We start from the raw sequence: 122,628 nt of genomic DNA, 5'->3' as shown, positions 1-122,628 counted from the left end.
GGAATTGGTGTTGGAAGAATTTATTAGTGAGAGAAATCTTTCAGGAATCAACAAAAGTTAAGGGCACAATATAAACGATGATAGATATGAATCATAGGTCGAGTATAAGTAAAGTTAATAAATTATAAAATATTATGTCAGGAAGGACAATGGTACGGTAAAGGGTTCATGCAAATGATACCCTATAGGTAGGGCACAATTGTGCTAGGAGATAATGAAATTTGGAGAGAAAAACCAAGAAACATAGGTTAAACATTATTATATGGACAATTGAGCGTAGTTGAATATAAGAGAATATTTTTCTTTCTTTTCAAGTTTAGCTCTTGTTTTTTATTCTAGAGCGTCATATAAGGAATAAAACCTGAGTCAAGGAGACCTAGTTATTTAAGAATTTGGTAGGCACCGATCCATACACAATTTCTTGATATGAGAATGACAGTAAGTACGTACCTAGTGTTAAGTATGAAAGGACGATCAGAATAGTGACAGGAGTCAAATGGAGTTAGCTACCAAGGCTTGCAACTGTTTTAAACTATGAGCTAGAGGAAGTACTATTTATGGATGAGTTTCAATAGATGAAATTGTTGCTGATGGGTAAATTGAGGTTGAAGTTTAGAGAGCTATGGGCAGTGTATGTGATTTTATTAAGGAGAATGACCACGTGAAGTGTCTTGTTTGGAATTAAGGCATGACACACATTTCCCACGGCCGTGTTAGTTCAGATGGAACTTATAGTTTTAAGGGCTCCTATCCATCCAGAATGAGCAATTTCCTACTGAGGCTGGTGGGGAATGATAATGTTCTGATAGTTAAGTTGGGAAAGGGGATACAAAAAGAAATTTTTATGGGTAATTATAAGTGTTACATAAGGTGAAGAATGTACTGGTAGGAGTAAATCGTAAGGTTAGAATTCTCAAAGTAATGGAACTAGTAATCAAGATACAACTCAACTCAACTCAACTAAGCCTTTATCCCAAAAATTTGGGGTCGGCTATATGGATTCGCTTTTTCCACTCTGAACGATTTTGGGTTAAATCCTCAGAAATGTGTAATGCTTCTAAGTCATGCTGTACTACTCTCCTCCAAGTCAATTTAGGTCTACCCCTTTTTTTCTTTCTATCTTCTAGCCTAATGTGCTCTACTTGTCTAACTGGAGCCTCCGTATTTCTACGCTTCACATGACCAAACCACCTCAATCTCCCTTCTCTCAACTTATCTTCAATTGGCACCACTCCTACCTTTTCTCTAATACTTTCGTTACGGACTTTATCTAGTCTAGTATGACCACTCATCCACCTTAACATTCTCATCTCTGCAACTCTTATCTTAGATGCATACGACTCTTTCAGTGCCCAACACTCACTACCATATAGCATAGCCGGTCGTATGGTCAGACGGTAAAATTTTCCTTTTAATTTATTGGGAATCTTACGATCACATAAAACTCCCGTGGCACGCCTCCACTTCAACCATCCCGCTTTAATCCTATGACTAACATCCTCCTCACATCCCCATCTACTTGAAGGATCGAGCCTAGATATTTAAAGTGATTACTTTGGGACAAAGTGCCACTCCATTCAAACTAACTCCTTCCCTATCACCGCTTGGCCTTCACCGAACTTGCAATGCATGTATTCTGTCTTCGTTCTACTTAACTAAAAACCCTTTGACTCTAGAGTACTTCTCCAAAGTTCTAGCTTCCTATTGACTCCTTCTCTTGTCTCATCTATCAGAACAATATCATCCGCAAACATCATGCACCAAGGAATACTCTCTTGTATATGTTTCGTCAGTTCATCTAAAACTAATGTAAAAAGGTAAGGGCTTATGGCTGATCCTTGGTGTAATCCAATTGAGATCGGAAAAAATCTCTTGTGTCCCCTTCCACTGTGCGCACAATAGTTGTTGCTCCTTCATACATATCTTTCAATACTTGTATGTACCTAATAGATACCCTCTTTTGTTCTAACGCATTCCATAAGACCTCTCTTGGAACACTATCATAAGCCTTCTCCAAATCAATAAAAACCATGTGTAGATCTTTCTTCCCATCTCTATATTTCTCCATCAAGCTTCTAATGAGAAAGATCGCTTCCATAGTTGAACGACCAGGCATGAAACCAAATTGATTGAGAGAGATAGAAGTATCATGACGTAGTCGATGCTCCACAACTCTCTCCCACAACTTCATAGTATGGCTCATGAGTTTAATTCCCCTATAGTTTGAGCAACTCTGTATGTCTCCCTTATTTTTAAAAATAGGTACTAAAATACTCTTCCTCCATTCATCATGCATTTTCTTTGAGTTTAGAATCTTATTAAATAATTTAGTTAACCATGCCACTCCCATATCTCCCAAATACTTCCACACTTCAATTGGTATTTCATCGGGTCCACAGGCTTTACCTACTTTCATTCTCTTAAGTGCTTCCTTTACTTCTAAAGATCTAATCCTTCTAGTATAATTTACATTCTTTTCTATTGTTCTATAATCTATATGCACGCTATTTCCATTTTGACTATTATTAAAGAGATCATTAAAATAATTTCTCCATCTTTCTTTAATGTCCTCATCTTTCACTAACACTTTTCCTTCTTTATCCTTAATGCACCTAACTTGATTGAGATCTTGACATTTCCTTTCTACTCCTTGCTAATCTATAAATATCTTTCTCCCCTTCTTTAGTTCCAAGTTTCTCATATAACTTTTCAAAGGCCTGTGCTCTTGCTTGGCTAACTGCCTTTTTTGCCTCTTTCTTTGCTATCTTGTACTGTTCATATGCCTCATTATTATCACATTTAGGTAATTTCTTATACCATTCTCTTTTTCTCTTCACTGCCTTTTGTACTTCCTCATTCCACCACCATCTCTCTTTTGAGGGTGGTCCATGTCCTTTAGACTCCCCAAGTACTTTTCTAGCTACTTCTCTAATCTTTGATGCCATCTGTATCCACATATCATTGGCCTCCATATCTAGCTTCCATACTGCGGACTCAAGAAGCTCATTTTTGAACTTCACTTGCTTTACTCCTTTGAACTCCCACCACTTTGTTCGAGCTACACTATTTCTTCTGACCTTACTTGAATTGTTCCTAAACTTGACATCCAAGACCACCAACCTATGTTGACTTGTTAAAGCCTCTCCTGGAATGACCTTGCAATCCTTGCATAGAGCTCTATTTGTCTTCCTGGTTAAGAGGAAGTCGATTTGGCTTCTATGTTGCCCACTTTTGAAAGTCACTAAATGTGACTCTCTTTTATAAAGTAGGTATTTGCTAGTATTAGGTCGTATGCCATAGCAAAATCCAGGATGCTTTTTCCCTCCTCATTTCGACTGCCAAAACCAAAACCTCCATGAACATTCTCATAACCTTGCCTATCACTTCCTACATGTCCATTCAAATCTCCACCAATGAAAACATTCTCTTCATTTGGTATGCTTTGCATTAAATCATCCATATCTTCCCAAAACCTTTGTTTACTCTCACTGTCTAGTCCTATTTGTGGGGCATAAGCACTAACTATATTTATTGTTTCTCCGTCTAGTACTAGCTTTACTAGTATAATTCTATCTCCTACTCTTTTCACAACTACTACTGCGTCTTTCAATGTCCTGTCTATGATTATACCCACTCCGTTCTTGTTTCTCTCCTTTCCAGAAACCACAATTTGTAAACTGAATTACCCACTTCCTTACTTTTCTCTCCTACCCATTTAGTCTCCTGAATGCAAGCAATATTCACCCTTCTCCTTTCCAAGGTATCCACAAGCTCCATTAATTTTCCTGTAAGTGATCCAACATTCCAAGTACCAACCCTGATCCTTCTCCTATCCTGCTCCTTCCTAATTGGTCTCCTTCTATGATATCTTCTATTATTTTCTATGTCTATCTTGTGTTCTGTTCCACTATTTGTTCTATTATCTGTCCTATGGACTAACTTCTTTACCCACACCCGTCCATGATGTGGGAACCCTTGCTCACTTAACACCACACCCGGGCGCCGGCATGGCGCGTCGCTTTCGGTGAACGCCCTACACCCTTGCATATTTATCACTACACGGGCTCGGCGTAGCGCGTCGTTAGTAGAGGACGCCCCAACGTTTATATCATTTGAATCCATATCATAGGGTGTGACGAAATTTTTACGCTGGTTGTCACCTACCGCAACCCTCCTCCTTTATCCGGGCTTGGGACCGGCTAAGCGCAAACTACTTAGGCGGAGTTGGAACTAGTAATCAAGATAAGACTAAGAAATAAAAAGAAAGTTAAAGTTGATGATGGGATAGACATCTTTGAAGGAAAAGGTGTAAGGGTGAGATAGGGTTAAAATTAAGGAATAAGTACAGCAGGTTGAAAAGATATCAACAATACCAGAAATAGGAAAAGGGAAGTGGATAAGATGTAAAGGACAGAAAAGAAAGCTCGATAGAGCCAGTTATAATGATGAGGATAAGAAGGAATAAGTGTGCTAGGAACACACTAAGAGATGTTTAAAACAAGTTATTATGAGATGATAGATTAAAGTAGTAGTAGAGCCTCGATCTAAGTGCGAATGTGTCAGAAGTAGGCCACATACTAAGAAGCTTTAGGAAAAAGTCTAGATATTCTCATTCCAAATGAGGAGTGAGAATTGATAAAGTCGCATGGATTGAGTTGTCAGGGAATATAAACACTTTTGTTACCTAGAATGAGAGACCCAGTTTACTTTCCAATGTTAATAAATGATACACTTGGCCCTTGGAGGAGACTCTACCTGACTAGTTACATAGGATGGATAGAGGTTGGTCTAAGTACCTTAGTAATAACACAAAAGAGATTAAAAATTTGAAGTATCATGGGAGTGAGAAGATTTATAGGTATTGACCACTGAGGTCATAAGAAGAGTGAAGATCTCGAACAAGATGCCTGGTTTAGGTGCTACAGGAAAGCTACTCATAGGATACCATGGAATAAGGAATATAAGTTATGTCATTGGGGAAACAGAGATTATTAAAACAAAGGAATGATGACTGAAGTCACCAAGAAACATGTTGGGGCGTAATAAAAGTGAGGTAAGCACCAAAGTTGATTGAAGTTATGAGACATCAAGTCAAGAACAGTAAGGTATAGCGAATACTTGAAATGTCAGAAAATTGGTCAATAAATAGTTACAAGATAAAAGCCCTCTAGAAAGAGATGATGACAAATAGGACACTATAGTAGAATCAGAGAGCGGTAGAATATCATATATAATATACGAAGAGTTTTAAGAATAAATGTTTTACCAATCTCTGCATAGTTGAAGGAGTAATGATTGCACTTGTTCTAATAATTTTCTTTTCCTTATTTCTTTGTTTATTCGAAAATTCGAGGACGAATTTTTCTTAAGGGGGGAAGAATGAAACAACCACAAAAAAAAAAAAAGTGAAAGCGACTTTGGCGTGTGACAGTGAGTTTCCACTGTCACTACCAACCTTTTAGAAAAAAAAAAAAGAAAAAAAAAATGGGACTCAAAAATCGGGAGGAGGACTCCCCCCCCCCCCATTTTCTCTTCTCTCCTCTTTTCCCCTCTCTTCTTCTTCTTCCTTCTCCGGTGACCGGCCGGCGACCTCCCAAGCGGCTCCCCACCCGGCCGGCGACCCTCCGGCGACGGCCAAAACCACCAGAAACGGCGGCAAGGGAGGGAGAAGAGAGAGAAAACGCGCGCACAGTGGGCAGCGACTTTCTGGCGCGATTCCGGCTTCATCCGACGTCCGATCGAGGCGATTCAGGTGGCGTTGGAAAGCTTGTTCCGAGAGCTTTCTTTTGATACCAATTTTGCAGCAAATGGAGGTCAGATGAGTGAGATATGGAGGAGAGAAGTTTCGGGTTTTTCAAGCTTTTTCGTCAGATCTACGACGATCCGACCATTGGATCGACGATCCGAGACCACCTATGGACTGAGGAAGAGGAGAGGAACATGGTGGTATGATCAGATCCGACAAATGTCACCGGCGACCGGCCGGCCACCGTGCACGGTGGTTCCGGTGGGCTATGGAGATAATTCAACTTCCAGAGGCTTCCTCATAAATTTTTGGAATTTTTGAGACACAGATAAACTTCGGGTAAGACAATTTTTATTATTTCTCTGTCTGTGGAGCATAAATACAGTGTTTCTTAAACAGGAAAAATTGGAGAAAAATTCTAAGAAAAATATATGATGAAAGTAAAATTATTTGGAGATATTCTATGGTGTTTGTTGAATTTTTGAGTGATTGTAGAATATTTTTGAAAAATATAGATGAATTTTAGTTAGATTTTTAGCATATGGGCATATAAGATTATTTGAAATTAAGATAATTAAATTTTATATAATTGGTTGAAACTTGAGGATGGAGGTTTAAACATGTGAATATTTAAATGGGTTGAATTAAGAATATGTTAGATGTTGGAAACTTATGGAATCGAGTAAAATTCTTCAATAAAATATTCATGGGTGATTAGAAAATTACAATTCATTTTGCAATAGCCTTATAATATTATTAAGGACCACGGAGCAAAATTTTAGAATTTTTAGAGCTTGTTTGAGTGGATTTTTGAAAAATGTCAATTATAGGGACTAAAACGTAATTTTTAAGATTTTGAGTATTGTCTGATTTGGAGGGCCCAGGAGGGGCCATGTGATATTGATGAGATGTGATTGTGGAAATTGAGAATTTAGAAGTGTTATTTGAGCCTTTTTGCAGGTTTGGTAGGTCCTAGGTATAGGGGAAACTCTACCGGATTTCCGGCAAAAATTAGGCTGTCTATCGCCTCTTTAGAGTTTTATCTTAACTTAGTACTAATAAATTTATAATTTAATTATTAGGTGATCGAGGTCAGCTATTTTTCTGCATCCAGCAGCCACAATAGTCATCAGTATACTGTGAGTAAAATATTAATTTTAATTGTAATTTCACTATTATTATATGTTCAAGCATGCCCATGCATCACTTATATGCATATATTTATGTAGTTAAACTCTAGGCACGATTTATGTTGCATTCATAACTGTTAAAGTGCCATGGATGTTGTTGTGGTAGCTTGGAGCAGTGTGCGTGCGTTGGCGTGAGTGTAATGTGGTGTGGACTATGGATAGGACGGGTAGTCACGGCTTGAGTTCTTCGCTAGGACCCGATCCTTCGGAGTAGTCACGGCTTGAGTTCTTCGCTGGGAGCCCCGATTTGGTTTATTAAGCTAAAGTCCGGCTTGAGTTCTTCGCTGGCACCAGGTTGGATTTAAAAGAGCTGTATAGGGGATCAGCTCCCATATATTATGATTGATATTACTGGGTGTGTGAGTGCTCCAAATTACCTTTTTGCTGTTATGATGTGAAATTATTGTTGATGTTGCATTTCACTCTACATGGTGCATTAGCTTTAGATAGTTATAGAGATTATGGTTAAAATTGATATTTTACTCTCTGAGTCGAACGCTCACTCCTGTTCAATATTTTTCTAGGCCACAGGAGGAGTTATTTTACAGAGCAACCTGTTTTCTTCCTCGCAGGTTTAACGTCGATTATTTAATTATTTTACTATCTTTTCTAAATTTAAAATCTAGAACTGCGCATGTGTTAGTAATAGTGTGGACCTTGTTAGAAATTGTGTTAATTTAAATTTTTGAGATTAATAAATGAAGATTTGTATGGTATTTAACAGTTTGTAAATGAGGTAACAGGGTTGAGCTGGGCTCCCCCTGATTTTAGTTTCTGAAAATTTCTGGGCTAAGTTGGCCCGAAATAAAATTATAACAGTTTGATTTAAATTATTTTATATGCATATTGGGCCTAAATTGTGGGCCTGGTTATGGATTTGAGGAATAGTTAGGCTTACTACGGGCCTCGGGGGCTTTAAGCTGGCCCAGGTCCTAGTGCCGGTCCGGCCGATAGGTTGGGTTGTGACATATCCAATGACTCTTTGGGGGTCTTTGCATACTTGATGAGTTGCAGCAATTCATCCTTCACTGAGATTGACAAAGCATACATTGACATTTCATTTCTTAAGGTCTTCAAAATTTGATGGGAGGTGATGTTTCAGCTCCTCCAACGATCTCCCATAAATATTAACCAAGCAGATAAACTGCATAGGAGTACTCCAAATACTATAATTATTATTATTGTTGAGTTTTTCTAAGGTTCTTACCAAAGTCGACATGTTCACCATAGTGACTTGGTTATTTGCTCCAATTAATTAACCAAGTTTGATCCTGACCAAGAATCTGTACAGTCCCAAATTGTCAAAGAGCAAAATCTCCTTCGATCCCTGTGTGATGACTGATATTGCCACTTCTTGGCAACTTGATATGATCCTGACTCTTAGCTTTTTAAAAGACTTGATCCTAAACCAATGTGTTCTACAACCCAGCTGTGACTGATAGTGAGAGCACTTTAATTTTCACAATCCATGACTGTTAGCTGTGATATTGGTCCCTAACCATCTACTCTGACATTGGTTCCTAACCACCTGTTCCAATATCATTTGTTGGAAATCTTTATGCTCCAATGCCACTTATTGAACATTGAAGGATGAGAAAGATAAACTTAATGAAACTCTTATTAGGAGGGACTGAATTGTAATCTTACAACTTAACACTCACTTACGGTACACTTTTATTTTCTCTCACTCATATCATTAATCTAACATGGACAAGACTTTCCCTCTTTCCAGTCACACTCTCACGTGAATGCACACATTCACCTTCTCATTTTCACAAATTTCACTCTCACTCACTCAGACACTAGAACACTTTCACACCCTCACACACCTAATTGTTTCTCACCTTCTCCATGCACGCAAAACATATATATATATATCAATGGCGGTGATTAGAGGAATACATATATATAGTAGTTCAATGGCGGTGATTAGAGTCGGTGATACAAGGGCTTTTGACTAAAAAGGTGTAATGGAAACAAAATAATACTAAAAAAAGGTGCATTCGAAGATAATTATCAAAAAGGAGTGAATTATACTGAGGTGAATGAGGTAAGTATCGGACGCTAATTATAATAGCGTTTTTAAGGTTCGGACACTATTTATAATAGCGTCCGAACCAAAATTTTTAAAGGAAAGCTGGACGCTATTCAAAATAGCGTCCAGCTTTTCTTAAAATAATAAAAAATTAATTAAAAAAAATTAAAGGTTGGAAGCTAGTTATAGTAGCGTCCAACTTTTTTTTTTTATTTTTAATTATTTTATTTTTTATTTTAAATAAAATATAAATATTATTTTAATAAATAAAATTATAATATATAATATTATATATTATAATATTTTCATTATAAATATTATTTTTTAATTTAAAATTAAATTAAAATTTAACAAAATAAAAAATTAAAATTAAAAAAATAAATAATTAAAAAGATTTAAGAAATAAATAGTACAGTAGCGTTCAACTTTGTTTTAAATTTTTAATTATTTTATTTTATATTTTAAATGAAATATAAATATTATTTTAATAAATAAAGATATAATAATTAATATTATATATTATAATATTTTTATTTTATTAAAGAAAAGTTAGGCACTACTATACTATAAGTAGCGCCCAACTTTTCTTAAATTTTTTTAATTATTTATTTTTTTAATTTTTATTTTTTATTTTAATTTAATTTTATATTAAAAAATAATATTTATAATAAAAATATTATAATAATTTTATTTATTAAAATAATATTTATATTTTATTTAAAATATAAAATAAAATAATTAAAAATTTAAAGAAAAGTTGAACGTTATAGTAGCGTTCAACTTTTCTTAAATTTTTTTAATTTTTTAATTTTTTAATTTTAATTTTTTATTTTATTAAATTTTAATTTAATTTTAAATTAAAAAATAATATTTATAATAAAAATATTATAATAATTTTATTTATTAAAATAATATTTATATTTTATTTAAAATATAAAATAAAATAATTAAAAATTTAAAGAAAAGTTGGACGCTATAGTAGCGTCCAACTTTTCTTAAATTTTTTTAATTATTTATTTTTTTTAATTTTAATTTTTTATTTTATTAAATTTTAATTTAATTTTAAATTAAAAAATAATATTTATAATAAAAATATTATAATATATAATATTATATATTATAATTTTATTTATTAAAATAATATTTATATTTTTTTAAAATATAAAATAAAATAATTAAAAATTTAAAAAAAAGTTGGACGTTACTTATAATTTTTCTTAAATCTTTTTAATTATTTATTTTTTTAATTTTAATTTTTTATTTTATTAAATTTTAATTTAATTTTAAATTAAAAAATAATATTTATAATAAAAATATTACAATATATAATATTATATATTATAATTTTATTTATTAAAATAATATTTATATTTTATTTAAAATATAAAATAAAATAATTAAAAATTAAAAAAAAGGTTAGACGCTAGCGTCCAACCTTTAAATTTTTTTTAATTAATTTTTTATTTTTTAAAGGAAAACTAAACGTTATTTTGAATAGTGTCCAGTTTTTCTTTAAAAATTTTAGTTCGGACGCTATTATAAATCACGTCCGAACCTTAAAAACGCTATTATAATTAGCGTCCGGCACTCACCTCGTCCACCTCAGTACAACTCACCCATTTTTGATAATTATCTTCGAACGCACCATTTTTTTATATTATTTTGTTTTCGATTACACCTTCTTGGTCAAAAGCCCGTGATATGAAGACTCACGACTCTTCTTGAATGGGGTTTCCTCTCCAAGGTTGATGTACCATTAATTTAATGGATATTTCTAGAGCTGGTAGAGAACTCTAGAAGAAATAATTCTAGAATTATAATAAATATAAATATAGCAAGAATTGTTTAATTTAAATTCAGTATAATTCAAGATAAGATTTATAGTGAGAGTCACCTATTAAATATATAAATTTCATATATTTATATTTTGAATTCATAATAAATTGACTCTAAACAAGAATTTCCTACAATTAATAGTCATTTGACCAATAATATTTTAAATTTGATAAATATTATTTTTCTTATAAATTTAATATTATCACTTTTCATATCTAGATGAATAACTTTGAATGTGCCTAAAAATATAAATAAAAATTATAAAACTAGTATGAAATGAAATTTATGACACCAAATTCTTGCAAGAGTTTCACATCTAAATATTATAAAAATTTAAAGGACTTATAAGAGTGAATGGCTAATTAGTGCTAACTTTTAGTAATAACTAATTTTTTTGCAAAGTGCATTGCACTTTATTAAACTTGTTATAAAATTTGTGATTTAATTTTTTTATATATAATTTTCTATTAATTTTTTATATATTATCATAATATTATAAATATTATATTCAATTCTTTAAATTAAAATATTAATTCTATTGTCATTTTAATTAATTATATAAATAAACATATTTATCAATTTAAAAATTATTTTTTATTCAATTATATTTTTATGAAAATTATATGTTATGTTATTAATATATAATATTAACTTAATTATAAATTTAAGTGTAATAAAAAAATAATAATAAGTTTTAAAAATATAAATTGATGAAAATATTTAAAAATTAAAATAAAATTCATAATAAATATAAATTACCTCATTGAATTTAATTCATATTCATTGAATTTAATTCATTTAAATTCTATTATTTTATTTTTTTTTAATTTTAATTTGTAAATCTTATTTTAATTTTTCATAATTTAAAATAAACTTAATTTGTATAATGAAATTGCATATCTAATATGTGAAAAAAAAACTATTTGTAAAATTAGATTGTAATAAATTTTTGTTAGTTTAGTGTACTATTATTATAAAATTTTTATTTTTATTATATTGATATCTTAAAATTTTATATTGTCATATTGTTTAATACAAAAAAAATTTTAAAACCTATTTAATATATTAATTATTTATCATATTTAATAAGTATTTTTTTTAATTATAGATTATATTATGTATGTTATAAATATATTATTGATTAAAATATAAATATAAATTTAGTCATGCATGTTTTTATTAAAATTGAATATATATATATATATATATATATATATATATATATATATATATATATATATATATTGGTTTAAGTTTCTAATTTTAAATTAAAAATTATAACAAAATTTTTGTATAGTAATATCTAAAAAATAAAATTTATAAAAGAAAAAATATAAATTTAAATTATTAATATTTATAAGAATATTTTTATTAGTTTACAAACTAATAATACTTATATGATTATAATTATAAAATTACTATATTAAGAATTAGAATATGTTTTGAGTATAAGTAGAATTATTATTATAATAATATTAAATTTTAATTTTATATTAATTATTAGTGATAATATGGTATATTGTAAAATTAGCTTCATAAAATATTTAGCAATAAATTTTCTGTCACTAAAAGATTAGCAAAGTTAATGTTTGGAAAGCATTGTTTGCTAAAATTATTAGTGACGTAGATTTTGTCGCTAAATAGTATTAATGACATGTTTATAGGATTAGCTTTTTAATATGTATTATTGACGACGAATTATTTATCTATTACTATAAATATATTTTTTATATTTTTATAAATAATAGATAGATTAATAATATTTTTTATTTTTTTAATTAATTAATTTTTATAAAATTTATATTTAATTAAAGTTAAGTATATGTAAGATGAAGAATTTTAACTTTATATGAATTTTAAAATTAAGAATTTTAAATTTATATAAATTTTAAAATTAATTTAAATAATAAAAATATAATTACTTCTTATAAAATTTTATATTTAATTGAAGTTAAATATAAGTAGAATTAAGAATTTTAAATTTATATTAACTCTAAAATTAAAAATGTTAAATTTATATAAATTTTAAAATTAATTTAAATAATAAAAATATAATTATAATTAATTTTAAAAGTAAAGAGCAATTTAAACAAAGTCTATATTCTCTTCCTCATATATTTATTAACCCGATAAAAGTTATCTCACTCGTCATAAACTCTTGCATCAGTTCATTCATTTACTTTCATCATTCAACTTAATTTAGTAATATACCATTAGAGTATATTTGGAAAAGCATTAAAATTAGTTCGTCGGACTTCGCCTGCTCCTTTCCCCCCTTTTTTTAACTATTTTATTTATTCATTTTTTCGCTCTCACTTCACACCCTTTGCTCTTGCACATTTCTCCCAAGCTCCTTTTATAAGTTTTTTGTGATTTGGAATTGATTAACAAGCACAAATTCCACTGTACATTTTATTTTCTCATGCATATACAAGATAAAATTTCATAAAATATGCAAGTACTTTTTCTTTGTGCTGACAGCTGCATCAATTATAATAGCACTTTTCTTTATATTCTATAGCCAATTGAAAATAAAATAAAATAATAAAAAAATTTATGTATATAAAAAATTATTATAAATGAAATTATCTTCTTTATAAAAAAAATAAATAAATAAATTCCACTTCATGAACCTAGGCATTATCAATGACCATTTTTTTTAATAGAAAATGACTTTATTAATTAAAATGGCATACATCAATCACGATTACGTTGTCAAAAACTGACAAATTGATATTAGGCCATTGCCATAGATATATTAATTAATTATGGCCAATGAGCTTTTGGTCTTGGTCTATATCATCCAACAAATGAATAAAATATTTGTCATCGTGAATCCACCGAATGCAAAGATGATCGCATGAAAAAAAGGAGAGCTTTATCATCCTTTATAATTTTTTATTGTTTTATTTATTTTTTAATCATTTATTACAATAAAAAAATATTAAATAATTTACTATACCCAATTGGTCTATGTATTAAAAATTATCGAATAACGCTCATCTAACATATGAATAAAATATGACATTGGACAAACTATTATTATTATTATTATTATTATTCATGTGTATCATGAATCCAGCTAATGTAAAGATGATCGATCACATGAAAACAGAAGAGCTTTATCGTCTTTACAATTTTTTTATTATTTTATTTATGTTTTAGATCTTTCATTGCAATCAAAAAATATTAAATAATTTATTATGGCCAATGAGTTCTTGGTATTGCTCTATGTATTATGAACTGTCGACTTTCAAAAAACCCTCGATTAGAATATATAACAGCAAATACAGGAAACCTCTACAGCCACCATATTGTCACCATGGGGAAATCTGTAGCGACTCTGCAACTTTTGATGGGTTGCTGCAAGACCAGTTCTGAGGCAGATGGTCGCACTGACACTACAGGTATATTGTTTTAGCTGACACGGTATAATGAGTCCATAGTAATAGAGCCGTGCAGCCTCTTTAGTTATACTTCTATTATTTGTCTTCCATCACTAAACTGATGCTTTTTTTCCCCACATATGTTACAAGGGTTTCCATAAGGAATCATTTCATTTCTTATTGGAAGGTGTTTAGATGTTTGGCGGATAGGGACAGTATCGATACTCTTTCGCATTTTTTCCCTCTCTCTCTCTCTTACAAATTGTGGCATGTTATAATTTTGTCAGATGATAGACCTAAGTTACCTGCACCGCTAAATCACCAGTCACCAGTTATGGATCCGATTGAATCCAGCTCATCTTATGATAAGGAGAATCGAAGTCATCCACCTGCCTCTGAGACTGGTCTAAGATATGAGATGAAGAAATATGGTTTTAAAGAACTAGCAGAGGTAACTGGTTATTTCTCCGACGACAACCTCCTCGGCGAGGGTGGTTTTGGTCTAGTCTATAAGGCAACTTTAGATGGTGAAGACGTTGCTATCAAGAAACTTAAAAGAGAGCTGGAAAATAAGTTGGAGGAGAGTGAGTACCTTAGCAGTGTGAGTCACCCAAATATTGTTAAGATGATTGGGTACTGCAGTGAGGGAAAAAATAGATTGCTTGTTTTAGAGTTCATTCCCAACAATACCTTGGCATATCATTTACATGGTGAGTGCTTTTCCATACTCTGAGATATCTATTCATACATATAATTATATGACTCATTACAATCTTATACCATGTCCCTAACCTTACATAGGCACACATGAATCCAGAACCAATAAAATTATAATATAAATCCTAAATTAATTAAAGAAAGTATCATAATTATAAAGTCTATTTAGAATATAATGAGTTTGATTTATATTTTTAACAGTTGAAAAAAACAAGACTTTGGACTGGTCAACAAGAATGAATATTGCCTTACAAACTGCAAATGGGTTGCTATATTTACATGAAGGCTGTGAGTAATTTTACTGCTTTTTAGGCTATAATTAACCATTGAGTCCTTATTATTTTCATTTTTTTATGTTATTAATTTTCTTTTGATTAAAATTTTTATTATTTATATTTTTTAGGTAAACCTTCAATTATACACCGAGATATGAAAGCCGATAATATTCTTCTTGATAATAACTTTAAAGTAAAGGTAAGATATTTTAATAATAAATACAATTTTAGCATTTAAACATCCAGTTAAATTCCAAACAATTTTTTAGAAGATATTGAAAAACTTGTGTAATTTCATCAATTTGATATTTGAATATAAGTTAATAAATTTATCATATTATGTTGTTTTTTATGTTAAATTATGTGTAAAAAAAAAAATTCTACTAATTTACATAAATCATTGATTCAGGTGGCAGATTTTTCACTGTCCAGTTTTTTGGATACTCGTAACGTTCACCACATTTCCAGTATATGTAGGGGAACCAACGTGTAAGATATATATATATATATATATATATATATATTTCTTTATCAATTAAGTGGTCAAATTTGATCATGTGGCTCTTACAGTCCACTTTTAAATGGTCAAATAAAAATATAAAATAATGACAAAGGAAAAAACTCAAATAAAAGCTTAACTCAATTTTTTGTTGTAGCTATGCAGATAAAGAATTTGGTGATGTTCAGAAAATTACAGATAAATTAGATGTTTATTCTTACGGTGTTATACTTTTAGAGTTGATTACCGGAAGAAAACCTTTACATGAAGGAAGCAACATTACAATTGTTCAATGGGTAAGACACTAACTCATAAATTGATCTAATTATAAATAATTTTATTATAATCCTTTTTATAATATTTTTCTCATATTTTATTTCGACTTCATTTTTTAATTATGTACTTCGTTTTCTAACTATTTTTCCTTCCATAATTTCTAACTATTTTTCCTTCTATAATTTCACTTTCTTAATTTCCTTTTGACAGACTTTTATTCAAATAAAAAATTTCAAATATTTAACTGTTTATTAAAAAAAAGTCTATCTGAATAAAAAATAATACACTTAATTAATTAACTGAAATTAAAATAAAATATATAAAAAATTTAATTATATATATATATATATATATATATATATATATATATATATATATATATATATATATATATATAAGTAACTATTAAGAAACTAAAAAATCACTGCTTGAAAATCATTATTTTAAAGGGTATCTTTAATAGTTTTGAAATTCTTATAATTAAAATATATTAAATTTAATTTTAAATTAATTTTTAATATTTTCATATTAACATATTTTAAAAAAATTATATAATAATAATATCAAATAAACTTATAATCTTTTAGTAATTTTATATATTTTCTATGTATACTTTTATATGTCAATCACTGGAATTTTTCAAATACCTAAAATAATATGTTGCCATTAAATTATATTAAATGCAGGAAAAGAAATATTGCGATAACAGAAAAATAAAATAATGAAGTTTTGTTTTGAAGAAAAGAATTATTAACCAATACTTTTCAACATTCAGGCTAAAAATCGGATTGGACAAGCATTGAACAATGATGACTATACCAGACTTGTTGATTCCAGATTGAAAGAGTATAAGGAGAATGAAATGTTAAGAATGATTTATTGCGCTGCTGCTTCAGTGTATAAACCTTCATTCTCACGACCAAATATGAACCAGGTAAAAGTTTCTACTTCATAAAATGTCATTATTTTATTTTTTGCACTTCATAAAATGTCATTATTTTATTTTATTTTTTTAGATTTAACTTTGTTTTTAGCTTTAATGTTATTTATGATTGAGTTTATAATGCTTCAGTTTTAAATAATAATAATAATAATAATAATAATAATAATAATAATAATAAGTTTTTAGAGTACTTCTGTTAGATCGTCATCACTCAATTTTAAAGTTTGTTTTATTTTTATCCTCAATTTTATTTTTTTAATAAAATCACTAAACTTTAATTTAGTTTAGTTAAAAAAAAAAAACTTTAACAGAATTTAGGCAATTTCCCATTATTATATATAAACTTGATAAGAATAATTTTTACTTATCGTCTCTCAACTTTAGAGATTATTTCAATTTCATTCTTAGACTTTAATTTATTACAATAAAATCACTTAACTTTAATTTGAATATCAAAAGGTCGTAATTATAAATAAAAAACAAAATTTAAAATATAAATACTGTTTTAGGAATAAATCAAGTTCTACTTCTATATGACTCTTGTTCTGCTTTTCTTATTTCTCCTTTTTTTTTTTTATATCTAATCCCATAAATCTTCTTCAATATAATGCCTTTTCAACTCTATTAAATGGTATCATTCCAAATATATATGCCATGATTCCTTACTTCAACAGGTACAAATACCTAAATTTTATTTTTTTTATATATCTTTTCTAACCTATTATTGATACTAATTAGGTTAAACTCTTCACAACTTATCAATTAATATAACCCTTTTGGTATGAATAGTTTATCAGTCTAGCCGTGGACATTCTTTTTGATAAGCCGATTTCGCAAGTGCATAAAATCATCGTCTTAACTAATGTAGAAGTAAGAAGTTGTTGAACCCATGATGACCAGATATTAACTACCAATATCTATGCAAACGTATCATTTTCTAGGCTATCGAAATCAAATTATTTCAATTTAATTAAAATGAACGTAACAAAATCTAAAATTAATTTCCAATCACTCTAGTAACTAAAACCAATGAATAAGGTATCTTGATTTCAATTGGACTTGATTCAATTTAATTCATATTGACTGAAATCTAGATTTCATTATATCAACTAAAACCAAAATGTATTACAAGTTGCAATAATGAACCTAAAAGCCAAGATTCTTTTCAAGATTCTAATAATAAACCTGCAACTATGGCAGGTAAAAGGAAAGAAAGATCCCCATCTCCTTCCTAGTTATATCTTCCTTCAAATTTATGTCATTATCCTCTGTTGAACTTATTAAGTTATTTTTTATAAGCAAACAAATTTTATTGAATGAGAACTCAGAAAGAAACTGGGCAAAGATACAAAATAGAACCAAAAAGTGCCTCCAAAAAAGTAGCAAGCTTGACAGCAAACTAAGCCAAGTTATACAAAAGCAAAACCAAGAATAGGGAGACGAAGCAGAGCATGAGATGCAACTGAAACTCAGAACAAAAACAACACACCATTAAAGCTGTTGAACTTATTGAATTTTTGTTAGAGTCTAAGTTAAATTGAAATTAGGAAATTAGATAAAATAGAATATTTAGTAGAATTTAAATTATAAAGTTTAATAATTAGAATCCTAAAATGATTAGGTTTTAGTGGCCTATATATATGAGTAGTTGGTTGACCATTATTTTGTAGAGAGTTCACAAAGTAGAGAAGTGCGCTAAATTCCATAAGTTTTGTTTGATTAATTTTGAGAGTGAGAAAAATAATTAGTGGTTGTAATTATTTTTCCTTAGTATTAAATTTGATTAGTGGAGTAGGCTTACGCCGAATCACATTAAATTTTATGTTCTTTAATTTGTGTGAGTGAGATTTTCACAACAAGTATTATTAGAGCTATAATTCAAGATGTCAAAGATCGCAAACACAAAATTTGAGATGGAAACATTTGATGAGAAAAATAATTTTATTCTATGGCAAAGTACCGTGAAGGATGTCCTTATGCAACCAGGATTAATAAAAGCATTGAACGAGAAGCAACTGGCAACTATGAAAGATGATGATTGAGAGGAGCTTCAATAAAGGGTAGTGAGTAGGATTCGATTGACGTTAGGCCCTATTATGAAGTACAATGTCTTAGAGGAGACTTCGTCACTTGTTTTACGGAAGAAATTGTAGAGCCTGTATATGTTAAAATCACTTACAAATCATTTGAACATAAAGAAGGAGTAATACTAACTCAGAATAGTGGAAGGTATTAATATGAGGGATCATCTTAATGTTTTCAATAAATTAATGATCCAATTGGCTAATGTTGGTGTAAAGATAGATGTTAAAGATAAATCCCTCTTGATTTTAATCTCTCCCACAATCTTATAAAAGTTTGGTGACAGCCTTAATAGTTGGAAAAGATACTTTGAAGGTGAAGGAGGTTACCACAGTTATTTTGGATAATGAGAAGTTTAAGAAGACAGGTAGTAGCAATGAAGGTAAAGCTTTTGTTACTAGTTCTAGTCATGATGGAAGCAATCCATGTGGAAATTATTGAAGAAGAAATAATAGATCAAGTTCAAGACCATGAGTAGACGTTGAAGATAGAGAATGCTACTATTGTCATGAGAAGGGCCACATTCAATACCATTGTATGAAGATGAAGGAAGATCTTGAAGAGTTTAAACAATTCAAAAAGAGTCACAAAAAAGAAAAAGAAGGAACTGCTATAATTGCAATTGATGATGGTGTTGACAATAAATGCTTGAATGTAGATGATGATAAAAAAAAGGCAAAAGATCCATTATAAGATGAGTGGTTAATGGATTTTATTTTGCCATTCCATATTTGTTCAAAAAAGGAGTGATTTGATGTGATTAAAGAAAACAAAGGAGAGAAAGTGAAGCTAGCCAATGAGAATAAGATGGAGGTTGAAGATGCTGGAAGAGTGAAAATCAAGTTGCATGGTGACAGTGTGAAATTGTTTGATTAAGTGAGGTATATTCATAAATTCGAAAGGAACTTAATTTCCTTGGGTAAGTTAAATTCTTTGGGTTATGGATGTTCGATTCATGGTAGAGTCATGAGAATTAACAAAGGTACTCTCGTGATCATAAAGGGTGAGAAGATTGGTGCAAAGAATAGGAAGCACATTGATTGGAAGAATGCAAGTTGAGGTAAGAGGCAACATCAACAATCAAGAGTGCAAGAAAGTACCCAAAAGAAAATTGACTTTTGCAGAAGTATTGAAGACTAATTCCATTTGACTTAGAGGTAGAGATTGTTAGAGTCCAAGTTAACTTAAAAGTAGGAGATTAGATAAAATAGAAAGTTTAATATAATTTAAATTATGAAGTTTAATAATTATGGTTGTAAAAGAATGAAGCTTTAGTGGCCTATATAAATGAGTAGTTGATTGACCATTATTTTATGAAGAGCTTACGAAGTAGAGAGGTGAGCTGAATTTCGTGAGTTTTATTTGAGTGATTAAGAGTGAGAAAAATAATTTGTGATTATAATTATTTTTCCTTAGTAATGGATTTTATTGGTGGAGTAGGCTTATGCCAAATTATGTTAAATTTTATATTATTTAATTTGTGTGGGTGAGATTTTTACAATAGCTTCTAAGAGGAAAAATCAATGTTTGAACTTATAGGTTCCAAATCCAAATCATATATAGAGGATGAGGAAGGGTTACCTTCTATTGTGTAATACGAAGCGCTACGTTTTTAATTTAAAAAAAAAAAAGAATTATAGGATAAAATTTAATTATTTTCCTTTCTGCAATTGTCCCTCGAGCCACTTTTAATTAATTTTATTATTGTCATGTGTGCGAATCAGTACTAATTCCCCTTCATCCTGTCTTGACCTGGCTAATAGTTAATTGTTAAAGCCTTGTGTTGATGACTTGTACACCCTGTTTGGTTCTGTAGAAGTCATTTGGGCCGGATGAATTCTTTAGAAGACATTGTCTACAACTAAAATACAGAAATTTTAAAATACAATTCTTTGAACGATTTTATCAGAAACATTAATTAATGTTAAAGAAGAAGTAACAATGATACAAAGTAATAGATGAATTGAAGAGGACACACACATATATATATCAAAAATAAAACTTAATATCATAAGTTTGTAAATATTTAAAATAATTAAGAAAATAAATTAATGTGAGTAAAATTCAATATTTAAGGCCTTTTTATTAATTTTATCAGAATAAATTAAATAATTTTTAATGAATTAATAATACTTACATAATTAAATTATAGAATTACTATATTAATAATTATAATAGGACTTTTAATATAAGTAGAATTGTTGTCGAAATAATATTAAAATTTTAATTTATACTAATTATTGTAATATTAGTAATTGCAATTATTTAGAGATTTAGTGACAAAATATCCATTGCTAAAAGTTATTAGCGACGATAATACTGAATGGATTAGCCTTTCATTGCTAAAAATATTAGTGAAGTAGGTGTTGTCGCTACAAATTATTAGCAAAGAAAGTAATTTGGATTAGCAGCAGAGTATTGTTGCTAATATATATTGTTGGCAACAAATTATTTAACTGTTGCTATAATCATGTTTTTCGCATTTTTGTAAATAATAAAAATAACGAAGGATATTTTGGAAAATTCCAATATTCTCCCCTTTAAGTTCTTATGTATTTACCTTAGTTATAGATGAACTAACTAACCATATTCAAGATGATGTCCTATGGTGCATCTTATTTGTGGATGATGTTGTCATAGTGGACGAAACTAGTGATTGACTTAATCAAAAGTCAAAATTGTAAAGAAGGACTCTTGAGAATAATAGTTTTAGACTAAGTAAAAGTAAAACATAATATATATATATATATATATATAGAGAGAGAGAGAGAGAGAGAGAGAGAGAGAGAGAGAGAGAGAATTTAGTTTTCACAAAATGAATAGAGGAGAGGTTAGATTAAATGATGTCAAAATGCAAACAATTTAAGTATTTAGGTTCTATAGTTCAAAAGAATGGAGTAATAGATGATGCTCTAACTTATATGATTAAAATAAGATAGATGATCTAAAGGAGTGCGTCAAGTGAGTTATTTGATCATAAAATCCCTAAAAAAGTGAAAGGTAAGTCATATAGGTCTATGGTCATGCCAGTTATATTGTATAATAGTAAATGTTTAGCATTTAAAGTTCTATAATATGAGTGTGATAGAGATGTAGATGTTAAGATGATGTATATTTGGTATTCTGATAATAGATTAATTAGCAATGACTATATCTGTCAAAGAGTGCATGTAAACATATAAATGATAAAATAAGAGTGTCAATTAAGATAATTTAGCTTATTCAACATAGAAAATCAAATGCTCTAGTATATATTTATGGTAAATTAGTGGTAGAAATGAGAAGAAAAAAAGGAAGACCTAAAATAGCGTAAAGAGTAGTATCAAAAGATTTATAATTTATTAATATTAATACAGAATTGGTCTCAAATATAACTGAATGGCAAAAAATGATCATATGGTCAACGCCGATAAGTTTAGAATTAAGACTTTTTTTTTTTTGGGACAAAGTGAATATATAAAGAAGCTGACCACATATTCAATAGAGAATATTAGGCCTTTCAAACTCACACACATCTAAAATAATTCCCATTGCACCTATGCGGGATCAAAATTTAGGATTCTTTCACAGAAGAAATTAATTGGATGTAAGTTTGTCACTACATTAAGAAGTAAGTGACACGGTCTGAACTCAATACCTCTCAAGCGAAATGAATCCCTTAACTGCCACTTGAACCAACCCATTAAGTGGAAAGATCAGTTATTATTGTTTTACGTGGAACCAACCCACTTGAACCAACCCATTAATATCACTTTTTTTTTATTATTTATCATCAATATATTCATTTTTTTTCCTTTTTTCTTAATATAGAATCGTTTTACAAGTATTTAATATTTGTTTTAAATATGGTGCTTTCATTTTTTAGATTTATATTTCTAAAAACAATCTTTCAAACTGAAAAAAAAAATTTACAATGAAATATATATGTTCGAGAGAGACATTCACTCCAAGAAAAATGAAAATATTAATTGGACCTTGATTAAGAGTTCTTTTTTTTTTTTGGAAAAGAAGAAAGCGACTAAGGTTTTTTTTTATTATTATTTACATAATGATTACTTAATTATATGTTAGGATATAGGGTTTTCTTCTTTTTTTTTTTTTTGGGTTTTTAAGAATAAAATGGATTGTAATGAGATAGTAAGATTTACTTAAAATATTTAATATTCTGTGGCCGCAGACACTGGCTGTGGCTATAGATATATAGAAATAACCTTTGAAGATTACATGTCTTGCAGATATTTAGAATTCTTCAAGGAACTATGCGTCCCGAGCAGATAATGAAACGGAAAGATATCATAAGTCTACTTGGTAACATATACATTTCCATTCTTACAACTATGACATACCATTTTTTATTTATTTTGTTTGTTGATAAATTATGTGTGGTTACTAAATTTGTCCGAGTCATACTCCTTTACCTGCAAATAATTTGATGATATAATTTACAACATATGATTGTTACATGAAGTACATCTCTTGGTAATATGTATATAATAATATTAACAAAAATACATTATTCATAAATTCTTATCATGTTTATATGGCCGTAAATTCCAACCTTGCTTATGTTAACCTTTATTTTTTTTTTTTAATAAATTGTGTTGAAAGAATACATACTTGATATATAATTTCTTGTTTTCTACTGGAATATGAATTAGTGATATTGAATAGTTTTCATGACTTTGAATATTACCTCATACTTTAATTGGATCTTAATAAAAAATAATTTTCTTATTTACATTCTTTTGGAGAATATATATCACCCATCTTTGACTCTTTTTCTTTTTTTTTCTTTTTTTTTTTTTGATGTATATATCTTTACTCTCTCTTTTTTTTTTTCTTTCTCCCTTTAACTAATTGTAGCTTGTTATAATTTGGCCAGATGATATGCCTCAGGATGCTCAAATGTATCAGATGAAGAAATATAGTTTTATAGAACTAGCAAGGGCAACTGATTTCTTCTCCAATGATCATCTCCTTGGCGAGGGTTTTGGTCAAGTCTTTAGGGGAATCTTGGATGGTGAAGTCGTTGCTATCAAGAAAGTTAAGATTCTTAATCTGGAAAACTATTTGGAGGAGATTGAGCAGCTTAGCATTTTGAGTCACCCAAATATTGTTAAGGTGATTGGGTACTGCGTTGAGAAATCCAATAGATTGCTTGTTTCAGAGTGTGTTCCCAACGGGAGCTTGGAACATCATTTACATTATGGTAAGCACATAAAGGTCAACCAAGAAAATTATAATACCAATTCTCAATTAATTATCAAATCATAATTAAAAACATATTTAAAATATATATTTTATTCTTAATTGAGTTTGATTTATATTTTTGATAATAGCAAGAGACACGATTTTGGATTGGTCAAAGAGAATGAAAATTGCCACGAACTCTGCAAAAGGGTTGCTACATCTTCATGAAGGCAGTAAGTAATTTCATTTTTAATAAGCTATAATTAGCAATTGAGCGTTGGCATTTTTTTTGTGGTATTAATCTATATTCTGTCAAAATTTCTACTTTCTTCATATATATATATTTTTTTTTTTTTTTTTTTTTTTTTTTTTTTCATTTCAGGTATACTCAAAATTATACATGGAAACATCAAAGCAGCAAATATCCTTCTTGATAAAGACTTTGAACCAAAGGTAAAATATTTTCATAATAAAAATACAATTTTAGCATTTCAACTCTCAATTAAATGTCAAATTGTTTTCAGAAGATACTGAATAATTTTGATTTCATAATTTGATATTTGGAGTAAAGTTAATTTTATTATGTTTGGTTTTTTTTACATTAAATTGAATGACAAAATATCTACTAATTTATATAAATCATTAATTCAGGTGGCAGATATTATGCTTGCAGCTATGTTACCGAATTTTGACAGCTTCCGTTCATTAGTAGCTAACGTGTAAGATTTATATTTCTTGTATTAATTAAAATGACCATTAGATTCTACTTTGAATAGTTAAAAATATAAAATAATAACATAGAACTCTAATTTTGAGGATTTATTTCTAAAGAGAAAAAAAAATTCTTAACCCAATTTTTCATACAGATATAGAGATGCAGAAGATCGTGATCGAAGAATATCAGATAAATCAGATGTTTATTCTTTCGGTGTTATACTTTTGGAATTAATTAGTGGAAGAAAACTTTTGGATAAACAAGGCGATATTATTGCTTGGGTATGACACTAATTCATATATATATATAATTCATATATATATATATATATATGTGTGTGTGTATATATATATATGTGTGTGTGTATGTTGTGGGGAAACCTTCATATTAACAAATACTTTCACTTATCAACATGCAGGCTAAGAATCGAATAGGACAAGCTTTGAACAATAATGTCTATGTTGATCTTGTTGATCCCAAATTGCAAGAATATAATGAAGATGAAATGAAAAGAATGATTTGTTGTGCTGCTGCATCGATATATAAAGCTGCACGCTTTCGACCAACAATGAAACAGGTAAAATCATATTTATTCATTTGGTAAAAAGTTATAAATTCTTAATTTTATTAATTACATAAATTAATTATGAAGTAAATTTAAACACAAATTTTTAATTGATTGTGCCTGCTTACCTAATTTACAAATAATTCCTTAATAGAATTATATATATATAAAAAAAAAAAGGCAACCCTTATTTTCACTATTACACTTACTAAAACTAAATTAATTTAATTAATAAAAAATATGACATAATTTACACATTTCATAATTAATATTTGTATCTTAATTTAGTTAGTATCCCATGTTTGTAGTTTATAACTTCTCTTATGCCTTATTTGCTAAGAATTAATTTAAAATAAATAAAAAAACTTAAACTCAAAAAGAAAAAAAAAAAAACACAGTTATTAAATTCAGTCTGGAACTTTACTTAGCTGAGAGATCGGATCGATGAATCATTGGTTTAATCATGGATTAACGTTTCAAATATTGAGCCACTAAAAATTAATTAAGCATTACACTTATTAATATAATTAGAAAAGTTTAATCAACTAAATTTTATTTTTAAAATAAATATTTTAACATTTATACTAATGAAAAAAAAAAGTCTAATAATTTTTAAAATAATTTTCACTATTATTTCAAGTGCTCGTAAAATAAAATAAATAAATAGTGATATAAAAAGTAATATTTGAATGAAAGAACGAAAAATAAAAACAAGTTTTCATTGAACCGTTTGTTTGAAGTTTGAGTTAATACAAAAAGTGATGATTTATGATCATAAACTATTAGACTTTTTTTTTTTTAAGTTTTAATTATTAAATATTTTATTCATTTATTTTAATTCTGATAACGTGAAAGAGAAGTTATAGGCTATAAATGGGAAGATAACTAAATTAAGATATAAATAGTGGCTATGGGAAGGTAGATTAATGTATATGAATTTTATTAATTAAATTAGTTGTGGCCTTAACAAGTATATTTGTAAAAATAAGGGTCTCCTATAAAAAAAGTTATAAGAATTAAAATTTTAGGATGATTTATTATATATATAGAGTTAGCTTTGTTTCTTTTAATTAATTAATTATATTAGTTAATTAAAATTAATTGTTTACTTACATGATGGTTGATTATGGTAAAAATATTATTTTATAAAATATAAAATCCACATAATATTATTAAAATATTTTAAAAAAATTATGAAATTCATTTAAAATAATAACAACAATAATATTTTTTTTAATCATGGGATGTTATAACACATTCAACTTTTATCAATGCACACAATTATAAACAACCTTTAGAATTGATGCAAAAATATCAAATTAAAAAAAAAAAAGGGGCCAATATGTTGAAGCATTATTTCTACCATTGCTATTTGATGCAGATTGTTGAAGTCTTACAAGGGAGTATACCATGGACAAGTATATGGAACAATGACAACAATTACCTTTGAGGATGGAGCACTGTATCTTCATTGGCCAAGGGAACTTAGATTTATAAAGAACTGTACCCAATACAATGTGCACAGAGAAATTGGAATATTGGAGCTTCCATTTCATCATCATTGGAGAAACGAAAGTCGTGAAATTTCTTTGCCACTTTCCTTCCATTCTTGTTTTTGACAACAAATCAGGAAATTGATCTCGCCCTTTTACAGCCTCCTTCGGGTCAAATTGATTGTTTATGGTTTTTGATTTAATGGTATGGTCTGTGATATATGGATTTGAGTTTGTGATTAGAACACTCCTCTCTTTCCCTATTGTTTTGTGAATTTTGTTGTAATGAATTTTGAGTACATTTCCTCGTGGCTTGATCCATGTGGCTTAATTATGGTTTGCTTTCTTCTTTTTTGCTTCCCTCAAAGCTTTTCTCTTCTCCCCTCTGCAGCAGTTCTAAAGAATCAGTTGCTAAGTGTAACGATTCATCAACTTTATTTTGCTTCACATTTAAACATGCGATCTTTCTGATGAAACATTTACCTGGCTTTCGAATAAATTTATCATTCTATTGCTTCTGAATGTACTGGAACGATACAAAACATCATCTCCAAATTAATGGGCAAATAATGTTGAACTTCAAGTGAGCTTTCTAAATGTTTTAATGAGGTGAACATCCTTCTCTTGGATAGGACTTTGGTGTCTCCATTGAAAGAGTTCTATGGACAATGTGAGACGCGATTAGCTCAAAGTGCACCCTCCTAAAACATAGGTTGAATATAGAGGCACGTACCTGTTATGGTTCCTTGAAAGGCAATACACATTGGCAACAATTAATATTACCAACTAAATATAATATTAAATGGTTAACAAAATTTGCATGATATGGCTATATTAGAAGTAATATCCAAACAATCGTTTGAGAACAAAAGGAATCCTCCCCTTTAATACGGCGACACATATGAAAACAAAAGGAATCCTCCCCTTTAATACGGCGACACACATGAAAACAAAAGGAATTGTTACATTGCGTTGCTTTAGGTACTGAAACCTGAATTAGTTACAGTTACAACAAATGACAGAATGACTGCTAAATATGTAGACAGATATTGCACATACTACTTCATGTCGAGCCAAAAGATAGAATTGCGGCACTTCAATGGAGACATCAGGTAATTAAATGGTCTCTAGTCTCCAAATCCCCATTAAAGATCAAAAAGAACTACAGAGCAAAGAGAACTACAATAGACTAAATAGCATCAAAAGTGAATAACAACCATCAAACAATGTTCTCATAAAAATATGTTCCAACACATAATTGTTGACTGAATCTGTAACAGGATATATGCCAGCAATAGCCTCTAGCCTTAAGCAGATGTTGCTGCTCCCTTCTTCCTTGGTGCTGCTTGAGTGCCTGAACAGGAAGCCCAAAATTGAGTTAAAACCAAATAGCACTACAAGAATATAGACGGAATATAGCACAAGATCGATTTTGTTTTTTTTAGGTGTGGAGGTAAAAATTCAACCAAAATGAAAGAGAGACATCATTTACCTTCTCTAAAACCACTCTTGAACCTGCGAGGTACATGGCGCAGGTACCTCATTCTTCCAGTTCCAGTTGTCTTTCTTCTAATGGCCTTCACACTCCAGTTATCTGAAAACCACATTGAAAAAATATATAATCTTGTCTACGAGCAAAGTGAAATACACACTCAGTATATTGCACACTTAATTGCACAAGCCAATCAAGACATGGGCCACTAGAAGTGTGAAATCAGTTGGTTAAGTTCTGAATCGAACCAAACCAAAACCGAAAAACCAAATTCATATAAAATGCTAACCAAACCGAACTGAGAGAAGGAATCGAATCAAACCAAACCAAACCAGTTCGGTTGAAACCGTCCGTTTTGTATAATCTCAAACCCTTCTATTCTCAAACTGTATCATTTCCATGCCTGAACACCGTCTTCCACAGTCTCGGTACAGCACAAACCCCAATCCTTAGCTAAAGACTTCCCCATATCATTAACGAATCCTCAGCAAAGAAACTTCCCCAAATCATCAACAACAATAAATATACAAATATGCAAATCAACATTCCATTTTCTCTTTTTTTTTTTTTTTTTTGGGGGGGGGGGGGTGTGAGGGAGAGGAAAATAAAAACTCAAAACATTTCATTGAATCACATTTCAGAAGATCAAAATAAACAACTATGAAAATCACACAAGCAACACAGGCAAGACAAACCCAGACCAGAGGCAATTCTTCCTTGGAAATTAAGGCGCAGTGCAGAGGCAAGGTGAACCGACTATTAAGCGGAATTAGAGGCGATGGCCCATTTGTCACAAGCAATGAGTTGATTCTGTGACAAATGTGATGACCCATCTGTCAAAGGCTGAGAGGAGACGAATTGGAGAAGAGGGCATGAGACAAGAACAGAATCAAAAGGAATTAGAGAAGAGGAAAGAGAAAAATGGCAAGGAAGAGGGAGGGAAAACAGCGAGAAGAACAAGAAGAAGAAAGAAGAATAAGAAGTGAATGGGGACAAACGGTGTGGCTCACATGTGATGGGCTAAGGGCTTTGGGCAGCAGAGCAGAAGTGGGCTTTATATTAAACATGAGTTTCTTGCTATAAAAATAGCTAAGTGAGAAAATTTGTTTGGTTTGGTTAATTTGGTTTTTTTAAATTAAGTGACTCAAAACCAAAATTTTTGAAAAGTAGAAACCAAAACCAAACCAATCAACCAAAAAACCAAATAAGATAGATTTTCCGTTAAAACTGATGAATGGTCACTCCTATGGGCCACAGGTTTTGACTACACATTTGACAATCTTCTACAAACAACATGTCTACAAAGAATGAAGTTGTGACAGGGTTTACATCTTTTACAAATCCAAATGTACATAGATGATTATATAATTTTAAATACAAAGACACAATGCCCTAAACAAGCAAGCATAAAAAGTATCACTCTTTGGATACAAAATTGGCTAAAGTATCACTCTTTGATACAAAATTGGCTATCATAACAATTCCAAGCTATCTTCAATCATAAACATGGCTGCAGAAAAGGCTACCTTGGCTCAAACTTAACAACTAGTTCCCTATAGATGCAAAGTCTACTCTACACATAATGACATGCTAACAACAAATCAGGAACAAATACATTAAGTACATGTCAACATAGGCATACATAAAGAGTGACCAGCTTGAGAAGAACAATAAAAATCACTTCCTGGCAAATTATACATGTCGATAAGCAGGTTTGTATTCGCATACAATTATTAAAGAAGAAGAAAATGCGTAGTAACAAATGAGTTGGTATACATACACTTCCTCTTGCGAGCAGCAGGGAAAGCACAGGCGGCACAACGACTCTTCTGGAGGTGGAAGCTGCGGCGGCCACACCTCACGCAGAGAGTGTGGGTCTTGTTCCTCCTCTTACCAAAACTCCCTGTTCCCTTACCCTGCAATTTTCATTCAATTTACAGATTAGAGCACGTAGACGCAGAAAAAGATTGTTCCTTTCTTAAAATAGAGAGGGAGAGCGATGGGGTTTACCATAGCTGCAGATGCAGAGAAGCCCTAGCTCTAGAGGAAAAGGAAGCGGCGTCGTTGCAATTTTGGGGTAAAGAGAAAGGAAGCGGCTTTTTTGTACTAGGGTTTTTAGCGCTAATCATAAAAAGGTGTTTGCTCAGTCACTTAGGGCCTGTTTGGATTAACCGTTGAATACGATTAACCGTTGAATACAAGCGGATAGTTATTCAATTGATAGGATAAGCGATGATAGCTGTTTTATATTAAGTGTTTGATAAAATTATATTTAACTGTTGCTGTTAATATGTAAAATGACTAATAAAGGTATATATCATATAATTTATTTTATTATTTAAATAAATATAAAATTATAAATTTATTACATTATATTATTTACTTTATTATTAAATTAAATATATAATTATTAAATTAATATATTATATTATTTAAATAAATATATAATTATTAATCTTTTATATTATATCATTTATTTTATTATTGAAATAAGAAAATAATTATTTTTTAAGATAATTAAATAATTTTAAAAATATAGATAAAATAATAAAATAATTATTATTATTAATAGAAAAATTTATAATTAATTTTAAGTTTTTGGATATAAATAAATATTTTATGTTTTATGTTATTAATAAAAAATATTTTAACAAAGTTGAAATACGTTAATTAAAATATTAAAATTATAAATAAAAAAATAAAAATATTAATAATATTAATTTTCAAGTTAAATAAAAAAGGATAATATAGTCAAAATAAAAAATAAAACTAAATCAGCTATCACCTATCGATTTTTTTAACTTGCCAAACACCACTTTATCAACTATCACTTAATAAAACCACCTAAACGGTGCGTAACGTTCGCGTCAGGAAGGGTAGGAGCGCATTTTTCATTTTACGTCGCTGGAAAAAATAAAATGCGGGACAAAGGAGTTAATGAACCATATTAAAAGGCAGCAGGCTGCAGCATTCATGGCAGCTTCATCTGTACTTTTCAATGCGAGGGTCCAAGTCCCTCCAACCATTGGTTAGTGGAATACTCTTAAATAATAGTATGGTCAGATACAAATCCAAACTTCAAGTTTGAATGAAATCGCTCCATCATGACTACTGTTAGTTTGAATCAGGTGCTAATTTTCTCAAGCCAAAAAAAGGCCGCTTCATGTCTGGCTTAATTTTTTTTTATAAGCAAAATTTCATTAATGAAATTAAACAGAAAAAAAAAACTTGGCATGGCCACCACAAACCATATGGAACTAATAGATTTCCCTATAACACCCAACCTGTGCAGTGCCATGCTAGGTCTCCCCAGAACACCCAACATGTCTGGCTTAACCTACAAAGCCAAGTTGCAATCTTGTATTTAGTCATATGACCAAGTATAATTTGCAGTCCTTATCTCTTCAAGAAGACTTTGATCTTAAATTCTTGCTCAATCCATGAATAGGAATAATTACCAAAAGCTATTGATGTTAAAGGCTGGTGGCAGGATTTGAACTTGGGCAATTGTGAGAAAGTGACTTCACCACACAAAAATCTAAATGCTCCTTATCTTGATATTGACTAGGTGTTGGTCTTTAGGCACCAACCTCAAAACCTATATGGGTCCATCCATCTCTTAAATATAAATGCAATTGGGTTCTTCACCTACAATTCCTGTGGTATGGAAAACATCAATCAAGGATCAAAAGCACCAACTTAATCATCCTTAAAAGAATTCATATAATCTCAAACAAGACAGGCTTCACAAAGAAGCAATTGATGTTATTAGATTCATAAGTCCATAAATTCAAAAAATGGGTAATAGTAATTAAGCGTTAGTTGAATACAAGAATTATCAGAATAAGCTTTTTTCACTGACCCACTACCTTTAGCTTTGCACCTTAATCAATACAGCTAAACTTTAGACACCAATGGTTCAAAATTAAACATTCGTCTCCTTGTATTAAACAACTTTTGCTCAAATAGGGCTACTTTTTGTTTTTGGTAAAGGCAAAATTTGGATGATTAGTCACAGTTTCACACATACCCAGAAAAACTCTATTGATAACTAAATGCAAATATTTAAAGCAGTGCCTTCTAATCTATGATCATAAAATCCAACGGTTGCTATTTGCTAGCTTCAAACAATCTCACATTGGAGTTGGAGAGGGAGAGCAATATAAAGCAAAAGCAGAAACAAATATTCCTTTTAGACCCCTAAGACTTTCAACTGTCTCTATCTTTCTTGTCTAGATTAGAGCTGTGTCTGTTAATGTAGTTAAAGACACTAAGGGATCAAACAAGCTGTGCTATACATACTAGCTAGAGCCAAAAGATGCAGCTAAGAGAATCCATTCGGAAGAGCCACAAGACTCTCCAACATCTCAAGTCTCTCTTCTTTGTAGGGTATCAAAAACTGCCCAAGCCCTTCTCGTGTGCCACCAGCAGCAAAAAGAATCACCAAACAGATCAATTCTACACTGACTTTTGCAACGAGTGGGAGTGTGATCTAGAAAAGGCAACGAAGAAGAAGAAGAATGGTATCACGCTATCAAAAGAACTGGCAAGAGAAGAAGATGGATGTAATGGAAGTTCCTTGGAGCGTCCAAGGAATCCATTGAAGAAGAAAGAAGTGGGAATAAAGGAAGAGAAGAGCAAGAAAAGTTCAACTCTAAGAAAAGAATACTCAAACAAGAAGGATAAAGGAGGTTATGCACTAGCAAAAAAGATGAAGGAATTGGAAATGATGGGTGGAAGTGACATGGAACATGTGTTGGATGTAGAAGAAGCACTTCACTATTACTCTCGTCTTAAAAGTCCGGTATATCTTGACATTGTTGACAACTTCTTCACTGATATGTACAAGGAATTCTCTGTTCCACAGAGGTCTGCAAGCATCAACAGTTCAAAGCAAAGACTTCGTTCAATTAGGCTATAGATGGATACTCAAGTTTGTGAGTTCTTCCTTGTGCACATGCATATGTTTCCTCTTTCTAATTGTTCCTTTCAATATTACATTTGAGTATATCTTATTTTGCATCGTTGATTTGATATTCAGCTTTCTGGATTGCTATTCTTGATACTGTCAGTTACTGAGAGATGAATGTAAGTTTTAGAAAGTAGGAATTGAAAACTTTCCTTGCCTTAAAGGGCTGTTTATTAAAATGTCTAGCAGATTATCTTCTTAAATAGATGCAATAAATGTAGTCACAAGATTTATAGGATTTAAAATTCATTTTTCGTATGACATAAGGGTGCTAGCCACTAGATGTCTCTGCAAATGAGCATAAAGTCGGTGATGAATCAATTCAATATCAAACATTGCATACCCTAAGGGAAGAGGAGTGCTAATTATCTAAATTTAAGGCAATATAAGAATGTGCAAATTAATTAGACCATCAACCACCTTGAAATATAGATTTCGTTGAACAAGCATTTGACAGTTTGCTCTTAATACAGACACTAAATTCACAAGGTAACAACATAAAGCCATCTAAATTCCTGATTATTCAAATTCGTGAGAACAAAAGCCCAAAAGTCAGTGTAGGGAAAGCTGAACAAATAATACATCCTCCTCCCCAATCTTCTTTATGCCACCTCTGAACAATTGAACTGGACCTGACCTGCTGAACCAGTAAAAGACATGGAGATCTGAATGCTTCATCATTGCCTGGGCAAAGTCTCAGCAGAACAAGGAGACATCCGAAGCATGTGCTCTGAGCCAAATCCCACTTTCTTCCCCATGCATTAGTTGTTGGTCAGCATATAGAGGATTCCTCTACCTTGCAGAAGACTCTGGTAGAAAACTGAGCCAAAATCTATTCCAGGTCCCTCATAGGCCATATTGATTCCTGGATCCTCCAGTAGAGAACCTTCATATGAAACTGATGATGTTGTAGAAGACGATGGTGAGAAAGACACTGAGCCTTGGAAGGAAAGTGATGGTGCTGCTGCTGATGACATTGCCCCATTCTTTCCTGGGTCCCCAGAGGATGATCCAGTAAGAAGGTGGTGCTGCTTCTGGGTGCTGATGATAATGGCCCCGAGGCATCAAAGGAAGGTGATGCTGATGGAGTCACTGATATATCACTATTGTTGCATCTTGATCTCATTTGGTCAAGGAATTGAAGATCAAGAAAGGGATCAGGATTATTAGTCCCAACAAAGTTGTGGAGACCGTTTTTGAAGAATTTCCAGTGAATTATTCCAACGCTGTGAGCACCTAGAAGAAAGGTAAGCGCACAATTAGAAACGTAAAAGTTACGATTCCAGGTTGCTGCAGAGTGCATATTTTTACAAAACTGAGGCTGATCAAACGCACAAATCTGTGGTTTCACACAGATAGACGGAAGGTACAAAGGAATGTGCAGATATAGACGGAAGGTACAAAGGAATGAGCAGATAGCCATTCTACAGAACAAAATTGTAACCAGTTTTAGCAGATTTGCTCTCACTTCAAGGGTATTCATTTCCAAAAGAATATTCTAATCAACAGGTACCAGTTTTTGTTTAAATCAAGCAAACTCACCCCCAAGTATGGTTTAATGGGTATGGTTTAATGGGAGTCATTCTCTTCTCAAATTGTCAAAACAATACAAAGAAATAAAAAGTTTAAACACAGAATGCATCATGAAACCTTTCTATGGATAATAATAATAATAATAATAATAATAATAATAATAATAATAATAATAATAATAATAATAATAATAAGGAAGTACTAATCACAGGAGTTTAATGGGTATAATTAAGACATCAGACCACTGTGGAGATAATCATGCAAACAAAAAAGATCAAGCTTGCATGTCACTACAAAGAACTCAGATAGAGGGGAAACATAATACCCATGAGACTGACAGTTTCTCTTTCATCAAAACCCTAGATGCAAAAGAGACAAGGGTTTCAGATAAATCGGTTAGGAGTGAAGGAAGCACGTATATCTGGGAAAGAGAGAAAACCATCTCTTCTGCCCGGTTATAATGGATAGAATGGACCACCGGCCTGAAATTCACATATTCAGTGAGAAACTGAGAGAGGGACGGAGGGAGGCACTGAGATACAAATCTGAACAACACCTTCTCTGGATGCTAAAACAACAAAGTCAGCACAAGAAACAACGCCAGGGCAGACTTCTTCAAGCTGTGACTTGATTATGTCAATTATATCATTATGTCGATTATATCAAACCCGTCAGACTTTCGTTGGGGGTAGAATCTTTCTCAGTTTTCAACCCTTTAGCAGCATCCAATAAAACAGAAGCATCACAGCCCGTCACAAGTTCCATTATTAATTCAACCTTATACAGCAACTGAAAGCTACACAGCTTCAATTAACAGAAATACAACATGAAAAGTCAAAAAAAACCCCCAAGACCTGATCAAATTTTGAACTAAAATAGTGAACCCAAAACAAAATCTACCAGAAAGAGCAGGATTTTGGCTTCAAGACATGACTTCAAGGAAATGACAAAATAAAGAAATTAAAGATTTAAGTTTTTTATATATTGTATTAATAATATTTACACTTGGAAAACTAAAAGCCCCGGATCAAAAGAGCAAGACCAAACAAACGCAGTTCCAGATCAACAAGAAACTGTAAATCTGAGCAGAAAGACTATGACAAAACCTACATCAAATTGTATCAAGATTTGAGAGGAAAAAAATCAATAACTAACCCACATCCAGATCAATTTGACCAAGAAACGGGGAAGATGATGGAAAGAAAGATCAAAACCTCAATGTAACGATCGTGGAAGCAAGCCTCAAGAGAGCTGGAGCTCTACTGGGCCGGACTTTGTACACTTCCCGAACTACCTCTCGAATGATTTTCTCAGCTTGTGGGCAAGAACCATGATAAAAATCATACTCCAATGATCGTTGAGGATGGCCTACTTCTTCTTCCTCCATATACAAGAGCATCGCAGGATACAAATACCACGAGGAAGGCGACCAATATGCGGCGATTAATGATGATGGTCACGATGATAAGCCTTTCTTGATCTCTGCATTTTGTTTCTTGAGTGATATCAAAATACAGAGGATGAATATAAGAAGACTCAGTTCCCTCATGCTTGCCACTTCAAAGATTGGATTCACCATTTCTCTTGCTTTTTTCTTTAGATTGATTGGTATTTATCTTCTCTTCAGTTTTTGTGTTTTTGCTTCGAGAGAAGAGCTCAGGGAAGCAAAGTAGCGAGTGGCGAGTTGCACAGAATTTTGAACGCATGGGAAATGGCGGGAAACAGAACGCAATTTGACTAAAATGCTCTTGAAACCGGTAGATTGTTAAGGCGGTCCTTAGATAACTTGCGATGGGACGACAATGCCCTTGGATTGGTTAGTAAAATTTGATTGATCCTGACCGTTGATTAATTCCTTTTTTTTTTTTACCAACAAAAGAAAGCCAAATAGTCCATGATCCAAAGATCATAGGAACTTGCTTTTAGCGGTAGCAGAAAGCAAATAATAAAATTGTAAACAAGTATTCCATTAATGAATCAAATCATAGTGCATCATAACTTTACATAAGCATGCCAATTGGCATGCAATCCAATGCTTGCCTGTAACTTGTTGAACAAATAATCAAATCTCCAACCCCTCAAACCAAATAAAGAATACAAGAGATGCATAACGGCCGGTAAATCATCCAGAATTGCACATACCCAACTCCACTTCAAGGCCAACAATCGTGCAACCGACTGTAAAAGAGGTAACCATTTGTCATGGATTAGTACCTAGAAGAAGATGCTAAAATATTATGCTCCTTCAAAAGCTTCTGAAAATGCGCCAAACGATTTTGTAATTGGAGTATTCCTGCAGCCTTCTGAGAAAGAATAGCATTCAGTCTGGTGATGTAATTGTCGAGCTGATTCCCTGGTTGATCAGCTTCAACCAGCAGGTCCATCTCCTGCAATTGAAAAAAAGAACATTCATAAATATCCATGTATTACGTATTAACCCCTTGTACACATTTTTTTTGGGCTCCAAAATCCTCACAAGGCATGAAGCTACAGCACAGATCCAAAAACTCAGTAAGGTTGGTTTCCCAACGAAATGCGTCATCTCAAGTTTTCCAAAATAGTTACAGCTTTGCCAAGTTTTGCCACAGAGAATCCATTAGATCAGCACATTTTTTTATCACCCCAATTTATTCACAAAAGCTAAAGGACCCAAGGGCCATGGAGACGTGCTATGAACGAAAATGAAAGACTATGAGCTTAAGGCTCAAGTACAACGACAATTTGAGTGATTTGGCCACATCACATACCTCCCTAACAATGTTCATGGTCTCCTCCACCTGTTTTCTATGAGCATTTACGAGGTCCTGTTCTTCCTGAGGATATGTATCAGAAGTTTAATATGCCAACTTAGGTATCTGCATATCCAAAAGAACTGCATATGCATTCATTATTTTCTGAATTACCTGTAGCAGAGCATTTAAATCATCTGAATGTGAGTTCTTATCATCAGATTTTAACAGATCCTTCCAATTTGTCCAACCATTGGGTTTCCGTATTTTATCCTCTGAAATTGATAGATTATATGATTCCACCTTCACATTCTCCTTCCATATTGGTTTCTCTTGTTCGTAGGAGTCTTTAGATGCATCAAAATCATCTCGTTCATCTTGTTCCGCCCATGCATCATTTATTTCATCCTGAAAGGTACATGTAGCAGGTAAAACTGAGGATAAGGGCATGGTGGTTGATTCCTTTAGGTTTAAGGCCGAAGATAATATGTCCTTCTTTGGAGCATTTCCCTTTGACAGGCTCTTCACTCTGGAATATAATTTTCAAAGAAATGGCAAATTCAGGTATCAAATCACAACGAAATAAAATCACTGCAACACTTTTTATAGTTCAGATCATTTTCATTCACCTGTCAGCATATCTTAAGGTGTTAAGAGTATGTTCACATGATCCTGAGCTTGGAGAAATGCAGGATATCATAACAGTGCGGGAATTGCCAACAAAAGAATCCCTTAGAACCTCAGTCAACTTGCTGCCTCTGAAAGGAATATGACTCTTGTCATTGTCAAGAGCCCTTATGCATTCCTTCAATGCAAGTAAACTCTTGTTGATCTCTGCACCTTCCATTCTGCGCCATTTATAAGAAACAGCCAAATCAAACAAACTAATACACATAAAGCAAAGAAAATTTTATCATGAAGAAAGCCACTTGCCAATGCTATGGTTTGGGGGGGAAAAAAAAGAACTAAGATACAGCGTTCAGCTGTAAGTGTTAAAGATCAAATAAACCACCCTCAGTTCTATTATGAATGACTCAGTGAATAGAAACAGATAATTACGTGGTTAATTAAAGTAGAAAAATAAGACAATTTTAAAAGGCAGTGAACTACTTGTATATTCTATATGTCATTGCAATGTTTTTATTCCCAGTTGAGTTGTCAAACACAGCAATTTCTTTCTGCTGAGTCATCATGGGACAAGTCCAGCATTTATGGCGCTTGACAATCCAAGCTTGCTAAATGCTAACTGTGAAATATCAATTTCTCCAGTGGTAAAAAGTTTCTTCTTTTATTTGCCAACCATCCAACCCAGTGAACTGTGAAATATCAATTTCTCCAGCCCTAAGATAAAGCTAATGAGGATAGACAAATATCCCAAGTTTAACACACTCTGACAAGTTTTGCTCCATAAGCATTATATATTTATATCTGCAAGTTCTGTGCCATGTAATATTCCTTGGTGGTTTTGCCAGTGATTCTGAGACACATAAAAAGACAAGAAGGTAAATTATACCTTGTCTGTTTATCATTATCTGTGGTATCTGCACCACGTTCACTTCCAGCAAGATCTATAAAGGAGAGCTTGCCCACTGGACGTGGAGGCTTGCCATCAAATGACCTCTTGATAGCAAGTTGAAGTATGGCATGCGAACGAGAGGATTCCTCATTTGCACCCGTTGTTCCAGTACTTCTGGTAGCATTTCCTTTCTCAATGAGGTCCTTAATTGTCTCTACATCTGATACTTTGTACTCATGCAAACCAACAATGCAAACTTGCTGCTTGCCGTCCTCTCTCATGCAAAGCTTTCTGCAGAAGCAGAATTTCAAATTTTAGAAAGTTCAGAGCCCAAGGGAAAGCTACAAAACCAGACAAGGAAACTATATGCCCCTTACTTCCGGTCACTGAGAAGATCAAATAGTTTTCCCCCGTATATTTCGAAGAAACTCACAAATAGCTGAAATCCCTGGTTCCTGTAAGTGTGATGCATCAACCGCAATATATCCCGTGAAGCCTTGAGAGGTAATGGTTTCATAGTATATGTTTTTCCACTTCCTGATGAGACATGATAAAATCAGTACAAGCTAGTTTTACAGCAATAATGTGATTATTTTTATATTGATACCAGTACATAAGTACTTCAATGTCCTTAATTTGAAAAATCATTAACTCAATAACACATTTGAAGAATAGGGGTTCAATAGACAAAACTCAAAATTCAAAAAGGTCAAGGGCTTCAAAATGGGTTTGCCGTGATTCAAAAGAAAGTACTTTTATCCTTATCCAAAAATCATGATTAGAATATAATTCAACGTGATTTAATGATTATGAAAATAAATGAAAACAAAATTTAGTTAAAAATAATCTTTAAATGATCATTGTCCAAAACTAAGAATGACATCTATGATCCACCCAGTATTTCAGGCATAACAATTACCTGTTTGCCCATATGCAAAACAAGTTGCTTTTGTGCGTTCAAAAATTATTGGAACTATGGGCTCCACTGTCTCACGATATACCTAAGCAAAAATAAGTAGTAATCAATATATGCTCATAAAAGACTTGCATCTGAGGAGTTATTTTCTACACTCTTAATTACTCTAGCATTACACTCACCTCATCATTTGAGACTTCCTCATTCAGCACTGCATCAAAGACAAATTCATGCTTCTCAACATATTCAGTTAGATCAACCTGCAGAATAATGATATCTAAAATTATTAAAAACAGTTAATATTAGCTACTATGATGAGCTAAAAAGGCCATAAATAATGGTTCTTACAAAAAGAGTCTAAAATAATAATTAGACACATGATCATTATGACTACATTTTAATGTCTCCTTTCTGGTTGTTTTATGTGTCAAAACTTTATAAGATTGTAAACGTTCATTAATGAAAGCTATTCCAATTATGTCTTAAAGTTTGACAGACTTTTTCCTATTATTTTCATTCACATTTACTTTAGGATTACTAGATAGAACAAATTTAGGAAAATTAGATCCAAGGTTGGCTGAAATGGTTTTTGTCTATTTACTTTTTATTTGACTTCATCATTTTATAAATTGAACCACAGATGGTGAATATCACCACTGATGCATACCTTGAGCTTGGTCTCATGAACTGTTACAGAATTGGAATGTGTTTCTACTATATCTTCTTCATTTTTTGCCAGTTCCTTTTTATTCAATGGTCTTTTGCGCACCTGCATTGAAAAGCATCACCGGTTAATAACAAAAAATAGGAAAACAGTTGTCCTCCAAGTAGGTCAGACAATGCCTGAAGCATAAAAATTTTAATGCTTTGGCAGACCAAATAACTATAAATGTGATCAGGGGGAATTATGCAGGTCCACCGGCTATAAACAATGCCCATTTAGCCTTCGGAGTTGGAGCATATTTTCTTTATTTGGGCAAAGGATAAAATAGTAGCCAGTAAAACTTAGCGACAGGATGGTAAACCAACCAAATGGAGAGAACATACCACAACTTTGATCTTCGCAACGGAACTGTTTTTCTCTTTGTCCGCTGCAAAGCTCTTCAAGAGATTGTTATCCGGTAAAACAGGAGCTCTGCCAGTCTGATTGTTGGTTGAAATATAAGGTTCGGAGTCGTCAAAGCTTCTACCACGAACAGGATGAAACAAAGAGGAACTATCATAAAGGCCAGGAACTGGCATCTATCCACAAAGTAATAACAACAAGATGAGCACAAATAAAATAGCAAAGGCACATCACTCGATTCCCAAAAACAATTCTGAAATTTACAGTGGCATGTATAAACAAAGCTAAGGAGAAAAACTGCTAGAGCCTATGATTCTTGAAAACAACAATTTCAAGAATAATTTACAAATCCAATTTGAAATTTATATATATATATATATATATATATATATATATATAAAGACACACACCCCACTCACTGGTTTGCTCACTAGAAATGACAAGAGACCCACCTCAGGAAGTAACTCGGTATCAAACGATTGCAGATCCAATAGCCCAGGACTGAAATCATTTGGAAAGTCTTCGCCATTCTTCCTCTGGGTAGATGGCCGTGAACTGATAGGAGGCGTTGTAGGCTCTGCATAGAACTCATTTGTTCCATTAAAACTCCTCTGGGCATTGCGATACATTATCCCCTGCCCTCCTCCTCCTCCACCACCATGGAATTTATAGTCCTGTTTTAAGTTCCAACAAACAAACAGCCGAAAATATTAGCCTCAGATCTAGAAAATCTGTTAAATGAGCTGCCGTCCCAATAGATTTCTGAATAATCAGAAATGAAATGCCATTGCAAAACTTTAACAAACTAAACAAATGATCAGGAGCAAATTCAACAGATCAAAATTTTTTTTCTTTACTTTCATATTCCTGGAAACCAAACAATGGAAAAATGGTGAACTATCGAAATATTCAGATCTGTAATTTTGGCTCCAACTAAAACCCATTTCTAAAAGATAGTAGAAAAACGTGAAAGTCAAGAAAAACGTGAAAGACAATAAGGTTGAAGATATTGAAGAATTAAAACGAAACCTGAAGAGAAGGAATAGAAGAAGCAGAAGAATTTTGAAGGTGTTGAAGACCAGCAGATTGAAGCCATCTACAATTAGAAGAAGTATCTAAGAAATTATCAGAGTACTGTCTCTGGTGATGCACCGCCGTTGCTCCAGATCTCAGTCCCTGCCTTCCCATTCCGTTCATATTCCTTTTAAAGCCAAACAAGGTTCGATCAGTAGATGAGTTCTTTATCTATCTATATATGAATGTATATTTGTGTGTATCTGAAAATGAAGTAATGTTGAAGCCTCGCTTTCGTCTCTCTAAAAGCATATAAATGCTTCGATCAGAGCTTCCCTTTTCTCTCTGTCTCTCTCTGAGAGAAGTATTTTGATCTTGATTCCTTTCCACTCTCTTACTGGATAGTATCTCTCTTTCTAAATTCAAATCAGAAAGACCTCGTTTTCTCTCTCTAACGACCACTCACCATAGCTTCTATTTTAGTATTTTCCCCCCATTTTTTTTTAAATAATGTTAAATATATAAAAATATATCATTGTTTAATTTAATTTGAATTAATGAATATATCCTAGTTGGTACAAAATTAAATTAGATCATTTTGATATATTTTGATTTTTCAGGGTTAATTGGAAATAAATTATTAAATAGTATAAAAGGCAAATGAAAGGCGCGTGCGTCCACTGCACAAATTCAGCCTCAATTTTCTACGAAGTTGTGTGGGCCCGCCTCACGTGATGGGGCCCATTTAATTTTTTTATTTTATTTAATGATTATATTTTTAAAAAAATTATTAATTATGTAGATATAAATTTATTATCTTTTATAAACATAAAATTTATTTTTTTATAAAAAAAATATATTATTTTTTTAATACTTTTAATATATTTTATAATTAGCCGTCTTTTCAGGTGTAGGTGTTGTGTGGATTTGAACTTCGTAGATTGGACTCATCAGTTGATTCGTCAACCGATCGGAGGGGGTTGAAGCTCCCATATCATATGGTGAGACCAACGTATGATATCGTACGGTTGCATTTAAAAATCTGTATCAGCCAAACAAAGATCATGAACGTAGAATTGTCCCAGGTCGGAGCAAGGGACACGTGGGCCGTGCCAGGAGCCTGATCCGCGCGCCTATCGCTCTTGGTGGGGTTATTTTTATAACCGGTACTTAAATTTTTTCAGTGCTTCACTTCCCCGTTAACCTCAATTTATTATTGAGTTATTATTTCTTATTGTGATTTAATTTTATAAATATTTTTATAAAATTTATTAATTTTTAATTTTTTTATAAAATTAATTTAATTTTATAAAAATTATCATAATAAAAAATTAAAAATTTTTACATTTATCTTTTGATATATCAATTATTTTATAGATAAAAATATGCATCATGAAGCATGGGATCTTCCTAGTTTGTACCTTCCCCATTACTTGTAGTCTTTTTCTGCTTATCCATGGCATTTGGAAACCTCTTTATAATTCCTACAACACCATTTATTTTTTCCTAAAGACTTGGGAAAGCAAGCAATTATGTTGAACTGCCGCCATAGATGATGCTTTGGCTATGATAACATCAACGATTATGGTGATATCATATAAACAAAATTCGTTTATGTGTAGGAGTAAATGGAGAAGCAATAGAGGTTCTAATTACTTGTGTTTTTATGATTGGTATTTGCATACCCCACAATAAGAAATGAAATGTTTGGGTTATTATACACACATTTATGTCTCAATTACTATGTTACAATTTTTATTTTATTAAAATTAAATAGATTCTTTTCACAAATTTTAGTAATCCTATATTTGAATTTAGATTTCAAGAAATTTGACATTTTTATACATTAAAATTTTAATTTTAGATGTCATTTAATCATCACTTTTTTTTTTTAAATCATAGATAGAGTATTTATTAAAATTAGATATTCTTTGAATGATATTAAATATACACTCTCTCACATCGACTTAGTGCATTTAAGATAAATAATTTTAAATTACTCATTGATAAATAAATTTTAATTAATAAAATTCGAAAACCACAGAAACTCTTATCATTATTATTTGGGTTAGGTTAAATTTTCAATTATATATATATATTACAAAATAAACATTTTTCACAAAAATTTAGTGTCATCATGTATGAAATTTATTTTTTTTAACTGAAAGTGCATTTAAAAGGTGGCAAAGATTATAATAATTCACCGTGATAGAGAGGCATTAATTAATAGGAAAAATTGAGCGCATCTCTGCTTCTGATAATGTGAATTTTATTTTATACAGTTTAAAGATTTTTTTTTTTTTAATAAGGCGTTTGGTTAATTTTTTTAGAAATATTTTTAAATTATAAAATATAATAATACTTATAATATAATATAAAATATAATAAATTAATAAATTTTATTCCATTTAATTAAGAAAAATTAATTTATCTAATTTCACTTCAATTTTTTTTCAATTTCAATAAAATTTTACAAATTTACTCATCTCAAAACAAAACGATACCTTAAAAATGTATTTGTTGTCAGGGCTGAGCATTTGATTCAAATTAAATTGAATAAAATTGAACTGAATTTAATCATTAAAATAGAATTATATATTTTAAAAATCGAATCGAACTGAATTCAATCATGAAAATAGAATTATATATTTTAGAAATCGAACCAAATCGAATTAAAATAAATAAAAATTTGAATCAAATTGAACAGTACTATTTCAGTTTAGTTCGATTCAAATCGATCAATTTTAATTTTTTATTAATTTTTTAATTTAAATTTAATTTTCAAATTACTTGATCTGATTTTGATATTAATTTAAACTTAATAATCATTAATTAATAAAATTAAATAACTTATATATATAAAATTAAATAAAATTCATAAATTTTATACAAAAATAAGTTAATTTAAAAATTAATAAAATTATTTAATTTAATTCGATTTAATTAATTTTTTTCAAATTAAATTAAAATAAATAAAATTTTTATAATCTAAAATTAAATTAAATTAAATTATTTTAAAATTAAATTAATAAATTAAAATTATTCAATTCGATTTAAACTGTACACTCCTATTTACTGCCTAACAGTAATACCTATTGTCAATTGAAGCGAAAGATTTGAAAGAATACGTCCAAACAGGCCACTCCAAAAATTAAAATTTGGAAAGAACGGAAATGGGAAGTTTCTACATTTTCCACCGACTCCACCTACCTCGTCGTACCTTCTCGAAGGCACCCTCTCCTCTCTCTCCATGGGGTCTCTTTAATCTGCTTTATAATATAGAACACAAGAAACCAGACCCCCAAAGCCGAGCAGTTCAACATCAATTGCGTTCCATCTGTAGAACTATATCTGTTTCGTTGCTTCTTTCAGGCATTTTCACAAATGGAAGAAGATGGTGCTGTGACTGTCTACAATAGCAGCATCATTGCCGATGCCAAGAAGAACCCATATTCCATCAAGGTAGGTTTAGCTCAGATGCTTCGCGGCGGGGCAATTGTCCAAGTCACTAATCTACAAGCAGCCAAGATAGCAGAAGACGCTGGTGCTTGTGCTATTGTGGTAGCGGAACCAACGCGTCGAGGAATTAGGCGAATGCCTGACCCATCTCTTATCAAGGAGATAAAACGCGCAGTTTCCATTCCTGTAATGGCTCCAGCGCGTGTTGGCCATTTTGTTGAGGCTCAGATACTGGAAGCTGTTGGGGTTGATTATATCGATGAGAGTGAGATTCTTGCTATAGCGGATGAAGACAACTTCATTAACAAGCATAACTTCAGGTGTCCATTCATTTGCGGGTGTCAAAATCTGGGGGAAGCGTTGAGGAGAGTGAGGGAAGGTGGAGCGATGATAAGGATTCAAGGGGAGGTATTAGGCCATGGAAACATTGCTGAGACAGTGAGGAATGTGAGAAATGTGATGAAAGAGATAAGGGTTTTGAACAATATGGATGAAGATGAGGTGTTTGCATTTGCTCAAAATATAGCTGCACCTTATGATCTTGTGGCACAGACTAAGCAAATGGGAAGGCTGCCTGTGGTGCAGTTTGCTGCTGGAGGGATTGTGACCCCTGCAGATGCAGCACTAATGATGCAATTGGGTTGTGATGGAATTTTTGTGGGGAATGAAGTTTTTGATTGTGCTGATCCATATAAGCGAGTGAGGGCCATAGTGCAGGCTGTTAGGCATTATAATGATCCTCATGTGCTGGTCGAGAGTAGTTGCGAATTGGAGGAAGCAATGGCAGAACTTAATCTCAGTGAAGACAGGATCCAACATTTTGGTGGGAACTAGGGAAGTAATTCTAATTTCTAAATACAAGTAATGTATCTTTCTTATATGCAGTTGTGGATTATAGAGAGTTGGTCTTTCTTGTTGCTGTGTTAATTTTACTACTAATATGCAAGTATGTTGTATGTTGCATTTTATTGTCTGGAAAAACAGATAAGAATAGAATAAATTATTTTTTCAAATTAATGTTGAACCTTTTGTTTTAATAGATATGGGAGATTGCATCCACAAAGGATCCTAATGATACATTTACATGATATTTTGTAGCATGCTTATCACATAGAATGAAAAGCTCTGTGGCAGGGCTAACTAGTTATTGACTGATTGCCATGAGATTTGTTTTTTGATGTCCCTGAACAGACTCGTTCAGTGGAGTAAAATTGATGATGGAAAAAAATTTACTTGATGTGATTGCTTCAATGTTCGTTGATTGCATTTCAAGTGGCGTCTATTTCAGTAATTCCGTAAGGATAAAAAATGTTCTGAGTTTGTACTTGTTGCCTGTTATGTTCCCAATAATGAAATACTCTAGCAATTTCAATAACATCTCATTTTAGTGGACAAGAATTCCTGAAAAGTTTCATCCCCTAGAAAACTACTTTGTTTTGTTTTGTGCAAACACAAAAAGAGATATATGTTTCTTATCTTTAAATGAAAATAACTTTCTATGTCTGTCTTCCTGAACTTCTGAAATTCATCAAAGAATAGCTTCTTATCTCCTTCCTTTTCTTCTACCCTAAATCTATCCTATAGATTACATCTTTTTACATTTTGATTTGTCATAGATTGAATCCACCTTGGACCTCATCTAATGTTTGTTAAGTCCATCAAGCAACACCTATTTGATTCTTATATCCATTCTTTTCCCCGAGATTACATATTCTTGATCTCAGTGACTCAAAACCGACAAAGTTGAACATACCAAACTTTTTTCTTTCCTATCTTCTCCACTTGCCTTTCTTGTGCTTCTTGTAGTTCACAGAACTACATCAATGGCTGATGCTATAATACCAGTTTTTGACAACTTTGCTGATGGTGATAGCAATGAGAACCGTTTATCCATCAAGTTTGGAGTGGCCAAAATGCATTAACAAGTCATTGTTGAAGTCACCAATACAGAACAAGGTAAAATAGCAGACAAAGCCGGAACTTCCTGCATTTTTATCTACCGTGGTAACTTTCACATGAGTGATCCATCTCATGCTTGTCAAATCAAGCAGGCATTCTCAATTTGGTGATGGCAAGAGTGTCTCTATGGGGCATTTTGTTGAAGCCCTGACTTTCGAAGCAACTGGAGTAGATTATATTGATGACAGCGAACTTCTTGGTAATGTTGACAATGAAATCTACATTAATAAGCATAATTTTCAAGTAATATTTGCTTGTTAGTGCAGGAATTTCAAAGAAGTGTCCACAGGGATAATGGAAGGTGTAGTCATACTTTGGACGATGAGGTATCTAGGTGGAACTTGGCTGGGTTTGGTGACTTTGCTGGGTCACCAATAAAGATGTAAACAACAATAAAGATGAGGTTTTCTCGTTTTCACAGAAGATGTAGGCATCTTACGGTCTTGCAGCAGAAATTAGGTGAATGGGTAAGCTTCCAGTTATGCAAATTGCATTGGGGAGGCACTATGACTCCTGCTGATGCAGCACTCATGATGCAATTGGGATATGATGGTGTGCTTGGTAGATCAGAAAGTTTTGGATCAGACATGTATATCAGACATTTTCTACAGTTCAAATCTGTACAACTCAGGCATTTTCTATGTTTCAAATACATGTAGGCGAATTCGTGCAATTGTTCGGGCATTAGGCGCTGCAATAATCTTCGTGTCTTGGCAGAATGTAGCTATGGATTGGATGATACCATGGTGGACGATGATATTATTTAAGATTAATCTGATAATGAATCCGTCTGGTCTTTTCTTTGCATTTCAGTTCATATCTTTGCTAGTAAAAGAATTCTCATTATGTCCTATTAATAATCAACAGTAAATGGATTTTTCCTTCCATTTTTATGCCGTTACAAAAATAATACAATTAAATGTCTGTTTCGTGTATTCTGCACACTTTACATTCAATTCTTGTCCGGACAAACACATGGAAAGAGATGTAAAGTCTCATGAAGGAACAAAGTAATTCATTATGTTTTCGTCTCCAAACATGGCTATGAGCTATAATACAAAATGAGAACTGCATTTTAACTTTCTCATGGGTGGATTTAGTCAGAAGCTCAAATAACCCATACTCCATTAGTGCAAAAAGAGGAGGGCTCCAGTTTGCCGGTTCATTCAGTTGCTTCTATACCTAGAGATAAGTGAGAGCAGTGTTGAAAAAGGATTGCATGCCATATGCAATTCTTTGGCTGCTCTTCATATTATAATACTAACAGATAAATGGCGATAGCCATCCTAATTAGGGAAGATACTTCTCCTAGATTGTGTTCTCTCTTTGAATGCTTCCATTGTTGAATAAACACCTCAATGCAATCTCGTAAGCAGAAAATATTGCTCCATTCACAACAAAAGCCCTCGCAACAGCAGTTCCCAAACCGCGCCAGAGCACGCGGTAGCCTTCCTCTTTAACGCTTCTGCCAAGACAATCCAGAATGCCATTATACTTTTGTGGAGATGATGGTGTCTGAGCTTGCAGTCTGGTTTTTATAACATCTAATGGATAGCAGCAGACCCAACTTGCAACTCCTGCTAGTCCCCCAGCTATCAGCATTGTTCTTAAGCTTTCTTGGCCATTTTTTCTGCAGCCAGGATGGAGCTGCTCTCTCATGTACTCATATGTCCAGAAATAGAAGCCATGAGAAGGTGCATCTCTAAGAACGGTGATGGAAAAGCCTCGATAAATTCCTCTTAAACCATCAGTCCTGAGTATGCTCTTGGCAACACTTATAGGACCTTTATGACAATCTATATGATGGAGTTCTGCATGACTTTTGTCCTGCAATTGAAGGCGGATCTTTACCAGTTCAACAGGAGTAAGCATCAAACTCTGTAAAGCTCCAGTGCCAACTCCTCCTAAAGCCACACCTTTGTAGGAAGGAGGGTCATTAACCGAAACAGACGAGTCAAATGCTCGAGAAAGGATAGCATATATCTGGAAAGCCATGGCATTCTGCAACAAGCAAAAATGTTATCAACTTTGTCTCGTATCTAGAGAAAGAAAGCTGAGACAATGCTGCACATCCGTAAGCCATTGCCAGATGAAAATTCACTCAGTCAATTTCTGATTACCTGGACATATTTCTGAATCAGCTAGTTTAGTTTAGCTTATTCCTGAGACCAGCGTTAATAGTAAATTGATGGGTGACATGTAGATATGCTATATTCCATTCTTGCATGACATTCACAAACGTGTAGTGATTCTTGGAGTATGCAAAACTTTTCTTCTATTGCTCTTACCCAAGTATACCAATCCAGTAACATATAATTAGTAGCCTAGATCGAGTAATGTAAGCAATCAGAAGCTAAGATAGTAGTAAAAACTAGCGAAGAAAATCCCTGTTTATCAAACAAGGGATACCCACTTGGTGAAAGGATTTCTTTATTATGGTGGAAAGCAAAAGTCATAGAGGATATGCATTCGGTGGACCTACAGGCTCCAAAGTGGCTGAGGCTACATATTGGTATAGTAACCTTATATTAGTATAGTAACCTATCTGCATTTTATCAGATAAGCAGGTGGAGCAGTACCAGCTAAATATCAAGATAAGAGACATTTCTTAAAAAATTAAAGCTAGTCACTATCCATCCACTAAAAAGCAACATTAATCAATTGTCAATAATAATATATTTTAGCCCCCACAAGTTCAATCCTTCTCAGATTTTTCCACTATCACTCACCCCTCTCATAAAATTTAATATCCAGGTTAAAAAAACAGAACCAAAATCAAAGCAAAACTCTACATAATCATGATAAGGTTTTAATAATGTTCCATGGGACAGACTAAGAAATTAATATCTAAATATCATAAAAAAAGAGAAACTAGTGAAAATTGGAATGAAGAGCCATTACCTGAAAGGTGACTGATGCCAGCGGTGCACCCATCCCTCTGTAGAGTGCACGAGGCCCTTCGGCGGCGATGACGCGGCGGAGGATGCTCAAGGCAGAGCCAGAGTTGGAGTTTTGTTGTTGCCTGATACGCAGAGTATCAAGAGGATAACCAGAAATTATACCTGCAATGCCACCAAAACCACCGGCAACAAATTCTCTGCCCCAACTGCTAGCAAGGAACTCTGGCCAAAAATCCATTACGGCCTCACTCTCATTCTCTGAAACAACTAAAAATTTTGAATCTTATCTTCGCTCGGACACAAACCCAATTCTCCTTCTTCTTTATTGTATACCCAAAACCTATAAGCTATGACAAATCAATCAATTAATATGTATAATCTTCTTTGCTTACACGTAATTCCAGCTTTGAAAACTCTCTCCTTTCCTTATTCACCCTTCCACTCTTTCCAAATATGATATGTATTGGCTGCCTAATTAAGATGCATATTAGCATTTAGCATATACTTCTTTAGCAAAATGGAAAAACTCTCATTAATTTTCCTTTTTATGCACTCTTTCTTTCAAATCTAGAAAGTGCAATCTAGCTCTCACTATAAAAATCTTTTCCTTCTAAATGCTTTCTCAATCCATCAACCTCGTTTCTTGCAAAGGAAAAAAAAAAAAAAAAGAAGGAAGACAAATCTTTTTAAAAACAGTAGAATTCAAGAACTTAATCTTGAAAATAAGAAAGAAAAGTGAGGAGAGGAGAGAACTGGAGAAGAACAACCCATCCTAAGAACCTGGAAAGCACAGAGACCACGTTTTTGGTTGCTCTTTTTCCTTTCTAGCAATAATAGAACGAAACAGAAACCACCGGTTGCTATTTTGTTGGGACTGTAGCTGAAAGAGGAAACGGCCAAGGTCCACTTTCTATGTAGTCAATAGGAGCATGACACGTGGCCATACATATGATGATGCCAGAGTGTTGAGTGCTATGAGCCTAGTGTTTTAACACCTTTTGATTGCCCCAATTGAAAAGGAAATCGGTGGTAGGTGACTCAGGCAAGCGGTTGATGACATTAGCAGATTCATGGATTCTTGCATGGTCTTGAAAATTTAAGGAAGAAAGAGAATCTTTGTAGAAGCAGCATATGCCTAAAATCTTTAGATTCAATTTCGTTTTGGGCTCAAATTTTGAGGAATATCCGAATATGAGATAAGTAAATATTTATGAGAGAGGATTTTTGATAGGCTGTGCTGATATTTGCTCATGACTGCCAAAACAGAGAGGAGGAAAGCCTATATATGGAATTATGAAATATGGAAGTGTGCAGAAATAGGCTAGGCTGAGTTGATATTTGCTAATGACTGACAAAACAGAGAGGAAAGACAAGGTTGGAATGGTGGGGTTTGGATTGGCATAATAAAAAGGATGCAACTTGGTATTTACACTTTTGTTTTGTTAGGAAGGTGATGTCAGAAACCATTGGCAATGCCTGAGATGAGTTCTGAGATTGGGCATAGTGGCAAGCTTTTTTGTCTGCCAGTAATCCACTGAAAGTGTCCCACGACAGAGTAATCATGTCAAGTACTCAAATCTGTTGTTGGTCATTTTCTCATTCATTGCAAGTTCTAAACAAATTTAGGTATTAAAAATTAATAACTCGTTTATTTCCGGTTCTAGATCAAACTTACGCTCATAAAGTAAAATCTTTTAAAATGAGTTTTTCATAATTTTTAAATTTTTATAATTTTTAAGATTTATTTAAAATAAATAAATTTTATACAATTTATTTTTAAATTTAAAATTTTGTGTTTAAAAATAAAAAATATGTAAATTTTAATTCATTTACATTTTGTAAAGTCGAATATACCTATCACAAATTTTAAATAAAAAATACAAAAATTACTGGCAATGCTCATTTTTTTACTTTTATTTATCATTTTCATGTCATCATTTATACTTTGTCATTTTAAATTATTTAATTTCCATAGTATATAGAGTCGAAACAACCTTAGGGCCTGGGGGCTAAAATTTTTAGAAATTAAAATTTTACCTCTAAAATTTAATATAATTTTTAAAAAATTACTGTTTGCCCCCTTAAAATTTTTAAAATTAGAAATTTATTTTATAAAATAAACTAATATTTGCCCTCTAATATTTTATTTTTTATTTCAACCTCTACATTTCTATGTAAATTTCATTATTTTTTTTATATCATTTAACTTTAATCTCTTTATATTTTATATTTTTATTTTTATATTTTATAAAAATTTCATTTATTTCTTTTTAACATTTATTTTTGACCTCTCAAGAATTTATTTCTAGTTTCGCCCCCATAATGATAGATATATTTTAAAGGTAATAGTATATAAAATATGAGTATGTTATACAATATTATTTTGTTAAGTAAAATAAATATAATTATAAAATTATTCTTTATTTTATAATATTAGTATGTCAAGGATATTTTAAGAAATAAACATAAATGAATTTTCAATTCTGCATTTTAATTCAAACATAATTTTGTAGAATTCAATTTAAGTACATTTTCAACATACTAAATATGAAAATTCATTTGCAAATGGATTCTGCATTTTGAATTTTTAACGTGCTAAACGAGAGCTTAGTGCTTGAGAGGAAAAGAATTCTTTTCTAAAATATTTGAAAATTTTAAAAGGAAGACCTTATTAAAAGTTTTAAAAAAGAAGACCTTCTTAATCACAAAATAAAAATTTTGAAAACTTTCAAAGCATTGAAAAATCATATTTTAAAACTTCTATCATTACAATCACAAAGTCAAGATTTTTAATTACCTCCTCTAAACAAAACAAAGGCTTAAATATCGAATTTTAATTACTAAAAATCTGATTTTGCTCATTTTCTCATTTATTTGCAGTTCTAAACGAAATTTAAGTTTCAAACATTGAACCATCCCTTTAATGGCACTCTTCTATTATAATTCCTTGCTTTATAAAAGGTAAAGGCTCAAAATATATTTCCGCTCATGAAGCCCGACACCACCTTTTAAAGATTTAGCACTAAAGATGATCTCAACTCACAGTCCCCAATTACTTTATCCACCCGGCCCATCCAACTCAAAAACTATTTTCCGATTCTTTATAAACCAGTCTTCTAAAGCAAAGGGATAGCAGAGCAGTTATACAAATCATCGATTGTATTATGAATTTCCATTTCACAACACTAAATGCAAGGAAGCACCAAAAAAGATTCATCCCTAGAAATCTTCGGTGATGTCTGATTAAAAATAAATGTAAGCAACTGTAACTTTGGCACAAGAAACGTAAACAAGAGCAGGAAAGATTCATCGAGTTTCACATAATGACATTGACTCAAGGTTAAGATGCATTTAGCATGACAGTACACCATCATGTGATGTTAAGCAAAGGATGTCACAAGCCAACACTAAAGAAAAGATGTCATAATACAATCCGTAATCATTCGCCATTAATCAATATATTCTATTCTCATATGGGTTTGAAAACCCTCATTTCTTTCCACTCTTCTTGAGCCCAGAACCTCCGAAAGTTCCTTTCTGTCCTGCCTTGGCCCTAAGCTCCTTAAGTGCCTGCTCAACAGATGAACCAGATCAAATTAATTATTTGTCATGAATGAAACCTATGAAAAAGAGACGCAAAAACTACAAAGTTACAAATCCAAGTACTTTTACCTTTTCCTCTTCCTTTTTCTTCTGAATGTTTGCCGTATCAGTCTGTGCAGAACCAGAATAAACTCATAATAATAATAATAATAATAATAATAATAATAACAAATAGATTATAACACCTTTAGCACAAACTTCATAAAAGAAGGCAGAGAAGAATTGAGTGTTGTCACAAGGTACAATAAAAAATTTATAGAATAATTAACTTGCTTGATGCAAATGTAACCCTTACAACCAAATAAAAGTGTTCATTTATTAATTACATAAATGTGAAACTAGTATGATGAAGAGTAAAAGAAATCATCTTGCAGCACAACCACATATGCTTGAAACAAGAACAGATCAAGCATTTATGAAAATTGAATCACTAGTATGATAAACACTATCAGCAAAGTGTATGGAATTTCATCCCAAACAAACAGCCCCACGGCCATAGTTCAAACATAAACTAATGAAAATCGAATCAAGACATCTCAATTCCATAAAAGAAATGCATAAATACACACACAAAAAAAAAGGTAGACCAGATAAGAGCACACACACAAAAGAGGAAGGGGAAAAAAAAAAACCTCATAAATATGTTGGGCTATACACAAGTCAGATGATTTTTTTGGATAGAAGAATTTGAGAGAGACCAAATCCATTTCTCTTGTTTGAAGCTTACTTGACAGTATGGCATTCAAACAACCCCATCCCAAAGCAACAAATTTAAAGAAATCACCCAAATAGCTGGCTTCTGGTACCAACTCTAACATGTCACGTGGTGGATTTTAAAATAACAAGGATTAAATGTCATACATCAACTAAAAGAATTCTGGGCTTTGAATCTAATTGGGATTTTGGCAAAATCAAAATCCACACAGTTCATACAATGTCTGACGAGATTTCCTAAAACTCTCGAAGAATCAATTCCAATAAGAAGCCAATCTGCATCGCATCATTTTCACTAAGAAAGCTCACAAATTTCCTAGCAACCGTAAGCCAAAGGAATGGATAGTAACCTGACAAAATAACTTTATTGCAGTTCAAATTTTCCATTAATAAAGCAACTAATAAAGTTTCCCGAATGTTGGATTTATGGATCAATTCCAATAAGAAAACCAAACCAAATCAAGTCCAAGAAACTTGAACTCGGAAATACGTATTGCTTATCAATATAAACCTATCCAAAACCAAGCTAAACAATGCACAGGGTAATATAAAAAAAACAACAACTTATCAAAACTGAACCAAAATTATTAAAACTAATACCTCATCGTATTCCTTCTTTTCAGCCTTGGGCTGCTTCAAAGGCTTTGCTTTTCCACCTGAAAAAAAAAAAAAAAAAAAAAAAAACCCTCAAACACCGAATCGAACAAATCGAGGGTCTTGCCCCTAAAACAGAGTAGAAATCAATTTTCACAAAATTAAACGTAAAAGAAAAGTACCTTGCTTGGAAGACATGGCTGGTACTTAGGATTAGGGTCTGATTTGAAGAAACGAAAGAGGAATTGAGAGAAAGACGAAGAGAGTCCTAGCCCTAATTCACGCAATTATTGCAGGCACTTCGTCTAATACAAATGGAATGAAGGTGCCCTCCAAATATAGGTCGACGAGGTTGCACGTGTGCAGCTCGCTATCAATCCTGGCCGCAGATTTTGCACGTAAATTGCTCTTGTGATATTACTCATACCCCCTTGAACCATGATATGTTTTCTAAAGAAAGCATGGGTACTTTTGGAATGTAAAAATATCTTAAGTGTCATTTTTATTTTTTAAGATAATAAAACTTTCGATAAGAAAATTTAATTTTACTTAAAAAAATAATAAAGCTAATTAAAATGTCTATTAATTCCAAAAAATAAATTCTTCCATTGAAGAAAATATTTAAATTTTATATATTTTGCACCAAATTAGGATTTCAAATTTATCCATCTACCTCAAATCCAATCAATTTTCTTCTACTCCATTTCGATGCCAACTTATATGAGGCTATGTTGAAAAAACCTTCTCCATACTTCTAATACTCGTAAAATATTATCATATTTTATTAAAAATAATTTATTTTTATATATTTATAAATAATATAAATATATTATTAAATTAATGTCTAAAACTTATATTTCTAATTACATTTTGTTTTATAATAAATAAATTTATATTATATATTAATGAATTAAAATTATATATTATATATTATATTATATTATATTATTATATTATATATTTTAAAGACTACGACTTGCTTCTGCTTATTTTCTTGCTTTGAGTAGGTAATCGTCAGAAGGGATTCTCTAGCCTCTAGCGGAGCTACGAAATTGCAAATGGAGATGAAGAGGAGGCAAAGCTTGCATATTTTGGATGCCAATTAAAGAGCACAACCCCATAGAAAGCCAACTATCAAGTAGCTGCAATTGTCCTCAGTAGATTGGTATGTCCCTTCAAATGCTGATGCAAAATCATCATGTTCTATCAGATGGCAGTCATGAGACGCCAAATAATTTAATTCTTCTTCAAGAATAAAACTTTCATAAGTTTCCAATAGGGTTTAATTTTTTGATGGATGCGTCCAGTAATCTGCAGCTTTCATGTTTTCGCATAGATTTTTTCTAGCCAGATTTTTAACATTGCATGTCAGCTTAGGGTCTGAAATTTCTGTACCTAATACATAAATCCAAAACAAAGGCAAAATTTTGAAAATTGAATCCCTTTTTTTTTTTATCAAAGATAATAGAGAAATATCATTCAAGAAGATGAAAAAACCTCAGAAATATCACTCAAACCATTGTTAATATTTACATCTACTCTATTAATTGAGGTAAGTACAGATTAGGTGCTAAAGTAGAAAAATTATCTTGCTTCCACCACTGTAATTGATGCATTATTGTTGGAGAAAAAATGCCGGTTGTTTGGAGGAGGTACCTCTGGCTCTTCCTCAAATCTGTGAAGAAAAAATGCCGGTTGTTTGGGTGCAGGTAGATCTAAAGTTTCATTTGTTAGCATAGAAACAATATCTGACATGGTGGGTCTATTTGTTGCCTGGTCTTGTACGCACAGGAGTCCGATATGAATGCATCTTAGAACTTCATCATGAGGGCATGATTCATCCAAAGTTGGATCCATCAACTCTAAGCCTCTGTGCTCAATCCATAGCTCCCATGCCTGAAATAACTCGAGTAGTCTCAGGTTAAATTGTACATATGGGTTGAAAAATCTTGTGCACTTGAAAATAATTTCGATTTGAATGAGAAAAACTTACAAGTCCTATAAGGTTTAGTGGATATTCAGAACCATAGTTGCTGTTATTTTTCTTGCTGCTCACTATCTCAAGTAGGAGGACCCCAAAGCTAAACACATCTATTTTAATTGAAACAATGCCTTTCAAAGCATATTCCGGAGCCATATAGCCACTGAAGTCAAGTTCATTAAAACTCTTAGCATTTCAAGACACAGAACATATTTTTATATGATTGATTGTGGAGCTGATTGTACTCACTGTGTTCCAACGACTCTTCTTGTTTCTGCTTCTGATTCATTCCTCCCAAATATTCTAGCCATGCCAAAATCTGATATTTTGGGATTCATTTCAGCATCAAGCAAGATGTTACTTGCTTTCAAATCTCTATGAATTATTCTCAATCTTGAATATTTATGTAGGTAAAGAAGTCCTTGAGCAATTCCTTCTATGATGTGGAGGCGTTTTTTCCAGTCCAATAAGTTCTTTTTGGTAGGATCTGTTCCAGAAAAGAATTAATAATAGAATGCATGTTTAAGCATTGAAGATTACGAGATATAATTAGTGGAAGGTAGGAGAGGAAAATAGAGAGTATTGAAGTTCACAAACCAAATAGAAAAGAATCCAAGCTTTTGTTCGGCATGAATTCGTAGACTAGAATCTTCTCTTCTCTCTGAATGCAACAGCCAACAAGCCTGACCAGATTAGTGTGCTGCAGCTTGGCAATAAGCAAAAGTTCATTCTTAAATTCTTCTAGTCCTTGCCCAGAATTTCTTGATAGTCTTTTTACTGCTACTTGCTGGCCATGTAATTCTCCCTGAAACAATGACCAGTCAATCTAAAATAATAATTGATGCTTTTCTTACCATATATGTTTGGATGTACCTTGTAAACTGGTCCAAATCCACCTTTACCAAGCTCATTTGCAGCTGCAAAATTATCTGTAGCAGAAACTATGCTTTCAAAGCTGAAAAAATGTAGCTCATGGCTCTTCTTCCAGTCTCTTCTGACTTTATTTAGTGTCCTAGTTCCACTGTAATCTGTTGCAGCAGCTTCTAATTCGCGTAGTAAAATCTCCTGCTCTGCATCATTCTCTGCTGCAAGTTGTATAAGTTGTGACAAGAAGTTATTAATCAACAGCTAATGATGATTAGCAATCCTATGAAACATTCTAATTAGTTGTCAGAAGTTACCTGCCGTTCTATTTCTTTGCATAAAGTAGTACACTGAACATGCCACAAGTATAGCCACAAGAACAGAAAATGTTATGGCAGACCATATCCACCTCTTTGCTGCATTAACAAACATGTTCTTCATACTTACTGAATACAGTATAATTTCCTGATTAGTTTAAAAACTTGAACAATATGGGAGATATGTATATCTACCTTTCTTTCCTTTGAGGACATATATGACTCTGGTTTCATCATGTTTCTTTGTGAATGTAATTTCCTGACCCCATAACTCACAAACAGTTTGGTTGACACTTGTATAAGCGTATGCTGCACAAGAACAATTGTTCAGGCACTCTGCTTGACAATCAAAAAGGCTCAAGTTGTAACTTTGATCGAACTTCTGTCCTTCAGCAGACATGAATCCTTTCCTTGCCTCGAACGAAACATTCTGGCTCCTGCACTCAGGCATCTTTTGTGCCACACAGCCAGGATCAGGTTTGTAGGAACAAGCACCAAATGGTGCCATACCTCTTATTTCTAGTACAGAACCACTTGAATCTATCATATATCTTGATAAACTATGATTTTCACTTTCACTCAGGGAATATGTGAAGTAATTTGCGCCATCATTGGAGATGAAGCGAAAGTTTGGATTGCCTTCGTTTGATAATTGAGACACTAGTTCAAAACGCCCATTTTGCCACATTCCACTTGTCCAATATATGCTTCCTTTACACCATATGACAATTTGGGTGCTACTATTGTCGCGACCCATGCCAATGGTAAGAGAAAAAGACCCTTGGGCTGGGATATTGTCATTTATCCATGAAGTGAGCGACCACACTTGCATTTTTCTTTCATCAAATCCAAGTTTCATCCCAGGCAAGAGTGTGTCTGTGGGGTAATCAAAGCTTTGCCATAGAATCTGCTTTGTAGAACCATCTAAATTAAATTCTTTCAACACGAAATTCCCTGAATCCAATAGTGTTGCACTTACATTACTAGCTGCTTCAACAGAACTTAAAGGAAAACTGGAGCTGCCTTCATTATATAAAATTGTCAACTTGCCTGATTCGTCTATTTTCAGAATGTCGCCTGAATCAGAGATTGGATTATCTCGGTTGGCAACCCACACCACCTTCTTCTTGGCAATGAAAACTTCATTCTCATCCACCATGTTGTACCATATTCCCAAATATCGGCTTCTGGAAGTGCCAGGGCTAAAGAATCCTAATTTGAAAGTCCCATCAGCTGAAACCAGATGATCGTAGTCCTTGAGCTGTTGGCCTTGAAGTAACGTGTCTGCAAATGAATGAGAGAGACCAATCAACAGGAAATAACATAACGAACTGAGAAGGATTTTGCTTCTCTGTTTGGTGTCCATAATGGAGAGGTTTGAAGATGGAGGTGAATAAAAAGTATCTATCGTTACATGATACTTAGCTGTTTATTTTGACTCTTGACTTATCCGATGGTGGTTAATGTGAAACATCATGTGGGTCTATTTCTTCTCGATCATATCTTCAATAATGCCTTTATTTATTCAAATAATTTAGCATTTTAATGTAAAATGGTCATCATTAATTACACCAAGAATAGTCCTGAAACTTTTTTTTTTCTATTATTTATAATTTCTTACCCATCAAACCCCTATTTTTTCAACTTTGGCTGTTGTACGTTTCCTCAAAGCCAGAGATGGAATAAAAAATTCTTGATTAGGTATCGATGTTGGAGGTGGCGAATAGCTAAAAGAGTTTTTAAACCGAGTTTTTTCAAACACAAATACAAGACTTGAAATCTTGAACTTGTCAAGAATATTAAAAAGTGAAATCTTTTAAAAATTTTGAAAATCTCTAGAAGTCATATTTTGTAAAATTATTAATTCTTTCAAATTCTTGGATTTACTTTGATTCTTGGCAAACCAGAACTTTCAGTTCTTCTGTACAGAAATTCAAAATAACACAAAAAATCCATCTCCTTTTCACTGTCAAAAGGGTTTACTTTTTGAGCATTATTTAATAATGATTTCCGGTTCAAAAATTAAGGATCCCTAGAAGATGGCTAATCATCCATACACTATTACCAAAAGGACGCCATCACAAAACTTTAATAAGAAACTGTTGAATAAACCCTAAAATAACCTACATAAAGCCTATCGCTATAAGAGATATCCGGTTAGATAAAGAGGCTGGTGGGTTAATCACTATACTACTCAAAAGCCCACTGATTCTCCCTGCGAACTTCCGCTTCTTCGTAAGGCGTGTAGTCATTCTTGATGTGAAAAATCTGACGAATCTGCTCGGGAGTCTTTCCCCTCATCATATCAGCGATGCCTTTACACAGCAAATCCAACAGGTTCTTGATGTCCAGATAGTTTGCAGCCATTATCAAGTCAAAGAGAATATCTTGGTTCTCCATAACTTCCTTCACAAACGCATCATCCCAATTCTTGAGATCACGAAAGTCATTGCTGAAAAAATTCATATCCCTGATTTCAGCGGCCGCCTCCATATGCTTCTTGCAGTACTCAATGACTTTTGCCATGATTTTTCCGGTCACATTGGGCAATGGGATGGCGGAGTCGGCGCAGCCATCGTCTATCATGTGCTTGATGGTTCGGCACTCAAACAAGACTTTCTGCTCCACTTCGAATATATGGCCGTCCGAGCACTTCAGGGTGATTTTCATCTTAGATGATGAAGAAGACGAAGACATGATTGGCTGTGGCTGTGTTATTGCTGATGATTGAAGAGAAGATAAAGAAAAAAGGCTAAACTGCAGAACGCCGAGGAACAGAGAGGGTATTTATAGGGATGTAGTCTTGTTGGAGTATGTGCGGCGGCGTATCTAATCCCAGTTTGGCTAACGAAAAGATTTTAGATTTCCTATATCGACTAGGATTTGTCTCGGTAACCGTGAAGCATGGGAATAATAATTAATTGGAGAGGCCGGAATTTAGATCTTATCGTGAAATTATATGAATTTATTTTTCATATTTTAAAAAATTTTATATTTTAAATAAGTCGATGATATTTTAAATATAAAAATTAATAAAAGAAATTTAATTAAATTTAATTCTTGTAAATTGGCCCGTCCGAAGGAAATCATAATTCAAATTCATCATCGGGTGTTTAATTTCTTTTTTCAAAATAAAAAAAAAGGAAAGAATGAAATAGTGAGGCCAATTTTATAATTGCTTGTGATGAAAGGATTAAAGGAACAACCTGAATATTAAACAATGTTGTGCAAGTAATTGATAGCTGCACGTGACTTACGGGGCCCCGCCCAAAGCAACGACCACCTGTGAAGTTGCGGTACATGGTGTGACCTCAATGAACTTAACAGTTGCATAACTCATCCATGACTTCCAAGTTCCAACCCCATACGCCTGTTTCAATGTGCCTGGATCACGATGGATAGAATTAATTATTTAATTTTTATATTTTAAAAAATATATATTTAATTTTTATATTTTATTTTTTTTTATTTTTTAACATATTATTACACATATTATTTATACTTGTTATTTGTGATTTTATTTATTTTTGTATAATTCTTTATTAATTTTTTCTTATATAATCATAAAATTAAAGATTATTATTTCAATTTAAATAATAATAAAATCAAATAAGTAAAATAGAAATAGTAATAATTGAATTTAAATAATAAAAATAAAAATATTAGAATAATAATTATCTTTAATAACAAATATAATGTCTATTTTCCTCCCACCTTTAGTTTTATATATTGATATAACATAAATAACTATATTAAAAAAATCTATATAAAAAATTATTAAATCAATATAATATAATCTAATTTTACAATTTAAAAAAGAAAAAAATTATAATTTTATTTTATTTAACATAATCACTTATATTATCAAAAGTTTTGAAGTTATATCTTAGTATTTCTTAAAGAATTACCATAATATATTTTTTGACCATAATAAATTGTGTGATATATGCAATTTAAGCTTTTCATAAACGTTAAAATAAGTATGCTTAATTTCCTTAACTATACAGTGTAAGTTTTCCCTTTTTTAAAACAACCTTTAAAAATGTTAAAAACATTATTAAATATAACAATTGAAGTTTTAAATCCCTTTAAAAAAATAAATTAATTATATGGATTATAAGTAAAAATCAAATATAAAATATAAAAATAAAATTTATAATAAATGATAATATTTACCTTAAAATAATCTATGTTAACATGAAATTTATTTGTAGAATTAGAAATTAGAGATAACTATTAAAATATATTCAATAATTTAAATTTTTCATACTTATAATTTTTTATTTAATTGATATACTCATACTTTAGTTAATTTACATTTATAATAATATATTCTTAATCCTCTCTTTCTATATAATAGTTTTTAGAGATAATTTCAAAAATTGTTGCATGTTATTTAGTATATTGTTATAATAAAAGGATAAAATTTTTATTTTTATCAAATTAATGTTATGAGATTTTATGATGATGCATTATGTATGTATCCATTTATGTAATTAGTGTTAATGTCAAATTAACATTTTGTTTGTAAGAATATATTTTTCTTATAAATTAAATATATATATATATGCGTTAACAAAAGTGGATGTTTTTCTATTTTTTTTAAATATTTTTGTTAATTATTTTTTGTAACATTAAAAATTTCAATATTATAAATAATATAAAATTAAGAATATTTTTATATTTTCACAATTTCACTTATTTATTTGCTAATTAATTAATGAAGTTTATGACTTTTTTAAAACAACTCATTAAGTTAGAACTTTCGAATTTTTTTTTATCTCATTAAAATATTCGTTTAGTTATAATTTCTCATTAATAATCTTAGCTTAAGTATATTTATTGCATTGTAATTTCTAATATTTTATAACTAACACTACATATTTTTGTTTATTTAAATTTTAATAATTAATATTTTATAAATAGCAACTTTATAATATATTAAAATTCTATAGATAGATAAATTATAGATTAATTATATTTTTTATTTTTCACTTATTAATTTTTTTTATTTTCGTTAATTACTTTTTATAAAATTTTATATTTAATTGAAATTAAATATAAATAGGATTAAGAATTTTAAAATCATATAAACTCTAAAATTAAGAATTTTAAATTTATACAAATATTAAAATTAACTTAAATAATAAAAATATAATTGTAATTAATTTAAAGAATGAATGACGTTTTTTGCAAAGCAAATATTTTTCCCTCCCTTTCCACATTTATATATAATATAGATTAAATTATTTAATTCATTTATTAAATTTTTTATTAATTGATACTTGTCAAACAACCATTTAGTTTATTTTTTTAATGAAATTAATTAGTTGATTCTTATATTTTGAAAATATCATTATTTAGTTCCCTGCATTAGTGAAATTAATTAGTTAATTCTTGTATTTTTAAAATAATATTTTCAAAAATATTTCATACATGAAAATGAAAATTTTGCTTTGTAAAAATAAAAATCTGAATTTATATTTTTTAAAAATTATTTGAGTAATTTTATTTAATTCTCTAGATATTATTTTTATATTTTCTATATTAAAAAATAATTTTATTATATTATTACTTTGATTTGTTGAAAATTTAGAGAAATTAATTAACTTTTTTATGTGTATAATTTATATTAATTTTTAATAAAATATTAAAAAAATAGAAAAAGAATGTGGCAGAAAATTCGAGGAATTGAATTATATTTTATTTTCAATTAGCCTAGGATAAGGACATTCACTAGATTCTATCTACTTGATTAAAAAAAGATTTTAATAAAATGATAAGTTAATTAAAATTAAATACATGAAAAATTGTGCATCCTACAGATATGGAAACGGGTTTAAAAAGAAAAATAATTTTATTTTTGTTAATTATTTTTATTTATATGTTAATTTTTTTAATGACTTGCATGTTAATTTTTTTTTAATGATTTTCTATTCCATGTATTTATCTTGCATGAAATCATGGAAGCACCATAAAATTTCTGGTCAAAGAGACAATTGAGGAACCAATCACTTTTTATGGAACCCATAGATTCAAGAAATTTAGGAAAAAAAGAAGAAAATTTTTTATTTTATATATATATATATATATATATATATATATATATATATATAATTAGTTCTAATCGAAGCGGAAATCTCATGATTTTAAATATAATTCTATTATTTAATTAAAAATTATTTTTAATTGAATTCTAATGCCATGCCATCTTTATATTTGACAGTTTTAGTTGAGAAGTGTCAATTTATTAATGATGTGAAACTACATTATCTTTTTATTTGACATCATAAATTATATGGATAAAGCATGAATAGATAAGCGATGAAGGAAACATGTCAATTACAATAAAAACTATCCTATAACCTCGAAAAAATGAGATGAACAAGAATGAGCGTTCGACTCATAGAGTAAGATATTGATTTTACATGTAATTTTTATAACTATCTAATATTAAATGCAATATATATCAGTAATTTCAAACAATTTCAAATAATACTCACATAAAGAATAATTTGGAGCACTCACATATTCATGTGTCACATCAATATAAATACAATATGGGAGCTGATCTCCTATATAACTCTCTTAATTCTAGACCTGCCAGCGAAATCAACTCGAGCTGGACTTTTTCTTATAATCCAAATGTGGAGGTCAGCGAGGTCAACTCAAGCCGTACTTGCTCCAACTTATTACAAAAAGGACCGGGCCCCAAGCGAGACTAGCTCAACTCGATTTGCCCGTCCTACCCATATCCATTACCAATACACTGCACGCACACCGACACCTGCACATAGCTCTAAATTACCCAAAGGCAACGCCCACATCAAATTATCAAGTAAAAATGCAACACAAAGCATGCCTATAATAGCTAATACATATAACCATAAGTGATGCATGGACATGCTGTAAATATATAATAATAATATTAAAATTATAAATAAAATCAATATCTACTCATAAATTAACCAAAAGTCACTGCGGCGGCTGAGCAAAGAAGGAGGGCTGACTCGGCTCACCAATATCAATTTTGAAACTTGGAACGCGTCTGGGGCATCTGCAAATGATGGGGAGGACCGTAATTCCAATTTGATTCTGAAAAGACTTCGGCGGCTTGTCTGTTCAGCCCAAAATTGTACATTCAAGTGATGGTCGAATTTTCACAATGCAAAGGTACTGAATTTTCGGTGTCAAAAAATTTTGAAATTTATATTGCAGCGAAACTCTCATTGTGTGGAGCACGCCGGTACTCTCGGAATCTCCGTGGAGTTTTGAGTTTGGGAGAAATTTAACCCAAAAGCTAAAATAGGCTAAAACTTCTCGGGTAAAAATTGGACAATCCACTTGGTGTCTATGGAAAGCTCTCGACGTGTAGATGAGGTTTGGGACTGGACCAGATGCAATCAGTGGCTGAATTTGCTAGAATCTTGCCGGGAAGACTAACGATCGCGCACGCACGTAAGGGACTTTTAGTGCAATTTTTCGACGTTCCAAGTGGCAATCAGCGGAGAGGGAGGGCTCATGTGGGGCGCCAGCGAGTGGGGAGGGGCTAGGGGTGGTCAGTCGGCATGAGGGAGGGGAGATGACAGAGAAAAATGAGAGAGAAGGGAGAGGGTGTAGTGTGACACAGGAGAGGGGAGGGAAAAAGGAAAGGGCCGGTTCAGTTTGATCAGTTCGATTCGATTCAATTCAGTCAGTTTAATTCAGGATATTCAAAATTGAATTTTTACTCTACCCTATGATAAAAAATGAGGCCCAAAAATTATGAAAAAATTATAAAAAACTCAAAAAAAATTCTTGGAGTCTAAATATATTTTTAGTTTTGCTACATGATCTTTAAATTAATTTTTAAAAATCAATGAAATTTATTGTCTTAAGAAAATCAAACTTGATTTTTAAAATTCAGAAAAATTCCAAATAAATTTCCATAATATTTAACATAATAAAATAATAATATTTACATATAAAATAATTATTTAAAAATTAAGGGTGTTACAATAAAAATTAAGAATATTTCTATATTTTCCCAATTTCACTTATTTATTTGCTAATTAATTAATGAAGTTTATGACTTTTTTAAAACAACTCATATAGCTTGAACTTTCAATTTTTTTTTATCTCATTAAAATCTTAGTTTAGTTATAATTTCTTATTAATAATCTTAGCTTAATTATATTTATTGCACTGTAATTTCTAATATTTTAGGACTAAAACTACATATTTTTGTTTATCTAAATTTGAATAATTAATATTTTATAAATAGCAACTTTATAATATATTAAAATTATATAGATAGATAAATTATATATTAATTATATTTTTTTATTTTTCACTTATTAATTTTTTTATTTTAATTAATTACTTCATATAAAATTTCATATTTAATTGAAATTAAATATAAGTAAGACTAAAAATTTTAAAATCATATAAACTTTAAAATTAAGTGTCACGACCCAACCTATGGGCCGGACCGGCACTAGGACCTGGGCCAGCCTAAAGCCCCCGAGGCCCGTAGTAAGCCTAACTATTCACTTAACCCAACTCTAAGGCCCATTTGGGCCCAATATCAAGAAATCAACCGGACGGAGTCCGGCTATAAAGTGGACCTTTCAATGGGGAGTTTTTGGCTCACCCGACCTGTAAACAAAATATATCATCAATTGGGGAGCTCAGCTCACCCTCCACATACTCATCAGCATAAAAATAAATGGGAGCTCAGCTCCCTCATCCAATCCATCAAACAGGCATATCATTATATGTTTACACGTCCAACATGATATTAATATTACATACCAAAATCAAATAAATATTTCTAACACATGCGAAAATTCTAGGAGTTAATAAAATTACACAAACATTGATAAACAACTTGCGAGGAAAGGAAGCAGGTTAACCTAAAAAATATCCTCCTGTGGCCTGGAAAAATATTGAACAGGAGTGAGCGTTTGACTCAGAGAGTAAAATATCAATTTTAACCATAATCTCTATAACTATCTAAAACTAATGCACCCTGTAGAGTGAAATGCAACATCAACAACATTTTCACATCATAACATCGTAAAGGTAATTTGGAGCACTCACACACCCAGTGATATCAATAATAATATATGGGAGCTGATCCCCTATACAGCTCTCTTAAATCCAACCTGGTGCCAACGAAGAACTCAAGCCGGACTTTCGCTTAATAAACCAAATCGGGGGTCCCAGCGAAGAACTCAAGCCGTGACTACCCCCGAAGGATCGGGTCCCAGCGAAGATCTCAAGCCGTGACTACCCGTCCTATCCATAGTCCACACCACATCACACGCATGCCAACGCACGCACACTGCTCCAAATTACCACAGCAATATACATGACACTTTCACAATTATGAATGCAACATAAATTGTGCCTAAAGTTTATCTACGTAGATATATGCATATAAGTGATGCATGGGCATGCTTGAACATATAATAATAGTGAAATTACAATTAAAATTAATATTTTACTCACAGACTTAACAACGGTTACTGTGGCGGTTGGGCGGAGGAAGAAGGCTGTCCCAGCTCACCTGAAAATTACATTACAATTATTTAATACAAATGACTCAATACAATCAAGAAAAGACCAAATACGTCCTAAGTCATGCCGAAAATCCGGCAGAGTCTCCCCTATACCTAGGACCTACCCAACCTGTAAAATGGCTCAAAACACACTTCTATATTCACAATCCATATATCCACAACTCAATCACATCACACAGCCCCTCCTGGGCCCATCAAATCAGTCATCCATCACAATATGTAAAATTTCAATTTAGTCCTTATAATTGATCATTTTTGCAAAAACTATCCAAACAAGCTCTAAAAATTCTAAAACTTTGCCCTGCGGTCCTTAGCAATATTACTAGGCTATTGCAAAAAGAATCATAATTTTCTGAGCTACCATGAATATTTTATGGATTTTTAATCCTATTTAAGCACTAAAAAATTACGAAAAAGTAAGGTTCGGGTTTACCTTTGCCGATTCCGACTTCGGGAACGCGCTCGGGACGTCTGACAATGGGGGATAGCCAAAACGTCGGTCCAATTCGGAGACTTTTCCGGTAACAGGTCTGTCTGGCTGGAAATTCACAGACCCGGTCAACTGTCGAATTTCCGCGAATTGAGGATACCTACACGAAGCCCACAACACGGGGGTTAGTACATAAATTTTTCAGAATTTTCTAAGCTCATTTAATGCTCGGAAAAACACTGCGAAGTTCCGTGGGACCCACCGAAAAACGGTGTCGGAAAAATTCGAAATTTATGTCGCCGCGAAGCTCTCGACGAGTGGAGCGCTCTGGTACTCTCGGTTTTCTCGTGGGATTCACGGTTTGCGAGAAATCTAGCCCAAAAGTCAAAATTGGCTAAAACTTCCCAGGCAAAAATTGGACAAACCGCTAGATGGATTTCGGCGTTCTTGGTGTCTATGGAAAGCTCTCGCCGAGTAGATGATTTTAGACACAAGACCCTGTCCAATTGGTGGCCGGATTTTGGCCGAAAAGTCCAGGCGTCGCAGCGTCGCATGTCCTTTCGAGGCCGTTTCCGCGTTCAGCGGCCGTGCGTAGGGGAGGACCAGGTGGGCGCCAGAGGTGGGAAGGCGGGGCGCGGCGGCAAGGGGAGGAGGGAAGAGAGAGAAAAGAGAGAGAGAAGGGAGAGGGGTCAGACGCGCGCGGGAGGAAGAAGGGAGAAAAAGAAAAAGTCGGTCCGATTCGACCGGTCCGATCAGTCCGGTTCGATTCGGCCGGTCCGATTCAGGATACAAAATTTTGAATTTTTACTCTGCCTCGGGATCGAAAACGAGGTCCAAAAATTCCGAAAAATTTTCAGAAAACTCAGAAAAATACGTAGACTCCAAATATATTTTTAGTTTTGCCACGTGGTCTTTAAATAAATTTTTAAAAATCATTAAAGTTTATATTTTCGGAAAATCAAACCCGATTTTTAAAATCCAAATAATCTCAAAAAAATTCCTAAAATTTAAATAAAATTAAAATACCAATAATGATCATAAAATAATAAAATTTGAAATTTTGGGGTGTTACATTAAGAATATTAAATTTATATAAATATTAAAATTAATTTAAATAATAAAAATATAATTATAATTAATTTAAAGAATAAATGATATTTTTTGCAAAGCTAATATTCTTCCCTCCCTTCCCATATTTATATATAATATATATAGATTAAACTATTTAGTTCATTCATTAAATTTTTCATTAGTCGATATTTGTCAAACAACTATTTAGCTCCTCTATTTTAATGAAATTAATTAGTTAATCCTTATATTTTGAAAAATATCACTATTTAATCTTTTTAGTCAAACTAATTAATTAATTATTGTATTTTAAAAAATAATATTTTGAAAAATATTTTCATAAATGAAAATAAAAATTTTGTTATGTAGAAATAAAAATCTGAATTTATATTTTTGAAAAATTATTTGAGTAATTTTATTCAATTCTCTATGCATCATTTTTATATTTTCTCTATTAAAAAGATTTTAAAAAAATAATAAGCCAATCAAAATTAAATATATAAATAATTGTGCATCCTATAAATATGAAAATAGGTTTAAAAACAAAAATTATCAGTCAATTTTATTTTTATTAATTATTTTTATTTACGTGTTAAATTTTTAATGACTTGCTATTCCATGTATTTATCTTGCATGAAATCATGGAAGCACCATAAAATTTCTGGTCGACGAGACTTGTTTTCAGGCTAAGGGAACCAATCACTTTTTATAGTACCCATAGATTCAAGAAATTTAGGAAAAAAAAGAAGATAATTTTTTTATTATATATATATATATATATATATATATATATATATATATATATAGTTCTAATCGAAGTGAAAATCTCACAATTTTAAATAAAATTCTATTATTTAATTAAAAATTATTTTTAATTGAATTCTAATGCCATGCCATCTTTATATTTAACAGTTTTAGTTGACAAGTTCCAATTTATTAATGATGTGAAACTACATTATCTTTTTATCGTGCAGTAAGCTATAGGTTTCTAGCTACTTGTTAAAGGCTAGCAAAGGTCGTAGAGCTGTTGGACTATGCGCTGTGAGATGTATTGTGTATGGATTGGCCCAATCTTTGACAGCAACTCAACAACTAATCAGCCCAATTATATGAGTTTCTCAGTCACTCCCATTCGGCAGTTCTTATTGTTTGCATTTCATTGACTCGAGAGAATGGTAGGTCTGAGCAGCAACAGAGCTGAGGAATGAGGATTGGCAGTTAAAGCAAATTTGTATCAGGTGGAACACTACATTTATTCTCCCAATTAGTTGGGGGGAAACAAAAAGAAAATTCCATATCCAACATGAGCTCATTCATTTCTCTTCATTCAACTGACCACTTTCTGCAATCTTCCAAGTCATATAGCTAGAACTTTCAATTTTTTTTATCTCATTAAAATCTTAGTTTAGTTATAATTTCTTATTAATAATCTTAGCTTAATTATATTTATTGCATTGTAATTTCTAATATTTTAGGACTAAAACTACAAATTTTTGTTTATCTAAATTTGAATAATTAATATTTTATAAATAGCAACTTTATAATATATTAAAATTATATAGATAGATAAATTATATATTAATTATATTTTTTTTTATTTTTCACTTATTAATTTTTTTTTATTTTAGTTAATTACTTCATATAAAATTTCATATTTAATTGAAATTAAATATAAGTAGGACTAAAAATTTTAAAATCATATAAACTTTATAATTAAGAATTTTAAATTTATATAAATATTAAAATTAATTTAAATAATAAAAATATAATTGTAATTAATTTAAAGAATGAATGACATTTTTGCCAACGCTAATATTCTTCCCTCCCTTCCCATATTTATATATAATATATATAGATTAAACTATTTAGTTCATTAATCAAATTTTTTATTAGTCGATACTTGTCAAACAACTATTTAACTCATATATTTCAATGAAAGTAGTTAGTTAATCCTTATATTTTGAAAAATATTACTATTTAGTCTCTTTAGTAAAACTAATTAATTAATTATTGTATTTTGAAAAATATGTTCATAAATGAAAATAAAAATTTTATTGTGTAGAAATAAAAATCTGAATTTATATTTTTGAAAAATTATTTGAGTAATTTTATTCAATTTTTTATGCATCATTTTTATATTTTCTCTATTGAAAAATAATTTTACTATTTATTAATTTGATTACTTGAAAATTTTAAAAAAATGATGAGCCTTTTTAAAGCATATAATTTGTATAAATTTTTAACAAAAAAAAAATAAAGAAAGAATGTGGCAGAAAATTCGAGGAATTGAATTATATTTTATTTTCAATTAGCCTGGATAAGGACATTCACTAGATCCTATCTACTTGATTAAAAAAAAAAGATTTTAATAAAATAATAAGCCAATCAAAATTAAATATATAAATAATTGTGCATCCTACAAATATGAAAATAAGTTTAAAAACAAAAATTATCAGTCAATTTTATTTTTATTAATTATTTTTATTTATGTGTTAAATTTTTAATGACTTGCTATTCCATGTATTTATCTTGCATGAAATCATGGAAGCACCATAAAATTTCTGGTCGACGGGACTTGGTTTCAGGCTAAGGGAACCAATCACTTTTTATGAGACCCATAGATTCAAGAAATTTAGGAAAAAAAGAAGACAATTTTTTTATTTTATATATAAACAAAATTCTATTATTTAATTAAAAATTATTTTTAATTGAATTCTAATGCCACGCCATCTTTATATTTAACAGTTTTAGTAGACAAGTTCCGATTTATTAATGATGTGAAACTACATTATCTTTTTATGGTGCAGTAAGCTTAGGTTTCTAGCTACTTGTTAAAGGCTAGCAAAGGTCGTAGGGCTGTTGGACTATGCGCTGTGAGCTGTATTGTGTATGGATTGGCCCAATCTTTGACAGCAACTCAACAACTAATCAGCCCAATTATATGAGTTTCTCTGTCACTCCCATTCGGCAGTTCTTATTGTTTGCATTTCATTGACTCGAGAGAATGGTAGGTCTGAGCAGCAACAGAGCTGAGGAATGAGGATTGGCAGTTAAAGCAAATTTGTATCAGGTGGAACACTACATTTATTCTCCCAATTAGTTGGGGGGAAACAAAAAGGGAAATTCCATATCCAACATGAGCTCATTCATTTCTCTTCATTCAACTGACCACTTTCTGCAATCTTCCAAGTCATGTTATTTATGCTCTCTCTTTACTCTTTGTTCTTGCATATACCTATTATTTTTTGTGTGTATTTTCCCTTTCTATCGTCTTCTTGTCACTGGTTCAGAAGAATTTATTTAACATCTTTAATGGGTTCCTTGCAGGCAGTGATGTTGAAGTCACTGGTGAGGCTGCTCGTGACATTAATGTCACAGCCAACTGCCTCTGTCACAACCTTACTCTATTGTAGTAATCTTCTTCAAGAAACTTGAGCTTAGGGCGTTTGGTTAGACAAAGAATTGGTACAGGAGGAAAATATTTTCTAAATTAAATGTGTTTAGTAAAAATTAGTTTATAAACACATTTATTATTAAAAATGATTAAAAATATATTAAATAAAATTTATAATAAAATTTTAAAAATTAAATAAAGACAAGAAAATGCTTAATCAAATCAAGTATATGACTTATAAGAACTGAAATGAAAAATTAATTCCTGCTAACTTACTTTTTTTAGCTTATAAACTCAATTTATAAACTCAAAAATTGATATAAACAAATGAGTCAATATATTTTTAAAGCTTATAAGACAAACACTCTCTAAGTTAAAAGAATTTAATTTTTTCATTTATTGGCTTTCTTTGAAATAAATCATATACAATAAAAAAAATTGAATTAAATTCTCATATGACAATATGATTTTTTTTTCTTTATTTTTATTTTATTACATACATTTTTTTAAAGTTAAAAAATAAAATTCTTTCACTTATTATATTTTTAAATATAAGAATTAATAATAAAAATAATTGAATTAAATTATTATAAATTTCTAATTTTCAAATAAATTGATTGTATTTTCAAATATAAAAATTAAAAAATCAATTAAATGAAATTTTAGTAAATTTATAGTTTCAAACAGGCCAACCAATGTAGGGAGTAAAATCAGAATATAAACTCACCCTTGGTTGCTTAATTTAAAAAAAAAATAATTAAAATGGTAAGGATTAAATTTTTTTATTAATTATAATAAAAATTTTATGAGACCAAAATCTATTCTCTTATTAATTCTAAATTAATCATTTTTATTATAAAGAAGTGAGAATCCATCAAATATTCATTGATAAAAAAAATATAATGAAAGATTTAAAAAAAAAAAAAAAGAAAACCCAACTGCTTGGCAAGGAGGCACTAAATATATAATTAATATTAAAATTAATAAAATTCAATTAATTGTAAAATAAGAGTTTGGATTTGGAAGGCAAAGTCACATACTAGATGTTGGTCACAGCTGTGTTGTAGAAGGTACATTTCTTGCAGCATTACAAGGCCTGCATGATGATTCTTTGCATTTTCATAGAATAATTAAGCAACATTTATATAATCATATGGATGTTGCTTGTGACACATGGAGATTTAATGTGGGTACCATCTGCTTCTTCATGATATTCTTTTTCCATTTCTGTTCATAATTACATGGAAACAACCCATTGAAGAATCTAGGGAGTGGCCAGCAGGGGCCATGGCCCTCCTAACCCAAAAGAATTCCTAAAGACCTTATCCTCATATGAATTCATGCTATCCCCTCTAAAGGATTAATATTACCCCATGGTACCAACTATATTTGTTATTTTTCAATATTTAAGTATAACTACTCTTTAAATCTAATATTGGTTTATTTGTTATTTAAATTCATAATTAAATAAATATTTCAGCCTATTAAAATTAATAATTTCATTCTAATTTTTATTTTCATTTTATTTCATAATTAAAATTGATAATTTCATTTCATAAGTATTTATTAAGTTTTGATATTTAAGTATTGATGTATTGAAATTATAATGAAAATTTTTATTGAATATTAACTACTTTCGTGTTATTTTTATAATAAAGATTTTAATAAAATAAATTTTTACTGCAATTCAAAGTTACTTATTCTATGAAAAATCAACCTTTAAAGTTGATTTTTACAGAAAAAAAAATTAAATAGTGATGAAACATTTAGCGATTTGTATATTGTAATTTTATAAATTTTATTATATTATATTATATATATATATTTTTTATATTATATTGTTTTTTATAAACTTTTGGTATGTATGCTTTCTCTTTACTCTCTGTTTTTGTAAATATCTATGGTTCATGTGTGCGTTTTCCCTTTCTATATCATATTTCTTTTTAATTCATTTGATTTCAATTTAAAATTTAAACTCGAAATGTAGTTAAAATTTATTGATTTTTTTTTCTATTATTTCTCATCACTAGTTCAGAAGAATTTATTTAAAATCTTTGATGGGTTCCTTGCAGGCAGTGACGTTGAGATCACTGGTAAGGCTGCTGGTGACATTAATGTCACAACCAGCTGCCCCTGTCACTTATTATAGTAATCTTCTTCCAAGAAACTTGAACTTAGAGCGATTGGTTCAACGAGAATTGGTCCACGAGCAAAATTATTAAATTGAATTATCACAAAATACTAATTTTTAAATAGAATGATGATTTTTAAATATAAGAATTAATAAAAAAAATTACTTAAACTTAATTCTTGTAAATTGGCCCATCGGGAGGAAATCAGAATAAAAATTCATCCTGGGGTGTTTAATTTCTTTTCTTAAATAAAAGAAAAAAAAAAAAAGGAAAGAATGAAATAGTGAGGCCAATTTTATTATTGCTTGCGATGAAAGGATTAAAGGAACAGCCTGGAATATTAAACATGTTGTGCAAGTAATTGATATTTGCACGTGACTTACGGGGCCCCGCCCAAAAGCAACGACCACCTTTGAAACTGTGGTAGATAGTGTGACCTCAACGAACTGAACACTTACATAACTGATCAATGACTTCCTAGTTCCAACCCAATTCCCATGTTCCAACGTGCCTAGGATTCTTCTTATTTTCCTTTTCCCTCCAATATATATATATATATATATATATATATATATATATATATATATATATATATATATTGCTAGGTCCACCAAGTCCTTACGAATATATAATTAAGAAAAAAAATTATTATTTAATTTTTAATTATATTTTAATAAAATTAATTATTTAATTTTTATATTTAAAAAAATATATTATTTAATTTTACATTTTATTTTCATTGAACTATTTTATTTATTAAATTTTTTTATTAATCAATTATTATTAAATTACTATTTAATTATTTTATTTTAATAAAATTAATTAATTAATTTTTATATTTTAAAAAATATTACTATTTAATCTTCTATCTTAAAAAAATTAATTAGTTAATTCTTATATATTTAAAAATAATATTTTAATAAATAAAAATAAAAATTTTACTTTGTAGAAATTAAATTTGAATTTTTTTTAAAAAATTATTAAAGTAATTTTATTCAATTCTCTTAGGCATTATTTTTTATTTTTTCTATTAAAAAATAATTTTCCTATATTATTATTCTGATTACTTGAAAATTTAAGAGAATTAATTAAACAACACCACTATTTAATTTTAGGTGGTGTTACGTTATTTATGAGTAGATTCTCACGTTGCAGCCTATCAGAAGGTAGTAAAAATTGTGCCTTAAATCAAACTGAAAAGTTATCTTTTTCCCCGTTGATCCACCATATGGCATCTCCTTTTTTTTTTCTTTGTCCTGGTTTCAAAAGAGAGAGCACAAAAAGGTACACACTTTGGCAATGAAGTCTTGCTTTTATTGGGGGACACGGCATCGCTTTCTTGTTAGATATTATATCAACCTATGATTAAAGATTCCCTAATTTCAATAAAAGCCCAACTGCTTCGCAATTTGGAAGGCAAAGTCACATACTAATATGTAGATGTTGGTCACAGCTGTGTTGTAGAAGGCACACTTCTTGCAGCAGCACAGGGCCTGCATGATGATTCTTTGCATTTTCGCAGAATAATTAAGCAACATTTATATAATTATGTGGATGTTGCTTGTGACACTTGGGGATTTAATATGGTTACCCAGAATTTCAGCCTAAAATAATGCCAAACCATGCAGATGGATAGATACCATCCGCTTCTGCATGATATTCTCTATCCATCTTTGTTCATAATTACATGGAAACAGCCAACCAGCTATCTTTCTGACCAAACTACCCTTGTGGCTCAAGCATCAAATAAGACTGACCTTTTCTTCTTCCACATCCATGCATGCATATAAAAAGTCGTAGTTTTATTTTTCTTAATAACTAAGTTCAAGACTTGACCATCTAATTTCAAAGTGTGACTCACTTTACATCAAGATATTGACCAACTAGCCAATGAACGGACTGTTTGGCAAGAAAGAAAGTTCAAACCCTGTCAAAACTAAAGAAAATTATAGCTATTAGTATTCTGAATTCTTAATTAATTAGTTAATGCTTCCATTTGACAACACACGGCAGACTTAGTATCATTTCCCTCACGAAAGCAACATTCCTTGTATGTAATTAATATATGCTTAAGCTTCATTCTAGCTTGTCTTTAGTTCATTAATTATATAAAACAAATTATATGTAACCATTTCCATACGAAAATTTCAACTTGTGACCTTAAGTCCATAACGGTGGATTAATTTAATGATCATGCTTAATTATTATTATTATTTGAAAAGTCACTCTTGATTACTTGGTATATGCGACCTAATCAAAATCTAGTGGTGAGCTTTTGGCTCTATATTCTGCCATCAAAACAAACAAGTAGGCTTTTTTTTAAGGGTTAATTACCAAAAAAAATTTAAAGTTTGTCAATTTTTGTAATTAAATATTAAAATTTGTATAATTATTAATTAACTCTCATATTTAATTAATGTCTCAAATTAACCCAACCATCAATAAACCGCTAGTATACTTATCGGAAATTCCATATCAACTGTCATGTTATTATTAAAGAAGCCATTTCAGAAATCTCAAATCAGGATTAATTGCCAAAAAAATCATGAAATTTATTCAATTTTAGAATTAAATCTTGAAATTTGCATAATTGCTTAATTAAACTTTACGCTTAATTAATGTCTCAAATTACTTCAACTGTCAATAAATCATTATTATGTAGTGCTTGGAGGGTAATTGCAATAGCTTTTGTTTTGACCATTTTGGTTAGGAGTTGTAATGGCCAGGAGAATGAGTTACTTACATATTTATTTCAGCAAAAAAATGCTTTTAAGGAGAAAATTATAGAGTTTGATGAGATTTATAATAAAATCACTAAAACCTGGATGCAGCTCAATAAAAAGTGTAATCAAAATGATACACTGACTAATGATATGTAAAATAGAGTTGAAGTGTTGATAAAGACCAAAGAAAATATTTAAAAGATGAAATAATTTATTTGAAGAAAGAGTTAATCATTACTCTGTTTTTAATATTGCATTACGTTGTTATGTATATATATAGTAATAGTGAATAAGTTTTGTTAATATTAGCTTGAATGTATAGGTTGATTAAAAGGGGATAGAGTAATTATATCTACAGAATATAATTTGACTTGTAATTTTTTGATTTATTGAAGTATACTAGTAATTTATTGGTGGTCGGATTAATTTGAAACATCAATAAATGAAAGAATTTAATTGATAATTATCTAAACTTCAGAGTTTAGTCGTAAAAATTAGAAAATTTTATAATTTTTTTTATAATTAACATAAATTTAAGATTTTTGATGTGACATAAAACTTTATTAAAAATACTAATGATTTTTTGACTATCATGATCAATTTGAAACATTAATTATATCAAAGTCAATTTAAAATATCAATCAAATATAAAAATTTAATTATCAATTATGTAGATTTTAAATTTTAATTATCAAAATTAGTAAATTTCAGATTTTTTTAACAATTAACCTTTGTTTTTAAATAAAAAAAAGGCATTATTTTCATACTAATAAAATTTCATGCAGGCCCGTTAAGCAAGGTCAGCCTTTAAAAATTAGGAACCAGTTTATCAATCATTTGGGTTCCCGCGATTTTTTATTAGGAGAAATTATTAGATGCATTTAATATATATATATATTATTTTTAATAATTATATAAAATTAATTTTTTATATTATAAAAATAATTAATTTTTTTTATAAAAAAAGAAATACTATTTCATGGTGCTCGGATACATCTAATAATTAGTCGCAAAGAGGACCGTCCACAGACACTACGTCCAAGTTGTTTCTGTACTTACCCAAAATGCCCTCAGCTATTTGTTAAATATTCTTGAACAACCATCGGGGCGTTAAAGTAAATTCGTTAACCAATAACTGTCACTGCTTCGTAATTAATTTAATTGAAAGAGCAACAGAACGGCGCGCAAAAGCTTTCCGGTAATATAAAGAGAGAATTCTACGTGGCAAAGTTCTTTCTGCTTAAAAAGTGCTCTCTCTCTCTTTCTGTCTCTCTCTCTCTCTCTGTAAAGCCATCGCTTCTTCCGTTTCTTGCCTTTCAGCTTCCTTTTTTATGCCAATCTGGAGATTCTTGATTGAGCATTCCTCACCTCTCTTTCACTCTTCCTTCTCTTTTTTATATATATAAAAACTGAATTCTCTCTTTGGTTCTGTTCAACATCTAAATGTCCTCCTTTGGAGTTTCTTCTTGTTGCTAATTAAGAGCCCATTCTTTTTTTGTTATTATTTGTTTTTTCTTTCCATATCTTAGCATAAGAACCAATCTCTACATTTCTTCTGTTTCCCTTTCTTTGCTTCGTGGCTTTGTTAATTCGAATTCTTGGTGTTTCTTGATCCCTCTTTTCAGTTTTCTTGTTATTCTTTACCTTATCGTGCATTAAAAAGAAACCCAAGAAACAAAGGCCAATAAAAATCTCTTTCTCTGTCTCTCTTCAGAGTTTTGTGATTCATTTGATATATTGAAGAGATCAAAATGTTGGAAGGATTATTAAAGTCGAAATTCTATGCAAAAAGGTATTTCTTAAACCTTATATTCTTTATTATTTTTGTTCTTGGTGCTCTGTTTCTCTTTGGTCTCTCCCCATCCCTTTAATCATCTTTTTGATTCTGTTGATTGATATTAATCCACCTCCAATATATATATATTTTTTTATATAGCAAGTCGCTGTTGAAGATGTCAAAAGCTCGACTCGAGGTGCTAAAGAAGAAGAAGAGCTCAGTGGCAAGGTTCTTAAAGAATGATATGGCTGAGCTTCTCAGGAGTGGCTTTGATTATAATGCTTATTGCAGGGTCAGTTTTTTTTTTTTTTTGCTTGATTTATAATTAAAATGGTGAAGATCTATAGGTTCAGGGTTTTCTTTTCGAGTAATTTTTATTGGAATTCTGATATGGTGGCGTGGAACTTCAATGCAATTGTTATATTTCCATTTTTTTTCTTGGATTGGTTTGTTTTCTTTTTTGCAATTTCCATTTTGTTGCAAATTCTGATGATGATATCAAATTTGATTAACGTTATTTCCATCTTTATTTTCTTCTGAAACATGCTTCTTTTTTCTGCTTTTTCTCTGTTTCTTGCAATTTGTCTGTCATTCAGATTATCGGAAAGCGATAAAAATATTTCATCTAAGCTTCTTTCATCTTTTATTTGTATATGGCACATTGCGATTGCCTGTTTCTAATGTCGTCTTCTTCATGGCCTTTCATTTATATGCATGTTGCACCAGCAAATAACTGCATATGGGACCCAATTATTCTCTTTGCCTCCATGGATTCACATGTGTCTCTCCTTTAATGGCATGTTCAGCTGTCTTGCTCATGCATGTCTTGCCTTCTATGTTTTAATGCACATGTCCTCCTCTGTCTATGATTTGTGTTTTCTGATACAACTGTGGTCGTGAAAATGTAGTTTTTGTGCCAAAAAAATAAATGATCCTGAAAGGGATGAGCATAAAGCGACACCTGTTTCAAGTAAATTATGTCAAATAGGTGTATGCTCAGGCTGATGGATACCATACATATCATGTAGCTTATTATAGATTTTAACGGGATGGTGATGCAGGCTGATGGGCTTCTGGTTGAGCAAAAGATGATAGCTTGCTACAATTTCATTGAGCAGTTCTGTGGATGTATATCCAGCAATCTTTCTGCCATGAATAAACAGAGGTGTGGTGCTATCCAATTTTGTACTCAAATTTTATATTTTTAATGAGTTTAGTTTCGCTTACACTCTGTTTCTGATTCAGGGAATGCCCTGAGGAATGTAAAGAAGCTGCACAATCTCTAATATATGCTGCAGCAAGAGTTTCTGAATTCCCAGAATTGCGAGATTTTCGCACTCTATTCACTGAAAGATATGGGACTCCCAATGAATCTTTTGTTAATGAAGAGGTAAAATTGACAATTCAACTCCAATATATATACTTTCATGTTTTTGTGATTGTCTTGGTAGTTTGTCTTGATCTAGTAAATTGATGATGTGCAGTTTATTGAGACATTGAGGCCTAAATCTACCACAAAGGAGTTGAAGCTTCAGTTATTGCATGATATAGCAGAAGAATTCAATATAGAATGGAATTCAAAGTCTTTGGAACAAAAACTCTTCAAGCCTCCTCGAGAGGTAAATCTCCTGCCTGATGTCCCAAAATATGTTCAAGAGGGGGGTGAATTGGACTTTAAAAAACAATTTTCGGTTCTTGCTCAAAACCTTTGAAAATTGCAGCTAGGTTCAACTAAATTATCTAATGTGAAAAATGAACAATATAGCTCTATTGACAAGTTGACTCAAGGTTAAGCTATATGCAATCAGTATACTGATATAACAGACTATATAAGCATTCAGTAAATATATCAAGAACCGATACGCTTTTATCACAAAGAACTAGAGCAAGATACCGGATATCCTATCCGACAAAGACAACAGATAACCAACAGAATATATCAGATATCAGCAGATTTTGCAGTAAACTATTTTTCTCAGATAGCAGCAAGATCAACAGCATATGATATCAATTTTCATATCAGCAAAAGTATATCATTCATAAAGCTAAATTGCAAAAATGTAAAGAGCGAGGGTTGAGAAAATGAACACTGGAATTTTTATAGTGGTTCGGCTTTAACTAGCCTACATCCACTCTCTCAAATATCACACTTTGAGTCTTCACTCCACTATTCTTCTCTTTTCAAGGCAAGAGACAAAGCCCTTTACAATTCTTCTCAACAAAGCTTTTACAAGTAGCTTTACACTTCTACAAAGTGTTATCCCAAACACTTATCACAACCAAGTTTCAATAGGTGCTTGAATGACCTCTCACAAATGATAATAATGTGTTGAAAAACTCACTCTCACTCAATTACAACAGCAACTATAAAGAAGAGTTGAGTAAATAAGCCAATGATGAGCAATAAATCACTTTGAGCACTTTGAATGAAAGCTTTAAAGATTTTGAACAGTAGAGGGACTTTCATTAAGTGCAAAATGGCCAAAGGAAGTTGTATTTATAGATTTGGAACGTTTTTTACCGTTGCAGAACTCATTTGAACGTTACAGATACGAATTTCAAGAAAATAGCCGTTATTTTGTCGTTTTCTGCGATGTTGTGCAGAGTTGAAACAGTTAGCGTACTTGAGAAAATAGCAAACCAGTTAGCATACTAAAATCAGTAGCAAACCAGTTAGCATAGATTGGTATGTCCCTTCAAATGCTGATGCAAAATCATCATGTTCTATCAGATGGCAGTCATGAGACGCCAAATAATTTAATTCTTCTTCAAGAATAAAACTTTCATAAGTTTCCAATAGGGTTTAATTTTTTGATGGATGCGTCCAGTAATCTGCAGCTTTCATGTTTTCGCATAGATTTTTTCTAGCCAGATTTTTAACATTGCATGTCAGCATAGGGTCTGAAATTTCTGTACCTAATACATAAATCCAAAATAAAGGCAAAATTTTGAAAATTGAATCCCTTTTTTTTTTATCAAAGATAATAGAGAAATATCATTCAAGAAGATGAAAAAACCTCAGAAATATCACTCAAACCATTGTTAATATTTACATCTACTATATTAATTGAGGTAAGTACAGATTAGGTGTTAAAGTAGAAAAATTATCTTGCTTCCACCACTGTAACTGATGCATTGTTGTTGGAGAACTTATCCGAATTGTTTTTGGGTACCTCTGGCTCTTCCTCAAATCTGTGAAGAAAAAATGCCGGTTGTTTGGGTGCAGGTAGATCTAAAGTTTCATTTGTTAGCATAGAAACAATATCTGACATGGTGGGTCTATTTGTTGCCTGGTCTTGTACGCACAGGAGTCCGATATGAATGCATCTTAGAACTTCATTATGAGGGCATGATTCATCCAAAGTTGGATCCATCAACTCTAAGCCTCTGTGTTCAATCCATAGCTCCCATGCCTGAAATAACTCGAGTAGTCTCAGGTTAAATTGTCCATATGGGTTGAAAAATCTTGTGCACTTGAAAATAATTTCGATTTGAATGAGAAAAACTTACAAGTCCTATAAGGTTTAGTGGATATTCAGAACCATAGTTGCTGTTATTTTTCTTGCTGCTCGCTATCTCAAGTAGGAGGACCCCAAAGCTAAACACATCTATTTTAATTGAAACAATGCCTTTCAAAGCATATTCCGGAGCCATATAGCCACTGAAGTCAAGTTCATTAAAACTCTTAGCATTTCAAGACACAGAACATATTTTTATATGATTGATTGTGGAGCTGATTGTACTCACTGTGTTCCAACGACTCTTCTTGTTTCTGCTTCTGATTCATTCCTCCCAAATATTCTAGCCATGCCAAAATCTGATATTTTGGGATTCATTTCAGCATCAAGCAAGATGTTACTTGCTTTCAAATCTCTATGAATTATTCTCAATCTTGAATATTTATGTAGGTAAAGAAGTCCTTGAGCAATTCCTTCTATGATGTGGAGGCGTTTTTTCCAGTCCAATAAGTTCTTTTTGGTAGGATCTGTTCCAGAAAAGAATTAATAATAGAATGCATGTTTAAGCATTGAAGATTACGAGATATAATTAGTGGAAGGTAGGGGAGGAAAATAGAGAGTATTGAAGTTCACAAACCAAATAGAAAAGAATCCAAGCTCTTGTTCGGCATGAATTCGTAGACTAGAATCTTCTCTTCTCTCTGAATGCAACAGCCAACGAGCCTGACCAGATTAGTGTGCTGCAGCTTGGCAATAAGCAAAAGTTCATTCTTAAATTCTTCTAGTCCTTGCCCAGAATTTCTTGATAGTCTTTTTACTGCTACTTGCTGGCCATGTAATTCTCCCTGAAACAATGACCAGTCAATCTAAAATAATAATTGATGCTTTTCTTACCATATATGTTTGGATGTACCTTGTAAACTGGTCCAAATCCACCTTTACCAAGCTCATTTGCAGCTGCAAAATTATCTGTAGCAGAAACTATGCTTTCAAAGCTGAAAAAATGTAGCTCATGGCTCTTCTTCCAGTCTCTCCTGACTTTATTTAGTGTCCTAGTTCCACTGTAATCTGTTGCAGCAGCTTCTAATTCGCGTAGTAAAATCTCCTGCTCTGCATCATTCTCTGCTGCAAGTTGTATAAGTTGTGACAAGAAGTTATTAATCAACAGCTAATGATGATTAGCAATCCTATGAAACATTCTAATTAGTTGTCAGAAGTTACCTGCCGTTCTATTTCTTTGCATAAAGTAGTACACTGAACATGCCACAAGTATAGCCACAAGAACAGGAAATGTTATGGCAGACCATATCCACCTCTTTGCTGCATTAACAAACATGTTCTTCATACTTACTGAATACAGTATAATTTCCTGATTAGTTTAAAAACTTGAACAATATGGGAGATATGTATATCTACCTTTCTTTCCTTTGAGGACATATATGACTCTGGTTTCATCATGTTTCTTTGTGAATGTAATTTCCTGACCCCATAACTCACAAACAGTTTGGTTGACACTTGTATAAGCATATGCTGCACAAGAACAATTGTTCAGGCACTCTGCTTGACAATCAAAAAGGCTCAAGTTGTAACTTTGATCGAACTTCTGTCCTTCAGCAGACATGAATCCTTTCCTTGCCTCGAACGAAACATTCTGGCTCCTGCACTCAGGCATCTTTTGTGCCACACAGCCAGGATCAGGTTTGTAGGAACAAGCACCAAATGGTGCCATACCCCTTATTTCTAGTACAGAACCACTTGAATCTATCATATATCTTGATAAACTATGATTTTCACTTTCACTCAGGGAATATGTGAAGTAATTTGCGCCATCATTGGAGATGAAGCGAAAGTTTGGATTGCCTTCGTTTGATAATTGAGACACTAGTTCAAAACGCCCATTTTGCCACATTCCACTTGTCCAATATATGCTTCCTTTACACCATATGACAATTTGACTGCTACTATTGTCGCGATCCATGCCAATGGTAAGAGAAAAAGACCCTTGGGCTGGGATATTGTCATTTATCCATGAAGTGAGCGACCACACTTGCATTTTTCTTTCATCAAATCCAAGTTTCATCCCAGGCAAGAGTGTGTCTGTGGGGTAATCAAAGCTTTGCCATAGAATCTGCTTTGTAGAACCATCTAAATTAAATTCTTTCAACACGAAATTCCCTGAATCCAATAGTGTTGCACTTACATTACTAGCTGCTTCAACAGAACTTAAAGGAAAACTGGAGCTGCCTTCATTATATAAAATTGTCAACTTGCCTGATTCGTCTATTTTCAGAATGTCGCCTGAATCAGAGATTGGATTATCTCGGTTGGCAACCCACACCACCTTCTTCTTGGCAATGAAAACTTCATTCTCATCCACCATGTTGTACCATATTCCCAAATATCGGCTTCTGGAAGTGCCAGGGCTAAAGAATCCTAATTTGAAAGTCCCATCAGCTGAAATCAGGTGATCGTAGTCCTTGAGCTGTTGGCCTTGAAGTAACGTGTCTGCAAATGAATGAGAGAGACCAATCAACAGGAAATAACATAACGAACTGAGAAGGATTTGGCTTCTCTGTTTGGTGTCCATAATGGAGAGGTTTGAAGATGGAGGTGAATAAAAAGTATCCATCGTTACATGATACTTAGCTGTTTATTTTGACTCTTGACTTATCCGATGGTGGTTAATGTGAAACATCATGTGGGTCTATTGCTTCTCGATCATATCTTCAATAATGCCTTTATTTATTCAAATAATTTAGCATTTTAATGTAGAATGGTCATCATTAATTACACCAAGAATAGTCCTGAAACTTTTTTTTTTCTATTATTTATAATTTCTTACCCATCAACCCCTATTTTTTCAACTTTGGCTGTTGTACGTTTCCTCAAAGCCAGAGATGGAATAAAAAATTCTTGATTAAGTATCGATGTTGCAGGTGGCGAATAGCTAAAAGAGTTTTTAAACCGAGTTTTTTCAAACACAATTACAAGGCTTGAAATCTTGAACTTGTCAAGAATATTAAAAAGTGAAATCTTTTAAAAATTTTGAAAATCTCTAGAAGTCATATTTTGTAAAATTATTAATTCTTTCAAATTCTTGGATTTACTTTGATTCTTGGCAAACCAGAACTTTCAGTTCTTCTGTACAGAAATTCAAAATAACACAAAAAATCCATCTCCTTTTCACTGTCAAAAGGGTTTACTTTTTGAGCATTATTTAATAATGATTTCCGGTTCAAAAATTAAGGATCAAGAATCATGGGCTAGAAGATAGCTAATCATCCATACACTATTACCAAAAGGAAGCCATCACAAAACTTTAATAAGAAACTGTTGAATAAACCCTAAAATAACCTACATAAAGCCTATCGCTATAAGAGATATCCAGTTAGATAAAGAGGTTGGTGGGTTAATCACTATACTACTCAAAAGCCCACTGATTCTCCCTGCGAACTTCCGCTTCTTCGTAAGGCGTGTAGTCATTCTTGATGTGAAAAATCTGACGAATCTGCTCGGGAGTCTTTCCCCTCATCATATCAGCAATGCCTTTACACAGCAAATCCAACAGGTTCTTGATGTCCAGATAGTTTGCAGCCATTATCAAGTCAAAGAGAATATCTTGGTTCTCCATAACTTCCTTCACAAACGCATCATCCCAATTCTTGAGATCACGAAAGTCATTGCTGAAAAAATTCATATCCCTGATTTCAGCGGCCGCCTCCATATGCTTCTTGCAGTATTCAATGACTTTTGCCATGATTTTTCCGGTCACATTGGGCAATGGGATGGCGGAGTCGGCGCAGCCATCGTCTATCATGTGCTTGATGGTTCGGCACTCAAACAAGACTTTCTGCTCCACTTCGAATATCTGGCCGTCCAAGCACTTCAGGGTGATTTTCATCTTAGATGATGAAGAAGACGAAGACATGATTGGCTGTGGCTGTGTTATTGCTGATGATTGAAGAGAAGATAAAGAAAAACCCTAGAAGGTTAAACTGCAAAAAGCTGAGGAACAGAAAGAGGGAATTTATAGGGATGTGTTGTTGTTGGAGGATGTGCAGCAGCGTATCTAATCCCAGTTTGGCTAACGAAAAGATTTTAGATTTCCTATAGCCACTAGGATTTGTCTTGGTAACCGTGGTGCATGGGAATAATAATTAATTGGAGAGGCCGGAATTTAGCTCTTATCGTGAAATTATATGAATTTATTTTTCATATTTTAAAAAATTTTATATTTTAAATAAGTCAATGATATTTTAAATATAAAAATTAATAAAAGAAATTTAATTAAATTTAATTCTCGTAAATTGGCCCGTCGTTTAATTTCTTTTTTCAAAATAAAAAAAAGGAAAGAATGAAATAGTGAGGCCAATTTTATAATTGCTTGTAACGAAAGAATTATATATTATTTAAATTCGTATTATTAAATTTCAATCGCATCAAGTATTCGTAAAAATTTAATTTTTTGTCATCTCTTATTGTGCCATGATTTTTCTTATTTTTTTTTATATATATTTTGCTAGGTTCACCAAGTCGGCACGAAAATATAATTAAGAGAAAATTATTATTTATTTTTTAATTATATTTTAATAAAATTAATTATTTAATATTTATATTTTAAAAAATATATTATTTAATTTTTATTTTTTTTTTACTATTTTTATTGAACATATTACGCATGTTGTTTATACTTGTTACTTGTTATTTAATTTATTTTTATATAATTCTTTGTTAATTTTTTCATATATGATCATAAAATCAAAGATTATTACTTCAATTTAAATAGTAATAAAATCAAATAAATAAAATAGAAATAGTAATAATTGAATTTAAATAATAAAAATAAAAATATTAGAATAATAATTATCTTTAATAACAAATATAATGTCTATTTTCCTCCCACCTTTAGTTTTATATATTGATATAACATAAATAACTATATTAAAAAAATCTATATAAAAAATTATTAAATCAATATAATATAATCTAATTTTACAATTTAAAAAAGAAAAAAATTATAATTTTATTTTATTTAACATAATCACTTATATTATCAAAAGTTTTGAAGTTATATCTTAGTATTTCTTAAAGAATTACCATAATATATTTTTTGACCATAATAAATTGTGTGATATGCAATTTAAGCTTCTCATAAACGTTAAAATTAGTTTTCCCTTTTTTAAAACAACCTTTAAAAATGTTAAAAACATTATTAAATATAACAATTGAAGTTTTAAATCCCTTTAAAAAAATAAATTAATTATATGGATTATAAGTAAAAATCAAATATAAAATATAAAAAATAAAATTTATAATAAATGATAATATTTACCTTAAAATAATCTATGTTAACATGAAATTTATTTGTAGAATTCGAAATTAGAGATAACTATTAAAATATACTCAATAATTTAAATTTTTCATACTTATAATTTTTTATTTAATTGATATACTCATACTTTAGTTAATTTACATTTATAATAATATATTTTTAATCCTCTCTTTCTATATAATAATTTTTAGAGATAATTTCAAAAATTGTTGCATGTTATTTAGTATATTGTTATAATAAAAGGATAAAATTTTTAATATATATATATATATATACGCGTTAACAAAAGTGGATGTTTTTCTATTTTTTTAAAATATTTTTGTTAATTATTTTTTGTAACATTAAAAATTTCAATATTATAAATAATATAAAATTAAGAATATTTTTATATTTTCACAATTTCACTTATTTATTTGCTAATTAATTAATAAAGTTTATAATTTTTTTAAAACAACTCATTAAGCTAGAACTTTCGAATTTTTTTTATCTCATTAAAATCATCGTTTAGTTATAATTTCTCATTAATAATCTTAGCTTAAGCATATTTATTGCATTGTAATTTCTAATATTTTAGAACTAACACTAAATATTTTTGTTTATTTAAATTTTAATAATTGATATTTTATAAATAGGAACTTTATAATATATTAAAATTATATAGATAGATAAATTATAGATTAATTATAATTTTTTATTTTTCACTTATTAATTTTTTTATTTTAGTTAATTACTTTTTATAAAATTTTATATTTAATTGAGATTAAATATAAGTAGGATTAAGAATTTTAAAATCATATAAACTCTAAAATTAAGAATTTTAAATTTATACAAATATTAAAATTAACTTAGATAATAAAAATATAATTATAATTAATTTGAAGAATGAAGGACGTTTTTTGCAAAGCAAATATTTTTCCCTCCCTTTCCACATTTATATATAATATAAATTAAATTATTTAGTTCATTCATTAAATTTTTTATTAGTTGATACTTGTCAAACAACTATTTAGTTCATTTTTTTAATGAAATTAATTAGTTGATTCTTATATTTTGAAAATATCATTATTTAGTTCCCTGCATTAGTGAAATTAATTAGTTAATTCTTGTATTTTTAAAATAATATTTTCAAAAATATTTTCATACATGAAAGTGAAAATGTTGATTTGTAAAAATAAAAATCTGAATTTATATTTTTTAAAAATTATTTGAGTAATTTTATTCAATTCTCTATATATTATTTTTGTATTTTCTATATTAAAAAATAATTTTATTATATTATTACTTTGATTTGTTGAAAATTTAGAGAAACTAATTAACATTTTTATGCGTATAATTTATATCAATTTTTAATAAAATATTAAAAAAATAGAAAAAGAATGTGGCAGAAAATTCAAGGAATTGAATTATATTTTATTTTCAATTAGCCTAGGATAAGGACATTCACTAGATTCTATCTACTTGATTAAAAAAAAGATTTTAATAAAATGATAAGTTAATTAAAATTAAATATATGAATAATTGTGCATCCTACAGATATGGAAATGGGTTTAAAAAGAAAAATAATTTTATTTTTGTTAATTATTTTTATTTATATGTTAATTTTTTTAATGACTTGTATGTTAATTTTTTTTAATGATTTGCTATTCCATGTGTTTATCTTGCATGAAATCATGGAAGCACCATAAAATTTCTGGTCGAAGAGACTTGGTTTAAGGCTAAGGGAACCAATCACTTTTTATGGAACCCATAGATTCAAGAAATTTAGGAAAAAAAGATGACAATTTTTTATTTTATATATATATATATATATATATATATATATATATATATATAATTAGTTCTAATCGAAGTGGAAATCTCGCAATTTTAAATATAATTCTATTATTTAATTAAAAATTATTTTTAATTGAATTCTAATGCCCTGCCATCTTTATATTTAACAGTTTTAGTTGACAAGTTTCAATTTGTTAATGATGTGAAACTACATTATCTTTTTATTTGACATCATAAATTATATGGATAAAGCATGAATGGACCTGCAAGGAAGGAAACAGGTCAATCACAAAAAAATCTCTCCTATAACCTAAAAAAAATAGGATGAACATGAGTGAGCATTCGACTCATAGAGTAAGATATTAATTTTACATATAATTTCTGTAACTATCTAGTACTAATGCATCCCTAAGGATGAAATGTAGCATAAATCAGCGATTTCAAATAATTTCAAATAATACTCACACAAAAAATAATTTAGAGCACTCACACACTCATGTGTCATATTAATATAAATACAATATGGGAGCTGATCTCCTATACAGCTCTCTTAATCAAAGACCTGCCAGCGAGATCAACTCGAGCTGGACTTTCTCTTATAATCCAAATGTGGAAGTCAGCGAGGTCAACTCAAGCCATACTCGCCCCGACTTATCACAAAAAGGACCGGGTCCCAAGCGAGATTAGCTCAAGCCGATTTGCCCGTCCTACCCATATCCATTACCAATACACCGCACGCACACCGATACTTGCACATAGCTCCAAATTACCCAAGGCAACACCCACATCAAATCATCAAGTAAAAATGCAATACAAAACATGCCTATAATAACTAATACATATGACTATAAGTTATGCATGAGCATACTGTGAACATATAATAATAATATTAAAATTATAAATAAAATCAATATCTATTCACAAATTAACCGAAAGTCACTGCGGCGGCTGAGCAAAGGAGAAAGGCTGACCCGGCTCATCAATACCAATTTTAACACTTGGAACGCATCTGGAGCATCTACAAATGATGGGGAGGACCTTAATTCCAATTTGATTCTGAAACTACTTCGACGACCTATCTGTTCAGCCCAAAATTATACATTCAGGTGATGATCGAATTTTCGCAAAGCGAAGGTACTGAATTTCCAATGTCAAAAAATTTTGAATTTTATATTGTAGCGAAGCTCTCGTCGTGTGAAACACTCCGGTACTCTCGCAATCTCTGTGGGGTTCCCGGTTTGGGAGAAATTTAGCTCAAAAGCTAAAATAGATAAAAATTTCCCTGATAAAAATTGGACAATCCGCTTGATGTCTATGGAAGCTCTCGACGTGTAAATTGGGTTTGGGACTGGATCTGGTCCAATTGGTGACCGGATTTGCCGGAATCTCGTCGGGAAGACTAACGATCGCGCAGGCTTGTAAGAGACTTCTAGCTTAATTTTTTGGCATTCCAAGTGGCAGCCAGGGGAGAGGGAGGGCTCAGGTGGGGTGTCAACAAGTGGGGAGGGGCCGGGGGTGGTCAGCTGACGTGGGGGAGGAGAGATGAGAGAGAAAAAAGGGAGAGAAGGGAGAGGGTGCAGCGTGACGCATAAGAGGGGAGGGAAAAAGTAAAGGGTCAATCCGATTCGATTAGTTCCATCGATTCGATTCAGTCGGTTCCATTCAGGATACCCATAATTAAATTTTTACTTTGCCCTATGACAAAAAATGAGATCCAAAAATTTTGAAAACTCAAAAAAATTTGTGAAGTCCAAATATAATTTTAGTTTTGCTACGTGGTCTTTAAAATAATTTTTAAAAATCAATGAAATCTATTGTCGTAAGAAAATGAAACCCGATTTTTAAAATTCAGAAAAATTCCAACAAAATTTTCATAATATTTAATATAATAAAATAATAATATTTACATATAAAATAATTATTTAAAAATTATGGGTGTTACAATAAAAATTAATAATATTTCTATATTTTCACAATTTCACTTATTTATTTGCTAATTAATTAATGAAGTTTATGAATTTTTTAAAACAACTCATATAGCTAGAACTTTCAATTTTTTTTTATCTCATTAAAATCTTAGTTTAGTTATAATTTCTTATTAATAATCTTAGCTTAACTATATTTATTGCATTGTAATTTCTAATATTTTAGGACTAAAACTACATATTTTTGAAAAATTATTTGAGTAATTTTATTCAATTCTCTATGCATCATTTTTATATTTTCTCTATTGAAAAATAATTTTGCTATATTATTGCTTTGATTACTTGAAAATTTTAAAAAATTGATGAGCCTTTTTAAAGCATAAAATTTGTATAAATTTTTAACCAAAAAAAAAAAAAGAGAAAGAATGTGGCAGAAAATTCGAGGAATTGAATTATATTTTATTTTCAATTAGCCTAGATAAGGACATTCACTAGATCCTATCTACTTGATAAAAAAAAAAGATTTTAATAAAATAATAAGCCAATCAAAATTAAATATATAAATAATTGTGCATCCTATAAATATGAAAATAGGTTTAAAAACAAAAATTATCAGTCAATTTTATTTTTATTAATTATTTTTATTTATGTGTTAAATTTTTAATGACTTGCTATTCCATGTATTTATCTTGCATGAAATCATGGAAGCACCATAAAATTTCTGGTCGACGAGACTTGTTTTCAGGCTAAGGGAACCAATCACTTTTTATGGTACCCATAGATTCAAGAAATTTAGGAAAAAAAAGAAGACAATTTTTTTATTTTATATATATAATTCTAATCGAAGTGAAAATCTCACAATTTTAAATAAAATTATATTATTTAATTAAAAATTATTTTTAATTGAATTCTCATGCCATGCCATCTTTATATTTAACAGTCTTAGTTGACAAGTTCCAATTTATTAATGATGTGAAACAACATTATCTTTTTATCGTGCAGTAAGCTATAGGTTTCTAGCTACTTGTTAAAGGCTAGCAAAGGTCGTAGGGCTGTTGGACTATGCGCTGTGAGCTGTATTGTGTATGGATTGGCCCAATCTTTGACAGCAACTCAACAACTAATCAGCCCAATTATATGAGTTTCTCAGTCACTCCCATTCGGCAGTTCTTATTGTTTGCATTACATTGACTCAAAGAGAGAATGGTAGGTCTGAGCAGCAACAGAGCTGAGGAATGAGGATTGGCAGTTAAAGCAAATTTGTATCAGGTGGAACACTACATTTATTCTCCCAATTAGTTGGGGGGAAACAAAAAGAAAATTCCATATCCAACATGAGCTCATTCATTTCTCTTCATTCAACTGACCACTTTCTGCAATCTTCCAAGTCATGTTATTTATGCTCTCTCTTTACTCTTTGTTCTTGCATATACCTATTATTTTATGTGTGCATTTTCCCTTTCTATCGTCTTCTTGTCACTGGTTCAGAAGAATTTATTTAAAATCTTTAATGGGTTCCTTGCAGGCAGTGATGTTGAAGTCACTGGTGAGGCTGCTCGTGACATTAATGTCACAGCCAACTGCCTCTGTCACAACCTTACTCTATTGTAGTAATCTTCTTCAAGAAACTTGAGCTTAGGGCGTTTGGTTAGACAAAGAATTGGTACAGGAGGAAAATATTTTCTAAATTAAATGTGTTTAGTAAAAATTAGTTTATAAACACATTTATTATTAAAAATAATTAAAAATATATTAAATAAAATTTATGATAAAATTTTAAAAATTAAATAAAAAAAATAAAATACTTGATCAAATCAATTTATAAATATATTACTTATAAATACTGAAATGAAAAATTAGTTCCTCCTAACTTATTTTTTTTTTTAGCTTATAAACTCAATTTATAAACCCAAAAATTGATAAAAACAAATGAGTCAATATATTATTAAAGCTTATAAGACAAACACTCTCTAAGTTAAAAGAATTTAATTTTTTCATTTATTGGCTTTCTTTGAAATAAATCATATACAATAAAAAAAAAATTGAATTAAATTCTCATATGATAATATGATTTTTTTTATTTATTTTTATTTTATTAAATAAATATTTTTAAAGTTAAAAAATAAAATTCTTTCACTTATTATATTTTTAAATATAAGAATTAATAATAAAAAAAATTGAATTAAATTATTATAAATTTATAATTTTCAAATAAATTGATTGTATTTTCAAATATAAAAATTAAAAAATCAATTAAATGAAATTTTAGTAAATTTATAGTTTCAAACAGGCCAACCAATGTAGGGAGTAAAATCAGAATATAAACTCACCCTTGGTTGCTTAATTTAAAAAAAAATAATTTAAATGGTAAGGATTAAATTTTTTTATTAATTATAATAAAAATTTTATGAGACCAAAATCTATTCTCTTATTAATTCTAAATTTATCATTTTTATTATAAAGAAGTGAGAATCCATCAAATATTCATTGATAAAAAATATATAATGAAAGATTTAAAAAAAAAAAAAAACTCAACTGCTTGGCGAGGAAGCACTAAATATATAATTAATATTAAAATTAATAAAGTTCAATTAATTGTAAAATAAGAGTTTGGATTTGGAAGGCAAAGTCACATACTAGATGTTGGTCACAGCTGTGTTGTAGAAGGTACATTTCTTGCAGCATTACAGGGCCTGCATGATGATTCTTTGCATTTTCATAGAATAATTAAGCAACATTTGTATAATCATATGGATGTTGCTTGTGACACATGGAGATTTAATGTGGGTACCATCTGCTTCTTCATGATATTCTTTTTCCATTTTTGTTCATAATTACATGGAAACAACCCATTGAAGAATCTAGGGAGTGGCCAGCAGGGGCCATGGCCCTCCTAACCCAAAAGAATTCCTAAAGACCTTATCCTCATATGAATTCATGCTATCCCCTCTAAAGGATTAATATTACCCCATGGTACCAACTATATTTTTTTGCTTTTCAATATTTAAGTATAACTACTCTTTAAATCTAATATTGGTTTATTTATTATTTAAGTTCATAATTAAATAAATATTTCAGCCTATTAAAATTAATAATTTCATTCTACTTTTTATTTTCATTTTATTTCATAATTAAAATTGATAATTTCATTTCATAAGTATTTATTAAGTTTTGATATTTAAGTATTAATATATTGAAATTATAATGAAAATTTTTATTGAATATTAACTACTTTCATGTTATTTTTATAATTATATGCATGTATAAAATATGAATTTATAAAATTTTATATTTAATTGAATTTAAATATAAGTAGGATTAAGAATTTTAAATTTATACGAACTCTAAAATTAAGAATTTAAAATTCATGCAACATTAAAATTAATTTAAATAATAAATATATAATTATAATGAATTAAAAAAAAGAAAGACATTTTTTTATAAAACTAATATTCCCTATCTTTTTCCGCATTTATATATAGTATAGAATAATTTTAATATGATTTTAGATAATCAAGCCAATTAAATTTTTTTTTCAATACACAAATAAAAAAATTTTGAGAGAGAGAATAATGTTCTTGATTTGATTTCTTCTTTCATTTCGATTGAGTAAACAAAAAGAATATATTAAAAAAATCAACATAATGAAGTTAATTGTCAAATATAAAAATATGACGAATTGAATTATATTTTGTTTTCTATTAGCTAGGATAAGAACTTTCACTAGATTCCATCTACTCCACTTAAAAAAAAAAAAAAGGATTTTAATAAAATAAATTTTTACTTATTCTATGAAAAATCAATCTTTAAAGTTGATTTTTACAGAAAAAAAATTAAATAGTGATGAAACATTTAGGGATTTGTATATTGTAATTTTATAAATTTTATTATATTATATATATATATTATATTATAAATATATAAATTTATTCTGTATTATATTATTTTGAGAATTATAAATTTATCGATTAATTATCACAAGCGATCACTTAATTTTATAAATAATTTTTATAAAAATTATTAAATTTTTATTTTTTTATAAAATTTATTAAATTTTAATTTAATTTTATAAAAATTATTATAATTATAAATTAAAAAATTTTAAATTAATTTATTTATCTATCGGCTATTTTACAAATAAAATCATCCAACTAACAGCATACATGGAAAGTTGTATTGTGTATTGATTGGCCCAGTGTTTGCAGCAACTCAGCCGTTGATCAGCCCAATTACATGGGTTTCTCAGTCACTCACTTTTGGTATGTATGCTTTCTCTTTACTCTCTGTTTTTGTATATATCTATGGTTCATGTGTGCGTTTTCCCTTTCTATATCATATTTCTTTTTAATTCATTTGATTTCAATTTAAAATTTAAACTCGAAATGTAGTTAAAATTTATTGATTCTTTTTTCTATTATTTCTCATCACTAGTTCAGAAGAATTTATTTAAAATCTTTAATGGGTTCCTTGCAGGCAGTGATGTTGAGATCACTGGTGAGGCTGCTCGTGACATTAATGTCACAACCAGCTGCCCCCTGTCACAGCCTTACTCTATTATAGTGATCTTCTTCCAAGAAACTTGAACTTAGAGCGATTGGTTCAACAAGAATTGGTCTTGAGATGTTTCTTGTAGCTGTATATTTATAGTTTTGATTAAAATTTTTACTTAAAACTCATTGTTGTTGCATTGAAAAAATAAATTGGATTTAATTTTAAGGGAAAGAGATTTATTTAATGTTAAATCATCGTGAAATAATACACCCTTTACGTCCAGAGATAAATATCTGAAATATAAAATTTATAGGTAAATATATTTGTGGATTACTTAATATTTAAGTAAGTTTAAAATAATTTTTTTTTGAAGTGTACATATCTACTATCTTATAATATGCAAAAATCTTGTTTTAATTTTGTTTTTGTAATATTTGTCTTTACATTACTTTTAAAAAGATTGGCTTTTTGTTTTTCTTTATTATTCTATTTCTTAGCAAATATTAATAATATATACAAATATAATTATATGTAATAAAAGAATAAAATTAAATTTCCACACAATCATATATATATATATATATTTTTTTTTTAATATATATTTTTTAATTAAAAAAATAAATACTTATTCTTGTTATATTTTTAATTTAAAATTTGATAAAAAAATTATTAAATTGAATTATCATAAATTTCTAATTTTTAAATAGAGAGATGATATTTTAAATATAAGAATTGATAAAAAAAATTACTTAAATTTAATTCTTTTAAATTGGCCCATCGGAAGGAAATCAGAATAAAAATTCATCCTGGGGTGTTTAATTTATTTTCTATAACAAAAGGAAAAATAAAGGAAAGAATGAAATGGTGAGGCCAATTTTATTATTGCTTGCGATGAAAGGATTAAAGGAATAACCTCAATATTAAACATGTTGTGCAAGTAATTGATAGTTGCACTTGACTTACAGGGCCCCGCCCAAAGCAACGACCACCTGTGAAACCGTGGTAGATAGTGTGACCTCAACGAACTTGACGATTACATAACTCATCAATGGCTTCCAAGTTCCAACCCAATTCCCATGTTCCAATGTGCCTAGGATTCTTCTTATTTTCTTTTTCCCTCGAATTATATATATATATATATATATATATATATATATATATATACTGCTAGGTCCACCACGTCCCCACGGAAATATAATTAAGAAAAAAAAATTATTTTTTAGTTTTTAATTTAATAAAATTAATTATGTAATTTTTATATTTAAAAAAATATATTATTTAGTTTTATATTTTATTTTCATTGAATTATTTAAATCATTTATTAAAATTTTTTATTAATCAATTATTATTAAACTACTATTTAATCATTTTATTTTAATAAAATTAATTAATTAATTTTTATATTTTAAAAAATATTACTATTTAGTCTCCTACTTTAGTAAAACTAATTAATTAATTCTTATATTTTAAAAATAATATTTTAAAAAATATTTTCATAAATGAAAATGAAAATTTTACTTTGTAGAAATTAAATTTGAATTTATATTTTTTAAAAATGATTCAAGTAATTTTATTCAATTCTATAGGCATTATTTTTATATTTTCTCTATTGAAAAATAAATTTTTTATATTGTTATTTTGGTTACTTGAAAATTTAGAGGAATTAATTAATTTTTTATACATATAACTTGTATGAATTTCGAATAAAAAAAATAAAAAAAAAATAGAGAGAGAATGTGGTGGAGAAGAAAATGGGCACAGAGAAAAAGAAATATTGACAAAAAAAATAAGGGAGCATAAGAGAAAAAAAAAGAAGAGAGGATGAAAGCAATTTAAGTATAAGAAAAATTATAAGAAAAACTAAAGAGTTAACAAAATTAAATTATATGGACTAAATAATGTATTTTTTTAAAAAATAAGAATCAATTAATCAATTTTATTAAAATAGAGGGATTAAATAGTAGTTTGATCGACATTAAAATTATTTGACTAACTGAAAATCTAATAAAATGATCAAATAGTTTAACAAAAATAAAAAATATATATTAAATAGTATATATTTTAAAATATAAAATTAAATAATTAGTTTTATTAAATTGTATGGATTAAAAAGTAATTTTTTAAAAAATTAATTAATTGGAGTTTTTTTTTAAACAATTTCGAAGCAAGTGCCTCGAAATTAAACAACGCCAATTACCACCATGGAGAGGTTAACTAATTAATTTTAGGTGGTGTTACGTTATTTATGAGTAGATTCTCACGTTGCAGCCTATCAGAAGGTAGTATAAATTGTGCCTTAAATCAAACTGAAAAGTTATCTTTTTCCCCGTTGATCCACCATATGGCATCTCCTTTTCTTTTCTTTGTCCTGGTTTCAAAAGAGAGAGCACAAAAAAGGTACACACTTTGGCAATGAAGTCTTGCTTTTACTGGGGGACACGGCATCGCTTTCTTGTTAGATATTATATCAACCTATGATTAAAGATTCCCTAATTTCAATAAAAGCCCAACTGCTTCGCAATTTGGAAGGCAAAGTCACATACTAATATGTAGATGTTGGTCACAGCTGTGCTGTAGAAGGCACATTTCTTGCAGCAGCCCAGGGCCTGCATGATGATTCTTTGCATTTTCGCAGAATAGTTAAGCAACATTTATATAATTATGTGGATGTTGCTTGTGACACATGGAGATTTAATATGGTTACCCAGAACTTCAGCCTAAAATAATGCCAAACCATGCAGATGGATAGATACCATCCGCTTCTGCATGATATTCTCTGTCCATCTTTGTTCATAATTACATGGAAACAGCCAACCAGCTATCTTTCTGACCAAACTACCCTTGTGGCTCAAGCATCAAATAAGACTGACCTTTTCTTCTTCCACATCCATGCATGCATATAAAAAGTCGTAGTTTTATTTTTCTTAATAATTAAGTTCAAGACTTGACCATCTAATTTCAAAGTGTGACTCACTTTACATCAAGATATTGACCAACTAGCCAATGAACGGACTGTTTGGCAAGAAAGAAAGTTCAAACCCTGTCAAAACTAAAGAAAATTATAGCTATTAGTATTCTGAATTCTTAATTAATTAGTTAATGCTTCCATTTGACAACACACGGCAGACTTAGTATCATTTCCCTCACGAAAGCAACATTCCTTGTATGTAATTAATATATGCTTAAGCTTCATTCTAGCTTGTCTTTAGTTCATTAATTATATAAAACAAATTATATATAAACATTTCCATACGAAAATTTCAACTTGTGACCTTAAGTCCATAACGGTGGATTAATTTAATGATCATGCTTAATTATTATTATTATTTGAAAAGTCACTCTTGATTACTTGGTATATGCGACCTAATCAAAACCTAGTGGTGAGCTTTTGGCTCTATATTCTGCCATCAAAACAAACAAGTAGGCTTTTTTTTAAGGGTTAATTACCAAAAAAAATTTAAAGTTTGTAAATTTTTGTAATTAAATATTAAAGTTTGTATAATTATTAATTAACTCTCATATTTAATTAATGTCTCAAATTAACCAAACCATCAATAAACCGTTAGTATACTTATTGAAAATTCCATATCAACGGTCATGTCATTATTAAAGAAGCCATATCAGAAATCTAAAAATCAGGATTAATTGCCCAAAAAATCATGAAATTTATTCAATTTTACAATTAAATCTTGAAATTTGCATAATTGCTTAATTAAACTTTATGCTTAATTAATGTCTCAAATTGATTCAACTGTCAATAAATCATTATTATGTAGTGCTTGGCAGGTAATTGCAATAGCTTTTGTTTTGACCATTTTGGTTAGGAGTTGTATTTTATAACTTTGTTGATAGCTAATATTAATGAGCAATTAATTTAGGAGAATGACTTTTTTTTAGTGGTTTGATACACTTTGCAATGGCCAAGAGAATGAGTTACTTACACATTTGTTTCAGCAAAAAAATACTTTTAAGGAGAAAGTTATAGAGTTTGATGAGATTTATAATAAAATCACTAAAACCTGAATGCAGCTCAATGAAAAGTGTAATCAAAATGATACACTGACTCATGATATGTACAACAGAATTGAAGTGTTGATAAATACCAAAGAAAAAATTTAAAAGATGAAATAGTTTATTTGAAGAAAGAGTTAATCATGCAGAGAAGAAAAATTTTGATTTTGTTTTATTTTACTCTATTTTTAATATTGCATTATGTTGATATGTATATATATAGTAATAGCGAACAAGTTTTGTTAATGTTAGCTTGAATGTGTAGGTTGATTAAAAGGGGATAGAGTACTTGTATCTACAGAATAGAATTTGATTTGTAATTTTTTGATTTATTGAAGTATACTAGTAATTTATTGATGGTCGAGTTAATTTGAAACATCAATAAATGTGAGAGTTTAATTAATAATTATGTAAACTTCAGAGTTTAATTATAAAAATAGATAAATTTCATAATTTTTTTAGTAATTAACATAAATTTGAAATTTTTTATGTGACTTTTTCAATAATAATATAACAATTAACGTAAAACTTTATTAAATATATTAACAATTTTTTAATTATCATAGCCAATTTGAAACATCAATCATATCGGAGTCAATTTAAAACATCAAATAAATATGAAAATTTAATTAATAATTATATAAATTTTTAATTTTAATTGTTAAAATTAGTAAATTTCAGAATTTTTTTAACAATTAACTTTTGTTTTCAAATAAAAAAAGGTATTATTGTCATACTAATAAAGTTTCATGCAGGCCGTTAAGCAAGGCCAGCCTTTAAAATTTAGGAGTCAGTTTATCAATGATTGATTTCCATGATTTTTTACTAGGGAAGGAAAAATTATTAGATACAATACATATATATTATTTTTTATAATTATATAAAATTTATTTTTTATATTATAAAAAAAATTTATCTTTTTGTTTGAAAAAAAATACTATTTTATAGTGCTCGGATTCATCTAATAATTAGCCGAGGAGTGTCCACAGACTCTACTTCCAAGTTGTTTCTGTACTTACCCAAAATGCCCTCAGTTATTTGTTAAATATTCTTGAACAACCATCGGGGCGTTAAAGTAAATTCGTTAACCAACAACTGTCACTGCTTCGTAATTAATTTAATTGAAAGAGCAACAGAACGGCGCGCAAAAGCTTTCCGGTGATATGAAGAGAGAATTCTACGTGGCAAAGTTCTTTCTGCTTAAAAAGGGCTCTCTCTCTCTCTCTCTCTCTCTGCAAAGCCATCGCTTCTTCCGTTTCTTGCCTTTGAGCTTCCTTTTTTATGCCAATCTGGAGATTCTTGATTAAGCATTCCCCACCTCTCTTTCACTCTTCCTTCTCTTTTATATATATATATATAAAAACTGAATTCTCTCTTTGGTTCTGTTCAACATCTAAATGTCCTCCTTTGGAGTTTCTTCTTGTTGCTAATTAAGAGCCCATTCTTTTTTTGTTATTATTTGTTTTTTCTTTCCATATCTTAGCATAAGAACCAATCTCTACATTTCTTCTGCTTCCGTTTCTTTGCTTCGTGGCTTTGTTAATTCGAATTCTTGGTGTTTCTTGATCCCTCTTTTCAGTTTTCTTGTTATTCTTTACCTTATCGTGCATTAAAAAGAAACCCAAGAAACAAAGGCCAATAAAAATCTCTTTCTCTGTCTCTCTTCAGAGTTTTGTGTTTCATTTGATATATTGAAGAGATCAAAATGTTGGGAGGATTATTAAAGTCGAAATTCTATGCAAAATGGTATTTTTTAAACCTTATATTCTTTATTGTTTTTGTTCTTGGTGCTCTGTTTCTCCTTGGTCTCTCCCCATCCCTTTAATAATCTTTTTGATTCTGTTGACTGATATTAATCCACCTCCAAAATATATATATATATATATATATATATATATATATATATATTTTTTTTTTTTTTTAATTTTTATATAGCAAGTCGCTGTTGAAGATGGCAAAAGCTCGACTCGAGGTGCTAAAGAAGAAGAAGAGCTCAGTGGCAAGGTTCTTAAAGAATGATATGGCTGAGCTTCTCAGGAGTGGCTTTGATTATAATGCTTATTGCAGGGTCAGTTTTTTTTTTTTTTTCGCTTGATTTATAATTAAAATGGTGAAGATCTATAGGTTCAGGGTTTTCTTTTCGAGTAATTTTTATTGGAATTTTGATATGGTAGCCTGGAACTTCAATGCAATTGTTATATTTCCATTTTTTTCTTGGATTGGTTTGTTTTCTTTTTTTGCAATTTCCATTTTGTTGCAAATTCTGATGATAATATCAAATTTGATTAACGTTATTTCCATCTTTATTTACCTCTGAAACACGCTTCTTTTTTCTGCTTTTTCTCTGTTTCTTGCAATTTGTCTGTCATTCAGATTACCGGAAAGCGATAAAAATATTTCATCTAAGCTTCTTTCGTCTTTTATTTGTATATGGCACATTGCGATTGCCTGTTTCTAATGTCGTCTTCTTCATGGCCTTTCCATTTATATGCATGTTGCACCAGCAAATAACTGCATATGGGACCCAATTATTCTCTTTGCCTCCATGGATTCATATGTGCCTCTCCTTTAATGGCATGTTCAGCTGTCTTGCTCATGCATGTCTTGCCTTCTATGTTTTAATGCACATGTCCTCCTCTGTCTATGATTTGTGTTTTCTGATACAACTGTGGTCGTGAAAATGTAGTTTTTGTGCCAAAAAATAAATGATCCTGAAAGGGATGAGCATAAAGCGACATCTGTTTCAAGTAAATTATGTCAAATAGGTGTATGCTCAGGCTGATGGATACCATACATATCATGTAGCTTATTATAGATTTTAACGGGATGGTGATGCAGGCTGATGGGCTTCTGGTTGAGCAAAAGATGATAGCTTGCTACAATTTCATTGAGCAGTTCTGTGGATGTATATCCAGCAATCTTTCTGCCATTAATAAACAGAGGTGTGGTGCTATCCAATTTTCTACTCAAATTTTATATTTTTAATGAGTTTAGTTTCGCTTACACTCTGTTTCTGATTCAGGGAATGCCCTGAGGAATGTAAAGAAGCTGTACAATCTCTAATATATGCTGCAGCAAGAGTTTCTGAATTCCCAGAATTGCGAGATTTTCGCACTCTATTCACTGAAAGATATGGGACATCCAATGAATCTTTTGTTAATGAAGAGGTAAAATTGACAAATCAACTCCAATATAGATACTTTCATGTTTTTGTGATTGTCTTGGTAGTTTGTCTTGATCTAGTAAATTGATGATGTGCAGTTTATTGAGACATTGAGGCCTAAATCTACCACAAAGGAGTTGAAGCTTCAGTTATTGCATGATATAGCAGAAGAATTCAATATAGAATGGAATTCAAAGTCTTTGGAACAGAAACTCTTCAAGCCTCCTCGAGAGGTGAGCCTCCTGCCCATTCCCACCTGCCCCTGCAAAGTTGTCTACATTTGAGGATACTCTTCCCCAGATAATCATAACATGTGTGATTTTTTGGCAGGACCAGAATAGGCATTGTCGTCGCAAAAGCAAGGATGATATTGTCCCGAAAGGAGAATTCCAGGGCGATGATGAAGATGGAAACAAATGGAAGAAAAACAAGGATGATGATATCACTAAGAGAACAAGCCCTGAAGCTGGGAACAAAGTGAATGACATGGGGGAGGATACGTTGCTGAAAAAAGACAAAACCGAACTTGCATCTAGTGGAAGGAAGAATGCCATTTATGAGGGATATAATCTGCCTTGCAGCAGTGAAGATGAAGTGACTTCTCCTCACAGGAGAAATAGTAGTGACCTTGATAGCCTACAAGCTACTTCAAGTTCAGTTGGAAGTGTTTCGGAGGATGAAGTAGATAGCAAGAAGCCCTTTTACTACAGATTCATTCCTTCCCCTTATGTCAAACCAAAAGTTGAGAAAGAAGAAAGCAAGATTGAAGAACCCCGAAAATCAACTGGCAATGTTCTTGATGAAGACGATTTGATTAGTGAGGCTAAGCCAAAACCAAGATCGGTTCGAAGGAGACCATTGAAGCCACTTCCTGGTCATGAAAATTTTGGCAGTGATGCAATGCCATTGAACTCACCTAAAGGTCATGAAAATGTTGGCAGTATTGAACGACCATTGAAGCCACCGCCAGGCCGTGAAAAATTTGTCAGTCCTGAAAATGGTGGGTTTGCAAAGGCTAATTCAATTGCAGCGAAAGAAGCTGAGGCCGAAAGGGTTTTGAGAATCTCGAAAGCTGATGATGTGGATGAAAGGGAAGAAGAGGACAAGATGATTGATGAGCTTCTGATGCATTACAGCAAGGACACAAAATCTAATGAGTTGCCTCTTCCACCTGGTAGAGAAGCATACCAAGCAGAAGAAGCAAGTACAACGAAGGCAGCAAAAAGGCAAAATCAAGTAGTTTCGTTACAGTCAGAGACCGGACATGTGCACCCTAACCTGCCTGATTACGAATATTTGGCAGCTCGGTTTGCAGCTCTTAAGGGGAAATAGATGAAACGAAAATGACATTAGGTTCTGAGAGCTTGCATGCTTAGTATTCTTTCTAAGAAAACAGATAAAAAAAAAAAGAAAAAGAAAAAAAAAAGAAAAGAAAAAGATTTCTGCATAGGTGATAACATTATCGGGTTACTCTATTAATTTGCTTTCTTCTAGTTCCAGGAAATTGTTAGTAGTATCTTCTAGATAATTTCTGATTGTTTAATTCTTGGAAATTGTTACATTATATAATATTCTCTGGTACATATTTCTACATGTTCATGGCTATTATATAAATTCAGATTCAGGGTACCATTTCAGAAGTTTTTTCTGATTGTTGAACTATTGCAATAGGTAGTAAGTTATTTCAATTACATTAACATTACTGCACTAAAAATTTTTAATGGAGCAGAGTGATTTGAGCAGTCCATTGCCTTTTTATTAGGACATAATAATATGGAATTGGTCAATCAAGATTTGGGTATACATGTCCTATTAACTGCCCAATCATCATCATCATCATCATCATCATCATCATTATTACATGATATGATCTGGACTCTTGATTGTTAACGTGTTAATCCCAAACGGGGAAGGTTAAATCTTTATAATAGTTCTAGGAGAATTGAAAAAGAATCAAATTTTAATTGGAAAGGCTATTCAGACCCACAAGTGTTTTAAAAAATTTGGGTCTTAAACTCTTGTTAACCTATCTAGGAAGAGAAGAAGAAGCAATTAGCTAGGAAGAGAAGAAGCAAGGAATAGCATTTGTGCAATAGAACGATGGATTCTCTTCTGCTTGAAATGGACTAAACACCTGAGGTTTAGGTCTGAAGAGCATACATTTGAATACGAAATCCATAAAGGTCATCGTGTTCAAGTATGAGGATCCATATTCAAGGTCCTTATCTAATTCATTATTTCATTGGATCTCAGAAAGGTTCATGTTTGTATTAAGGTATGACGATCCATATTCGTGCTGATCTTTCATCAATTCCACAGCATGTAAGAGTGTGTGACAGAACAGAGGAAATGATGTTGAACTTTGAAAGAACAAGTTTTGGGGAAGAAAACCCAAAAATTAGAAGATTCTCGTGAACGAGATTTCAGCTTTGGTAAACAAATCCAATCCATAGTTCATCTCTTCTTTGGAAAACTTTTATCTTCGAAAAAATTACAACATTTGACCGCCATATTGCAGTGGGAAAACAAAAGCTATATCTACTATCTATCGTTTCTTCTTAATTTCTGCAACAATTAAGGGCCCAAGCTGACCATCTAGTTCTACTGGATTTGCATCCACTACCTTTCACTGCGAGGTGGGGATCCTCGGCTGAAAAGGGACTAGAGTATGAGTGCAGATAAGAAATTCAAGCAACAAGAGCCCTTTTCTTGTAAAGATGAACCCATTTCACAAGCCGAAAGGTGAAGCCCAAGAAGCTTCGAAGAAGGACCTGATTCCTTAGTTTAAAACGGCGTTATTAAACCTGCAGGTTGGGTAGACAGAGTTATCGGATTGATGACATTTCAACTAGGGGTTATTAAAACATTAGTTAAATATATAAATTAATTTAAAATTAACTAATTATAATGTCTATTAATATAAATATAATTAATTAAATTTTAAGTATTTAAAATTAAATTTTAAGATTTATTAAGTTATATGTACATAAATTTTAATAATATTTTTAAATTTTATATAAATGTATTTGAGTAATATAATACATAAAAATTTTTAATATTTATAAAATATTAATTATATATTAAAAAATAATATATTATTTTAAAAAAATTATAGTATTATTATGGAATAAGATATATATATATATATATATATATATATATATATATATATATATATATATATATATATATATATGATTTTCACTTTAAAAAATTTTTATGAGTCAATTTCCCTCGTTAATTTAGTAAAAATAAAAATTATTTTTATTAAACAATTAAATTAGTAAGTTAATTGGGTCATATCGATTTATTAATCTAACCATCAAATATTTATACTGATTTAAAGTTCGATTCACTGATTTAATCAAAATTAATTATAACTATGCTTTAAAATAAACCATTTACTGAATAATTATTATTAAATTCAATATCTAAGTCAAGCAGTCAATGCTTAATAAGTTCAGAGGAAAATTTTAGAGTGAGATTTAAGTTAGTGAAACACCTATGCTATACACGGTAGTGTATATATATAAAATAAATTTTTATTATTAAATTATTTCTATTTAAAATTTTTACTTAATTAATTTAATTTATTTTTTTTTGTTTTAATAGTGGATTTTTAAATTAATTTATGGCAAAATTATTTAATATATATATATATATATATATATATATATATATATATATATTTTAATTTTTTATACTTAAATTAGTGGTAGTTTATGTAATTACTTTGTTTAAAATTTAGTAATATTATTTAATTTAAAAAATAATTTAAAATTTACGGATGCTATCGTTCACATAAACTAAGTGATACTAAATTGCTACATAATCTAATAAAATTATAAATTTAGATTATTTTAATATTTGATTCATTAATCAAATTGTTGTATATATTTTATTTTTTTTTATTTAGTGTCAAAATTTAGATATAATTTTATTTTTATGTTTCTTTGACATTTTTCAACTGTAAAAAAATTTAATTATTTAATTAAAATAAAAAAATAATCCAATGGAAAAAAGCAAAAAAAAAAACAAATGAGAAAAAAATGACTGCTAAGGTAGCTCTTAACTTTCTAAGAAAAATTGCATTAACTGTGTAAAAAGTGTATATTGTGTATTTGGGTGATTTCATATAGAGAATTTATATTGACTTTATATTAATTGATTGTAATATAATATTTATTTTTATTTTATTATTTTAATTTAATTCATAATTTTTGTTAGTTAACTATTTATTTTAAAAAATATTTTATTTTAATTTTGCCATGCTTTTTATTTGATTATTTTAATTTAATTCATAATTTGTATTAGTTCAACTCTTTATTTGAAAAAAAATATTTTAATTTTGTTATGCTTAATAGAGTGAAAAGGCTAAAATAAGAATTAAAAAAAAAAAAATTTGTGAATCAATTCTAATACCTATTGAAAAGAAATAATAAAAATAATGAAATAAATTAAAAGAGGATTTAAAAGCAATAAACAATACTTGATGAGAAGAAAAAAGCTTGGTGTGTGTCAACCAACAAAACATATCAATTATTTATAAGTAAAACATAGAGAAAATTCAGATTAGATTTAATTAGATCATTAAATAATTATTAATTACAAAAAAAAAAATTATTCTGTAATCAAAAGAATTTTAGCATTGTTTTTTAAAATATTAGAACTTTAAAATGTTGGCCATAAACTTTAATCAAATAAGTTGACAATTACTTTTAAATTAATAATTTTAATTTAAATTAATAGTTTTAATAGTCATAAGTTTTTTTTTAATGATTATAAATTATTCTTCAATAATAATAATAATAATAATAATAATAATAATATAACTCTTGATTTAATGAAATATTAAACGTTTTGGGTAGACAAATTATCATTAATTAAATACTAAATATAATTGTAATCAATGTATTTAAAAATATTATACTAAATAATTTTTTATTTTTCTTTAAAGTAAATATGGGTATTAATTTTACTGTTATTGACGTTTTCAAGTTAAAAATTAAGAAAGTTGATAATGGATGATATTTGCATTTAGTAATTATATATTACAACGGTATAAAAAATACAAAAAAATAATTTAATGTAAATTTTTTTAAAAATATATAATTTAAAAATTAATAAATAGACATTATTTTTAATTATTAGATATGTTTAAAAAATTTAATTATTAATTTTTTATAAATATTTAAATATCTCATGATACTTAGTTCTAATTTGGAGCAGATATTTTAAGAGAAAATTAAATATTTAGTTATGGTAATAACCAGAGAGTTATGATAATATTCGTTAAATTTTAAAATTAAACATCATGATTGACAAATCATTAATAATTAAATATTAAATTTAATTATAGTAAATATTTTAAAAAATATTCTATTTTAATTTTTCTTTAAAGTAAATGTGGATTTTGATTTTATTGCTATTGACATTTTCAAACTAAAAATTAGGAAGTATAATAATGAATGATAATTATATTTAATAATTAATATTTTTTAATATTTAAATTTATAAAATTAAATTATTTAAGTATTATATTTAAAAAATTAAATTATATAATAATTATACATTACAATTTAGGAAATATAAAAAAAAATACTATTAATAAATTTAATTAAAAATTATTACTTGACATAAATATGATAAATTTATAATCTTATATTGTAGCACAAAAGTAAAAATACTTCAAATGTAAAGAAAAAATTATCATCAATAAATGTAATTTAAAATTACTATTTGACATAAATATAATAAATTTAAAAGCTTACTTGACAATATAAAAAAAATTTATTTGTATTATATATATATATATATATATATATATATATATATATATATATATATATATATATATTTTGCTGAGGTTAACACATATATAAATTCATTTTTAATTTTTAAATAAAATTATTTGATAATTATAATATTTTGAACCCACTTACATATTGACTTGTCGCTCACAAGACCAAAGAATTTGCATCAAGCAACTTTGCTGAATCAGAGTGTGTCATGTCAGCATTGGATTCGCTAGTTGACTATGCCAAAGTTGAAAAGTCAAAAGAAAGAATGGCAAATCATCGTTGAGAACGACACAGGATGAATCAATTTTGTCCTAAATGATCAACAAGTCGATTAATGCTGAATCCATGAGTTAAAACTCTCAACGGTGAACCCCATAATCACCCATATCAACAATAAGGAAGAATTTGGAGGTTGAATAGGACCTTCCTATAAAGGAGCAAAGACAGCTTCTTGACACTCTAATGATTTCCACCCTTACATTAATTCTGTTTCCATGTTCTGGTATTTAAATCTATTTCCAATAATCAATAAATTATTATATGTTTAATATAATGCATGTAATCAAAGAAATTATTATATGTTCTACAAGCAAAGGTTAGTTTGAACGCTGATGTAGGCAATGACAACATTTGAAGTAGCTAGAAGAACAAGGACAAGAAACTTCAATATAAAAGCTTGTCTTGACCCTTGAGGCTTATATTGTCTGCAATAATGGCCGAGTCCGAGGAGCTATTTCTACTGGATTTCAAACCTAGTCCATTCGCAGCAAGGGTGAAGATAGCCTTGGCTGAAAAGGGATTAAGGTATGAGTCTAGAGAGGAAGATTTGGCCAATAAGAGCCCCCTTCTTCTTGAGACGAACCCTGTTTACAAGCTAATACCTGTCTTGATCCATAATGGCAGACCCATATGCGAATCAATGATAATAGTCCAATATATTGATCAGGTTTGGAACCACAAATCTCCATTGTTGCCTTCTGATCCTTACCGTCGAGCAGATGCCTTGTTCTGGGCTGACTATGTCGACAAGAAGGTGAGTTAAATAGTCCCTCTAGTTAATTTCCTCTTCCGTTTCTATAAATTCTTGAGCTTGGTGGATTAAACAACCATCTTAATTTTCTTGAAATAATGCAAATTGGACTACCTACAGATTTATTTTATTGGAAGCACGCTGTGCACATCAAAAGGGGAAGCGAAAGAAGCTTCAAGGAAGGACCTCATTGAATGCTTTAAAATTTTGGAGGGAGAGATTGGAGACAAGCCATACTTTGGAGGTGAAAGCTTCGGTTACGTTGATTTAATATTCATTCCATTCTATAGCTTCTTCTACGCATTTGAGACCTTGGGAAACTTCAGCATGATAGAAGAGTGCCCTAAGATCGTGGACTGGGCTCAGAGATGCTTGCAGAAGGAGAGTGTTTCCAAGACTCTATATGACCAGCTCCAGTTTTATGATATTGTTTTGGGGATAAGGAAGAGGATGGGGATTAAGTAGGACCTTTGCAAGAGCGAAGGCTTTTTTACACACTTGTATTTGTGTTGCAGTGTTCTGGTATTGAAATCTCTTTTGATAACCCAATAATCAAGAAAATAAAACAATTGTGTTACATTGAATAATTGTCCATTTGTTTGGAATATAACAGCCAAACACTAGCTAGTGCGTCTGTACATTGAAAACCCCCCCAAGAGTGTGGCCATTTTGGCTTTTACAGCAAGTGTAAAGGCAATAGGCATGGCCATGGTCAGCATGGGCGGCTACTGATAGAAGTTGCTGCCGGGAATAACAAGCCATTGGTTGTACCCACAGAATTTTTCAAGACATTACTCTTTGCTTGCCACCGACTTGTGAATATATATATATATATATATATATATATATATATATATATATATATATATATATATATATATATATATATTCCATAAAATATTAACGATTTCATTCAAAAATTAATAATAAAAAAATAAAAATTCATATATATTTTTTTATTTTTAATAATATAAAAGATGAAGTATCCTTAAATGAAAAAATACATTAAAAATTTTTTATGTTAATCAAAATTTTAAAAAAATAAAAAATTTCTCAATATTATATTTCGAGAAAGACTTAATCGTTCATTCTAATACTATTTTTTTTTATCTTTTTTCATTTTTATATTTACCAAAATCATAACTTTTTTCATATTTCTTTTTTATCTAATTTTTTATATCTATTTTTTATCAATTGACTTTTTTAATGATTTTTTAATTATATATATTAAAAAATATATTTTTAATTATATTGATAATGAAATAATCATACAACACTTTTAAAAAATAAAAATTTATCAAGAATAGTTTTAAATTTAAAATTATTATAAAAATTTAGTATTTTATGAAATTATTTTTATTTAGATTTTTATATATAAAAAATATGCATGCACTATTATTTTTTCTCTTATTAAATAATTTATTATTCTATAAAATATTTTTTTAATTTAAATTAAATAAAATGATTTTTCAACCCACCAATTAAACTTTCTGACCCACCCCTACATATAATATTAAAATTAAATTAAATTTGAAAAAACTTTAAAAATATTATTGTTATATCAACTTGGTACGTTGAAACATGCATTATTTTTTTTTTTTCGAAAATGCTACTGAGATCAAATTGAGCTAGTTCAAAATGGCATATTGATAATTAAATTAAAATTCACTACCAATTTACCCTTTTAATAGATGAGCCATTTATGGTGACTTGTGAGCCATTTAGCTCATTTATAAGCCACTTGACTATAAAATCTCTTCATTCAATATCTACTCACCAAATAACATTTTTCAATATCAAATTAAGATGTTAGCAGCTATTGGAACTCTAAAAATTAATGCAATGGGAAACATACAAATTTAGAGATATTGTATACTATAAGTTATTACATATAATATATTTGTTATAAGATAAGATACATTGATTTTTAAAGATAAGTTATACTATAAGTTATATTTATTTTTTTAAACTTGAAATATGATATAAATTTGATATATATTAATTGAAATGAAGTAAATAGCATTTTAAAAAAGAAATTAAATATTATAACAATAAATATTGATATTAAAGTAAGTATCATATTAGAATTGGTATAAAATTTGATAGTGGTGTTAGAGTGATAATGATGTCGGTGGTGGATTAGTGTAGGTAGGGTGACGGTCAAACTAGTTATATTTATATTTTTTTAGTATACAAAATATTAAAATATGATATAAATTTCACTATATATATATATATATATATATATATATATATATATATATATATATATATATATATATTTTAAGTCATATATACTCCATAAATACTCAAATCATCACGGTTTACAATCACCGCTATTATTGTTATTTAAATTATTTACTTACAAATTGTATGGATATAGATAGATATAAATGTAAAAATAAATATTACTTGACATGATATACACTTTTAACAAATAAAATTTATATTTTCAAAAAAAATATTTTATATATATATATATATATATATATATATATATATATAAACACACATTAGAGCTTGTATAATATATATATTTCATGCAATAAAATGTTAGATGAAGTCAAGTAGCCTGACTGGCATAGAAGCGTGCATCTCAGCGTGGTTCAAGTTTCGAGCCCTCTCTGTGTTAGATGTTATTTTTTTTTTTCCATTTATAAGCACACCTAACACAATACGTTCTTTATATATGTATATATATATATTTTCGTTGATTTGAAAAGCGAATGATGGCTGATAGCCCGATTGCACATGCTTCTAAGCATAAGGTAGAGGGTTCAGGGTTCGAATCTTTCCTTTGCCCTTTTTTTTTTCTTTATGATTCTTTATAATTATTTTCATTAAAAAATATAATATTAAACTGTAATAATTGGAAGTATTTTTAAGCCCTAATTAACACTTTTCCTTAAAATTATAATATAACAAATGTTTAGATTTAAAATTATAAGATATATATAAATCATTTACTTATATACATCTAATTTTATAGTATCAACACCATTTCACTACTATTAGAATAATCACATATACAACGATCAATAGTTAAATCAGCACCACCGCTATAATCACCACGTGTATAATATTACCACCATTATTATTATTAAATCATTGTTTTTAATTTAAATATAGAGGGAGATAGTAAAAGATATTTAGAGAACGATATAAATAAAATGAATTATAGATAGAGATATTAAAATTATCTGATGAAGAAGCACCAGTGCCTATGCCATTATTTAGAGGACCCATCACCAAAGCTAGAGCTAGAGAGCTGCAAGCATTGGTGTTGGAGCATTGTGAACACAAGGGAGATCAAAATTGCCATGTTGGACTTTCTTGCATATTATTGGAATCTAGGTAGATCATTCTCACACAAGTTGGCATGTGAAACTTGACAAGTAGCGCCACATCAGCGTGACTTCGCCACATCAGCATGACTTGGCACAAGACCATTTGGCCAAGTGGATTGGAGGAGCTTCTTATGCTTATTTGGATTTGCCATGTGCTGACACTTTTTATTGGTCCCCACTACATTAAAAAAAGGCTGCTATCACCTAAAGTATTGCTGCCACCTTATGGTCCCCACTACATAAAGGGCTGCCATAAAGCAAGTGGTCCCAAATGGTCCCCCCCCCTATGGAGACGCCCCATCTGATTGAGGAGCCTTGTATTTTTATCTTTTTAGCCATGTTGGCACACTTTTAAGGTTTTGGCACACTTTTAGGGTTTTAGAGATGCTATATATAACCCAAGATATTCAGATCATATTGGCAGCCTTCATTTTTTTAGTTTTAGTGTGAGCATTGGGGAGAGAACTCCATTGCTGGAGCTTGAGTTTCTTCTATGTTTCTTCCATGTTTCTTGAAAGAATTTGGATTCTAGCAACATGAACCCCTTGCTAGTGTTATTTTGATGATCAATATGCTTTAACTTGTTACTATTTGTGTATTGACACTTGGGTTTTCAATCTGAAATTCTGCCTTTTTGGATGATTAAAGATCTTGGTTCCAATCTTTAGATGTTGTGTTTCTTGGCATCCTAGGAGTGCTCATCATTTTGGTATTAGAGCCTTGGCATCTAACAAGGTATTTATCCATTAAAACTACTTTTTCTTTTCTGTTTGGTTAACTATAATAGTCAGGCATTGTAGGACCTTTAGATATCTATTAGTTTCTTCATCTGGTACCTTGTTCTTTGTAGCCAAATCAAATTTGCATTTTAGGGTACTGATTTTTCTTCTTCTTCTTTTTTTTTTGTTTGAACTCTTGCTGGCTGAAACTTGGCAGTGTTAATTTTAGTGTAGGATTTTGCTTAATCTTAGATTAAATCTCTTGTTCATCTTGTTTTCCTTGAGTTTATCCGTAGGATTAGAGTTAATCAAGCTGAAACCCATCTTTGACACTAGCTATTTGCCTCTTGAGTTATATGATATCAAGTCTGAGTATGTTAAATTGGGTAATTAATGCTTGGGATATGCTTGTGTGTTAGTGGATAGAACTTGATTTGGATTGCCAAAGTATTTGATTGGTATCAGTAGTTGATTCTACAATTTTTATCCTTTGCATTAGTATAAAAGAAAAAAAAAAAAAAGGAGATTGGATTGTAAATGAAAATCCTTGAATTAGCTACTGCATATATTGCTGAGTTGTGTTGTGTTGAAAAATTGGCAAGCTGACATAAGTGATGAAATTGTGAATTATGAAGTTAAACACTGAATTTCAGCCTGATAATCTACCAACATCTTTGGGAATTACTAGACACCTCACATGCCATATTTGATGTGAAAATTCCACTCTTTGCATATCGAACCAAATTTTGCAGTAGACCTGATCAAATTTAGTTAACACACCAAACCAACCCAGAAAACTCTGAAACTTTACAGGCTGATTATACTCCATTTCAGTAGTTTTTGTGTCAATTTTCGGGGTTTTGTGACATTGTTTGCCTACCGAACCAAAATTTTGTGGCAGACCTAATCAAATTTCGTTCACCTAGTAAACCCATCCAAAAACTCCTGAAATTTTACCAGTAGTTAGTCAGTATTGGGTTGCCTATGTCTACTAAATTTCAGATCAAAATATATTTGTTTGTGTGGTGAACCAAAATTGTTGCATATTTTTGGTTAATTGTGTGAACTGCTGGTATTTGTGCAAAGTTGGCTATGAAATTGGAAGTTTGAGCTTGATATCATTCTATTGGGTTGTTTCTCATACAGTTTTCAAAAATCATATCATTTAGTTCACATTTGCTTCTACTTTTGGTGTCTTCCATTTCTTTGGCTCTAGTGTCACACTCTCTAGTTATTGCAATTTCGTTTCTTCTAGTTTCATTTGTTGATTATTTTTGATAAAATTAGCAAGTATTTGTGCTTGTTTGTGAATTTTAGTTCCCAAAGGAACAAGGGAAGCAAACTCTTGAGTGGTAAAAGGCAAGAGTGTGTGAGTGCCAAAAGAGGATAAGAGCCTGAAATTTGTGCGAAAACACTTGAGCTAAACACTTGAGAGGGTGAGCCATTTCTATTAACTTCGTTTTCTTGCATCCAAATCATGTCTCAATTCCAAGAGATAAGTGGTAGTAGTGGAGGTAATGAAGAAAAAAGGGAGTTTCCTGATGATCGAGTTTTTAAAGAATCCGTAGCACAAAGCTTTGAAAGGATGAATTTGCAAATGAATGACTTTAGAGATGAATTGGATGTATTAAGGGGAATGAGAAATGAAATGACCAGGTTTATGGAAGAGATGAGAAGGGACAGAGAAGATAGAAATAGGAGGAATGATGGGGGAGCAAATGTGGGAAATTAGAATAGAAATGAAGGTAGATTTCGGGTAGAACATAGGAATGAAGGGTATGAAGAAGCTGAATGGAATGATGATGAGTATGATGAAGCTTATGACTATGGCAACTACCATTATGGTGGAAGAGGGTATAGACCACCTAGGGGTAGAGGGCCTAGGGGAAGAAGGGGTGGCAGAAATTTTAGGTTCGGTGATCATTGGGATAGAGATGGGAATGAGGAGAGAGTTGATGGGAATTTAGCTACTATAAAAATGCAAATTCCACCTTTTCATGGGAAGGATAATCCAGATGTTTATTTAGAGTGGGAGAGACAGGTGGAGTTGATTTTTGAGTGCCACCATTATTCTGAAGAGAAGAAAGTGAAGTTAGCAGCTGTAAAATTCAAAGAGTATGCAATTGTATGGTGGGATCAGTTGTTGAGTAGGAGGAGGAGAAATGGGCAACGAACCGTGGAGACATGGGACGAAATGAAGGAAATCTTGAGAAACAGGTTTGTGCCACCTTACTACCACAGAGAGCTGTTTCAAAGGTTACAAAAACTCACTCAAGGTCCTAAAAGTGTCGAAGAATACTACAAGGCCATGGAGATAGCTTTGATTAGAGCTGATGTTTAGGAGGATCGGGAAGCTACAATGGTTCGCTTTTTGAATGGGTTAAATCCTGAAATTGCTAATATTGTGGAGCTGCAACCTTATGTGGAGGTGGAGGATATGCTACAAATGGCACTTAAAGTGGAGAAGCAACTAAAAAGGAAGAGTGTGGCTAGATATGCACCAGCCAACCATTCGGCTCCTAGGAGTAATTGGAAGTCAAATTGGTCTGCTCCTTCAAGGGTAGAGAAAGAAGTTCCCAAATTCAAGAAAGAAGAATGGAAAGGAAAGGAGAAAGTAGAGGAGAAGAACAAGAGAGTTCCTACTAGGACTAGAGAATTGAAGTGTTTTAAGTGTTTGGGAAATGGACATTATGCCTCACAATGTCCAAATAAAAGAGTGATGGTTGTTAGGGAAAATAGAGAGTTAGAAAGTGAAGAGGAAAGGGAGGAAGAATCTCATAATGTTGATGAGCATGAGGATGATTGCTACGATGAGGGAGATCAGCCACCTACGGATGGCAATATCCTTGTTACCATGCGCACACTTAGTGCATAAGTGAGTATGGAGTGTGGTGATGAAATGCAAAGGGAGAACATCTTCCATACTAGGTGCTTGGTGAATGACAAGTTGTGTAGTGTGATTATAGATGGTGGGTGCTATTGTAATGTGGCTAGTTCACTCTTGGTGGACAAGTTGGGTTTGCCTACTACTACACATCCAAAACCATATGGCTTGCAATGGTTGAATGATTGTGGGAAGTTGAGGGTTACAAAACAGGTGGTGGTGCCATTCACCATTGGCAAGTATCATGATAAGGTACTTTGTGATGTTGTGCCTATGGTTGCTATGCATCTTTTGTTGGGCCGTCCATGGCAGTATGACAGAAGTGTTGTGCATGATGGTAGGAAGAACAGGTACATGGTCACTAAGGAAGGTCGAACATACTCATTGCTTCCTATGACACCAGTTCAAGCGCATGAAGATCAAATGAGGATTCTTAGATCCATTGAAGAAAAGAAAGAAACTTGGAGAGAAAAACTTAGAGGGGCCGAGCTGGATGAGAGTGAAGAGAAAGAGAAGAGAGAAGAAAAAGAGAGAAAAAGAGAAACAAAAGAAAAGAAAACGAGAGCAAATGAGCAAGAGGAAAGCTCGGGGCAAAAGGAGAGTGGAGAGAAAAGAATGAGTTTGTATGTGAAGGAAAAAGAAGTTAGAGAGGCTTTACATTCAGGAAGACCTCTTTGTGTACTTATGTACAAGGAGGTTAATTTATGTGTTACTGACCTTGATTCACATTTGCCTAGTGATGCTTTGTCTCTTATACAAGAATATGAAGATGTCTTCTCGAATGAGTTGCCACTAGGATTGCCACCTATCAGAGGGATTGAGCACCAGATTGACTTAGTACCTGGAGCACAAATACCGAATAGACCAGCATACAAAACAAATCCTAAAGAAACAAAGGAGTTACAAAGGCAAGTGGAGGAGCTTATGGAGAAGGGCTATGTTAGGGAGAGCATGAGCCCATGCGCTGTACCTGTGTTGCTAGTGCCTAAGAAGGATGGGAGTTATCACATGTGTGTGGATTGCAGGGCCATCAATAAAATCACTATAAAGTATAGACACCCAATCCCTCGACTTGATGATATGCTTAATGAGTTGCATGGTGCAAGTGTGTTTTCTAAGATAAATTTGAAAAGTGGTTACCACCAAATAAGAATGAAAATTGGTGATGAGTGGAAAACTGCTTTCAAAACTAAATATGGGTTGTATGAATGGATGGTGATGCCATTTGGGCTCACAAATACTCCTAGCACTTTTATGCGTTTGATGAATCATGCGTTGAGGAATTTCATTGGAAAATTCGTTGTTGTGTATTTTGATGACATTTTGATTTACAGCAGTAACATAGACGAGCATTTGCATCACTTGAGACTTGTTTTTGATGTGTTGAGAAATGAGAAATTGTATACGAATGCAAAAAAATGTTCATTTTGCTTGGATAAGGTTGTTTTTCTTGGTTTTGTTGTAAGCAGTAAAGGTGTACAGGTTGATGAAGAGAAAATCAAAGCCATTAGAGGTTGGCCAATTCCTAAGAATGTGTCTGAGGTTAGGAGTTTCCATGGATTGGCTAGTTTCTATAGGCGATTTGTGCCTAATTTTAGTACAATTACTGCTCCTTTGAATGAATTGGTGAAAAAGAATGTAGCATTTGAGTGGAAAAAGAAACATGAACATGCATTTTCTGAACTTAAAGATAGATTGTGTTCTGTACCCTTGTTGAGTTTGCCAGATTTTGATAAGACTTTTGAGATTGAATGTGACGCAAGTGGTGTAGGAATTGGTGCGGTTCTCATGCAAGAGAAACGACCAATAGCATATTTTAGTGAGAAATTGTATGGAGCTGCCTTGAATTACTCTACTTATGATAAGGAGATGTATGCATTAGTTAGGGCCTTGGAAACTTGGCAACATTATTTGTGGCCTAAAGAGTTTGTCATACATTCAGATCATGAATCATTGAAGCATATTAAGAGTCAAAATAAGTTGAGTAGAAGGCATGCTAAATGGATTGAATTTTTGGAGTCATTTCCATATGTGATTAAATATAAGCAAGGAAAAGAGAATGTTGTAGCTGATGCACTTTCTAGGAGACATGCACTTTTGTCTACACTTGATGCTAAATTGCTTGGTTTTGAGTTCATGAAAGAATTGTATGTTGATGATGCTGATTTTTGTAATGTATATGCTGCTTGTGAGAAAAGTGCATTTCAGAGATTTTATAGGCATGATGGATACTTGTTTAAGGAGAATAAATTGTGTGTGCCTAAATGCTCTATGTGAGACTTGCTTGTTTTGGAGTCACATAGTGGTGGTTTGATGGGACATTTTGGTGTTGCTAAGACTTTAAACATATTGCAAGAACACTTCTTTTGGCCACATATGAGGAAAGATGTTGATCGAATGTGTTCTAGGTGTGTTGAATGTAAGAAAGCAAAGTCTAGAGTAATGCCAAATGGTCTTTACACACCCTTGCCTGTTCCTAATGAATCTTGGACTGATTTTTCTATGGATTTTATTTTGGGTTTGCCTAGGTCTAGGAGAGGTCATGATTCTATATTTGTGGTTGTTGATAGATTTTCTAAGATGGCACACTTCATACCGTGTCACAAAACAGATGATGCCACATACATAGCCAATTTGTTCTTTAAGGAGATAGTAAGGTTACATGGTATACCTAGGACTATAGTGAGTGATAGAGATGTTAAGTTCCTAAGTCACTTTTGGAGGGTGTTGTGGGGTAAGTTAGGTACTAAACTGTTGTTCTCAACTACTTGTCATCCCAGCATGATGAGCAAATGCAGTAGTGAATAGAAACTTAACTACTTTTTTGGGTGTGTTGGTTAAACAAAACTTTAAACTTGGGAAGATTGCATTCCTTTTGTTGAGTTTGCTTATAACAGAGTAGTGCATTCTTCTACCGGATTTTCACCATTTCAGATTGTGTATAGATTTAATCCATTGACACCATTAGACTTGTTGCCTTTACCTGTTGATCATATTAATAGTCTTGATGGTAAAAAGAAAGCAGATTTGGTTAGGAAATTGCATGAGCAAGCTAGGTTACAAATTGAAAAGAAAAATGCACAATATGCTACTCATGCTAATAAAGGCTGAAAGCCTCTTGTGTTTGAACCAGGTGACTTTGTTTGGGTGCATTTAAGGAAAGAGCGGTTTCCAAACCTAAGAAAGTCAAAATTACAGCTAAGGTGTGATGGTCCATTCAAAGTGCTAGAAAGGATCAACAACAATGCATACAAGATTGATTTACCTGGTGAGTATGGTGTTAGCAATTCTTTTAACATTACTAATCTTTCCCCTTGCATTGATGCAGGACCAAATTCGAGGACGAATTCTTTCAAAGGAGGAGGGGATGATGAAGAAGCACCAATGCCTATGCTATTATTTAGAGGACCCATCACCAAAGCCAGAGCTAGAGAGCTGCAAGCATTGGTGTTAGAGCATTGTGAACACAAGGGGGATCAAAATTGCCATGTTGGACTTTCTTGCATATTGTTGGAATCTAGGTGGATCATTCTCACATAAGTTGGCATGGGAGACTTGACAAGTGGCGCCACATCAGTATGACTTCGCCACATCAGCATGACTTGGCACAAGACCATTCGGCCAAGTGGATTGGAGGAGCTTCTTATGCTTATTTGAATTTGCCATGTGCTGACACTTTTTATTGGTCCCCACTACATTAAAAAAAGGCTGCTATAACCTAAAGTGTTGCTGCCACCTTATGGTCTCCACTACATAAAGGGCTGCCATAAAGCAAGTGGTCCCAAATGGTCCCCCCCCCCCTATGGAGACGCCCCATCTAATTGAGGAGCCTTGTATTTTTGTCTTTTTAGCCATGTTGGCACACTTTTAGGGTTTTAGAGATGCTATATATAACCCAAGATATTCAGATTGTATTGGCAGCCTTCATTTTTCTAGTTTTAGTGTGAGCATTAGGGAGAGAACTCCATTGCTGGAGCTTGAGTTTCTTCTATGTTTCTTCCATGTTTCTTGAAAGAACTTGGATTCTAGCAACATGAACCCCTTGCTAGTCTTATTTTGATGATCAATATGCTTTAGCTTGTTACTATTTGTGTATTGATACTTAGGTTTTCAATCTGAAATTCTGCCTTGTTTGAATGATTAAAGATCTTGGTTCCAATCTTTAGATGTTGTGTTTCTTGGCATCCTAGGAGTGCTCATCATTATCATAAATATATAAAGATAAATAGAGGGAAAGAGAGATAAAGATGTGGAGAGAGATATATAGAAATGCATAAATCATCTACCTTATGCTTGAGAGCATGTGCCAATTGGACTATTAGCTCTCATCCGATAAATTTTTATATATACACACACACACACACACACACATACAAGAGTTATTTCAAAATCAACACATATTGATTTATACATTTCTATATATCTCTTTTCACATATTTATCTCTCTCTCCCTCTATTTATCTTTATATATATGATAATCTTAATATCTCTGTCTATAGCTCTTTTTATTTCTATCATTCTCTAAATATCTTTAATTAGCTCCCTCTATATTTAAATTAAAAACAATGATTTAATGATGATAATCGTGGTAATATTATACACGTGATGATTGTAGCAGTGATGTTGATTTAACGATTGGTCGTTGTATAGATGATTATTCTAATAGTAGTGAAGTGGTGTTAATACTGTAAAACTAGGTGTACATAAATAAATGATTTATATATATCTTATAATTTTAAATCTAAAAATTTGTTATATTATAATTTTAAGGAAAAATGTTAATTAGGATTTAAAAATACTTACAATCATAACAATTTAATATTATATTTTTGAATGAAAATAATTATAAAGAATCACAAAAGAAAAAAAAAAGGGACAAATGGAGGGATCGAACCCTAAAACCTCTATCTTATGCTTAGGAGCATGTACCAATTGGACTATTAGCCCTCATCCACTTTTTAAATCAACGAATATATATATACAAATATAAAGAATGTATTGTGTTAGGTGCGCTTATAAATGGAGAAAAATGA

General features: G+C 30.7%; 13 protein-coding genes, 2 long non-coding RNA genes and 1 pseudogene across 22 annotated transcripts; 8 read left to right on the top strand and 8 right to left on the bottom strand.

Annotated features, from left to right (window-relative positions):
• The first annotated feature begins 5,979 nt into the window (after positions 1–5,979).
• Positions 5,980–8,208, top strand: LOC131181444 (uncharacterized). The gene is made up of 2 exons (XR_009149944.1): positions 5,980–6,085; positions 6,829–8,208. It is a non-coding gene; the product is annotated as an uncharacterized LOC131181444 (long non-coding RNA).
• Positions 8,209–14,030: 5,822 nt separating this feature from the next.
• Positions 14,031–27,297, top strand: LOC110658124 (proline-rich receptor-like protein kinase PERK15). 3 transcript variants are annotated; one of them, XM_058149474.1, is made up of 15 exons: positions 14,036–14,214; positions 14,481–14,903; positions 15,112–15,198; positions 15,314–15,384; positions 15,595–15,674; positions 15,842–15,980; positions 16,736–16,894; positions 23,221–23,293; positions 23,868–24,194; positions 24,325–24,408; positions 24,558–24,628; positions 24,827–24,894; positions 25,042–25,171; positions 25,309–25,467; positions 26,837–27,297. In XM_058149474.1, exons 1-15 carry the CDS (start codon positions 14,046–14,048, stop codon positions 26,903–26,905), a joined length of 2,109 nt encoding a protein of 702 aa, XP_058005457.1. In that variant the 5' UTR covers positions 14,036–14,045; the 3' UTR covers positions 26,906–27,297. The 3 variants fall into 3 exon arrangements, with proteins under 3 accessions (XP_058005463.1, XP_058005461.1, XP_058005457.1); XM_058149480.1 differs by lacking the exon at positions 14,481–14,903 and having other exon boundaries at positions 14,031–14,214; XM_058149478.1 differs by lacking the exons at positions 15,595–15,674; positions 15,842–15,980 and having other exon boundaries at positions 14,034–14,214.
• A 595-nt stretch (positions 27,298–27,892) lies between these two features.
• Positions 27,893–30,565, bottom strand: LOC110651707 (60S ribosomal protein L37-3). Its single transcript, XM_058149515.1, has 4 exons — positions 30,451–30,565; positions 30,221–30,356; positions 28,441–28,542; positions 27,893–28,302 (listed from the first exon to the last, which is right to left on the bottom strand). The coding sequence occupies exons 1-4, from the start codon at positions 30,451–30,453 to the stop codon at positions 28,256–28,258; spliced, it is 288 nt and encodes a 95-aa protein (XP_058005498.1). The 5' UTR covers positions 30,454–30,565; the 3' UTR covers positions 27,893–28,255.
• Positions 30,566–32,652: 2,087 nt separating this feature from the next.
• LOC110651711 (uncharacterized) lies at positions 32,653–33,474 on the top strand. Its single transcript, XM_021807108.2, has one exon. It carries the CDS (start codon positions 32,759–32,761, stop codon positions 33,359–33,361), a length of 603 nt encoding a protein of 200 aa, XP_021662800.2. The 5' UTR covers positions 32,653–32,758; the 3' UTR covers positions 33,362–33,474.
• A 384-nt stretch (positions 33,475–33,858) lies between these two features.
• On the bottom strand, positions 33,859–36,750 carry LOC110651712 (putative Peroxidase 48; annotated as a pseudogene).
• Positions 36,751–36,885: 135 nt separating this feature from the next.
• On the bottom strand, positions 36,886–42,674 carry LOC110651709 (kinesin-like protein KIN-13B). 2 transcript variants are annotated; one of them, XM_021807106.2, is made up of 12 exons: positions 42,199–42,674; positions 41,622–41,843; positions 41,151–41,345; positions 40,771–40,872; positions 40,286–40,363; positions 40,107–40,188; positions 39,565–39,724; positions 39,185–39,478; positions 38,301–38,519; positions 37,846–38,200; positions 37,690–37,755; positions 36,886–37,329 (listed from the first exon to the last, which is right to left on the bottom strand). In XM_021807106.2, the coding sequence occupies exons 1-12, from the start codon at positions 42,364–42,366 to the stop codon at positions 37,150–37,152; spliced, it is 2,121 nt and encodes a 706-aa protein (XP_021662798.2). In that variant the 5' UTR covers positions 42,367–42,674; the 3' UTR covers positions 36,886–37,149. The 2 variants fall into 2 exon arrangements, with proteins under 2 accessions (XP_021662798.2, XP_021662799.2); XM_021807107.2 differs by lacking the exon at positions 37,690–37,755 and having other exon boundaries at positions 42,199–42,640.
• Positions 42,675–45,362: 2,688 nt separating this feature from the next.
• LOC110651713 (pyridoxal 5'-phosphate synthase-like subunit PDX1.2) lies at positions 45,363–48,408 on the top strand. Its single transcript, XM_058149493.1, has 2 exons — positions 45,363–47,598; positions 47,694–48,408. The coding sequence occupies exon 1, from the start codon at positions 45,568–45,570 to the stop codon at positions 46,474–46,476; it is 909 nt and encodes a 302-aa protein (XP_058005476.1). The 5' UTR covers positions 45,363–45,567; the 3' UTR covers positions 46,477–47,598; positions 47,694–48,408.
• Positions 48,409–48,589: 181 nt separating this feature from the next.
• On the bottom strand, positions 48,590–52,029 carry LOC110636499 (mitochondrial arginine transporter BAC2). Its single transcript, XM_021786225.2, has 2 exons — positions 50,503–52,029; positions 48,590–49,602 (listed from the first exon to the last, which is right to left on the bottom strand). Exons 1-2 carry the CDS (start codon positions 50,737–50,739, stop codon positions 48,910–48,912), a joined length of 930 nt encoding a protein of 309 aa, XP_021641917.2. The 5' UTR covers positions 50,740–52,029; the 3' UTR covers positions 48,590–48,909.
• Positions 52,030–56,377: 4,348 nt separating this feature from the next.
• On the top strand, positions 56,378–60,069 carry LOC131181443 (uncharacterized). The gene is made up of 3 exons (XR_009149942.1): positions 56,378–56,577; positions 58,878–59,051; positions 59,158–60,069. It is a non-coding gene; the product is annotated as an uncharacterized LOC131181443 (long non-coding RNA).
• On the bottom strand, positions 56,918–59,940 carry LOC131181393 (G-type lectin S-receptor-like serine/threonine-protein kinase CES101). 3 transcript variants are annotated; one of them, XM_058149452.1, is made up of 8 exons: positions 59,625–59,940; positions 58,770–59,528; positions 58,575–58,673; positions 58,267–58,478; positions 57,991–58,198; positions 57,643–57,880; positions 57,406–57,556; positions 56,918–57,308 (listed from the first exon to the last, which is right to left on the bottom strand). In XM_058149452.1, exons 1-8 carry the CDS (start codon positions 59,938–59,940, stop codon positions 56,997–56,999), a joined length of 2,295 nt encoding a protein of 764 aa, XP_058005435.1. In that variant the 3' UTR covers positions 56,918–56,996. The 3 variants fall into 3 exon arrangements, with proteins under 3 accessions (XP_058005435.1, XP_058005426.1, XP_058005431.1); XM_058149443.1 differs by having other exon boundaries at positions 58,770–59,940; XM_058149448.1 differs by having other exon boundaries at positions 58,267–58,475; positions 58,770–59,940.
• Positions 60,070–60,452: 383 nt separating the features above from the next.
• LOC110651058 (SKP1-like protein 4) lies at positions 60,453–61,317 on the bottom strand. The gene has a single exon (XM_058149508.1). The coding sequence runs from the start codon at positions 61,269–61,271 to the stop codon at positions 60,765–60,767; it is 507 nt and encodes a 168-aa protein (XP_058005491.1). The 5' UTR covers positions 61,272–61,317; the 3' UTR covers positions 60,453–60,764.
• Positions 61,318–79,149: 17,832 nt separating this feature from the next.
• On the top strand, positions 79,150–81,666 carry LOC131183811 (uncharacterized). Its single transcript, XM_058154448.1, has 6 exons — positions 79,150–79,676; positions 79,821–79,953; positions 80,723–80,826; positions 80,907–81,051; positions 81,146–81,280; positions 81,496–81,666. The coding sequence occupies exons 1-6, from the start codon at positions 79,636–79,638 to the stop codon at positions 81,664–81,666; spliced, it is 729 nt and encodes a 242-aa protein (XP_058010431.1). The 5' UTR covers positions 79,150–79,635.
• A 941-nt stretch (positions 81,667–82,607) lies between these two features.
• On the bottom strand, positions 82,608–85,719 carry LOC110651057 (G-type lectin S-receptor-like serine/threonine-protein kinase CES101). 3 transcript variants are annotated; one of them, XM_058149463.1, is made up of 8 exons: positions 85,391–85,719; positions 84,536–85,294; positions 84,341–84,439; positions 84,033–84,244; positions 83,757–83,964; positions 83,409–83,646; positions 83,172–83,322; positions 82,608–83,074 (listed from the first exon to the last, which is right to left on the bottom strand). In XM_058149463.1, exons 1-8 carry the CDS (start codon positions 85,704–85,706, stop codon positions 82,766–82,768), a joined length of 2,292 nt encoding a protein of 763 aa, XP_058005446.1. In that variant the 5' UTR covers positions 85,707–85,719; the 3' UTR covers positions 82,608–82,765. The 3 variants fall into 3 exon arrangements, with proteins under 3 accessions (XP_058005446.1, XP_021661937.2, XP_021661938.2); XM_021806245.2 differs by having other exon boundaries at positions 84,536–85,719; XM_021806246.2 differs by having other exon boundaries at positions 84,033–84,241; positions 84,536–85,719.
• A 671-nt stretch (positions 85,720–86,390) lies between these two features.
• Positions 86,391–87,133, bottom strand: LOC131181435 (SKP1-like protein 4). The gene has a single exon (XM_058149500.1). It carries the CDS (start codon positions 87,045–87,047, stop codon positions 86,541–86,543), a length of 507 nt encoding a protein of 168 aa, XP_058005483.1. The 5' UTR covers positions 87,048–87,133; the 3' UTR covers positions 86,391–86,540.
• A 14,805-nt stretch (positions 87,134–101,938) lies between these two features.
• LOC110651056 (uncharacterized) lies at positions 101,939–105,419 on the top strand. Its single transcript, XM_021806244.2, has 6 exons — positions 101,939–102,397; positions 102,587–102,719; positions 103,490–103,593; positions 103,674–103,818; positions 103,913–104,047; positions 104,145–105,419. The coding sequence occupies exons 1-6, from the start codon at positions 102,357–102,359 to the stop codon at positions 105,144–105,146; spliced, it is 1,560 nt and encodes a 519-aa protein (XP_021661936.2). The 5' UTR covers positions 101,939–102,356; the 3' UTR covers positions 105,147–105,419.
• A 4,853-nt stretch (positions 105,420–110,272) lies between these two features.
• On the top strand, positions 110,273–111,232 carry LOC110651600 (probable glutathione S-transferase). The gene is made up of 2 exons (XM_021806975.2): positions 110,273–110,648; positions 110,766–111,232. Exons 1-2 carry the CDS (start codon positions 110,328–110,330, stop codon positions 111,108–111,110), a joined length of 666 nt encoding a protein of 221 aa, XP_021662667.2. The 5' UTR covers positions 110,273–110,327; the 3' UTR covers positions 111,111–111,232.
• Positions 111,233–122,628: the final 11,396 nt, after the last annotated feature.

The sequence above is a fragment of the Hevea brasiliensis genome, chromosome 1 (assembly GCF_030052815.1).
Source record: "Hevea brasiliensis isolate MT/VB/25A 57/8 chromosome 1, ASM3005281v1, whole genome shotgun sequence".
Classification (NCBI taxonomy): Eukaryota; Viridiplantae; Streptophyta; class Magnoliopsida; order Malpighiales; family Euphorbiaceae; genus Hevea; species Hevea brasiliensis.
This window is presented reverse-complemented; position numbering and strand designations above follow the sequence as displayed.

What these genes read in the sequence shown, in the direction of transcription:
- LOC110658124 (XM_058149474.1), top strand. Translation starts at nt 14,046, where the DNA reads ATGAACTGTCGACTTTCAAAAAACCCTCGATTAGAATATATAACAGCA. An exon ending in GGAACATCATTTACATTATG is followed by an intron (nt 24,195 to 24,324) that starts GTAAGCACATAA and finishes TTTTGATAATAG; the next exon opens with CAAGAGACACGATTTTGGAT. An exon ending in CGTTCATTAGTAGCTAACGT is followed by an intron (nt 24,895 to 25,041) that starts GTAAGATTTATA and finishes TTTTTCATACAG; the next exon opens with ATATAGAGATGCAGAAGATC.
- LOC110651707 (XM_058149515.1), bottom strand. An exon ending in TGCTGCTCGCAAGAGGAAGT is followed by an intron (nt 28,543 to 30,220) that starts GTATGTATACCA and finishes TGTGGTTTTCAG; the next exon opens with ATAACTGGAGTGTGAAGGCC. An exon ending in CAAGAGTGGTTTTAGAGAAG is followed by an intron (nt 28,303 to 28,440) that starts GTAAATGATGTC and finishes CTTCCTGTTCAG; the next exon opens with GCACTCAAGCAGCACCAAGG.
- LOC110651711 (XM_021807108.2), top strand. Translation starts at nt 32,759, where the DNA reads ATGCAGCTAAGAGAATCCATTCGGAAGAGCCACAAGACTCTCCAACAT.
- LOC110651709 (XM_021807106.2), bottom strand. Translation starts at nt 42,366, where the DNA reads ATGAACGGAATGGGAAGGCAGGGACTGAGATCTGGAGCAACGGCGGTG. An exon ending in GATAATGATAAACAGACAAG is followed by an intron (nt 38,520 to 39,184) that starts GTATAATTTACC and finishes TAAATGGCGCAG; the next exon opens with AATGGAAGGTGCAGAGATCA. An exon ending in ACCTTAAGATATGCTGACAG is followed by an intron (nt 38,201 to 38,300) that starts GTGAATGAAAAT and finishes ATTATATTCCAG; the next exon opens with AGTGAAGAGCCTGTCAAAGG.
- LOC110651713 (XM_058149493.1), top strand. Translation starts at nt 45,568, where the DNA reads ATGGAAGAAGATGGTGCTGTGACTGTCTACAATAGCAGCATCATTGCC.
- LOC110636499 (XM_021786225.2), bottom strand. Translation starts at nt 50,739, where the DNA reads ATGGATTTTTGGCCAGAGTTCCTTGCTAGCAGTTGGGGCAGAGAATTT. An exon ending in TGGCATCAGTCACCTTTCAG is followed by an intron (nt 49,603 to 50,502) that starts GTAATGGCTCTT and finishes TGCTTGTTGCAG; the next exon opens with AATGCCATGGCTTTCCAGAT.
- LOC131181393 (XM_058149443.1), bottom strand. Translation starts at nt 59,940, where the DNA reads ATGGACACCAAACAGAGAAGCAAAATCCTTCTCAGTTCGTTATGTTAT. An exon ending in GCAAAGAAATAGAACGGCAG is followed by an intron (nt 58,479 to 58,574) that starts GTAACTTCTGAC and finishes TACAACTTGCAG; the next exon opens with CAGAGAATGATGCAGAGCAG. An exon ending in GATTTGGACCAGTTTACAAG is followed by an intron (nt 58,199 to 58,266) that starts GTACATCCAAAC and finishes TCATTGTTTCAG; the next exon opens with GGAGAATTACATGGCCAGCA.
- LOC110651058 (XM_058149508.1), bottom strand. Translation starts at nt 61,271, where the DNA reads ATGTCTTCGTCTTCTTCATCATCTAAGATGAAAATCACCCTGAAGTGC.
- LOC131183811 (XM_058154448.1), top strand. Translation starts at nt 79,636, where the DNA reads ATGTTGGAAGGATTATTAAAGTCGAAATTCTATGCAAAAAG. An exon ending in TCTGCCATGAATAAACAGAG is followed by an intron (nt 80,827 to 80,906) that starts GTGTGGTGCTAT and finishes TTTCTGATTCAG; the next exon opens with GGAATGCCCTGAGGAATGTA. An exon ending in AATCTTTTGTTAATGAAGAG is followed by an intron (nt 81,052 to 81,145) that starts GTAAAATTGACA and finishes GATGATGTGCAG; the next exon opens with TTTATTGAGACATTGAGGCC.
- LOC110651057 (XM_021806245.2), bottom strand. Translation starts at nt 85,706, where the DNA reads ATGGACACCAAACAGAGAAGCCAAATCCTTCTCAGTTCGTTATGTTAT. An exon ending in TGTCCTCAAAGGAAAGAAAG is followed by an intron (nt 84,440 to 84,535) that starts GTAGATATACAT and finishes TTGTTAATGCAG; the next exon opens with CAAAGAGGTGGATATGGTCT. An exon ending in CTTGGATTCTTTTCTATTTG is followed by an intron (nt 83,647 to 83,756) that starts GTTTGTGAACTT and finishes TTTCTGGAACAG; the next exon opens with ATCCTACCAAAAAGAACTTA.
- LOC131181435 (XM_058149500.1), bottom strand. Translation starts at nt 87,047, where the DNA reads ATGTCTTCGTCTTCTTCATCATCTAAGATGAAAATCACCCTGAAGTGC.
- LOC110651056 (XM_021806244.2), top strand. Translation starts at nt 102,357, where the DNA reads ATGTTGGGAGGATTATTAAAGTCGAAATTCTATGCAAAATG. An exon ending in TCGAAATTCTATGCAAAATG is followed by an intron (nt 102,398 to 102,586) that starts GTATTTTTTAAA and finishes ATTTTTATATAG; the next exon opens with CAAGTCGCTGTTGAAGATGG. An exon ending in ATTATAATGCTTATTGCAGG is followed by an intron (nt 102,720 to 103,489) that starts GTCAGTTTTTTT and finishes ATGGTGATGCAG; the next exon opens with GCTGATGGGCTTCTGGTTGA.
- LOC110651600 (XM_021806975.2), top strand. Translation starts at nt 110,328, where the DNA reads ATGGCCGAGTCCGAGGAGCTATTTCTACTGGATTTCAAACCTAGTCCA. An exon ending in CTGACTATGTCGACAAGAAG is followed by an intron (nt 110,649 to 110,765) that starts GTGAGTTAAATA and finishes GACTACCTACAG; the next exon opens with ATTTATTTTATTGGAAGCAC.